Source organism: Mobula hypostoma, chromosome 7, assembly GCF_963921235.1.
Source record: "Mobula hypostoma chromosome 7, sMobHyp1.1, whole genome shotgun sequence".
Classification (NCBI taxonomy): Eukaryota; Metazoa; Chordata; class Chondrichthyes; order Myliobatiformes; family Myliobatidae; genus Mobula; species Mobula hypostoma.
The window spans coordinates 32,490,184-32,634,362 of record NC_086103.1 but is presented as its reverse complement, the minus strand read 5'-3'; the positions used below and the strand labels follow the sequence as shown (position 1 = coordinate 32,634,362).

The 144,179-nt window shown below is 41.5% G+C and overlaps 1 long non-coding RNA gene across 1 annotated transcript; it reads right to left on the bottom strand.

Annotated features, from left to right (window-relative positions):
• Positions 1-57,452: 57,452 nt before the first annotated feature.
• LOC134348880 (uncharacterized) lies at positions 57,453-117,410 on the bottom strand. Its single transcript, XR_010018512.1, has 3 exons — positions 117,295-117,410; positions 82,375-82,527; positions 57,453-58,003 (listed from the first exon to the last, which is right to left on the bottom strand). It is a non-coding gene; the product is annotated as an uncharacterized LOC134348880 (long non-coding RNA).
• Between the last annotated feature and the right edge of the window lie 26,769 nt (positions 117,411-144,179).

The following is a 144,179-nucleotide window of genomic DNA, read 5'->3' as shown; positions in this document are numbered from 1 at the left end:
GTGGAATCCTCATCTGTTCAACAATCAAATTTCAGAATAGTTATCGTCATACTCTATGCAACCTTGAAATTCATCTATCTTGCAGTTATGAGTCAAGTATTTCTCTCTCCCAATATCATAGCAAATCATTACAACATTGCAATGGCCAAACTATGAATATATGATGCACTGAAATAGATGTACATTCAGTGGCCACTTTATTAGGTGTACCTGTACACCTACTTGTTCAAGTGCAAGTCCAAATTCAAGTTTATTGTCATTCATCCGTACACATGTATACAGATAAATGAGATGACCTTCCTCCAGGTGAAGGTGTGCAACACAGTCTATGTAACTCACACACAACACAAAGTAATATTACCTCAAACAAATTAATAAATAATAAGCTGCATAAATAAGTTTAAAAAGTAAACAGTACAATGCTACTGTCACTGCATAGGTGATGAGACATGGGTAGCGGCAGGGAGTTCAGTAGTCTTGTGGCCTGTGGGAAGAAACTGTTTCCCATCCTAACAGTTCTTGTCCTAAAAGCTGCAACACTTCCTGCCTGATGGTAGGGGGTCAAAGAGATTGTTGGATGGATGGGAGGGATCACTAACATTGCTAAGTCCCTGTATGTACAGTGCTCCTGGTAAACATCTCTAATGGGTGGAAAACAGACCCCAGCGATCCTCTCAGTAGTCCTTGCAATCCGTTGTAGAGATATGCAGTCAGATGCCTTGCGATTCCTGTTCCAGATCGTGATGCAGCTAGTCAGGACTCGCGATGGTGTTCCTGTAGTAAAAAATTGCTAAAATAGTAAGGGAGCAGCCTCACTTCCTCCATCTCCTTAGCCAGTGGAGATGCTCCTGTGCCTTTTTTCCTGACCGAAGAGGTAATGTTGAGCAATCAGGTGAGATAATCAATTAATGCAAAATCTAATCAGCCAATCATGTAGCAACAACCCAAAGTATAAAAGCATGTAGACAGTGTTAAGAGGTTCACTATTAAAAATAAAAATCCAGAACAGGGAATAAATATGACCCAAGTAACTTTGACAGTGCAATGATTGTTGGTGCCAGATTGGGTGGTTTGTGTATCTCAGATATTGTTGATCTCCTGAGATTTTCATACACAAAGGTCTTTATGATTAAGTTTAAAAATAATGGTGTGAAAAACAAATCTTCCATTGAGTGGTAGTTCTGTGGATGAAACACCTTGTTAATGAGAGGTCAGAGGAGAATGGCTAGACTGGCTCAGGCTAACAGAGAGGCAATAGTTGGTCACGTAACAGTGGTGTGCAGAAGAAAATCTCCGCATGTGCAACACATTGAATCTTGAAGTGGATAGGCTACTGTAGCAGAAGATCATGACATGCACTCAGTAGCCACTTTATTAGGTACCTTCTGTAAGTGTGGAGTTCGGTTCACAGTTGCAAAGAAGTATCAAATTCATATGTAACAATTAGATTTGATACAATTGAATGCAAAGGTTCACTTTTCTCCCAGGTGATAGAATTATGTGGTCAAAGATGCACACAGCATAGAAACATGCACTTTGGCCCACTATGTCCATGTCAGAAATCAATTTTAAAGTACAGTAAACTCGTTTTGATCAGGCTGATGGCTTGGGGGAAGTAAATGTTTTTGAGTTTAGTGGTCCTGGTGTGGATTCTATGTAGCTTCTCCCTTTATGGGAGCTGCGACAAACAGTCAGTGGGATGAGCTGTAGTGTAGAAGAGGGACAAAATCAAATGAGGTGTTGGATACAGGATTGAAGATTTTAGTTGACAAGACGGGAATACTAGAAGGTTGCAGCAGAGCAGCAAAGGCTGGAATGTCTGGGAGGAATTTGGAAGACATAGGATAGATATATCTCAGAGAAGTATTCTAAAGGCAGGATTCTGCAGCCATGACTGACAAGGGAAGTTAAGGCCAACATAAAAACAAAAGAGAAGGCATATAATATAGAGCAAAAAATTATGGGAAGTTATAGGATTGGGAAACCTTTAAAACCAACAAGGCAACTGGGGAAAAAAAAATAATGGGGAGAGAAAAGATGAATTATGAAGGTAAGCTAGCCAACAATATCAACGAGGATACCAAAAGTTTTTCAGGTATATGAAGAGTAAAACAGAGGCGACATTAGATATTGGACCACTGGAAAATGATGCTGGAGAGATAGTAATGGGGACAAGGAAATAATGGACTAACTGAATAAGTGTTTTGCATCAATCTTCACTGTGGAAGATACTAGCAGTCAGCTGGAAGTTTGAGATTGTTAGGGTACACAAGTGAGTGTAGTTGCTATTACAAGGGAGAAGGTGCTTAGGAAACTGAAAACTCTGAAGCCACCTGGTCCAGACTGGATTACACCCTAGGGTTCTGAAAGAGAATGATGAAGAGAATATGGAGACCTTAGTAATAATCTTTCATGAATCACTTGTTGCAGGAATGGTTCCAGAGGACTAGAAAATTGCCAATGTCACCCCACTCTTCAAAAAGGGAAGAAGGTAACAGGAAGGAAATTTTAAGCCAGTCAACCTGACCTCAGTGGCAGAGAAGATTTTGGGATTGATTGTCAAGGATGTGGTTTCAAGGTATTTGAAGGCATTTGGTAAAACTGGCCAAAGTCAGTATGATTTCCTTAAGGGCAAATCTTGCCTGACAATTTGTTAGAACTGTGAGGAAATAACAAGCAGGATAGACAAGGGAAAATCGGTGGAAGTTATGTACCTGGATTTTCAGAAGGCCTTTGACAAGGTGCTGCACATGAGGCTTCTTAACAAGATAAGAGCCCATGGTATTACAGGAAAGTTACTAGTATGCATAGAGTATTGTCTGATCAGCAAGAGGCAAAGAATGAGAATAAAGGAAGCCTTTTCTGATTGGCTGCCTGTGACTTGGGGTGCTGGGACCACATTTTATATTGTATTTCAAGATTTGGATGATGGAATTGATGGCTTTGTGGCCAAGCTCTTGGATTATACAAATATTGATGGAGGAGCAGGTAGTGTTAAGGAAGTAGGGAGGCTGCAGAAGGACTTGGACAGATTAGGAGAATGGGCAAAGAAGTAACAAATGAAATACAGTGTCAGGAAGTGTATGATCATGCACTTTGGTAGAAGGAATAAAAGCGTAGATTATTTTCTAAACCAGGAGAAAATTCATAAATCCAAGGTCAAAGGGATTTGGGAGTCCTCATGCATGATTCCCTAAGGTTAATTTTCAGGTTGAGTCATTGGTGAGGAAGGCAAATCCAATGTTAGCATTTCATTTTGAGAGGACTAGAATATAAAAGCAAGGATTAATGCTGAGGTTTTTATAGGACACAAGTGATGCCTCACCTGGTATACTATGAGCAGTTTTGGGCCCCTTGTTTAAGAAAGGATGTATTGATATTGGAGAGGGTTCAGTGGAGATTAATGAGAAGGATTCCAGAAATGAATGGCCTACTGTTTAAGGAGTAATTGATGGTTCTGGAACTTTACTGGCTGGATTTAGTAAAATGAGGGGGAGTCTCATTTAAACCTATCAAATGTTGAAAGGCCTAGATAGAGTGGATGGAGAGAGGATATTTCCTATGCAGGGGGAGTCTAGGACAAGAGGGAACAGCCTCAGAATAGAGGTATGTCACTTTAGAATAGAGATTAGAGGGAATTTGTTTGGGCTGAGGGTGGTGAATCTGTGGAATACATTGCAACAGGCAGCCAGGATGCCAGATCATTGGGTGTATTTAATGCATAGGTTCTTGCTTAGTCAGGGTGTGAAATGTAACAGGGTGAATGCAGGAGAAAGGGGTTGGGAGGGAAATGGATCAGCCATGAAGAAATGGTAGAGCAGACTAGATGGGCCAAATGGCTTAATCCTGCTCCCATGTTTTATGATATTTCTTGTATTGCTGTAGAAGCCAGCTATCTATTTTGTCAGTATTGTATTTGTGTTGTACTTTTATTACAGGCAATCCTTCACGCTGTTGGGGTGTGAGAAAAGTGAAGAGTATAGTTGTGTGTTCATGCTTTGTCATGGGTCAGTTTAGACTAGGTTGAACCAGAGGCTGCTGGAGTGATTTATTTAGTTTGTTTACCACAAGAGCACTTAAATACATTATGATTCCTAACACTACCACAAAATATAATTTAATTATATCGCTAGTTTTCATTTCATTAGTTTTTATTGTTACAAGATTGTTCTTCCTTGTTGGTTTCTTTAAAACAAAAAAGGACCAAACTTGCTTTCTTCAACTTGGAATTTTGCTATTGCAGATGGCCTGTCAGATAGTGTCATGCCCTGAATCTGAATCGGAATCTGGTTTAATATTACTGGCATGTGTTGTGAAATCTGTTGACCTTGTGCTTAGTCTTTGGTTATGGTTTGTTTTCAAGTCCCCACTACAATTAGTATATTATCACTAACTGATGCAGCATGCCATTTATTTTAGCATGTACTAAAAAATACAATGTCTTGTCAACTCAGTAAATAATAGCATAATATGAATGGTTCTTGTCATTGAATGCCAGATAAAGTCTATCCAAATCCTGTTCTTTAACTGACAGATCTATTTTAAAAACCTGTTTTTATAGCACTGCTCCCAATATATATTTTAATGTTATCCAGTCAGTCGTGGATAGACAGTTCTTTTCAAAGCTTTAACGGGGATGGTTTGTGTGAGAAAGTAGACTCAGTACATTTAGCTAAAAATGTTATTCAAACGAAGTATAAAAAAATATTACAATACTCTAACTCCCACATGGACAGATCTGAATTCATCTACTGCACAATATACATCTCACATTTTGTGTGGATGTGTCCCAACTAGAGACAGTATGAAAACTGCCTGAGAGTTGCCTGGAAGCTCATCATGGTCTGTAATGAAAGAAGTATCATATGTTACCATTAGTGCCTTATATTCTGCCTCTTAAATGCACTCCAGGAATGTCAAGATAACATTCCAATGCAACTAATGATACTCAGTGACATTAGGGCAACTGCTCCTTTCAGAGGTCTTGCAGAAAAAAGATTGTTTTAAATTCAGCTCCATCTTTTACAGGTTGTTTTTAAACGCAAACAACAGGAATTCTGCAGATGCTGGAAATTCAAGCAACATACATCAAAGTTGCTGGTGAACGCAGCAGGCCAAGCAGCATCTATAGGAAGAGTCCTGACGAATGGTCTCGGCCTGAAACGTCGACTGCGCCTCTTCCTATAGATGCTGCTTGGCCTGCTGCGTTCACCAGCAACTTTGATGTGTGTTGTTTTACAGGTTGTACTATTTCTGGTATCTACTTCTAAGCATCAATATATCCATGCGGAAACACCACCTCCCTTATTTCATCTTTCTGATAGCAAGTTAGACTCTCGGGAGGCAATTGCTTTGGGTTAGCACTAAAATTCACAAGGATGAGGCCTGGACAAGTCGTTGGACCTGGATGCTAATTCAACAATCAAAAGATCATGAAACATGCATTAGTAGACAGAAGATATCATAGTTCCTACTAAAATGCTCAACAATGTATTTTTTAGATATGTAGCAACACCTCCCAGGATATTCTGGATAAGTCATGAATATTTTACTTTCACCTTTCTACAAGTCATGTCATCCACTTCTTCCAGTGAAATCGGGCAACAGAGTTACCATTTACTGTTGGATACAGCAGGGAGCAGGATCTAAAAGGCAAAGTTCAAAGAAACAGCTTGATGAAACATAAGTAGAAATTAATCAGGTCAATTATTTAAAGCAAGGTCCAATTAAATTGAAGCAAAGAAGTAGTCTTGATCCTGGCATAAGGCCTTTGCAAGCCTGAAAAAATGCTATTAGTCAGTTTGAATTGTTCTTCCTTCTTAACGGTCTGGCTTTACTGAAACAGTCTAACTAGTTCCAATCTGTTGAAAGTAAAAGTCTTCAGAATTTTGGAAATCCGAAATAAAATGAAGCTGCTAGAAAATAATCAATAGACCAGGCAAATAGTTGGAGGGAACCATAGAGCCAAACATTCAGAAACAGAATCAGAATGAAACTTAATCTCACCAGCAGGTCATGAAATTTGTTAACTTTGCAGTAGCAGTACAATGCAATACATGAAAATTGAGAGGAAAAAATGTGATATACAGTCAATGTGTGAGTGCATATATCTATGTAGTGCAAAAAATATAGGAAATGAGAAATTAGTGAGATAGCATTTATGGGTTCAATATCCATTTAGTGATCGGATGGCAGAGGGGAAGAAGCTGTTCCTGAATTGTTGAGTGTGTGTCCTCAGGCTTCTAGTAGCAATGAACAGAGGGCATGTCCTAGATGGTGGAGTCCCTGATGATGGACGCCACCTTTCTGGGGCACCGCTTCTTGAACATGTCCTGGACACAATGAAAGCTAGTGCCGATAATGGAGCTGATTAATTGTGAAACTCTCTGCAGCTTACTTCAATCCTGTGCAGTAGCAAACCAACCCCCCTGCCCCTCAGACTAGATACTGATGCAGCCAGTTGGAATGCTCTCCATGGTGCATCTGTAGAAATTTGAGAGCGTTTTCTGTGACATATCAAATGTCCTCAAAACTCCTAATGAAATATAGCCACTGTCTTGCCACCTTTATAGCTACATCAACATGTTCGGTCCAGGTTAGGTCATCAGAGACATTGGCATCCAGGAACTTGAAACTGCTCTCCACTTCCGATCCCTCTGAGGACTGGTGTACGTTCTCTTCTCTTGCCCTTTCTGAAGTCCACGATCAGTTCTTTAGTCTTACTGACATTGAGTAAAAGGTTGATGCTGCAACACCACTCGACTAGCTGATTTATCTCTCCTGTACACCCTCTCATCATTATGTGAGAGTCTGCCTACAATGGTTATATCATCAGCAAATTTTTAGTTGGCGTTTAAGCTGTACCCAGCCACACAGTCATGGATGTAGAGAGAGACATTGATTCTGCTATTGAACATAAAGACCATTGTATCTCACTCACTCATCTTGTTTCCTTGGAAACTCCTCTCTTCAGTCTTCAGCCTCATAGTCCCAAACACTGCATTTCTAGGGTTTTTTTTAAGATCCACGAGCAGCAGTGTCTTCAAAGAGCCATTGATCCAGCCTATTCTTGTTCAGCAGAATTTATTTCTTCCTAACTTGACTCCACTTGTCCAGTCCTTTCACAGATGCATTGTTCTTCAGTTTCCTGGGTCTGATTGGCTTATCTTTGTCTGGCTCTCAGACTATCTTTGTTGTGGATGGGGGTGCAGAGGCCCAATCCCTTACTACTTTGAACGTAAACCTAACCACTGTCCCTCCACCAGCATGCTCCTTTGTCTGGCCAAACTTACTTTGTCATTGAACAACTGTTGCTTCAACTTCACTCACTTCATTTAAGTCAAAGGTATAACCATGGGAACTTGCTCAGGCTTCAACTATGCCTGCTTTTTTTTTGGGCTGGATTAACAGGGCAGTCTTTGATCCTATCAAATTTGGGCGTCGTCCATCAACTCCCTTTTCATCACATTAGAGATTATAATGATGCTGCTACCTGCGCTCATTTGTATCTCAAAGATTTCATTATTGTTACCAATTTCTACTCCTACAGGATTCAACCACCAAACACGATTTATTTTCCCCTCTACTTTTGGCATTCTAAATAAACTGCTCCCTTTGTGATTCCCTGATCAACTTTACCATCACTATTAATTATTTCTCCTCTTGGGGTACTTTCCCATGCTATCACAGGATCTGTGGCATTGGAATTCTTTTTATCTCTTCTCCTTCCACCACCCCTGATCCAGTCCTTCCAGGTTAAGAGGTGATTCACTCCTTTCAGTTTAGTGTATTACATTCCATACTCAGTGTTGTCTTGTCTACATTGAAAAAATCATGTGCAAATGAAATGACTATTTTGTTAGAAACTTCTATTCAGGCTGCATGGATCACTTTGATTTACCAGATGTCTTTTATTTTAATGCCCCACCCCACTCCTACTCTCAATGAATATAGCTATTTCTCTCCACTTAAACTTTGTTCTTTTTTTTCTTCTCTAATTTCAGTCTTTAAAGTAGTTGTTACCCTGATAACTTTGTTCTGCATCCTATTACAGATGTTGCTTCTTTTCTTCCCACCTGAAATGTTGGATTTGCTCCTCTCCCCATTTCTGCTGACTGGTCTGTTGATAGCTTCTAATATTTTTTGTTCATAATTTGATTTTGAGCATTACATAGAAAGTGCACTTTCAAGGACTCTTAATCTCACGTTCTCAATATTTATTGTTTTTTTTAAAATTATTTTTATTTCCTCTTTTTTAATTTGCAGTTTGTTGGCTCTTGCACATTGGTTACTTATCCATCTTGTGTGGTCTTTCCCTGATTCTATTGTGCTTACTGTGAATGCCCATAATAAAATGAATCTCAGGGTTGCATAGGGTGCACGATAGTGCAGTGGTTAGCACAACAGTTTACAGTACCAGAGACCAGGGCTCATTTCCCACCGCTCCCTGTAAGGAGTTCTCCCTGTGACCATGTGGGATTTCTCCAGGTTCTCTGGTTTCTTCCCACACTCTGAAGATATACTGCTTGGTAGGATAATTGTCATTGTAAATTGTCCTGTAATTGGGCTGGGGTTCCTGTGAGGTGAGGTCAAAGGGCCTACTCCACGTTGTACCTCAATAAAATAATGAATATAAATACAAATATCATTACATGTATATACTTTGATAACAAATTTACTTGGAACTTTGCACTTTGAACCTTGACTTGAAATTTCTTGCTTTAGTTATTTTTTCTGAAGATGTCAGATCTGCTGAGTGTTTCCAGCTTTTTTTTAAATTCTTAACTCAAACACTGTCCTTTATAAAAACATTATGACAATGAAATAAATAGCTGTATCACATTCAGTCTAATTAAATATCAAAAATAAATTCAACACAATCTCCATCCAAAAAAAACATTAAAAGGAATATAAAAATAAGTAGCCAGTTTAGTCACATTCATTCTGCATTTTCTCACTATCATTCTAGTCATAACAGTTCAATATTTTAATGCCATTTATTCCTTTTTCTAAATTTAATTTGGAACATTATTCTTTTACTGAATTGCTTTTTCCTATTCTCTCAGCTTGGAAACAAGATTCCTGTTATTCGTAAAACTTTCAAATGATAAAGTGGTGGAAGGGTAGAGAGAACTGAAAGAATGTCTGAGAAGATGCAGAACAATATATTAGGATCATCATCATTGTGGGCAATCATACTCTATGACATTTTTTTTTCTATAGAAGTGGTTTGCCATTGCCTTAACCTGGGCAGTGTCTTTACAAGATTGGTGACCCTGGCCAGTAACAATACTCTTCAGAGATTGTCTGACCAGCATCAGTGGTCTTCTGATGTGCTCCAGCTGCTCATACAACCATCTACTACCTGGCCCCATGGCTTCATGTGACCCTCATTTTGTGGGGAGAAAGGGTGATAAGAAGGTGCTACACATTGCCCAAGGGTGACCAGCAGGCTAGTGGATGGAAGGAGCTCCTTGACCACCTTTGGTAGAAATGCATCTCCACCCTGCCACCCAAGGTTAAGGTAATAACTTTTTTAAAAATTAATTTGTAAACTATAAATACCAATCTCTGGTCCTGAAGATTGATGTGGGTTTTGTGGTAACATCAGAACTAAACCAGGATATTTGGTTCATAACAAAAGTTGGTGGTGTGAGCAACCAATGGTGTCAACTCTTTAACAAAATAAGCAAATCTTTAGCAAGATGGGATAATTTCTGTGCTGGAATATCCACCCCTTTATTCAGATCACAAATACACAGCTGATCCAAACATGGAACTTCATTGTTTTAGACACTTTTCTTGCTATGAATATTGAAATGAATTCTTCATAATGATTCCTATACTATTTAAGAAAAATCAAATGATAATTATTGTACTTTGTGGGAATGGATTAACCCTGGATTATGGGGACAGTCCAAATTATTTCATGTACAGTATGTAACAAGTAATTGACTTTATTTTGGAGATCCATTTAGGAGTCAGAAATGATCCCTGCAAGGAAATATCATCTAGTTTAATACTGTGGCAGCTTTGTTTCTCACTGAGGAACACCAACAGTAAATAGATTCCTTTTGGTAGATGTTGAATGTGGGAAATTGTAAACTATCATTTGCATCAAAGTTAAGGACAGTGATAATGTAACTGTTACAGACTGCAAGGGCAAACTGCTTAATTTCTGTGTATAGCAATCAGTCATTTTGGGTTCTGGTTGTCTTAGTCACAGCAGTCAGTTTTTTTTTTGGTGGGGGGAGATGAATCCCAGTAACAAGCCCTTCCAGCCCAATGAACTGATGCTGTCCATTTACACCTACCTGACTAATTAACCTCCTAACTCATATGTCTTTTGGAATGCTGTGGGAGGAAACTGAAGCAGCCTGAGGAAACCCATGCAGTCATTTGGAAAATGTAGAAACTCCTTACAGTTAGTGCCAGGAACTGAACCTGGGTCGTTGATGCTGTAATTGGGTCACAGTAACCACTACATTACTGAATTGGGACTGAGTTAAGAATAATTGATACACATCTAGCTGTAAGGTTTTGGGGTCTAATTGCATCAGTTAAATAGTAGTATGAGAAGCTGTAGAATATTCAATCATTACTATGGTCTGTACATGCAGTAAAAGTATAAGGTTCAAATCTCTAGGATGACCCTACAGTAGTGTTTTCCTATAGCCAGCCAGAATTGCCCTGATAGTATTGGAAAAGGTATTAACTTTTACTGCGTACGATCAATAGAATTAAAATTTTGCAGTTAATAGTTAACATTTTGCACTTCAACACTGCAGATGTAACTATGCTTTATTAATCACTTTGATTCCTTGGCCATTTGATGGTCATGCTAAGGATGTGCACAGATAATGAGGTGTCAAAATGTTTAAAAGACTTTTAAAACAGAGTTTCTGAATTGTTTTGTTTATATGTGCATCTTCTAGAGTTCTTAAATTCATCACACTATTGCTTCAAGGAAAATATCTATTTTAACATTCTTATGTACTTGTACAGATCTAATAATTCTATTTTGTGGTTTCCACTCACATACGTTATCTATAAGTTTCTTGTAATGAAATGATAATGAAATCATAAATGTAAAATGGAGAATAGCAAATGCTTCAAAGCATCATTTATCCCTCGAATGAGTTCAAAAGTATTGGTCTTAGTAATTTTTTCATTGTGAATAAATGCTACTTGAAATTATACACCAAGTTAAGATAGTGAGATAATTATAACAATTTTTCTCTTTAAGGCAGTGAAAGGGCTGACGTTGAAGCTGATGTTTTTATTCATATTTTGTGCTTCTTACTGCTGGGACTGTTAACACATACAGATAAGAGTCTGATGAAGGGTCTTGGCTCCCACTGTTGACTGCTTATCCTTCTCCATAAATACTGCATGACCTATTGAGTTCCTCCAGCATTTTGTGTGTCGTACACTGTTATCTCATGGTGAGTTCAGCTTCTCTCACTGATTAATCAAACTTTTACACACCAGACCAGAGCAACCTTCACCTGAGGAAGCAAATTCTCAATGACAGTGGGGAAATACAGTACATTTTAGTGAAGAAAAGAACAATTTTAAAAAAATTAAAAAATACAGAATATACAGTAGAAGCCAGAAGAATCAGATGATTGGAGACAGTGTGTGGGCACAGTAACATCACCTTCATTTGTGGAATATATATCGTTTGTGCATCAGAGCTTGATTTTAGGTGATGGGAAATTCAATTTTTTTTAACCACTTGGTTGAAAGACGCTGCTTGCACTGAATAATTTAATCTTGTGGATTCTACTATAACCTTGTAAGGCAATTTAACTAACCTTTTCATATTCACAATAAAAACCAATAACAAATTACCATGATTCATAATGGAACTGTAAGTGATGGCTGGTTCTTTGTTTACGAAGATCAGGAGGAGAGTAGAGTCCTCAGCAGTGTCAGCACAATCTATTAGTGACAGTAGAGCCCAATTCTGGATCTGCAGACTCTGGAACAGTAGAGACACAGGAACAACTAGGATAAGGGAGCTTGGGTAGTCAGATCCTTCCTGCATCTCCTTTTCTCTTCAGCAATCGCTTTTCTGGATTCCTCAAAATTCTTGGCTGCTCCATGGATCAGCGTTCTCCAGCGATCTCTGTCACAAGCCAGATGTGTGGGACCATAAGTAACTCGCTCTTGAATAAATTCCTTCTCATGCACAACTCTAAATATTTCCCATCCTCATTAAATATGAAGTTGATCGAACCAGATGCCAATTTTAATTATGGAGTTAAATCTTCATCAACTGTCTTCAACAGAATATGCTCTAAAATTGAAAACAATTTTAGTAGCATATTCCATCTAATAATGAATTTCTTGGTACCATCCTAGAAAAATTGCTGAGATTTTAGAATCATTATATCACTGGACATTAGTTACAAATTGTATTTTGAGATGGAAGTTGAGCTCTGCATATGAAAGGGTATTTATCATAGAGGTGTTGAGTCAGACAGCATGAAAAAAGGCCATTTGGCCTACATGTCCAAGCCGACTGAAAAATCCCATCCAAGCTAATCCCATTTGCTACCGCTTAAGCTTTCCGATCCTTGTACCTGTCCAACTGTCTACTAGGAGTTGCTTCAATCACTTTCTCTAGAAGTTGATTCCACATAGATACTGGCCTTTGTGTAAAACTGCTGCCCCTCAAGTTCCTCAAATATTCCCCCTCTTACCTTTAACCTTGCCCTTTAGTACTTGATACCCCAGCTCTTGGAAGAAGAGTTCATTCAACCTATCTATGCCCCTCATTGTTTATACACCTCTATAGGATCACTTCTCAGTCTGTTACACCCTAAAGAATAAAGTATGTTGAGCTGCATCTATAACAGCACCTGATGCACTTGCCAACATTTTTCCCGATGTCCTGACACATCCACCAAACACTCACACAATATGACTCTTTCCTTATTCTAGAATATTATGAAGAGAGTGCTGTTTATTAGTTGACTGATGTTAAATGCTTTGCACAGGGAAGAAGTAAGTTGTCAAATGTATAAGGAATTATTTTTTTAAAAAAAGCTTCAAACGTGTGATGCATTTTCTTAAATCATTCTACATTTAACTGAAGCCATCTGTGCCCCAACAACTACGCCTCCGTGAAATTTCACTTTCTTTTTATGGTTCGCAGTTTTTGTGTTAACAGCAGTTGGTCTACCCACATGCAGGTACAAGCTTAATGACTAAAGGCTCTTTTGGAGGAACCCCATTTCTGTCAATTTAATAGAAATGCTGTAATTTTAAAGAAAATTCTCATCAAACTAATTTAGCTGGGAATTTTGAGAGAAACCAACTGGCAGTAAGCCAGCATAGTCGATTAAGCCTCAAGGATACTAGAGGATGGCCTTCTATGCCTGTTTATTTGTAATAATAATGCTTCCAGTTATATGCAAGGTGGCATGGTAACATAGTGGTTAACACAACGCTTTACAGTACTAGCCTGTAAGGAGTTTGTACGTTCTCCCTGTGACCACGTGGATTTCCTCTGGTGCTCCAGTTTTCTCCCACAGTCCAAAAACAAGCCGGTTAGTAGGTTAATTGGTTATTTGTAAGTTGTCCCATGATTCGGCTAGGAATAATTTGGGGGAATCCTGGGCAGCACGGCTCAAAGGGCCAGAAAGGCCTATTCTACACTCTATCTCAATAAATAAACTAGTAGTGCATATGACTGAAAAGCTCTTCATTTTAAATAACTGTTGGAATCAGCAGAAAGGTTATTTGTTTCCCTAATGATCTAAGTTAACAAAATAATTCCTACTATTTTAAAAATTGCATTAATTAAAATAAATTACAACACAATTAAAATCTGTACAATTACTAAAACTTCCACGCTTAAGTTCAGTTTATTGAATCTACTTTTTATTACAACCTTTCTTTGTTCTTGCAACCCTCCCCTCCACTGCAACTTTAAATATGTTCATGCCTAAATTTTCTTGATTCTAATGAAAGGTCTTCAAACAAAAATATTTAACACTGTCTGTTTCCTCACTTAAAATGCTGAGTATTTCCTCGTCTTCCTTAATTTTGAGACTCAAATTTCCAGCAACTTTATTTTTTCCTTGTAAAAATTGTAAACAAACCATTCAAGCTGACATATTCTGTTTTTCTTGCTGCAGCTTTTCAAATGAATGGAGATGCTTTCACTCCATCAGCTCAAACTCGACTGCTTATGCATGTTCTGCTCCATAAGGTAATCCATGTTTGAGCATTGTTATAGATTCCCTGAAATGCCTGCATTTGTACAGGTTTGTACAGAAATTTTGACCTTCTGGTGCTTGTGCGAAGAAAGGATGATGGTTCGGTATAGACTTTATTTAAAATCATTCATAGCTATGTGGTTTCTGAAGGAAAATAATTTCCACAAAGCAAATTTTCTTCAAATGTAGAAACCACTTGGGTACAATTGAATACAGCACAGAGAAAGGCCGCATTACCCCATAACATTCACGACAAATATCTAGTACCCATTCATACTAATTCTATTTCTCGCACTTGGTCTGTTAACTTCAATACACTGGTGATTTAAATACTCATCTTGATACTTCTATATATTATGCAAATATCCACCTCTCAGATGGGGAGTTCTAGAATCTAAATATCCCCGGGGGGGATAAATCCTCCTAAAATCACTGTAAACCTCTTGCCCTTGTCCTTCAGCTAATGCCCAAGCTTTAGACACTAAGTATGAAGAGCTGAGGCTTTGTAAGGCATTGGTCAGACCAGACTTGGACTATTTTGAGCATTTTGAGCCACTTACTTAAGACAAGATGTGCTGGCCTTGAAGTGGGTCAGAGGAGATTCATGAGAATGATCCCAGGAATGAGAAGGCTAACATATGAGGAGAGTTTGAGGGCTCTGGGCCTGTGCTTCCTGGAGTTTAAAAGAATGAGGGGGAGCTCATCAAATATTGAAAGGCCTAGATGGACTGGACGTGGAGAGGATGTTTTCTATACTGGGGTGGGGGCAGGAGAACAGGCTCTGAATAGAGGGGCATCCATTTAGAACAGAGATGAGGAAACATTTCTTTAGCCAGAGGGTGGTGAATCTGTTCAACTCATTGCCGCAGATGGGTGCATAGCCAAACCATTGCGTATATTTAAGGTGGAGGTTGGTAAGTTAATTAATCAGGACATCAAAGTTTGCAAGAAGAAGGAAGGAGAAAGGGGTTTGAGAGGGATAGTAAATCCACCTTAATGGAATGGGGGAACAGACTTGATAGGCCAAGTAGCCTAATTCTGTCCCTATATCTTGTGATCTATCCCCTAGTTTTTCATTTAATGATAACACTGGATTTAAATGGTGAGGTATATGTGCACAAATTCAAATATGAAATTTCAGAAGAGGATAAAGGAACATGATCAGCAGGGAGAAAAATATTTTCAACTACATACAACTTGATAGCGAGAGAAGCATCTGAATCCAGAGAATAGCTTCAGTTTTACAGTTCTAACTGGGTGGAAATAAATTTTCAAATTAATGACATCTCTATCATGCCAGCTTCCTGATTCATTACCAGAAGTAGTCTCAAGATGTCAGGTTTTAATATAGTTGCAATGAGGTAATAAAAAGAAAGAATCCTCCTGATAGATAAGGGGATCTGAAGACATATTTTACATCAAAAGAATTCACCCTTACAGTAATCTTTCTTTTTCACCCGGGGAAAGGTTAACAACTGTTGCTTCATATTCTCAGTTATTAACTTATGGAATAGACTGCCACCTAGGACAGAAACTGCAAGCTCACCAGAAGGAATGCAAAATTAAGTAGATAGATCCCCCAAATGTGAAACACTGAAAAGATATATAGAGCCCTTTATCTTTAATTTTAGTGTGAGAGATCTATAACAGAGAGGTCATGTTAATGATTTAGAACATCAAGTTAGAACTATAGTACTGTGCAAAAGTCATAAGTGCATGTATATAGCTAGATATTTGCACAGTACTGTAGTAATTGTATGTACTATACTGTACTGCTGCAAAAAAAAGTGACACATATGAATGATGATAAACATGATTCCGATATGGGTCTCTGTAGTGGACTTAGAGGGGGAAGGGAACAGAGAGAGGGCAACTATGGTTGGGAAAAGGAGAAGGAAGAGGGGAGGGAGGAGGGAGCAGGAAGCACCAGAGTGTAATGATCAATAAACCAATTCTTCGGAATCAAGTAGCCTTGCCTGGTGTCTCAAGGCTGGGTGTGTTTGCACCTGTGCCACCCCACACCCCAGTATCCCTTCTATCACCTGTTTCACTCCCCTCTATATACAAGACATTTTCACAGTCTGGTATTTCCATGTAGTTTTGGTAGCTACTGTATGCTACTAAATAACATTGGGGGTATTGGGAAGATGTAACAAACCTGAGAAGTACTAATGCTACAATTATTAGAGGGAAAAAAACAGCCTGAAGTTCGAGAGGGTCTAGAGGAGGCTCATGAGAATGATCCCAGGAATTAAGATTTAACGTATGAAGAGCATGTGATGGCTCTCAACCTGTATATGCTGGAGTTTACAAGAAAATGGACATCTGAAAGGTCACTAAAGGATAAAAGCTTGATAGGAAAGATATAAAAGCAAAAATGTAATGTTGAGACTTCATTAAGCACCGGTGAGGCCTCACTTGGAGTATTGTGAGCAGTTTTTGGGAAAATATGTGCTGAAACTGGAGAGGGTTCAAAGGACATTCACGGAAATGATTCCAGGATTAACCAGCTTCTTCTGTGAAGAGTGTTTGATGGCTCTGAGCCTCCATTCACTGAAATTCAGAAGAATAAGGGATGACCTAATTGAAACCTATGGAATGGAGAAAAGGCTTTGATAGATTGGATGTGGAGAGGATGTCTCCTATGGTGGGAGTGTCGAAGACCAGAGGACACAAGATTCAAAATAGAGAAGGGTCCTTTTAGAACTGAGATGAAGAGGCAGAGGTTGATAGATTCATGACTGGTCATGGCATGAAGCGATATGGGGGTGGGGAGTGGAAGGGAAGACAGGATACTGGGGCTGAGAGGGGGGAAAGTAAAGCAGCCATGATGAAATGGCGGAGCAGATTCAATCGACCTAATTCTGCTCCTCTATCCTGTGGTCATAAGGTATTTGATAGGCACTGAACAGTTCCTACAACCTCTGGACTTACTTTCAAGAACTCTTCCATCTGATGTTCTTGATATTCATTGCTTAATTATGTTTTTTTCTATATCTGCACAGTTTTGCCTTCTGTATATTGGTTGTTTGTCCTTTTGTGTGCATTTTCTTCATTGATTTTATTGTGTTTCTTTGTATTTACTGTGAATTCTCACAAGAAAATGAAACTCGAGATTGTTTATGGTGACATGGATGTACCTTCATAGTAAATTTTCTTTGAACTTATTTTGCTGACATGATTGTAAAATAGGTTGATTTTGAACATTTATTTATCAGAATCATCATCTTTGATCATTCTGTCTCACTCCTGACTACCAGCTTTTTGGCTTTCTTGTCTGTTATCCCTTCAGTTATATCTTGCTCCTGACCTTCTTAATTATCTGTAATAGTATTCTTTTGTAGCTGGAACTCTTTTTTTTTAGGATAATATATTGGTTCTGCATTATACTAATTTTTTTTATTATGAATATTTCCTACTAAGCTCCTATGTTTTAACCATTTAGAGTTGCCAAGTAATTAAAAGCCAGGACAATGGGGAAGAATAGTCCAGATGTGGGGTCCTGAGAGGACATAATTGCATGCATGTTGTACTCCAGTTGATCAAAGCTGTAAGTTGATGGGTGTTACCTGAAATCAAAAAAGCAAAAAAAAAATGCACAAGGAGGAACTTTGAAGTAAAAGTAGAGAATAATATTCATCAGTCAGTAGTGAAGGACCTCCGTGGGCTACTCTGCTCTATCATATCCTACAGACATGCATATAAGATTATGAGATCACCAAGTAGCCACATATGATTTTTGTTGACACCCTTAGTTGATAGCAGAGAATGTTGCCATAAAATAAATGTATCACCATTGTGCCTTCGATCAGCATGCTAGCAAAACTTTCTAGAGTAGACCACAAGCCATACGAAGACCAGTCCATTGAGCCTGCTCCACCGTCTCATCAAGGCTGATACCGAATCACACTCAAGCCCATACGCTTGTCTTCTCGCCATAACCTATGATGCCCTGACCAGTCACATCTGAGTTTATATGTGGCATGCTGAAAGGATTGTGAATGGGTTTAACGCAACTCCATTCTCCTTTGGGATACCCTCATCCTGCACACAGTTCAGTGCTTATTCTGCTTCTTTAGTTTTATATGATAGAATGAAACGTCCCAAATTCTCTTAAGGTTAGGGTGCTTGTGAACTCTCTCATGCACAAGTTGGAGCAGCCTTTAAGGAACCTAATGTAGATTCTGAAAGCTATCTTGTACTTAATAGACACTGGCAAAATGTCCCTAGTATGACTTTGCTGGAATAGATGCAGTTGGTGGATAGATTTCTTCAGATTTCCTGTTTGTCTTCATGAGGAAGGAACAATCAGCCTCCTGTTGACAGTTTTTTTTTTCTCCTTTGTTCCCTTCAGATTTGTCTGCATTGCGTGTCTTTTTGCAGTCTCACTAGTATTCTAAACTCCAAAGGGAACAGTTACTTCAGCGTCTGTGCTTGGGAGTGATTGATTAATACAAAAGCCCTGAAGTCAATACAAATTTATTCCAACAGAGATAAATTGAAGCAAATGTTACTGTTTGATTTAAGGCGGAACTAGGTGTCTGAAAAAGTGCATGAATGAGAAGGGATTATACTGATGCTTGGAGATGAACAAATGTGTGAGGATTCATGTGCAAAGCATAACTTTAGGTTAGACAAATTGGTCAAAAGAACCTCTGGTGTAAATTTCATGGATCCCTGCTTAATGGTATTGGCGCCAAAGAAGGAAGGGGGTGTAAATGATCAATGTAGATCCTTGCATAGATAAGTAAGTATGTTTTTCTTGCTGGATGCATTTGATACTGTGAGCATCATCGTGCACACGTCTGAGGTCTGAGGAAAATGAACGTTGATCCAGCTAGACAGGCTATTAAAATGGTGACACAAAAAATCTGGAATCTGGAACAAAACAAAACCTTCTAGAGTAGGGGTTCTCAGCCTAGGATCCATGGGTCCCTAGGTTAATGGTAAGGATCCATGCCATTCAAAAAACAGTTTGGCAACCCCTATGCTAGAGGGACTTAGTGGGTCAAGCAGCATCTTTGAAGAGAAAAGGAATTGTCTATTTCAGTACAAGACTGCATCAGAACCCTTTAGAACTTTCTTCACATTTTAAATGTTATTAGGAATTTGGAAGGGAATATAAATTTCACCGTAAAACAGGATGAATATAAATTGATGCCGTCTGTAGTGATAAAGTCATCAAGCAATCAGGTACCAGTGATATTTTGAGTTTGAAAACTCATGATTTCAAAATTCAGAATGAATGCGACAGGAATTAAATCCTGACTTGAGCACACAAAGGATAGAATCACTTCAATCTACCATTTCAGAGACTCTGGGAAGTCAGATATTTGAAACCAAAACCAAAGGTCATATGAAACCATTAGTGATTGTGTAGTGTATTGAAGAAATTTCCCCCAACACTATAAATGTGGTGCTTTCCTGAATCAAGCACTGTGGGCAAGGTTAACCGACAATCAAATTCAATCTTAACTATAAGATAATCAAATTTTAATGTGAAGTTGCCATACAAATGATGATGGTTTCAAAAAGTGGTACTGAATTTCATTAGGAGCAGAATGCTTGTGTTAATGCAAATAGCTGCATATAAACCCAATTCAGAGTGATTTTGATGTGAAAACAAGACTGGTGGGGGGAAAACTCAGACCTCAGCCTTCACCCTGCCTTGTGCAGCTGGATCCTGAATTTCCTGTCAGATCGCCAGTAGGTGGTAAGAGTGGGCTCGCTCACCACTGCCCCTCTCACCCTCAACTCAGGTGCCCCCCAGGGCTGTGTCCTAAGCCGCCTCCTTTACTCTATGTACACCCACGTCTGTGTCGCCACTCACAGCTCCAACCTGCTAATTAAATTTGCAGATAATACTACATTGAGTGGCCTAATCTATAAATAATGAGGCAGCCTACAGAGAAGAAGTCATCACCCTAACACAGTGGTGACTAGAAAACAACCTCTCCCTCAATGTCGCAAAACAAAGGAGCTGGTTGTGGGCCACAGGAGGAATAGAGACAGGCTAACCCCTGTTGACATCAATGGATCTGGGTTTCAGAAGGTGAATAGCTTTAAGAAAATCCTAAGGACTTTCTAGAGAGCCACAATTGACAGCATCCTGACTGACTGTATCACTGCCTGGTATGGGAAATGTACATCCCTTAATCACAGGACTCTGCAGAGAGTGGTGCAGACAGCCCAGAGCATTTATAGATGTGAACTTCCCATGATTCAGGACATTTAGAGCACCCGGTGTGTAAAAAAAGGATCTGAAGGATCATTAAGGACATGAGTCACCACAAGCTGTTCCAGCTACTACCATCTGGGAAATGGTACCGCTGTATTAAAGCCAGGACCACCAGGCTCCGGGACAGCTTCTTCCACCAGGCCATCAGACTGATTAATTCACGCTGATTCAATTGTATTTCTGTGCTATGTTGACTGACCTGTTGTAGATACTATTTATTACAAATTACTATAATTTGCACATTCAGACAGATGTAATCTAAGGATTTTTACTCATGTATGTGAAGGATGCAAGAAATAGTCAATTCAATTCACTGATTTGGCAGTGCAGTAGCATAGCATTTGGCACATTGCTTTACAGCATCATCTGTAAGACTGGGGTTCATTTCCTGCCACAGTCTGTAAGTGACCATGTGGCTTTCCTCTGGGTGCTGTGGTTTCCTACCACATTCCAAAAGTTCAAGTTTAATTAACATTCAGCCATACATGAATACAGCCAAACGAAACAATGTTCCTCCCGGCCCAAGGTGCAAAAGTGTGGTACCAACAGTTATACAGAGCAAAAAACACATATAAGATATCAGTAAACAAAGATTCACACAAGACATATGATTCAGATTAGTAAGTTGTGGACATGCTGTGATGGTACTAGAAGCATAGCAACACTAGTGGATGGCCTAGCACATTCCTCGCTGATTAGACTTGATGCAAACAACGTATTCGCACTATGTTTTGATGTATATGTGACAAATAAAGCTAATATTTTTAACCACCATCAATACAGCTGCTGTCTGCTCAATTATGGGCTGAGGAATGAACACCAAGTCCTTCAACAAAAGCATGCTAAATCTGGAAAATCAAAAGCTCCACATGTAATCTCAAATAAACACAGAAAAGGCTGGAAACATTCACTAGCTCCACCCATGGTTAATATTTTGATCTGTGCCCCTTCATCAGGACGAGGAAAGAGAGAAACTGGTTAATTTAAGTGTCAGAGAAGGTGGGGAAGAAGATGTGTGAAACAAAGGAATGTCTATGTTACAGTGAGATAGTGACTTGTAGCATAGTTAAGGGCCAGGTCAGATCAGATTCAGCTTCATTATCTGAATACAATGCTAAATGTTAAGGCTGTGCGATTTAAGATTTAATTCTTAAGGTTCAGATAAATGTCTTTTCCTTATCAGAACTGGACATTTTTGACTGGCTCAATTTTATTCTATTTTTCTTTTGTAAATCTAGCCTGCTGGTCATATTGCCCAATGTTAACATTGATGATTCCAGATCAAATATGATTGTTAAAAATTGAAGCTGCAAATCAAAGTGACCAAATACAATCTCAATCCAACTATTTTGGGAAAAAGTGTGGCTCAATATATTAAAATGCTAATTGGAAATATGTATTAAGGATGACCACATTCCAGTCCTGTTCAGATAAGAGTCTAAGAACAAAATGGCAATATTTTTCAGGGAGATATATAAATACTTTGTCGATTCCCAAAGGAAATTAGTGACACAGTAGCATTGCAAGTGCACAGATATACAAAAATAAATATTAGAAGAGAAGTAAGAAAGAATTTTTTTTAAAAAGTTACCTGAAGCAGTCTAACAGGTGGGGTCATCAATTCCCTGGTTATAGGTTGACTCATTATAGAGCCTAATGGCTGAGGGTAAGAATGACCTCATATAGCGCTCTATACTGGTATTAAAGCACACAGAGCTCAAAAACACATTAATCTGAATGTCAGGCCAATCGAAAGGTCATCTGTCTTTCTGAGGACTGGAAGGTAATCTTCAACCGGGCCATACACCATGCACAATAGTCACCGACAAAATCAAAGAATCTGTACGCCCAAGTGGCAGAAGCAAGATTTTACCAAGGTGAAATGAACCCATGCATTTTTGTAATTGAACATGGAGAAAACAACAAATACTTCCACCAGTACCTGTTCAGTAAAATATTGCTTTTAAACTTTGAACAAACAGCAGCATGACAAAACATTACATAAAATTTTGTGATGTGCTCTTCCCTTTTTTTAGCTCAGGGTTTGTGCATATGCACCCACAAACAAAGGAGACGCTCCACATGTATTCAACCACAGGAAAACATGTAATAACACCAGCACAAATGCAATACAGCAAGGGGAACAAATGTCTACAGTAGCAGTACAGAAATCAAATGAATACTTAACATCTAATGAACAAACTGATCCCTGCAAAGGGGGCTACAGATTCATCAGATCTTGTACACAGACTTCTTTATTTTCTCTCTCTCTATCTCTCTCTCTCTCTCTCTCTCTCTTTCTTTCTCACACTAACTCGACATTCTCTCACACTCTGTCTCTCTCCAACTCACTCTCTGTCTCTCTATGTATTCTTCCTTATCTCAGCATCAGCTGTAATCTAGCCTAAAACAAAACATTCTTTCCGCCCTGCAACAAAGAAAGTGCCCCTTTTTGTATCCTTCAAAACGCCTTGCTCTGTTACTTTTCCATCTCTTAGTGGTTCCAGCTGCACCCCCTTATCTCAAACTACCTTTAGCCCAGACAAACATATTTTTCACCTTTTTCCACAATTAGACGTACCTCCTTGACGCGCTCAAAGCATGCAAGGTTTAAATTGGGGGAATTGCTCCGTGGCATAGCTCGAAGGACTTATTTGGCACTGTATCTCAATTATAAAAAAATGTTGTGGATTGATTCCCTGTACTTTCTCAAACCAATCCCACTCCAAACTAAAGCAATACACACAAAACGCTGGAGGAACTCAGCAGGCCAGGCATCTATGGAAAAGAGTAAACAGTCGGCATTTCGGGCCAAGACTCTACATAGGTCCTGATGAAGTCTCTTGGCCTGAAATGCCAAATGTTTATACTTTTCCATAGATGCTGCCGGGCCTGCTTTGTTCCTCCAGCATTTTGTGTGTGTTGCTTTGGATTTTCCAGTGTCTGCTGATTTTTCTCTTATTTGTGCCATTCCAAACTAGCACCATTTTGACTGTAGCCTTCCATTTTATTTTAGCATATACCAAGGAGGAATCATATTTTAACTCTTTCCTTACAATCAGCATTGTTAAGGGCCCCTCACGTCTGTCCCATAATCTCTTTGACCTCCTACTGTCAGACTATAGGCACCACTGTGCAACCCCAAGGACTATTAGGATGGGGAAAAGTTTCTTCCCCCAGGCTTATAGACTACTGAACACCCTGCTATCACCCAGTACACATTATTTATGACAGCGCCAATATTAGCAGTACTGTTGTGTGCTTAACTACATCTTGTATATGTTCTTAATATCAATTTGTACGTCTAAAGAATACATTTTTAACTGATAATATTGTTGTGTTAATATTATATGTTGTGTTTGATAATATATTGTGTTTTATACCTTGGTCCCTGAGGAGTGTTGTTTTGTCTAGCTGCCTACATGTGCATAGTTGAACTGTAATAAATTTGGGCTCGTACTTCAATTCATTAGACACTCATAGATGTGCGTGCATTATCTCCCAACAGATTCTTTGAGGATACATCGTTTCACTATTCTTCTGCTTCTACTGTGGCAGAATATTTTGGATGAATATAGAGCATTCAAATCGGTTATTACAACTGATGTATTAGCAGGGTTAGCTCAGGAACCTATCGCTGCAGATATAGAGAACACAATATTCACTGTACTGGCTGTTGAGGATAATTTTTCTTGATAATATTTGTGACAGCAAAATTATACAGATTGATTGATAAAGTGAGTATAGGAGTATATTTTTGTTTTATCAACTTGGAAAAATATTTGGATGAGAATATAATTATCATTTCAACATAATCATTTAGAACAATCCACACATCAGGACGTCATCAAATTGGTCTAGAGGTTAGCCATGTCTAGCCTCACAGACAAATGTCACTCTGAACACTTGAGAACATTTTGTGAAACATTGCTTGATACTTTCAAATCAATCTGATTCAAAGGGGCAACATTAAATATGAGTATTGTCTGTCATCAAGGTTATTGTGAACTAATTCGCACAAGAAAGATCAGGAATGACCATAAATGTTGGCCTGCAGATTTTTTTCAGAGCAATACATCATTGATGAGCAAAATACTGATGGAATAAGCCTATAAACCATAAGAGCAGAACTAGACCATTTGGCTCATCAAGTCTGCTCTGCCATTTCATCAAGGTTGATACTGTTTTCCCTCTCAGCCCCAATCTCCTGCCTTCTCCCCGTTCCCCTACATGCCATGACCAATCAACTATCTATCAATCACTGCCTTAAATATACATGAAGACTTGGCCTCCACAGATTCACTATTTTCTGGCTAAAGAAAGGTTCCAAAGGTAGTCATAGAGGAAGAGTGGTAGTTGGGACGAGCTCCCACTGCTGAACAAATGTTCTTCATGGCATGCGTCTCAAACAGCCTCTAACAACCAAGTCCAACTCCTGGCCTTCACGTGTGGCATAGCTCTTATGTCCGGCAGAGCTGTTCTCACTGAGAGGAGAAGTTGGGATGTTGGAATGTCCACACAATGATGTCTGGACTTGACCAAAACCTCAAGGATATCGAAGATGCACGAGAAACAGTGGTTATTAACAATGAGCTACTAAGGCTCAAGGTAGATATAGCTACCCTACAAGAAACACATTTGGCGGTTTCAGGTACACTGAAGGAAAGGAACTACACATTTTTCTGGCAGGGAGAGAACCAAGATGAGACCCACGAGCATGGAGTAGGTTTTGCCGTTAGGTACTCCTTGTTGCAAATGGTGGAGCCACCAGAAAATGGCTCAGAATGACTTATGACTCTCCACCTACACACCAGTCATGGTCTAGTATCTCTCGTCAGTGTGTATGCCCCTACCTTGAACTCCACCTCTGACGCAAAAGACATATTCTACGACAAATTAGAAGCTGTTATCAGGAATATTCCCAGTGATGAGCACTTCGTTCTCCTTGGTGATTTCAACACCAGAGTGGGAGCCGATAACGACTCCTGGCCATCTTGTCTTGGCCACTTTAGAATTGACAAAATAAATGACAATGGACAACGTCTCCTGGAGTTCTGCCCCTATCACAGCCTGTGTGTAACTAACTCCTACTTTCAGACGAGGTCGCAGTACAAGGTCTCATGGTGACATCCACGGTCTAAACACTGGTACCAGCTAGACATAATCGTCACCAGGCGCTCTTTCATCAACTCTGTACTAATCATCTGCTCATACCACAGTGCAGACTGCGATACGGATCATGCTTTAGTATGCAGCAAGATCAAACTACATCCGAAGAAAATCCACCACTTCAAACAAACTGGAAAACCTCGTGTCAACACAACAGAGATGAAACAGTCAGAAACAGTTGACCAGTTTGGCAAGTCAGTACAGGGTGCTATGACTACCTCTTCACAAGGAGATACTGCAACAGAAAAATAGTCATACCTTTGCGACATCATCCACGAATCAGCACTCTCTATCTTTGGAAGAAAGACTACAAAGAGCAGTGACTGGTTTGAGACTCCTGTCATCGAAGCCAAGTGTGCAGCTCTCACAGAGTACAAGTGCTCACCATCCGACCAAACACTCCAGGCACTTCGGGCTGCTAGAAGCAAAGTGCAACAGACTACAAGGCAGTGCACAAATGAGTACTGGCTCCAGCTCAGTGAGGACATCCAGCCAGCATCTGTGACAGGCAACATCAGATCAATGTATGATGGTATCAAGAAGACCCTTGGCCCATCGCAGAGCAAGACAGAACCCCTGAAGTCATCCAGTGGTGAAATAATCACCGATAAAAGCAAGCAGATGGAACGCTGGGTAGAACACTACACTGAGCTCTACTCGAGGGAAAATGTTGCTGTTAGCTCAGCCATTGATGCTATCGATTCTCTGCTAGTCATGATCTCGAGTCACCCAACCACTGAGGACCTCAGCAAGGCAATTGACAGCCTGGCCCCAGAGAAAGCTCCTGGCAATGATGGGATTCCTCCAGACCTGATCAAATATTGCAAGACCTCACTCCTCCAACCTTTACACAAGATCCTCTGTCAGTGCTGGAAGGAAGGTTGAGTTAAGAAATGGCAAGGGTAAAAGGACTCTAATGACAGTTGTATATAGGCCTCCAAACAGCAACCAGGATGCAGATTACAAATCACAGCAGGAAATAGAAAAGATGTGTCAGAAGGGCAATGTCATAATAATCGTTGGGGATTTTAACAATAAAGTGAATTGGGAAAACTACGTCAGTACTGGACCTCAAGAGAGGGAATTTGTAGAGTGTCTAAGGGTTGTTTTTTAAGAACAGCTTGTTGTTGAGCCACTAGGGGATTGACTGTGCTGAACTGCGTGTTGTGCAACGATCCGGATGTGATAAGAGAGCTTAAGGTTAAGCAACCCTTAGGGAACAGTGATCACAATATGATCAAGTTCACTTTGAACTTTGAGAAGGAGAAACTAAATTCCAATGTGTCAGTATTTCAGTGGAATAAAGAAAATTACAATGGCATGAGAGGGGAACTGGCCAAAGTTGACTGGTAAGGGATATTAGCAGGAAGGACAGCAGAGCAGCAATAGCTGGAGTTTCTGTGAAAAATGAGGGAAGTGCAAGACACATATATTAAAATAAGAAGAAATTTTCAATGGAAGAAGGACACTACTGTGCCTGACAAGTGAAGTCAGAGCCAAAGTCAAAGCAAGAGAAAGGGTGTGCAAGAAAGCCAGAGCTAGTGGGAAGATAGAGGATTGGGAAGCTTTTAAAAACTTGCACGAAGAAACTAAGAAGGTCATTAAGAAGGAAAATATGAATTATGAAAGGAAGGTGGTGACTAATACTGTATCAAAAAGGATAATAAAGGCTTTTTTAAGTATTTAAAGGGTAAAAAAGAGTTCAGGGTAGATATAGCGACAATAGAAAATGTCACTGGAAACATTGTAATGAGAGAGACAGAGATGGCAGAGGAACTAAATGCATATTTTGCATCAGTCTTCACAGTGGATTTGTAGCTAAAATTTGCTGATGATACAAAGATAGGTGGACGAGCGGGTAGTGTTGAGGAAACAGAGAGCCTGTGGAGAGACTTAGATAGTTTAGGGGAATGGGTAAAGAAGTGGCAAATGAAATATAATGTTGGAAAGTGTATGGTCATGCATTTTGGAAGAAATAAAAGGGCAGACTATTATTTAGAAGGGGAGAGAATTCAAAATGCAAAGATGCAAATTGACTTGGGAGTCCTTGAGCAGGATACCCGAAAAGTTAATCTCCAGGTTGAGTCGGTTTTGAAGAAGGGATTGAAATGTTGGCATTCATTTCTAGACATACAGAATATAATAGCAGGAATTTGATTTTGAGGCTCTATAAGGCACTCGTGAGACCACACTTGGAGTATTACATGCAGTTTTGGGCTCCTTATTTTAGAAAGGATATACTAATATTGGAGAGGGTTCAGAAAAGATTCATGTGAATGATTCCAGGAATGAAAGGGTTACTATATGAGGAATGTCTGGCAGCTCTTGGGCTGTATTCTCTAGGGTTCAGGAAAAAGAGGGGGGATCTCATAGAAACATTCCAAATGTTAAAAGGCCTGAACAGATTAGATATGGCAAAGTTATTTCCCATGGTAGGGGAGTCTAGGACAGGAGTGCATGGCTTCAAGATTGAAGGACATTCACTTAGAACAGGGATGCAGAGAACTTACTTTAATCACGGGGTAGTAAATCTATGGAATTTGTTGCCATGAGCAGCTGTGAAGGCCAAGTCAATGGGTGTATGTAAGGCAGAGATAGGTACGTTCTTGATTAGCCAAGGCATCAAAGGGTATGGGGTGAAGCAAGTGGAATGGGGATGACTGAAAGAATTGCATCAGCCCATGATTGAATGGCCGAGCAGACTCATTGGGCTGAATGGCCCACTTCTGCTCCTATATCTTATGGTCTTAAACTTGTATTGTCTGCACACTTTGCAAAAAAGCCATCCATTCCATTACCCAAATTATTGACCTATAGTGTAAAAAGAATCAGTCCCAACACAGAACCTGTGGAACACTATGAGTCACCGGCAGCTTATCAGAAAAGATTCATGTTATTCCATTCTTTACCTCCTGCCAATCAACTACAGTTTATCCATGTTTGGATCTTTTGAGTAATACCATGGGCTCATACCTTGCCAAGCAGCCTCATGTGTGGCTTCTGGTCAAAGGCCTTCTGAAAATCCAAGTAAACAACATCAACCAATTCTTCTTTGTCTACCCTGCTTGTTATTTCTTCAAAGAGTTCCAGCAGATTTGTCAGGCAAAATCTTCTGTTGAGGAAACCATGCTGACTATGGCCTGTTTTATCATGTGCCTCAAAGTATCCCAAAACCACACCCTTAACAATTGACTCCAACATCTTTCCAAACGCTGAGGTCAGACTAACTGGTCTATAATTTCCTTTCGTCTGCCTCTCTTCCTTCTTGAAGAGTGGAGTGACATTTGCAATTTTCTAGTCTTCTGCAACCATTCCAGAATCTAGTGATTCTTCAAAGATCATTACTAATATCTCCACAATCTCTACAGCCACCTCCTTTGGAACCCTGGGGAGTACACCATCTAGTCCAAGTGACTTACCTACCTTCAGACCTTTCAGTTTCTCAAGAACCTTCTCTCTGGAATTGGTAACTTCACACACTTTATGATCCCAGACACCTGGAGCTTCCATCATACTGCTAGTGTCTTCTACAGTGAAGATTAATGCAAAAAACTTATTCAGTTCATTCTTATTTCCTTGTTCCCCATTATTAACTCTCCCGCATCGTTTTCCAGTAGTACGATATCCACTCTACGCTTTCTGTATCTGAAGAAACTTTTGGTAACTTTTTTAATAATAGCTAGCTTACATTTGTATTTCACCTTTACCTTCTTAATGACTTTGTTAGTGGCCTTCTGTTGGTATTTAAAAGCTTCCTAATCCTCTAACTTCCCACTACTGTTTCTTCTATTATATGCCCTCTCTTTGACTTTTATGTTGGCTTTGACTTCTCTTGTTAGCCATGGTTGTGTCGTCTTGCTTTTAGAATACTTCTTCCTCTTTGGGATGTATCTATCCTGTGCTTTCCAAATTAGAACCATAGAAATATAGAAAACCTACAGCACAATACAGGCCCTTCGGCCCACAAAGCTGAGCCGAACATGTCCTTACCTTAGAAATTGCCCAGGTTTACCAATAGTCGTCTATTTTTCTGAGCTCCGTGTACTTGTCAAGGTGTCTCTTAAAAGACCCTATCTTATCTGCCTCCAACACTGTTGCCGGCAGCCCATTCCACGCACTCACCACTCTCTGCATAAAAAAAAATTACCCTTGACATCTCCTCTGTACCTACTTCCAAGCACCTTAAAACTGTGCCCTCTCGTGCTAGCCATTTCAGCCCTGGGAAAAAGCCTCTGACTATCCACATGATCACTGCCTCTCATCATTTTATACACCTCTATCAAGTCACCTATCACCCTCTGTCACTCCAAGGAAAAAAGGCCGAATTCACTCAACCTATTCTCATGAGGCATGCTCTCCAATCCAGGCAACATCCTTGTAAATCTCCTCTGCACCCTTTCTATGGTTTGAGTGTCCTATGGACTTTGACCCTAAGATCCCTCTAATCATCCACACTGCCAAGAGTCTTACCACTAATGCTATATTCTGCCATCATATTTGACCTACCAACATGAACTATCTCACACTTATCTGGGTTGAACTCCATCTACCACTTCTCAGCCCAGTTTTGCATCCTATCAATGTCCCGTTGTAACCACTGACAGCCCTCTACACTATCCACAACACCTGCAAACTTCGTGTGATCAGCAAATTTACCAACCTATCCCTCTACTTCCTCATCCAAGTCATTTATAAAAATCACGAAGAGTAGGGGTCCCAGAACAGATCCCTGAGGCACACCACTGGTGGCCGACCTCCATGCAGAATTTGACCTGTCTACAACCACTCTTTGCCTTCTGTGGGCAAGCCAGTTCTGGATCCACAAAGCAATGTCTCCTTGGATCCCATGCCTCCTTACTTTCTCAATAAGCCTTACATGGGGTACCTTGTCAAATATCTTGCTGAAATCCATATACACTACATCTACCGCTCTACCTTCATCAATGTGTTTAGTCACATCCTCAAAAGTTCAATCAGGCTAGTAAGGTATGACCTGCCTTTGACAAAACCATGCTGACGATTCTTAATCATATTATGCCTCTCCAAATGTTCATATATCCTGCCTCTCAGGATCTTCTCCATCAACTTACCAACCCCTGAAGTAAGAATCACTGCTCTATAATTTCCTGAGCTATCTCTACTCCTTTTCCTGTATAAGGGAACAACATCCACAACCCTCCAATCCTCTGGAACCTCTCCCGTCCTGATTGATGATGCAAAGATCACCGGCAGAGGCTAAGCAATCTCCCCCCTCGCTTCCCACAGTAGCCTGGGGTACATCTCGTCCGGTCCCACTGACTTATCCAACTTGATTCTGGATCCAGATTGCTTCCAGAAATTCCAGCCATTGTTGCTCTTGCACCATCCCTGCCAGCGTTCTTTTCCAATCAATTCTACCAACTCCTCTCTCATGCCTCTGTAATTTCCTTTACTCCACTGTAATACTGATACATTTGAGTTTAGCTTCTTCCACTGAAATTTCAGAGTGGATTTGAATATATTCTGATCACTTGCCCTTATGTGTTATTTTACCTTAAGCTCACTCATGGATTCTGATTCCTTGCACAACACCTAGTCCTGAATAGCTGATTCCTTAGTGGGCTCAACTACAAGATACCAACTCATAGGCATTCTAGAAATTCCCCCTCTTGGAATCCCTCCCTAACTTGATTTTCCCAGTCTCCCTGCATATTGAAATCCCCCATGTCTATCTTAACATTGCTCTTTTGCATACTTATTCTATCTCCCATTGTAACATTTAGACCTCATCCTTACTACTGTTTGGGAGCCTGTATACCATTGTCTTTTTACCCTTGCAGATACTTAGCTCTATCCACAACAATTCAGCACCTTCAGACCCTATGTCACCTCTTTCTAATGATTTACTTACATTTTTTACCAACAGTGCCACACTGTAATTGTATTACAAGTTCATCGACGTTATTCCTTATGCTGCGCACATTCAAATATAACACCTTTGATCCTATATATACCTTATTTCAATTTTGTCTGGCTTTTATGCTGCAACATCCTGTTGCCTGCAATTTAACCCTATCATCAGCCTCTCCTTGCTACGAATTTCATTACACATTGCCTCTGTTTGTAAACCAACTACCTCATCTTCAGCACTATCACTCCAGTTCCCATCACCCTACTAAATTAGTTTAAACCTACCAAACAACTCCAGCCGACCTGCCCACTAGGAATAAGGACCTCCATGGGTTAAGGTGTATCTCGTCTCTTTTGTACAGGTCATACCTTCCCCAGAAGAGATCCCAATAATCCATAAATATGAACCCCTGGCCCCGGCACCAGTTTCCTCAGCCATGCATTCACCTAACAAGTCATCCCATTACCTGTAGAATGATGATAAACAGAAGATTCATGGCCCATGGGACACACACAAAATATGCTGGAGAAACTCAGCAGTTCAGGCGGGGCTATAGAGAGGAATAAACATTTAACAGTTCAGGCCAAGACATGTTCAATAACCCATCTAACCCTTCCTGTATCGACCGAATTACTAAAATAGCAAAATATTTAATTTCCAGTGTGACAGTGTGGGAAATTCATAAAATATTTATTTAATTCACAGTACAATAATAGCATCTAGATTACATTAAGATTATTGCATCCCTCTTCTATCAAAAACAAGATGAAGAATATCACTATTCTTTTTAATCAAGGCTGACAAGTCACAAACATTTTATCACTATGAACAGGTCCTAATGAAGGGTCTTGGCCCGAATAGTCAACTATTTATTTCTCTCCACAGAGGCTGACTAACTTCCTGAGTTCCTCCAGCATTTTGTATGTGTTGCTCTGAATTTTGAGCATCTGCAAAATCTTCTGTGTTCATTCCAAGGGAAGATGGGCCCGAGACAGCTGAAATAAAGTGAAAATCACCATCAATGGGGTAATGTTCAGGTTATGTGATGAGGTGCTGGGCTGACACTATCAGGTGATGAGAGAATGGGATACTGGAGTGATTAGACACAGATGGATCCAAGAATTACCTCATAGTAAAACAGGATCTTAAGCTAAAATCTTGGCAAGGAAGGCAATTATTTTGAATCTACTCTCTAAAACAAATCCTACAGTTCTTGAAAAAAATGTCAGCACAAAATACAACCGACAAGAGCTAGGAAATGATATCTTCAATGAGTTCAAAGATGACTGGTAAACCAAATATATCTGTTTGAGCATCCAGGCAAGCAATGCCAGTAAAGTTACAAAATTCACAGAGGTTTTGAAATTCAGATTAAACAAGAAAGTTTAGAAACATTTTTGCCCTTTTAAAGATGGGAAAGAGTAGTATATGTAAACCTGATATATTATTTCATACAATGTTGATTAAATATGCATGGCAGAATAAACCAAACACACACTTTAGAACTCTGTGTTATTTTATACACTCTGCATGTTACCTCATTATAGAACAGGAGCCACAGGGTGTATAGATTACAATTCTGAAATTGTGGAAACCCAGGGTTAGATAATACTCTATGTATCATCTTAGAGGCTTAAGTTTTTTTAGCCAATATAAAAAAATGTTTAGAAATTTATCCCCAGCCAATAACACTAAACACACTGTATAATACTACCAATGCATTGTGCTCTGCTTCTGAAATTCCCTAATGATACTAAATAGCAGATTTAGCACTATCATCGGGGGACAAATATCAAGGCAAATACTTGTTGATGACTTGAGATGAATAATATTTAAATAAAATCCTCATCACAATTTTGTTCAATAATGAGTGAAGTAGGTCAAAGCTTTTGCAAAGCACTTTATTGGAAATAATGAGCTGTGTGCATTACATGTGTTAATCTTAATATTTAAACACAGGGATGTAACTGTACCCATTATGCAGTAATGTCAATGGAGTTCTGTAATTCATCTACCCCTTGCTACTTAAAGACTAAAGTACTTAAATAGCAAATACTTAACTCCCAGCAAGATTGTGTGAGAGCTCCATAAAATATTTCTTTAATTCACAGTGCTATAATAGGAAATGGATTACACTAGGAGTATTATATCCCCTCTTCTACTGAAAACAATGCACTATTCTTTTTAATATAGGCTGGCAAGTCACTAACATGGTGGCACTTCGACAAGTCCTGTTCCTCACATGATATTCCTTGTTACAATGTCCTGAAATAAACAACAAAAATATAAAACAGGTTAAGGCTTTACATTTATCTTTCCTAATTTAACTATTTGAAAATTATTAGATTATCAATCCATTTCTTCATGCCTATATACACTGGTCTGTATATACCGGCCGTGTGGTGAGAAAAGCACAACAGTGCCTCCTTCACCTCAGATGGTTGAAGAAGTTTGGTATGAGCCCCCAAAGCCCAAGGACTTTCCACAGGGGCACAATTGAGAGCATCCTGACTGGACACATCACTGCCTGGTATGGGAACTGTACTTCCCTCAATCACAGGACCCTGTAGAGAGTGGCATGGACAGCCTAGCGCATCTGCAGATGTGACCTTCCCACTATTCAAGACATTTACAAAGATAAGTGTGTAAAAAGGGCCTGAAGGATCGTTGGGAACCCAAGTCACCCCTACCATAAACTATTCCAGCTGCTACCATCCGGGAAACAGTACCACAGCATAAAAGCCAGGACCAACAGGCTCCGGGACACTTTCTTCCACAAGGCCATCAGCCTGGTTAATTCATGCTGATACAATTGTATTTCTATGTTATATTGACTGTCCTGTTGTACATACTATTTATTACAAATGACTATAAGTTGCACATTTAGATAGAGACATAACGTAAAGATTTTTATTCCTCATATATATGAAAGATGTAAGTAATAAAGTTAATTCAATTCAATATCTTGAGAATATCATTTCAAAACTAAAAAGTTAGTAATGAAAGCAGCTTTAAAAAAAGTACCTGATGCCACAAATTAAGTGATAGAGGGACAGAGCATAGAAACGCATTGTTTGGCCCATCGATTCTGTATCAACCAACAAAGACCCATTTACGTTAACACAAGAGATTCCGCAGATGCTGAAAATAATCGTACATTAATTTAATTTTTTATTGCCCCTACTTTCTCATCAATAGCCCCCATATTCTACTACCCATCTAATCTCTAGGGGCAATTTACAGTGAATAATTAGCGTATCAACCTGCATATCTTTGAGACATGGAGGAAACTAGAACACCAATGTGGTCTACGGAAGATTGTGGTCCACACACCAGCATGGAGGCAGAGATTGTACATGGTTCTCAGGTGCTGTGAGATGGCAGCCCCACTAGCAGTGACACTGTGTTGTTCTGAAAAGTGTATTTCAATTATATTTCTAAAATCGTCCTTAAATAGATTGTATACACTCAGCGGCCTCCTGTTGCCGTGGCCCATCTACTTCAAGGTTTGATGTGTTGGGGTTGGAGAAGCTCCTCTGCACACCAATGTTGTAACGCATTGTCATTTGAGTTACTGTCATCTTCAACCAGTCTGGCCGTTCTCCTGTGATTTCTCATTAACAAGCCATTTTCATCCACAGAACTGCTGCTCACTGGATCTTTTTTGCTTTTCCCACTATTCTCTGCAAGCTTTAGAGATGGTTATGCATGAAAACTCCAGGATATGAGGCTCCAGAGGGTTCCTGTACTGTGGAAGGCGTCCTGCCTCGTCCCTGTGCCGAAGACGCCGCGCCCCAGCGGCCTCAATGACTGCAGACTGGTGGTATTGACCTCCCACATCATGAAGACCCTGGAGAGACTGTTGTGGAGCTGCTCCGGCCTATGGTCAGGCCACACTTAGATCCCCTCCAGTTCGCCTACCAGCCCCGACTAGGAGTTGAGGATGCCATCGTCTACCTGCTGAACAGTGTCTACGCCCACCTGGACAAGCTAGTGAGGGTCATGTTTTTTGACTTCTCCAGTGCATTCAACACCATCCGCCCTGCTCTGCTGGGGGAGAAGCTGACAGCGATGCAGGTGGATGCTTTCCTGGTGTCATGGATTCTTGATTACCTGACTGGCAGACCACAGTGCATGTGCTTGCAACACTGTGTGTCCGACAGAGTGATCAGCAGCACTGGGGCTCCACAGGGGACTGTCTTGTCTCCGCTTCTCTTCACCATTTACACCTCGAACTTCAACTACTGCACAGAGTCTTGTCGTCTTCAGAAGTTTTAGGATGACTCTGCCATAGTTGGAAGCATCAGCAAGGGAGATGAGGCTGAGTACAGGGCTACAGTAGGAAACTTTGTCACATGGTGTGAGCAGAATTATCTGCAGCTTAACGTGAAAAAGACTTAGGAGCTGGTGGTAGACCTGAGGAGAGCTAAGGTACCGGTGACCCCTGTTTCCAGCCAGGGGGTCAGTGTGAACATGGTGGAGGATTACAAATACCTGGGGATACGAATTCACAACAAACTGGACTGGTCAAAGAACACTGAGGCTGTCTACAAGAAGGGTCAGAGCCGTCTCTATTTCCTGAGGAGACTGAGGTCCTTTAACATCTGCCGGACGATGCTGAGGATGTTCTATGAGTCTGTGGTGGCCAGTGCGATCATGTTTGCTGTTGTGTGCTGGGGCAGCAGACTGAGGGTAGTAGACACCAACAGAATCAACAAACTCATTTGTAAGGCCAGTGATGTTGTGGGGATGCAACTGAACTCTCTGATGGTGGTGTCTAAAAAGAGGATGCTGTCTAAGTTGCATGCCGTCTTGGACAATGTCTCCCATCCACTATGTAATGTACTGGGTGGGCACAGGAGTACATTCAGCCAGAGACTCTTTCCACCGAGATGCAGCACAGAGCATCATAGGAAGTCATTCCTGCCTGTGGCCATCAAATTTGCAACTCCTCCCTTGGAGGGTCAGACACCCTGAGCCAATAGGTTGGTCCTGGACTTATTTCATAATTTACTGGCATAATTTACATATTACTATTTAACTATTTATGGTTTTATTACTACTTATTACTTATGGTGCAACTGTAATGAAAACCAATTTCCCCCGGGATCGATAAAGTATGACTATGACTATGAATATGAGATCAGCTGTTTCTGAAATACTCAAACTACCCATCTGGCACCAGCAGCAATTCCATGGTCAAAATCATTTAGATCATGTTTCTGATTTTTGTTCTAAACAACAACTGAACCTTTTGCCATTGTCTGCATGCTTTTATGGGTGGTGTTGTTTCCACATGATTGGCTGATTAGATATTTGTATTAACAAACAGGTGTATAGGTGTACTTAATTAAGTGGCCATTGAATGAATGCTGCCCCTGCAAAATATGAATTTGCATATTCAATCATTTTTCAATTAAACTAGAAAGTGAGAATGCTGGAATTGTCAAAAAGAATCTGCGGAGTAATGAACAGAGCTAATGAAAAATGTAAGTAAATTTATTATCGAAGTACATGTATGTCACCACATACTGCCGTGAGATTCATTTGCTTGCAGGCATTTACAAGAAAATAAGAAAATACAATAGAATTTATGAAAAACTATACATAAGCAAAGAATGATAAACAACCTGACAAACAGACTAATGACCTTCCGATATTTTTGATGAAAGGTCATTGACTTGAAATATTTCAGTTCAATGACCTTCCATCAAAAAAAGTGAACAGCCACTCACCTGAAGTTTTCATTTTATTTCTCTCTTCATTGATACTACCTGACCAATTGAGTAAATCCTGCATTTCTGTATGACTGCAGAATCCCTGTATACACTGCATTTAACATGGGTTTAATTGACTAAACCCCTGCTGCTGATCTTCAAATATTTGTGCTATAACAGCTGCAAGGCTGTTCTTGTAGACAGCCACATACCAACGTGCTAAAATAATTCTTCAGGCTATGTCAGTTAAAACAGCAGGCTTGCCACAATGTTCTCTGCAGGAAGGGAAAAATGTATTTCTAGGAGAGTATAAACGTGAGCCAAACAATTAACTCTTCTTGAGTTTCTCTGATAGTCACCAGTGTAATCATGTCCACTATATTTTGAAAAAAAAATCTACAATTTTTACTTCACTGTATGTTATATGTGGAAAACAAAGGGAAGGGGATGGTGCTAGGTGGGAACATAATATCATTAAAAGGGATATTACAGAATTTTTTCTAAATGGGAACTTGAACATACAATTTGAATATACTGGAAGATTTCTAGGGTTGTTGTCAATAGTGGACAGAAAACTTTGTGTAAATCTAGTGTATCATTCTGAATCTGCCATACATGGTCCCAAGTTGAGCTATGAAAGCAGGAGGCTGGGGATGGGGCTAGCATATCCCATAAAAAACTCTGAGCTACAGAAGCTCAACACCAACAGAAGCGCCAAAGACCTCATTCCTGGGAGAGGAAGATCTTCACTGAGAAGGTACATGGAGATGTGTGATGAAAGCAGAAGCCACAGGGCTGATCAACCTTCTATCGGCCCAGGACAGAGGACACTGGCGAGCATCTATAAAGGCTTATGCCTTAGTAGGACTGATAAGCTTAAGAAGAAGAAGTAAATCATTCTATTGTTTTTAATCTCAGGCATTTAATTATATTTCTACTGGGATCACTGTCTGCTTAACAGAAATGGACATCTTGTGCATGGTAGTTTTCATGAGCTTATTGGGATTTGGGAACTGCAGGGTATTTTTTGATATTGTACTACAGCCCGTCTGAAGAGCAGAAGAGATATTATGAACCAATGATCAATCTAACTTTGTAACTTTGGAGATCTGGGTGTCCTTCACTCCTTACTCGTTAGAATGGTAATCTGGGGTGTGATGTTTACACATGGTCTTGTTTTGAGATACTGTCAAAGATTTGTTTCAGTAAACAAAATTTCAGAAAAAGAAAAAGCACTTCAGGATGTGTATACGTTTCTCTGACATTAAATTGAACATTTGAACCCTTGAAAATGTCAGTTTACCGCAGAAGCTGAATTCGAGGCCTCTGCACCAAACATTTCCTGTTCTCTCTTTATCAAAAGTGCTACTCTGGAGGTTAATGTCATATTTATTTTAGTTCATTCTGACAATAAAGAGAGTCCACTGTGCTAATATGACTCATAAGGAAAACCCATTTCCCAACTGACTTTCCTTGAAACCCATTTTTCACACATTCCCATCTGTTCCTTTTTAATTCTATCATTCACCTAAAAGCCAAGGACAATTAGCCAGAACGGTGAGTGGCCCATCATCTTGACTGACACTATTGGGAGAACATTTGACATGATTGTAAATAACATGTATTTGTAGTCAGCTGAGTTATAGACCCTTCATCTTTCTACATCATATCCTTGACAGGATCCACAGCCAAAATTGCTGAGAGAAAGTAGAGATGAATTTGACAGTCACTGATAATAAGAAAATAGAAAGTCCAGCAGACAAAAGTTCATTTTTTGAAGAGGCTTCAATAATGTAACACCCAAAGGTTCCTGCTGGCTGGTGGTGTAAGGGCACTATCACGGGACTTCAAGGTGAATGGTCCCAGGTTCAGATCTGGCTGGCGCTTTGCACGCTTTCCATCCGTGCTGGGTCGTGCATTGAGCTAGCAACTTGGCCTCATAAAAAACTGACAAAATGCTAAAAAGCAGCAAGATTGCCACAAGGTACAGAGAGGAATAATGACAACATAACAGAGGGGACCACTCAGATTTAGTCAGATTAGGCTAATGACATTTTTGTGCAGAACATGGATCTAAAAATAGTCATGGCTATGAAGGTAAGTGACAGATTTACAGAGACTACTAAATTCAGATTGTCCAGACCACATTCTATTGCATTCTACCCTTCCAGCCAGTAACAGACTAGGAACACCAGGCACATGTTAGAGTGATGGCTAACATATAACCATATAACAATTACAGCACGGAAACAGGCCATCTTGGCCCTTCTAGTCCATGCCGAACTCTTACTCTCACCTAGTCCCACCGACCTGCACTCAGCCCATAACCCTCCATTCCTTTCCTGTCCATATATCTATCCAATTTAACTTTAAATGACAACATCGAACCTGCCTCAACCACTTCTACTGGAAGCTCGTTCCACACAGCTACCACTCTCTGAGTAAAGAAGTTCCCCCTCATGTTACCCCTAAACTTTTGCCCTTTAACTCTCAACTCATGTCCAATGGAAAAAGCCTATCCACGTCAACTCTATCTATTCCCCTCATAATTTTAAATACCTCTGTCAAGTCCCCCCGCAACCTTCTACGTTCCAAAGAATAAAGACCTAACTTGTTCAACCTTTCTCTGTAACTTAAGTGATGAAACCCAGGTAACATTCTAGTAAATCTTCTCTGTACTCTCTCTATTTTGTTGACATCTTTCCTATAATTCGGTGACCAGAACTGTACACAATACTCCAAATCTGGCCTCACCAATGCCTTGTACAATTTCAACATTACATCCCTACTCCTATACTCAATGTTCTGATTTATAAAGGCCAGCATACCAAAAGCTTTCTTCACTGCCCTATCCACATGAGATTCCACCTTCAGGGAACTATGCACCATTATTCCTAGATCCCTCTGTTCTACTGCATTCTTCAATGCCCTACCACTATGTCCTATTTTGATTAGTCCTACCAAAATGTAGCACCTCACATTTATCAGCATTAAACTCCATCTGCCATCTTTCAGCCCTAACTGGCCTAAATCTCTCTGCAAGCTTTGAAAACCTACTTCATTATCCACAACTCCACCTACCTTAGTATCATCTGCATACTTACTAATCAAATTTACCACCCCATCATCCAGATCATTAATATATATGACAAACAACACTGGACCCAGTACAGATCCCTGAGGCACAACACTAGTCACCGGCCTCCAACCTGACAAAGCGTTATCCACCACTACTCTCTGTCATCTCCCATCCAGCCACTGCTGAATCCATTTTACTACTTCAATATTAATGCCTAACAATTGAACCTTCCTAACATAATGACCATAAGAACTGCACTTTTCTCATATTTTAACAAAAGGTGTAAAATTAATGTATGATCTTAGGATGATGATATTGCTGTGAGGTCAACCTATTCATTTGTAAATATGAGATTAATTTAGCATGCCACCCCTTTAGTCAGAATACTGTATAGTAAGATAAAGGGTTTTGTAGTTGGCAAATTAATATTATCCTGACCAGAAAATGTGGCTCTTTATATGCTACAAATGACCTCTTTTTGCAATCTGACAATGCTTGTTATAGCAGACTCAATGCACATCACATACTCCTGAATAGAAGCCTGAGAAAAAAATAATAAATGTGCACAATTAAGCTAATTATATTTGTAATGAATGCAATTAAAAAGCAATAGAGTTGTTATTAAGGAAATGTGGGTACAATGATTTTATGTTTTCATTAAAAACAGACAAATATCAGTCAACAACAAACAAAATTCATCAAACCAGATTGAATTTAAAAGTGTTCTCAAAGGACAGAAATTACTCCTCATACAATAGCTTGCCCTACCTTTATTTATCAATGTCACCATCAAGAATGACTCTAATGGTTTTTTTTTCCCTTAGGTGTTAGAATTACATAACTTCAAAATTTCATGACATCTAATCATTGTTGTACTCAGGGTTTAGGTAAGGAAAGAGTTTAGACATAAATCAGCCAGCTACACTATAAGAATTGTTCTCATCTACAAAACAAATGAAGCTGACTATGAGAATAATCAACAGAGGTTAGAATGTGATCAGCAGAAGTGAAACAAGGAACAAATTACACTCTGGTCCTACATAGTTAACATTTTTTTAAAAATGTCTTCATGTTAGTAATGGTATTTGCAAATTAATGTTTTTTTTTTGTTCTCAGGCAATAGTGAAAACCAAATTAGACTTGAATAAATAAAGACTACAATTTTTCTAGTCTTAAGGTACTTCATAGGTTAACTTATATTGAATGATAAAATTTGGAAATGCACTCCGTGGTCACTTTCTTCTTCTTCGTCTTCTATTGCGTTAATGGCAGCTCGCACCTATCAGGAAGGTGGGTAGGTGCAGTACTGCCACCTCCTGTAATGGAGTACGAAGGAAACCATAATGGGGATCAGATCCTACCTCTCAAACCTGTTTTAATTAGAAAGTTCACCAGGGCCCTACATGACTTAACCTCAAGTGCCTGATAGCTTGCAAATTAGGCACCCCAGATCTACCCAATAATTCCCTCAACAGCTTCCCATGTTCCAAGGAATATGTGTTGCAAACTGTGATCGCATGTTCCACCATACTATTAAGGGCATGGCTTGAAGATCACATTTTCGAAAGGAGCGAGAGAAGATTTCATCTACATCTCACAAGAGACTTGTGAAGAGCATAAATAAGGAAGCCTGCAATCAAGTTGATTATTTAGCCTCTAACATCAGGGTATGTGCCGCATTGAAAAAATAGCAAAGGCAAATACGCCTTAATTGAAAATAAAATAGTGAAATAAACTCAAAAGTTAGCAAGGAAATAGAAGGCAGTAGAATGTAGTGTAGCTGTAGAGTGCCACACCATTTCTAAACGAAAGTGAATTTGAGATGCAAAGGACAATGCTTATGTGTCTCTTATTTGTCCTACCTTACATCAGAATTCTGTGTCATAGTCCCTGGATACACTGCTCTCATTATCACTAGGACAAATCTTCCAGAGGTGGCAGTACAGGAAAGGAGGAATAGTCCTGTGAGTCCTCAACATTGTCTGCAGGTTCCATACATTCTCATGGCATCAGGTCAATTATGCTAAACAAATCTTTTCCTGCATAGCAAGTATCATTCTTCTTCATTGATGAATCAATACTCTTCCACATGGAACATCACTTGGAGGAAGCAACGAGATTAAGAATCCCACAGGATCTAGTGGGATCTTCAATGTCCATCATCAAAAGTGATAATTGCACTGACCATGTTGATCAAGTCCTGTGGAGTATAACTGCCAGAATGTATTTGAAGCAGGTGATGAAAGATCAATCACAAAGGGTAAACATAAAGGGTTTTCTCAATTGCTCTCTTCCCAATATGTCCAAATTTGCTTTGTACCTTCCAGATGAGTTATCTCCCCTTAGATTCCAGAGACTCCTGTTCGAAAAGTGTGAGGATTTTAAGAGTGGCAATGCTTTTTTTTGTGATTTACCTGTCTACACAGGGATCCTACAATAATATAGACACAATGAAAGGATGATTAATAAATAAGACCGTAAGACCATAAGATATAGGAACAGAAGTAGGCCATTCAGCCCATTGAGTCTGATCTGCCATTCAATCATGGGCTGATCCAATTCTTCCAGCATCCCCACCCTTCTGTCTTCTTTCCATACCCTTTGATGCCCCGGCTCATCAAGAACCTATTTATCTCTGCCTTAAATATACCTAGTGACTTGGCCTCCATAGGCATTCATGGCAACAAATTCCACAGATTTACCACCCGCTGACTAAAGTAATTTCTCCGCATCTCTGTTCTAAATGGATGTCCTTCAATCCTGAAGTCGTGCCCTCTTGTCCTGGAATCCCCTACCATGGGAAATAACTACGCCATATCTAATCTGTTCAGAATGTTTCTATGAGATCTCCCCTCATTCTCCTGAACTCCAGGGAATAAAGCCCAAGAGCTGCCAGATGTTCCTCATAGGGTAACCCTTTCATTCCTGGAATCATTCTCGTGAATCTTCTCTGAACCCTCTCCAATGTCAGTACATCCTTTCTAAAATAAGGAGCCCAAAACTGCATGCAGTACTTCAAGTGTGGTACCACGAGTGCCACAAGTTCTGCTGTATAGACAGACAATCCATCTCTCAGCCTTTTCCCCATCTTAACAGTAAGCCAGGGGATAAATAACTCTGATCCCATCTTTTTACTAGTCGGGTCTTTAGAACCAACTTTAAAGATAGGCAAAAACTAAAACTACTGCTGCTGTAAATGAACAAACATCCTCTCACCACCCACAGGACGATTTCTTCTTTTTTCTTCTTCTTCCTTCTTTCGTCTTTCCCTTTCCTTCTTCCTTTCGTCTTCTTCCTTTTTTCTTCTTCCTTCTATCAGCTTCCTGCTTCTTCCTTCTTTCCTCTTCCTTCTTTCTTTATTTTTCTTCTTCTTCTTCTTCTGTTTTATGGCAGTTGGCAAACTGCTAAGACCCTTTGTATCCTCCACTGGTCATTTTATGAGGTACACCTCATTAATGCAAATATCTAATCAGCCAGTCATGTGGGCAGCAACTCGATGCAGACATGGTCAATACGTTGAACTGTTGTTCAGACCAAATATCGGAATGGGGAAGAAATATGATCTGAATGACTTTGACCATGGAATGAATGTTGGTGCCAGACAGGGTGGTCTATATATCTCAGAATCTGCTGATCTCCTGGGATTTTCATGCACATTTTCTCTAGAGCTTATAGAGTTTGCTGTGAAAAACAAAAAAAATCCAGTAAGTAGCATTTCTGAGGGTGAAAACGCGTTAAAGAGAGAAGTCAGAGACAAGAATGTGGCAGTACCTCAGGGAACTCCATTACTACAGTGGTGTGCAGACCACTGAATGTACAACTCAACACGCTTTACGGTTGATGGGCTACAGCAGCAGAAGACCACAGACATGCAGAAATATACCCAGTCTCTATGGTACCTAATAAAGTGCCCACTGAGTGTACTTCCTTCTGAATCAAAATCACTCTGTTGGATAATAAGCAAAAATGCTTATGGAATTGGCCTGAAAATAATTTTTTTCTCTATATTACATCCATTCACAATAATAAAAAAATAATAATATTGAAATATTCAACACCTAAGGAGGTGAATTCTTTGATCTGGGTTCTCTAAGTTTAAAAATAAAAGGATTTAAATATTTTTTTAAAAACTAGCAAAATTTAAAGTGAGCAAACTTGACATTCTCTTTATAACACAGCTTCATTTGAAGGACATAAGGAACAAAAATCTTATCATAATGCATATTCAGTGTTATTCTCAGTTAGACAATCAACATTACCATCATAAGGGGAGATACTTATGATTGTGATTGCATAAGTGAATATAAAAAAAACTTCAATTAAAATCCAATTTGACACTTATTTATTTATCTCCAATGAGCTTTAATCAAGCAGAAGTACTCCAGAGCAGGTGGATATAAAGTTTGCAAACCTTTTCCGTTGGGTTTCAATGTCAAGCACTCTCAAAGCTGAATTGTTTGACTTAGTTGCACAGCAAAGCTCTTCCTAAATTGGATTAGCAGTCTGCTGTAATACCAACTCCAAATAAATATCCCCAATACACCATTCTGACATTTCCATTTTTCACTGCAGATACTGTTCTGATACCTGATTATTACTGTCAAATTAATGTCAATCTGCACTGAAATATTGATACAGCTTTGTGGTGTTGAGTGATATCCACCAGGAGCAGCGGTTATTTGGCCTGAATTCATTTCATAACAGGATGAAGGATTTCATCCTTTAAATCGGAATAATAGAAATGCAGCTTTCTTAAGTTTCAAACCCACTATGCCAAACCTTCTTTACAACACAATCTGATTCTGCAAACCCTTATTCAGAAAACCCCATGCTCCAAACTGCCTTGAAGATTCATTAATCTCAGAAGCACAGCATTAATGATCTGAGAGCCTGTAGGCTGCTGTCTTTTTTAATTCAGTTGGTTGAAATTGCACTGAAGTCTAAATAACATTAAACGGGTTAATTTGTATTTATTAACGAGACATCTGCTTGTTCCTATCCAGTACATTCCCCACCTAAGTCAGCCTCTGAATGAAAATAGAACTTTTCAGGTTTTGAGCAAAAAAAAAGGTTATTTTGGGCTTCCAGCTTCAGGTTCTTGACCAAAACACTGAAATTTGCACACCGCCCACTGGCACTGCTCGAAGAGCTGTCTTCCTCCACCAGTCTATTTGTATTTTTTCTTTGTACGACTTCAGCACGATCCCATTTTGCGTGATCATATCTCCGTCAAGATGCTCTCAGGCTGCCAGTCCTTCAAAAAAAGGGCTGAAGCTGTGATCGTAACTACCCTCCCAGCTCTCTACTAGGGCTGAAACAAATCATGCGGACCATTTGGCTGGATTTTCCTGGGAATTGCTACCTATAGTGTGCACCTGCCACCTGCCTTAATCTGATTGGAGGCAAGCAAGATGACTTTCCATTCACAAAGTTCATCCTATGAAGTTATGACTATTCCTCAGGCAGCCAATCCCTGGGCCCCCTTACCTAGAAATAAATGCTGGTCTTTCTAAAAGTCACTGCAGTCAATGCATTTGATAATCCAAATTATTCGAAAACATTTAATAATTAAATGGAAGTAGAATAATCAAATGTCTTCGGGAAGGGTCATAGCCCAAAACAACAGTTCTTTCTTCATTTCCATAGATGCTGCCTGATCTGCTGAGTTTAGCCAACGGTTTGTGAGTGTAACTCTCACCTTACCTAGTGACATGACCGTGGGGTGATAACCCCCCTGCCCAGCCAAACCTTAGAACTCTCGTTTGGGTGGATGCTGAGCGATGTGTCCCCTGTTTCAAATCAGTAGCCTGAAAGGACAAGCCCTACACAGTATGCGGTTAAGCAATTAAGATTTTATAACTCTTACTTGAACTATAGGATTAGTAGAGAACAAAAATATAAAGTAAAAAGGCGCCAAGAATAATTACTAGTCAGTTCGTGCACAACGTTGGAGCTCACATAATATCCTCGGTCCACAATTCAATTTCCTCCAAACTCTGCCGGGTCCCGAGCCCCTGCTCGGGGTCCGTTCCATTGGCCAGCTTACAGCATCTCCTTGTCTGCATCTTCTCTCTTCATCCCCATGGCACCTTCTCTCCAAATTCCTGCACAAGCAACAGCTTTCAGATACACAAGAAAGAATAACATCTCTCCCATTCGATAGCAACTGAATTTCAAAATCCTGTTATCTCTACCTATAACCCAAATATGCTGCTACAGAGAACCCATTACCTCAGCAGTTAACATTACAGAGAAGCCATTTTATTAGCCTTAACAGTTAACATAAAAGAGAAACCCTTACATGAAATTACTCTGAAATTCCCATATCTGCAGAATCTTTTATGTTTAGAATAATCAAATGACAAGTTATTTAAAAATAATACATATAATTGAAAACATGTTAAAGTCCAAAAAGTTAATTAAAAATACTTTGTAAATACAAAGAACATATGTCTTTACACTTGCTTTTTTTAATACTAGGTTAGAAATCCCATTTTAAACAGTGTGGTTTTAAAACCAGTTGATCTTATCAGAAGGATGAGTTGACCAGGTGGGAAGTCTATCAGGTCCCTCTCTTCAAACCTTCAATGGACTTAATGATGAATTCAGCATTGGGATGAGAGGACAATTGCAGCAGCATCTGTCCTGCAGTTCATCCCTGAATTTCGTATGGGCAAAACCTGGGATAAACTAGATGGCGAGTGGCAATTTGCCATCAATTCCCTATGAAACATAAATGCTAGAAACACTCAGCAGGTCAGCCAGCATCTGTGGAAAGAGAACTGGGACTACTGCTTCAGGCAGAATAGGCATAACTGTCTCTGTATTATGAGTCATACATTTATGTCGCTGCTATTTTTATTAACCTATGTTGGTTTTTTTGCCTTGAATAATAATCATATTCTGCACCCTCATTCTTCTAATCCTGCAGCCCTCACAGTTCCCTCCTGAGCTTGTTTTCACGCTTAATTTTTCCTTCACCCCATTAGTTTGGGAAAATACTGTATATTTAGCCACTTCAGCCTTATTTCTTTAGTTTCTGCTTTGAATCTCTCAGTTTTCAAGGTTCATCTTCAATAAATTTGTTGAACTTTGTGTTTGCAATAATTTTTCTTAGAATCTTACAGTAGGGCTGATGTGATCCACAATGCCCGAGAATTTGCTTCCTTCCAATATAGAAAACTTGGAATATTTTTGACATTAAAGACATTATTTAAATTAAGGTTGCTGTTGTAATGTTGCAAAATGCTTTATGCACTAGCAAGTTCCTTTAGAGATGGCAATGATTGGGATTGATTAACATATTTTCAGTGGTGTGTACAGTTACATGCTATTTTTGATCTAATTTTTTGACATCACAGATGTTCCTGTGCAAATATCACTTCTTGTGGGTTGAGGACTGAGTTCTATCACATCATACCTTCAGTACCTAGTAATGTGGCCATAGTAGGTCTGTAGCCCATCCATGTCAAGGTTCAACGTATTGTGCATTCAGAGGTTCTCTTCTGCACACCGCTGTTGTAGTGCATGGATATTTGAGTTACTGCCACCTTCCTGTCAGCTTGAAGCAGTCGAGTCATTCTCTGACCTCTCTCAATAGTAAGGCATTTTCACCTACTGAGTTGCCAGTCACGGGATTTTTTTATAGAACATAGAATAGTACAGCACAGTACAGGCCCTTCGGCCCACAATGTTGTGCCAACCCTCAAACCCTGCCTCCCATATAAGCCCCCACCTTAAATTCCTCCATATACCTGTCTAGTAGTCTCTTTAACTTCACTAGTGTATCTGCCTCCACCACTGACTCAGGCAGTGCATTCCACACACCAACCACTCTCTGAGTGAAAAACCTTCCTCTAATATCCCCCTTGAACTTCCCACCCCTTACCTTAAAGCCATGTCCTCTTGTATGAGCAGTGGTGCCCTGGGGAAGAGGCGCTGGCTATCCACTCTATCTATTCCTCTTATAATCTTGTACACCTCTATCATGTCTCCTCTCATCCTCCTCTTCTCCAAAGAGTAAAGCCCTAGCTCCCTTAATCTCTGATCATAATGCATACTTTCTAAACCAGGCAGCATCCTGGTAAATCTCCTCCGTACCCTTTCCAATGCTTCCACATCCTTCCTATAGTGAGATGACCAGAACTGGACACAGTACTCCAAGTGTGGCCTAACCAGAGTTTTATAGAGCTGCATCATTACATCGCGACTCTTAAACGCTATCCCTCGACTTATGAAAGCTAACACCCCATAAGCTTTCTTAACTACCCTATCAACCTGTGAGGCAACTTTCAGGGATCTGTGGACATGTACCCCGAGATCCTTCTGCTCCTCCACACTACGAAGTATCCTACCATTTACTTTGTACTCTGCCTTGGAGTTTGTTCTTCCAAAGTGTACCACCTCACACTTCTCCAGGTTGAACTCCATCTGCCACTTCTCAGCCCTCTTCTGCATCCTATCAATGTCTCTCTGCAATCTTCGACAATCCTCAACACTATCTACAACACCACCAACCTTTGTGTCGTCTGCAAACTTGCCAACCCACCCTTCTACCCCCACATCCAGGTCATTAATAAAAATCACGAAAAGTAGAGGTCCCGGAACAGATCCTTGTGGGACACCACTAGTCACAATCCTCCAATCTGAATGTACTCCCTCCACTACCACCCTCTGCCTTCTGCAGGCAAGCCAATTCTGAATCTACCTGGCCAAACTTCCCTGGATCCCATGCCTTCTAACATTCTGAAAAAGCCTACCGTGTGGAACCTTGTCAAATGCCTTACTAAAATCCATATAGATCACATCCACTGCACTACCCTTATCTATATGCCTGGTCACCTCCTCAAAGAACTCTATCAGGCTTGTTAGACACGATCTGCCCTTCACAAAGCCATGCTGACTGTCCATGATCAGACCATGATTCTCTAAATGCCTATAGATCCTATCTCTAAGAATCTTTTCCAACAGCTTTCCCACCACAGACGTAAGGCTCACTGATCTATAATTACCCGGACTATCCCTACTACATTTTTTGAACAAGAGGACAACATTCGCCTCCCTCCAAACCTATGGTACCATTCCCGTGGACAACGAGGACATAAAGAACCTAGCCAGAGGCTCAGCAATCTCTTCTCTCGCCTCGTGGAGCAGCCTGGGGAATATTCCGTCAGGCCCCGGGGACTTATCTGTCCTAATGTATTTTAACAACTCCAACACCTCCTCTCCCTTAATATCAACATGCTGCAGAACATCAACCTCACTTATATTGTCCTCACCATCATCAAGTTCCCTCTCATTGGTGAATACCCAAGAGAAGTATTCATTGAGGACCTCGCTTACTTCCAGTGCCTCCAGGCACATCTTCCCACCTTTATCTCTAATCGGTCCTACCTTCACTCCTGTCATCCTTTTTTTCTTCACATAATTGAAGAATGCCTTGGGGTTTTCTTTACCCTACTCGCCAAGGCCTTCTTATGCCCCCTTCTTGCTCTTCTCAGCCCCTTCTTAAGCTCCTTTCTTGCTTCCCTATATTCCTCAATAGACCCATCTGATCCTTGCTTCCTCAACCTCATGTATGCTGCCTTCTTCCACCTGACTAGATTTTCCACCTCACTGGTCACCCATGGTTCCTTCACCCTACCATTCTTTATCTTCCTCACCAGGACAAATTTATCCCTAACATCCCGCAAGAGATCTCTAAACATCGACCACATGTCCATAGTCCATTTCCCTGCAAAAACATCATCCCAATTCACATCCGCAAGTTCTAGCCTTATAGCCTCATAATTTGCCTTTCCCCAATTAAAAATTTTCCTGTCCTCTCTGATTCTATCCTTTTCCATGATAATCCTAAAGACCAGGGAGCGGTGTCACTTTCCCCCAGATGCTCACCCACTGAGAGATCTGTGACCTGACCCGGTTCATTATCTAGTACTAGATCTAGTATGGCATTTCCCCTGTTATGCCTGTCCACATACTGTGACAGGAATCCGTCCTGGACACGCTTAACTAACTCTGCCCCATCTAAACCCTTGAAACTAATCAGGTGCCAATCAATATTAGGGAAGTTAAAGTCACCCATGATAACAGCCCTGTTATTTTTTCACCTTTCCAAAATCTGCCTCCCAATCTGCTCCTCTGTATCTCTGCTGTTACCAGGGGGCCTATAGTATACCTCCAATAGAGTAACTGCTCCCTACCTGTTCCTGACTTCCACCCATATTGACTCAAAAGAGGATCCTGCTACATTACCCACCCTTTCTGTAGCTGTAATAGTAACCCTGACCAGTAATGCCACCCCTCCTCCCCTTTTTCCACCCTCTCTATCCCTTTTAAAGCACTGAAATCCAGGAATATTGAGAATCCATTCCTGCCCTGATGCCAGCCAAGTCTCTGTAATGGCCACTACATCATAATTCCATGTATGTATCCAAGCTCTCAGTTCATCCCCTTTGTTCCTGATTCTTCTTGCATTGAGGTACACACATTTCAGCCCTTCTACCTTACTGTCTTTACACTGTTTATTCTGCTTCTCTTTCCTCAAAGCCTCTCTGTATGTTAGATCTGGCTTTACTCCATGCACTTATTCACTGCTCTATTGCTCTGGGTCCCATCCCCCTCTCAAATTAGTTTAAACCCTCCCGAACCATGCTAGCAAACCTACCTGCAAGGATATTTCTCCCCCTCGAGTTCAGGTGCAACCCATCCAATCTGTACAGGTCCCACCTTCCCCAGAAGAGATCCCAATGATGTAAAAATCTAAAACCTTGCTCCCTGCACCAACTCCTCAGCCACGCATTCAACTGCCATCTCCTCCAATTCTTACCATCTCTGTCACGTAGCACTGGCAGCAATCCTGAGAACGCCACCCTTGAGGACCTGTTCTTCAGCCTTCTGCCTAGTTCCCGAAACTCACACTTCAGGATCTCATCCCTCTTCCTGCCTATGTCATTGGTCCCAACATGTATCATGACTTCTGGTTGCTTTCCCTCTCGTACCAGGATGTCGTGCACCCGGTCAGAGACATCCCGGACCCTGGCACCCAGGAGGCAACAAACCATGCGGGTGTCCTTCTCACGTCCACAAAATCTCCTGTCTGCTCCCCTGACTATAGAGTCTCCAATGACGACAGCCCTCCTCTTCTCCGTCCCACCCTTCTGCACCACAGGGTCAGACTCAGTGCCGGAGGCCCTGCCACCATGGCTCACACCTGGTCGGTCGTCCCCGCCAGCAGTATCCAGGACGGTAAACTTATTATTCAGGGGAATGGCTACAGGGGTGATCTGCACTACCTGTCCACTCACCTTCGCTTTCCCCCCTCTGACTGTCACCCAACGACCTGCTTCCGACAGCCTAGGTGTGACTAGCTCCCTGTAGCTCTCATCTATGACTGCCTCATTCTCCCTTATGAGTCGAAGGTCATCCAGCTGCTGCTCCAGATTCCTTACACCGTCTTCCAGATCGCCCAGCCGTATGCACTTCTGGCAGATGTGACTCTGCGGGAGAGGGGCGTTCCCCCAAGACTGCCACATCTCACATGAGAGGAACATCACCGTCTCAAGAGACATTGTAAAAACTAACTGTGAGCTAGCTTGTCCTCCGCTTCTTCTCGTCGAAGCCTCTCGAGTCAAAGCCTCAAAGCTCCACTCCTTCACTGGCCCACTCACGCACTGGCTGCTTTGCTTCAGCTATCCTTCTACTTATCTGTTTAAGCTTTTCAAAATGTTTGGTCACCTGACTTCGACTGCCCAATCAGCTGCTTTCTGCTGAGTCCGAGCTATTCAAATCTTGATTGACTTGATTGCACAGACCAACCGCCAAAACTGCCAGAATCTCTCGAGTCAAAGCCTCAAAGCTCCACTCCTTCACTGGCCCACTCAGGCACTGGCCGCTTTTTTTTTGAGAGACTGCTGTGTGTGAAATTCCCAGGAGATCGGCAGTTTCTGAGATTCTCAAACCACCCCGTCTGGGACCACAATAATTTTATGGTCAAAATCACTTAGATCACATTTCTTCCCCATTCTGCCTTTTGGTCTAATCAACAATTGAACCTTTTGATGACATCAGCATGCTTTTATGCCTTTCGTTGCGGCCATGGGATTCACCTGATTAGGTATTTGCATTAATGAGCAGGTGTACAAGTGTAACTAATAAAGTGGCCACTGAATGTATATCCACTGTTTAATTCAATGGTTTTGACCAGTGGCCCCAACCTCCAGGCCGCGAAGCATGCAGGGATGCAGTGGTAGCCAGGACGCATCCAACACATCTTTAAGAAAAAAGCTGAAATAAACAAGTTAATTAATTAGGTGCCGCCCGGCACGTAAATGTCGGCCCAGATCAGAGGCGATTGCCAATTTCACTTGCTCTACGCAATTGACAATCACGTCTAATCTGGGCCGACATTTACATACCAGGCGGCACCTAATTAATTAGCTTGTTTATTTCAGCTTTATTCTTAAAGATGTGCTGGGTGCATCCCAGCTACCATTGCACCACTGCGTGCTTCGCGGCCCAGTGTTGGTCCGTGGCCTGGAGATTGGGGACCACTTCAAGGCCAATTAATTTTCAAAGGAGGAAATTTATCACCAAATATAAAGCACAAAACATATTCTGACAAAGAAGTTACATTCCATACAGGGATTACCTTTTCCACTGGCAACCTGCTTCCAGTAATTTCCACAATAATTTCATTTTTATATTAAGTTTAATATTTTAGAATGTTTTTCTCTTTAATACTTCTCTCAATTATTATACACATACTATTCAGTATGTTTTAAATAAAGCTAAAGAAAAGTGAGAAGAATTAATCTTTTTATAGCTATTTAATGGAAACTGCTCTTGCAGCTCCCCCACAATGTCAATTACCTGCAGTGTTGCACTATAAAACAATTGCAAAATGTTTCAGGAGAGATACTTTTTTTTAGATACTATGAGAGCCTTAGAGATCCAAAACTTATAATTGTAGCTTGTGAACAGGTAGTGCTGCTTGTCCACAAAGCTCCAGCAACCAGGATTCAATCTTGACATCAGGTGTTGTCTGTAAACAGTTTTCACATTCTCCTTGTGGGTTTCCCTTGAATGCTTGAGCTCCCAAAGACATGCAGTTGGTAGGTTAATTGATCACTGCGAATTGCCTCTGGAGAGTGATAACATCTGAGAGAGTCTGGGGAGGAGGGAAGGGAGAAGCATGAGTGGAAATGTGAAGAGAGTAAAACGGGATCAGTGTAAATCATTGATTGATGGTCAGCAAGTACTTGGTGAGCCAAACTGCCCATTTTTGTAGAAAGAAAACAAATGACTGGAGGACCTCAGAGGTCAGCTGGTTTCCGTGGAGGGAAATGGGCTGTCAACATTTCATGTTGAGACCCTTCATCTGCACTAAACAATAGAGAGGAGGTAGTCATATGTGCTGAGCAGCTGTGTGGAGTTCTCCAGTGCATTTTCAATCTGAGTCTCAGCCTGAAAAGGGTCTCAACTGTGTGGAAAACATCATGTGTGGTCCTAGTACCTAAGGGCCAACTGAAAGTCTTGAATGACTACTGTTCAGGGGTCCTGACCTCACCACACCATGAAGACTCTAGAGAGGCTGATCCTGGCTCACCTCTGACCCCTGGTCAGATCAGCCCTAGATCCCTTTCACTTTGCCTTCCAGGAGCACATTGGAGACGACGATGCTGTCACCTACCTGCTAAACAGAGCCTACTTCCATTTGGATAAGCAGGGCCTCACTGTGAGGATGATGGTTTTTGATTCCTTATGTGCTTTCAATAGCATACGGCCCTCATTGCTGGAGGAAAAGCTCTGTTCAATGTAGATTGGCACTTCCATTGTATCCTGGATAATGGACTACTTGACTGGCAGACCACAGTTTGTGCGACTTCACAGCTGTGTGTCAGACACGGCTATAAGCAGCACTGGGTCCCCACAGGGATTGTATTGGCTTCCATGCTGTTTACCCCGTATACCTCAGACTTTAGATACAACACTGAGTCATGTCATCTGCAGAAATTCTCTGATGCCTCAGTAATAGTTGAGTGTAAAAAATGGAGGACATGAGAATAAATACAGGGTCCTGGTGGAGGACTTTGTTAAGTGGTGCAAACTAAATCATCTGCAGCTCAACATCAGTAAGACAAAGGAGATGGTGATGAACTTTATCACCTCTGCCAATATCACTCCTCCTCATCTGGATCCACCTTTCATTGGCAGTGCTTGTGTCACTCCTTCCCCTCACCTCTTTAGACAGGTAGACACGTTATTGATCCCAGAGGAAATTGCAGTGTCACAGTAGCGTAACAAGTGCACTGATATACAAATATTAGAAGAGAAGTAAGAAAGAATTAAAACTCAGTTAGCTCAAGCAGGAGGGTCATCACTTCACCAGCCATAGATTGACTCATTATAGAGCCTAATGGCCGAGGGTAAGGATAACCTCATATAATGAATGCTGTTAGGAGCAGTGCAGTTGTCTTAGTCAATTACTAAAAGTGCTCCTCTGTTCAGCCAAGGTGGCTTGCAAAGGGTGAGAAACATTGTCTACAATTGCCACAATTTTCCATATGGTCCTTTGTTTTTCCACAGCCTCCAGAATGTGCAGCTTGACTCTTATAACAGAGCCAGCCTTTCTGATCAGTATTTTGAGCCTGTTGGCATCACCTGTGTGATGCCTTTGCCCCAGCACGCCACCACATAGAAGATTGTACTGACGACAATAGACTGACAGAGCATGTGAAGGATAGGCCTACATACTCCAAAGGACCTCAGTCTCCTCAGGAAGCAGAGGTGACTTCTGGTCCTTCTTGTACACAGTCTCTCTGTTGGTGTTCCAGTCAAGTCCGTCATCCAGGTGCAACCCCAGGTACTTTTAGATCCTCACCACATCCACGTCCTCACCATCAACAGGGAGCAGTACAGGCCGGGAGGTGACAGGTGTAAGCAATAAGGGATAGATGATAGAAGCTGATTGGACAGGAAGGTGGAATATGGAATCAGATAAGGGAGTTCAGGTGGGCAGATGAGAACAAGAGAGGAAGGATCCCCAACGAGAGGGGTGTGGGGGTGATAGGCAGGTGGAGTGGCTGGAGGAGGTGAAAGGAGTAGACTGGTGAAAGGTTGTGAGTTTGGGTTTGTGTAGGAGGAAATGGATCAATCAGGGAAGAGAAAAGGGGCAGAGAAGGAGAATTCAATGTTCATGACATTAGGTTGTAGACTACCCAAATGGAACATGAGCTGCTGTTCCTCTGGTTCGAACGTAGCCTCTCCCTGGCAGTGGAGGAGGCTGAGAGCAGGCAAGTTGGTGTGGTAATAGTGGGTGGAGGGGAATTATGACTCTTTGACTATGAATCTATGGCTATATTAACAAAGTAAAAAATACCACCAGATAAAATATTTCCAGCCAAATTTTCACATTATTCTTTCCTATATACTACCAAGAGTAAATGAGCTTTCATTTGCCTATGTCTGGTCTCGTCCTCCAGTGTGGATTTCCAGTGAAAGGCACGGTTGCTGGTGAGAAGGCTGAGAAGGCAAGAACATGTGCATTGGTGGGTCAGTACTGGTGGGAGGACAAATGCAGTCTTGTTCAGAAGGGGACAGTAGATTTCTGCCAATATTATTCAATCACTTTCTCATACAAGCCCCATATACTGCCTAATAAAGGCTTGTATTCTGTTGGAAAGCAGACAATGAAACCACCATAAGGCTTTGCAGGACCCTTTGTAGAGGACGGAGTACTTGCATGATTCAGAAGTCTAAATTTCTACTGCAACCCCATAGCATGCAATAGAAGATACATGGTCAGCATCAGAGATTGTATCCTGGTGGTTCTGCAAGTCTTCAAACAGTTGTCCATCACTCGTAAATTGGTAAACATGATCTCTGAGTTCTCCACAAAGGATTCCACATTCCTTCATAGTGAACACAATCTTTATGACAAGCCTGCCAATGCAGCATCTATATCAATTTGCCTGCTTCTAGGTGAGAGCCTTCAACGAAATCATCTGCGTAAACTCCAGCTAATATGTCCTATTCACAACAAATCAGAAAGAAATCCAATCAGACATGTTTCTACCCAATCTATCTACTCTCAATCATTATCAAAGTGATGGAAATTGTAGTTGACTGTTGATGAGCAACAGTTAACAATGATCACTTTTCCATTGTCGATTTTGGGTTGCACCAGAACCACTTACCTATGAAGCTCGTCACATCCTTGATTCTAGCAAGGACAGGGGGCGTTGCTTGCCTTTACTTTCAGTACAGTATTTCACTGAACGTGGCATCAAGACGCTTGGAAAGGACACAAGTGAGTGGGCATCAAATAATAAACAATCCAATAGTTTACATCATAGTTCACACACTAAAAAGGTGTTTCTGTTGTAGGTCAATATTTCCAGGTTCAGGAGATTACTGCAGGAGTTCTACCAGGCATTGTCCTAAGTCCAATCATCTACTTCATCAATAGCTTCAATAAGTTCAGAAGTGTCTTGCTTACACAATGCTCAATACCACTTACAGTTCCTTGGAAAGTGAAATAATCCTTCTACCGTACAATAAGATCTGGATAAATGAATTGATGAATACCACAACAGTAGTAGGCAAAGATAAGACTAACTCTTCAACTTTGATAAATCAATGTCATTAATGCCACTGAATCCTGTACCATCATATCTCAACCATAACTCAGCTGGACCATTCATGCAAATACAGTGGTATTACATCTGCTCTTAAACTGGCTCCACGATATCAATTTGTCAGATTTGAAAGTTTAAAATTAATTTTAAAAATTTTAATCTCACTTTCATCCCTGCTGAAATTTCTGCTTTAATTATTTAATTATAGTGCAGATAGATAAGTCCAGCATCTATTGGCCAGCCCTAATTACTCTTGAGAAGTTGTCGGTGAGCCATTTTTATCTTTGATGTGTTTTAGTCCTTCTGGTAAAGGTCCTCCCTTAAGCTTATCAATAGGCACATTTAATGTCAGAGAAATGTATACAATATACATCTTGAAATTGTTTTTCTTCACAAACATCCACAAAAACAGAGGTGTGCCCCAAAGATTGAATGACAGTTAAATGTTAGAACCCTAAGGTCCCCCCAGCTCCCCCTCCCACACATAAGCAGTAGCAAAGCAAAAACCCCCTGTACCCCACCAGCAAAATAGCATTGGCACCCCCACCGTTCACTCAGGCGTGCAGCAAAGCATCAATAAAGACACAGGCTTGCAGTACACCAAAGACTACTCATTCACCCAGTAATTCGACATACCACAGATTCTCTCTCTCCCTAATAAGAAAAAAAGGAGTGTCCCCATTTCACAGCAAGAGGGGAGGTATAACAAACAACTGGCTGATATATGGTGTTAAAAGTCTGTTGTGTCGTTTCTTCCGAGATCTGTGCCCAAATAACTTGGGTCTCTGGGCACACAGCCAGCAGCCAACTCGCTGCTTTCGATCTTCCATCTCCCATGACACACCAGCTTTCTGCAGTGGCACCGACATCAAGTCTGCTGCCTCCAGAGCCACGAAATCCTGGAACCCTGAAGGCTCGCTAGTCTTCTAGGTCTTATCCTTGGCATATCGAATAGCAGCCAGTCGAGAAACCCCAAGAGCAGGTCCCATTTCTGCAAAGAAGCGAAGTCAGCGTTTAACTCCAGGTCAGAGTCTTCAAAAGGACCCTGAAAGGGAAAAGCGGAGATATTAAAGATAGAAATAGAGCTGTTTCAGAAGATGCAAGCACAGGAGTCGTGGTTAGGTGCCATTGTCCTCCTAAGCTCAGGTAGATAAGGTCAAGAGTAAGACCCAGTGACAATGATAAGTTAATAATATACCATGTTTCCAAATCAAGATCATGTATCATATGCAAAGAGTGGTGTTCCCATGAGCTTACTGCCTTTTTCCTTCTTGGTGCGAGAGATTATGAGTTGTTACGATAGCCTTGGTGAGTTACAGTAGTGCACTTTGTAGACATTGCACAGTTGAGCACCAGTTGTAGAGGGATTGAATGTTCAGAGAGGTTGATGAAGCACCAACAAAAAGTGCACAGCTCTCATCCAGGCAAGCAGGTAATATTCCTTCACACTTCTGCCATATCCCTGAGCATATACAGTAAGTACTTAGTCATTATGTCTTTACTGCCCTCATGAGCATGCAAAGATATATCTATTCATTTTTGTTACCCAGCATGGAGTACAATGCCATGAATCTCCATTGAAAAAGTCTTTCCAATCATATCTTTATTATGATACATTTAATTCACTGTTCCTCTACTATGGAAGCTGTCAGACTTGATTCACTGGCAGTCTTCTTTCCTCTAAGTCAGATATCCATGTAACCATTTACACAAGTAGAAAGTGAATGGAGCTAACGTAGAATGCAGTGGTGGTTACTACGCTACAAATAATATCCAGAAGTGTAGTGTGAACCGGTTGGGTCTCAGCAGTTGGAAATTTCAGTGAAAGGGAAGGAAAATGCTGTGTCTTGCTCTGTTCCATTTGCTCCTGAAGCAGCCTTGAGAGTGACAGGCACTGCTCTGGAGTTTCCCAGGGGAAATTAATAGCTAGAAAAAAATAGTATTAAAGGAATAAAGTGATGGGTAGTTATGAAATGTTATAGAGATATTTGCTGGAAGGTAGAATCCAATGATATGAGCATTGAATTTTGAACATTGAAAATTACATCCTTGCTTTTATATTCTAGACCTCCTGAAATGAATGCTCCATTTTCCTACCTCACTACAGACTCAACCTACAAGTTAACTATTAGGGAATATTGCACAAGGACTCTGGAGCGTCTTAGCGCCTGTTTCTTGATTTTCTCTCCATTTGGAAAATAATCAACCCTTTTATTTCTTCTACCAAAGTACATGACCATACACTTTCCACTGTATTCCATCTGCCATTTATTTGCCCATTCTCCTAATCTGTCTAAGTCCTTCTGTGGCCTCTCTACTTTCTCAAAACTACTGGCCCCTCCACCTACCGTCTGCAAACTTTGAAACAAAGCAATCAATTCTATCATCCAAATCATAGACACATAACATAAAAAGAATCAGACCAAACACAGACCCCTGTGGAGCACCACTAGTCACCAGCAGCCAACCAGAAAAGGCTCCCTTTATTCCCACTCTTTGCCTCCTGCCACTCAGCCATTGCTTTATCCATGCTCGAATCTTTTCTGTAATACCATGGGCTCGTAGCTTGTTAACTAGCCTCATGTGTGTGCCTTGTCAAAGGCCTTCTGAAAATCCAAATAGACAACATCAACCGATTCTCCATTGTCTATTCTGCTTATTATTTCCTTGAAGAATCGCAGGCAAGATTTTCCCTTGAGGAACCATGCAGACTATGACCTATTTTATCATGTGCTTCCAAGTACTCTGAGACCTCACCCTTAATAATCAACCCCAACATCTTCCCTAACACTGATGTCAGATTGACGGGCCTATAGTTTCCTTTCTTCTGCCTCTCTCCCCTTTTGATGAGTGGAGTGACATTTGCAATTTTCCAGTTCCCGGAAACCATTCCAGAATCAAGTGATTCTTGAAAGGTCATCAACACAGATCAATTCCGACAATTCTTAATGACAACATAAAATATTCACAGAAATTCAGCTTTCCTTTCAAATGAGTGTAAATCTAAAAGACCATGTTACCAAAACATATCAACCCCTATTGGCTTATAATTCTTGTAGGGTAGGTATTCAGAACAGTCCTTTCCACTGTAAACTCAGTAGTTTTGATCTACATCATTCTAGTTTTCCAGTGAGCAATGTCAGCAGGCCCAGGTAAGCTCCCAGGTATAACAGATGGTAACTGCCAGCTGTAAGCCTCCACTAAGTTCTTAATGGTTCCTCAGTAACTCAATGCATACAGATCAGCCCTATTTAGCACTAAATTATCACTCTCTCTCTCACACACACACACCATAAGCCCAGTTAGTACAGAAAATAGAAATGTGACAATGGCTCATCAGGGGATGATCTTCTGGCACTGGTGTTCAGCAACATTTGTGGCAGAGTAGAGAGAGAAATATGAGCTATTTCTATGAGCAGACACACAGTAATTTCCATTTTAATATTTTATTCCATTGCTTGAATCTGTCCTGAATAACTTCATAAAACTGAATATATTGTTAATGTAAATCTAAAACTAAATTCACTCAGAAGTAATTTCTGTTACTTCAAATAAATCCATGATCTAACCCTTATATCAAGCATTATAAACACTGAAGAACAGGAGTAGCAACAGGCCATTCAGCCCGTCAAACTTGTAGTACTATTCAATACAATCATATATAAAATCTACACTCAATAGCCACTTTATTAGGTACGGGTTTAAACCTGCTCAATAATGTAAATATTTACTCAGCCAATCATGAGGCATTAACTCAATGCATAAAAGCATGCAGATATGGTCAAGGTTCAGCTATTGTTCAGACCAAAGATCGGATTGGACTGGTTGGAATGGTTGTTGGTGCCAGACAGGGTAGCTTGAGTTTCTCAGAAGCTACTGATCTCCTCGGATTTCCACACGCAGTAGTCTCTAGAGTTTGGAGACAATGGAGCGAAAATCAAATCGCATCCAATTCTGAGTTCTACACCAGCAGAAGACCATGACATACACCCATTGGTCACTTAGTTATGTACGGGAGATATCTAAAAAGTGTTCTATGTATCTTAATAGTATATTCATGCTCTATGCCATACCCATTCATTAGTGTGCATCATGAAAACCATCCCCTTCTTAAATATATTGACTTCCATGATTTTCTGTGGTGGAGAGTTCCAAAGATGTACCACCCTCTGCATGAAGAAATTACTTCCCATTTCAGTGTTCCAGGTCTTACCCCCTCATCCATGACTGTGATCCCTGAAAAGTAATTACGCTCCCTCTGTGGCAATTCTATCCATCCTCAGATAAGAGATGAAAACTGCATGCAATACTCAAGGTGCGGTTTCCAGCAAAATGGCATCACACTTGGTCGCAGCGGCCTTGCCGGGTCCAACAAAAGGTGCAAACGTTTGTCTTAAATATTTTCTTGTGATTGCAAGACCCTGTCGGATAGTTGTAATGCAAAATACTGCAGGTCTGGTTCATTGGTGAGACTGTCAGCAGGGGAGCTGTGTGGATTTGGTTGTTGTGTAGACCAAGCCCTTGTGTCATGGCACTGCCTGTTACAGCCGCCTAGGGGAGAAGGCGCAGAACACAGTGTTAGAGAGAACAGAGGTGGGGCAAGTGTGCTGGGTTGGGAGCTCACCCCTGCAAGCTGTCTCAACCATCAATGCTTCTCTCCAGTGTTCACTCCCTGGAAGAGAATCTCGATTGCCTCTGTCCGTAGCTGACCCAGTGTGAGATGAAGAACTGCTGTACTTCTGCTTGTTCTTGTAGAAACATGGCTCCAGGATAGCATTCCATGTACCACCAATCAGGGACTTGAGTTAATTTGATTTTGTGACTGTATTTGCTACCACAACTATATGAGCAATGTGCGATGTGACTGTATGAGCTGTGATATGTACTTTGGCCTCAGAGGAGCAATGCTTTGTTTAGCTGGATATGTGTTTGCGGTTGAATGACAAATAATGCTGAACTTGAACTTGTACCAAGATCCTGTCTGAAGGCACTGAGATATCTTTGCTCTTGTTCTCAAAGCTTCTTGCAATTAAGGCAACACAATCTTTCACCAATTTTTGTTTTACCTGCAAGTTTGCTTTTACTGACTGGTGTGCAATGATACATTGGATCATTTGTAAATTAACATTCTCAGTACATTGTGGTTTAAATACCCTCCTGCCCTCCTGTTTTTCCTCCCCAGGTGGACACATTTATTCTGTTGTATTTGTTGACTCATGCAGCTTGTCTGAATCAATATGGAATCTCCTTGCATTCTCTTCACAACTGACAATTCAAACACTTTCATGTCATCTGCAGGTTTAGAAATATCACATTCAGTTCCTTCATCCAAATCATTGATATATTTGTGAATAACTTGGACACAAGAACTGATTCCTGTGCTACCCCAGAAGACACTGCCTGCCACCTTGTAAAAGATCAAATTACTGCTACATGGTTGCCTGTTACTGCTATACATGTATATAACCCTCGATCCCATGTGTTTAATTTAGCACAGTAACCTTTGACCCGTACTTTATCCAAGTCCTTTAGATAATTCAAATACACCACACTGCATTGGTTCTGTTCTATCTATTTTACCAGTTACATCCCCAAAAGACTTCACTGTGTTTGCCAAGCAACATTTCTCTTTGACAAATCCTTGTTGACTTTGAGTAATGTCGTTGAAATCCTATTGTTATATCCCTAGTACTGAACTTCAGCATTTTCCCTATTACTGATGTCAGGCAAGCCAATTTATAATTTGCAATTTTCTCTCCCTCTCCCTTTTTAAATATCAAAGTTACACATTACACCCTCCAATCTGTAGGAATCTAATAGATTTTTGATAATGACAGCCAATGCATTTGGTAAGCTTGGATACAAATGATCAGGCACAGGGCATTTTTCAGCTTTTAGTCCCATTAACTTCTCCATCATTTTGATTTTAGAGAATAAGCCATAAAACCATAAGATACAGGAGCAGAATTAGGCCATTTGGCTCATCAAGTCAGCTCTGTCATTTCATTATGGCTAATCCAATTTCCACTCAGCCACAACCTCCTGTCTTCTCCCTGTATACATTCATGCCATGACCAATCAAGAATCTATCAACCTTTGCCTTAAAATATATATAAATTCTTGGCCTCCACAGCTGCCTGGGGCAAAGAATTTCAGATTCACCACTCTCTGGCTAAAGAAATTGCTCCTCACCTCCCTTCTAAAAGGACATCCTTCTATTCTGAGGTCATGTCCTCTAGCCTTAGACTCTCCCATCATAGGGAACATCCTGTCCACATCCACTCTATCAAGACTACCATTTGATAGTTTTCAATGAGGTCACCATTCATTCTTCTGAATTCTAGTGAATACAGACCTAGAGCCATTAAATGCTCTTCACATGACAAGCCATTCAATCCTGTGTCCATTTTTGTGAACCTCCTTTGAACCCTCTCCAGTTTCAGCATATCCTTGCTAAGATAAGGAGCCCAGGACTGCACACAATACTCAAAGTCAGGCCTCACCAGTGCCTTATAACATTTCAGCATTACATCTTTGCTTTAATATTCTAGTCCTCTTGAATCAATGCTAACATTGCATTACCTACCTCACCACAGACTCAACCTGCAAATTAACTTTTAAGGGATCTTGCACAAGGACTCCCAAGTCCCTTTGCACCTCAGTTTTTTTTTTATTTTCCCTCCATCTAAATAATAGTCATCGCTTTCATTCCTTCTACCAAAGTGCATGACCATACAATTCTCAAAATTGTATTCTATCTACCATTTCTTTGCCCATTCTCCTAATCTGTCTAAATCCTCCTTTGGTCTCTCTAATTCCTCAATACTACCTGTCCCTCCACCTATTTCATATTGTTTGCAAATCTTGCAACAAAGCAATCAATTCCATTATCCAAATCATTGATATAAAACGCAAAAAGAATTGATACCAGCGCAGACCCCTGCGGAACACCACTAGTCACTGGCAGCCAACCAGAAAAGGGTCCTTTTATTCCCATTCTTTGCCTCCTGTCAATTAGCCACTGCTTTATCCATGCTGATGAAACCCAGATTAATTAAGATGTAATGCCTAGAAATCTCCACCTGTGAAGGGCTGAAAAGGAGGTTTACCAAATTTAAAAAAGGAGAACGTGAAAAAAAAAGCAATGCGAAAAGCAATGAGTCAGTAGTGAAGAAGGCGAATGCAATGTTGGCATTCAATTCTAGAGGAATAGAGTAGAGGAGCAGGGATGTGATGCTGAGGCTCTATAAGGCGCTGGTGAGACCTCACTTGGAGTACTGTGGGCAGTTTTGGTCTCCTTATTTAAGAAAGGATGTGCTGACGTTGGAGAGGGTACAGAGAAGATTCCTTAGAATGATTCCGGGAATGAGAGGGTTAACATATGAGGAACGTTTGTCCGCTCCTGGACTGTATTCCTTGGAGTTTAGAAGAATGAGAGGAGAGCTTACAAAAACATTTCGAATGTTGAAAGGCATGGACAGAGTGGATGTGGCAAAGTTGTTTCCCATGATGGGGGAGTCTAGTACGAGAGGGCATGACTTAAGGATTGAAGGGCGCCCATTCAGAACAGAAATGCGAAGAAATTTTTTTAGTCAGAGGGTGGTGAATCTATGGAATTTGTTGCCACGGGAAGCAGAGGAGGCCAAGTCATTAGGTGTATTTAAGGCAGAGATTGATAGGTATCTGAGCAGCCAGAGCACCAAAGGTTATGGTGAGAAGGCGGGGGAGTGGGACTAAATGGGAGAATGGATCAGCTCATGATAAAATGGCAGAGCAGACTCGATAGGCCGAATGGCCGACTTCTGCTCCTTTGTCTTATGGTCTCATGGTCTTATGGAAAATGAAGCGTGGCTGATGAGGCATGGACAAGTGACAGAAATGCAGCAAACTATAGAAACTAACTAAAGATAAAAACTGTTAAAAGAGGTATCAGTAGTGATTATCTTTATCCTACTTACTTAAAAAAACTCAAGGTGAAACCTCTGGATATTGATATTAGATTTATTTAAGCTACACCTACAATCTCCGGGTATGAGGATAAACTACATCCGCTGTGGAGAAATTGCTTTGGGTATAGAGGTTACCATTAACCACAGCTCCCTCCAGGTCACCCTTAAGCAAGGTGTAGCACCTGTTAGCCTCCCTACTTGGGTTACAGTGAAGCCACGGAATGCAGGTGGTGGATGAAGCAGAAGGCAAGTTGTGAGTAACACAATCAATGGTTCCTGCTTCTGAGACGCTGAGCAGTAGATCCTTTTAATAGGACAATGGTTAGGGTCACCCGTCTTGTAAAGACACTGCATCGGAAGCAAGCAAGGGGAAGCTACTTCTTGTATTTTATCCCTAGTACAACCATGGTTAACAGACAGAAAGATGAGCATGTACACTAAAAACAGAATACTGCAGTACTACATTTATTCTATCCTGACTTATGGAAGTGAATGCTGGACTATTTCTCCAGCAATGGAAAAGAGACTAGAAGCAGCTGAATTATGGTTCTACAGGGGAATGTTAAAAATATCATGGACCACACACACATCAAATGAAGAAGTTCTCAGAAGAGCCCAAGCGGTTCAATCACTCATACCAACAATAAGAGAAAGACAACTCAGATTCCTAGGACACATCACGTGGAAAGATGAGCTAGAAAAACTCATGCTCTCTGGAAAGATCGAGGGGAGCAAATCTAGAGGAAGACCTCGGCTTATGTACATCAAAAGCCTAGTCAGGTGGTTACACATCGAGGAAATGGAAGTCATCCAAAGAACAAAGGATAGGTCTATATGGAAAGCCATGGTCACCAACGTCTGCATCGGATATGGTACCTAGACAGACACCTATAATGAGCATCAACTATAGCGAGACATTATTGGCAGGGAGTAGTGTCCAAGGTCTCTACCATGTAACCGGGAATTTACCAGAGATATGGTCCGCTTTTTTTTGGTGTAAGTTTGTGAATCGACTTTCCCTGGAAGACCCATTATTTCATCCACTGAACCAAGAAGCAAAATGGCAAGCTACCCAAAATTGAAAAAGCAGCACAGGAACAAAACATTTCAAGACATAGAGAATTTAAAGTGGTTGGATGTATAAGGTTATTTCTCATTAAAAGAACCTGAATTAGATTTTCTGGAAGAACTGATTATTTTTGCAAAGACTTTGATAAATTACTGAGTGAGATTTACTTTGTTTTAAAGTTATGATGTTGGAGATTTGTTGTGAAAGCAGTTAATTTGTGTATATATATATTTTGGGGGGGGCGTTGAACTTGAATTTGTTGACATACTGACCTGAACTGAAACTGAAGTTAACCATAATACTTATGAATAGGAATTCAAATAGTTTCCTAACTAACAAGGGATAACTAATAAGGAAAGGTTAGTCTGCAAACCTTTAAATAGGGAATAATACTAGATCTAATTAGTTAGAGAAATTTGAGTAATGAAGGTTATTCTAATGAACCTCACTGATTCTAACTAAAAAGGAACTTGGTTTTCATTTGATATCTGAGATTTGGAATCTAAACAGAATGTTGGAATTTTGAGTTGTTCTTACTCAAGTAAATATTTTGTACATATTGCTATTTTTTATAAACAAACTTACCTCTAGACGTGTGTGTTTTCTATTCACTGCCTCCTTTTGGTACCTAGGGCTTCTGATGGCCTAAACACACCTAGTGCAATACTATGCAATTAAATTGTCTCATAAGGAGTGCAGTGACCAGTTACACAAGATAAGACAATCACTACACAGGTGTGCGCCCGAAACGTCGACTGTACCTCTTCCAATAGATGCTGCCTGGCCTGCTGCGCTCACCAGCAACTTTGATGTGTACTACACAGGTGTTACAGTTTCCTGTAATACCATGGGCTCGTAGCTCGTTAACCAGCTTCATGTGTGGCACCTTGTCGAAGGCCTTCTGAAATCCAAGTACACAACATCAACTGATTCTCTTTTGTCTATTCTGCTTGTAATTTCTTCAGATTTGTCAGGCAAGATTTTCCCTTAGTAATCCATGCTGACTATGGCCTATTTTATCATGAGCTTCCAAGTACCCTGAAACCACATTTTTAATAATCAACTCTAACATCTTCCCAACCACTGAGGTCAGACTAATTGGCCTATAGTTTTCTTTCTTCTGCCTCTATCCCTTCTTGAAGAGTGAATTTGCCATTTTTTCAGTCTTCCAGGACCATTCCAGAATCAAGTGACTTCTTGAAAAGTCATTACTAATGCCTCCACAATCTCTTCAGCCATCTCTTTCAGAACCCTGGGGTGTATGTCATTTGGTCCAGGTGACTTATCTATCTATCTTCAGACCTTTCAGTTTCCCAAGCACCTTCTCCCTAGCAAAAGAACTAATTCTTCCCCCTGACACTTGGGAATTTCCATCACACTAGCGATATCTTCCAAGGCTGTTGCAAAATACTTATTCAGTTCCTCCACCATTTCCTTTTCCCCCATTATTACCTCTCCAGCATTGTTTTCCAGTGGTCCCATATCCACTCTTGCCTCTCTTTTACGCTTTATGTATCTGAAGAAACTTTTGGTATACTCTTTAATATTATTAGCTAGCTTACTTTTGTATTCCATCTTTACCTTCTTAATGACATTTTAGATGCCTTCTGTTCGTTTTTAAAAGCTTCCCAATCCTCTAACTTGCCACTAAATTTTTGCTCTATTATATGCCCTCTCTTTGGCTTTTGTGTTGGCTTTGACTTTTCTTATTAGCTACGGTTGTGTCATCTTTCCTCTGGGATACTTCTTCTTTGGGATGTATCTGTCCTGTGTCTTCTGAATTGCTTCCTGAAATTCCAGCCATTGCTACTCTGTCATTGTCTCTGCCTGTATTCTTTTTCAATCAACTCTGGCCAATTCTCTCATGCCTTTGTAATTCCCTTTACTTCATTGTAACATCTGACTTTAGCTTCCCCTTCTCAAATTTCAGGGTGAGTTGGATCATATTCTCCCAAAGGATGCTTTTGCCTTAAGCACTCTAATCAATTCTGGTTCATTGCACAACACCCAGTACCCTAGTGGGCACAACCATAAAAACTACTCTAAAAAACCATCTCATATGCACTCTAGAAATTCACCCTTTGGAAAATCCCCCCCCCCCCTCACTATTTACTAATGGTAGATTATTTTACCTTCTCCGTTTCATTATTATCTTGGTTGCCCAGCAATTCTGGGAAGTTACTTGTGTCCTTTTCTGCGAATACACTAGAATTGTTTTTTAGTTGTCCTGCAATTTTTTGTTTGTGATTTTACACTTTCCCCTTTCTAATTATAGAGGAGCAACATTTGTCATCACTATTTTCCCCATGTTACTTATTCACAGAAGCTTTGATGTTTTCTGCATATTTGCTCTCATAGACTTGCACTGTTAGCCAATTTCAGTTTTTTGCTGAATGCTAAACGATGTTCAATCCTCAGATTTGTAATACTTCTGGCAACTTTATATGACTTTTCTTTGGATCTAATACAATACTTAACTTTTGTTAGTCAAGGCTGAGTCATATTTATAGAATCTTCATCTCTGCAGTGATTCTTACCATGTTTCATTTTGTTCTCAACAGCTTATTCGGTATAATTCATGATTATTTTTAAATCGCTGCAATATTAACGTTCTTGTTACCCCTTCATCACTTCATTATTTCATTTTGCAAAAAACTGTGATTCTTGTATGATCTGTTAAAATCTCCAGAATCTCTTTAAATAAACAAATAGTTTCAAATAAGCGATTATCAATACATTTGAATTTAAAAATTATTTCAAGAGAATATTAATTTTCATAAAATAATAAAAACTGGTTTGTGTTTTGTACAATGAATAATTATTTGAGAAAAAATAACTTTTTAACCTGGAATTCACACAATCTCAGTTTTTGATGCTTATTCAATATGGGTGCCAGCTTCTCAGGGAAACTGATCATCCTACAGCTTAAACTTCAGAGTAAATGTGCCAGCTTTCAACAGTTTGAAAAAGCTCCAGATTTGCTTCTACACTTATTTCTCTCATTAATTAACACCATGACTTAGTGATGCCTCCAAGATATTATCAGCATCTTTTCCCTTCAATGTTGAGATACTCAACAGAGAAACTTTGCACCTTAACTACTTCTAACATCAAGATGACCACCAGCAATAAACTTTTATGTAAATAGATTCTACTGTCATTACCATAATAAGAATTAAAACTGAAATATTTCTCTTTCATATGGTCAGAAATTTGCCACATTTGTGATACTTTTTCAGAATTAGAATCAGAATCAGGTTTATTATCATTGGCATGTGATGTGAAATTTGATAATTTAGCAGCAGCAGTTCAATGTAATACATAATATAGAAGAAAAATAAAACAAAAATAAAATAATAATAATAAATAAATAAATAGATCAATTACAGGATATGTATATTGAATAGATTAAAAATCATGCAAAAAACCCAGAAATAATATATATTTAATAAGTGAAGTTGTGTCCAAGGGTTCAATGTCCATTTAGGAATCGGATGGCAGAGGGGAAGAAGCTGTTCCTGAATCACTGAGTGTGTGCCTTCAGGCTTCTGTACCTCCTACCTGATGGTAACAGTGAGAAAAGGGCATGCCCTGGGTGCTAGAGGTCCTTAATAATGGACGGTGTTTATTCTTGGGCACACTGCCATTGCTTAACAATTTTGTCTCCATGTAGAAATATCATTGGTGCACATTATGGGGTATCAAGCTGGTTAGGGAAAATTAAGTCAAAGTCAAAGTAAATTTATTATCAAAGTTTGTGTATGTCATTGTATACTACTTTGAGATATTTTCCTTGCAGGCATTTGTAGGAAACAAATAAGTACAATAGAAACAACAGAACATTTTCATGAGATGCAAACACTATGACAAGCTAAATGCAATAGTCAAGAATTACATTGCAATATGTGATTTTTAAAGAATTGCTGAAAGCGTGCTCTTCAGTCACATATTCCAATATAATTCTTGATCACACCTTGTATTTTTATTCGTGTTTCCATTGTGTCGATATGTTAAACAAGCGGAGGTTGAGGTTGATAGGTTATTGATCAGTCGGGGCATCGAAGGTTATGGGGAGAAGGTAGAACAATGAGGCTTACAGGGATAATAAATCAGTCATGATGGAGTGCTGCAGCAGGCTTAATGTGCTGAATGGCCTATTTCTACTCTTATGCCTTTTGGTCTTATATATGTAGAAGAAATATATACAAAGAACATATATCTTTACAGAGAACGGGGAGTAGATACTTTTGCACACACTTGTACAGGAAAACAACTATAGCTTAGAAAATCCGTTCACTTAGCAAGCTGTTTTTCGGGTATTGCTAGAATGGAAACCAATTGAGATGACCAGGCCATTTTTTTCAAGATTAACAACAGCATAGGTGATGTGATTTATGATTTCAGCCCTACAGCAATACAATACAGATATAGACCCATTGGTCCAACCAGTCCACACTGACCAAGGTGCCTGGGCAAATAGTTCCAATTTCCTGCCTTTGGCCCAGCTCCTCTATGTACTGTACCATTCCAAATGCTTCTTAAATGATACTACTTAACCTGCCTCAACTACTTCCTCTGTGCGTATTCTCACTATTCTGTGCAAGAAAAGTTGTCCATCTGGTTCATTTTAAGTCTTTCCCCTCTCACCAGAGCTAGATAACATAATACAATTACTCCAACAGTGTTAAAGCATTGCCTGGGTAAACATGACACATTGTAAGGAACACACACAAAATGCTGGAGGAACTCAACAGGGCAGGCAGCATCTATGGAAAAAAGTACAGTTGACGTTTCGGGCCAAGGCTGCACTTTTTTTCCATAAACGTTGCCTGGCCTACTGTTCCTCCAGCACTTTGTGTATGTTGCTTGGATTTCCAGCAACTGCAGATTTTCTCTCTTTTGTGATATTGCTATAAGGTCTATCTTTCCTTGGGAGCTTTGAGAAAACGCATTTTAATAACACTGCTTCCAGAGCAAGTCCAACCTGGGGCTTGGAATTGCTTTCAAACAATTCCCTCCCCCATCCCAATACCCTCAGAATGAATCCCAGCAACAAACTTCTGATCCCATCCAAGCCCTATATTTTGAGTAATTTATTTTCTAAACTTCATCACTTTATTCCCATAAGATTTATCCTTAAGATGCATTTCTTTGGCCTGGTTTTTACTTACTACTCATGATATGTCCTTGAACAGCATAGACAAACATGTCTTTGACATAAGAAAAGAGTCGGTCACCCTTATGAAAGTTGTTTGGAGTGAGAATTTTAATCATGGTGATCACAGAACAGTATTCTTGGCTTTCTCTGTGTAACTCTGTGCTGAAATTGGCGTTGACAGTGAAATTTCCTCTTGATGGCATTGCTAGTTCTCACAGTTGTCAGCATGTGGCCTACCAGCTGCGATCTTTGTAGATAGTTACTTGAGACACATGAAAAACACAAGCAACATTTATCCAACTACAGCGAAGTGCATTACATAATGAGTGGATTTTGCAGAGTTGGGAAGGATAGGTGGGAGAAGAGACCAGGAACATTGGTAACTGATGAGACATATATTTTGTGTAACAGAAACACAGAGATCAGCCCAACTACCAAATTAGTATTGGGAGGAAGTTGGCACAGTAGTCTCAGCAGGGAAATTAATGTATTTTCAGCTGTCTGGGGAAGTTTGCAACTCAGGTAAGTGTCTGTTCTGTGTGCTCCAGTGAAGTAATGGGGAAATAGGTGAAATCTTCTCTCTAGTATTGAATCGGTGTGACCTCTCTAATGCAGCAAGAACAAACTGTGAGAATTGACTGAGACTAGCAGCAATCTGGACTGATAATGTTTGTTCTATTGACGTCCATGGGAAAACAGATGAAAGGTACTTGCAGCTGAAGTTGTAAGAGGTTTTCTGAAAATCTTTGTGAGCTGTGGGAACATAGAATGAAGTTTAAGTGTTAACTTAGCAATTACAGGGGGAACTGGGTTAGAAAATCTTGTTATTCTGCAAGTAAATAAAATCTATTCATTTTCAGAATGGCGAAATCAAAATGCTCATTTTATTGACCTCACTGTTATTGATAACATTTGGGAAAGAAATTCCAAATCAAAGGAGCCAGGGAAAATAAGAATTCCACCAAGAAATGACAAGATGAATTTTGTACATGTTGCAAAATTTGCCCAAGATTGCAAGATTGCTCTACTCCAAGTTGTGCTAGCAAGCAACAAATCTGAACAAATTTCAAGCCCAATGGCTTTTGTTTACAGCTCTCTGATGTAATTTTGAGAAGGCAGAAACATAGTGTTTGTTGTTGGATTCACATCCAGACAGTTTTGAGTAACGTCAGCATGGGAATTTAGATTCAATTCTAGATTATCATTCTGAGATATAAAGTTAGCATCAGTGAAAATTCGAATTGCCAAAGTAACCTGCCTGATTCACCAATGTCATTCAGGGAAGGAATTCTGCTATCCTTACCTAGTCTGGGTTATGGATGGCACCAGACCTACCAAATGTCATCTGATATTACCTAATCAATAACAAATCATTATTAATGAAATTAATAATTTCACTCACCTCGACATTGGACTGATTCCACAACTTATAGACTCACTTTCAAAGACTCTAGAAATCATATTCTCAGTTTTATTTATTTACCATCTACTTATTATTATCATTATTGCAGTATTTTTATTTTTTCTCAGCTCAAGCTGGTAAAACGTGAGGTATGGGCATAGCCAAGCACACTCCTTTTTCGATTGCCATAAACTTTCAGACTTTTCTAGTGGAGTTTATCATTGTGGTTTTCTGGAGATTTACATAAGTATTGCTATGTAGCCCTAATTGTTTAATGCTATTGGGTAGTGACTTTGGGATGATACCAGTTCCAGATAATACTGTTAGGACAATGTATACCCTGTTTATGTTCCATAATATTTCAATTTTCTTTTTTTTAATTCAGCATATTTCTGGTATTTTTCACTTATTTATTTCAGTTTGTTCTGTGTGTTTGGAATGGCCATATCTTTTAAGTTATTTTTCCTGTATTATTATATCCAGACAGTTATTATAAATTGTACCTCCTATAGTAACAGATTGGCGATAATATAACTTGTGGGACCCTGTCTCTAAAACTGTATCAGGGTTATATTTATAGTTTCTTTTACGAGATTGTACTTTAAAGCAAGATTTTGGTGAATGATGTTTGCCACTTAATTGGGCCTGTGTAAGTAATCAGACTGAGTTAAACTGCTGTGGGAGCCTGTAAGGTGTTGGATGTTTCTGATTTCTCTTGGCATTTTCTACATTTATTGTCTTGAATTTATGATACATTTTTGTATTAACAACTTGGTCCTGTATTGGTCCTGCCAAAGGGTTTCAGTCCAAAATGTCAACTGTACTTTTTCGCATAGATGCTGCCAGGCCTGCTGAGTTCCTCCAGCATTTTGTGTGGGCTTAGTGAGCTGTTGTGGAAAAGGCCATCATTATTATTGTTGTATTTTTATTTTTTTCTCAGCTCAAGCTGGTAAAAGCTGAGGTACGGGCATACCCACGCACAATTATTTCTCAATTGCTGGAACCTTTCAGGCTATTCTAGTGGTGTTTAGTATTGTAGCTTTCTGAAGATTTACATAAATATCGCTGTGCAATCCTAATTCTTTATTGCTGTTGTGTAGTGCCTTTGGGATGATACCAGTTATAGATATTACTATCAGGACAATGTATACCCTGTTCATGTTCCATAGTCTTTCAATTTCCTCGTTCAATTCAGTATACTTCTAGTGATTTAGTGATTTCTGTATGTTATGTGTGTAACGCCCTGGGAAACGTTTCACTTCTAACGTAATGGTCTTCCTGTAGAAGCAGTGTTTGGGTGATGGATAGAGATAACGGGTGCTTTGGAAAATGAGCCGTCCAATGAAGGGAGTGTGTTTTTGTATTGTGCGCCTGACACTGGGGTGAGCTGGGTCTTTTTCTTGGGCGGGAGATGAAGCGAGAAGATGCTGGAGAGAAGACGATCGGCAAAGGGGAAATCGTGAGCTCCAACTTGCGCATGTTAGACTGTTTCATTAAAATGGGCCCTTTTCTTTTTTTGGCTTTTCCTTTACTAACCCTTTGGTCAAATAAAAAATTATAAAGCTAAATTGTTTAATTGTATGTGGTTTACTGCCTGTTATTTTGTGGTAGTTATTTGTAACAGGGTAACAGATCAGACAGCATCCACACAAACGGGGGTTTGCAGGTGAGCTCGCACCTCAATCTCACATGTTTGTTGGGGCCAAAGATTGTCTTCCCTAGACTTATGCAGCCGACAGAACCAGAATGTTTCATGTGTGTTTAGAATGGTATTATTGTCTTCCCTAGACTTATGCAGCCGACAGAACCAGAATGTTTCATGTGTGTTTAGAATGGTATTATTTTGTCCACACAGTTATTATGGTTTTTCCTATCTATAATAACTGATTGGTCATAATATAATTTGTGGAACTCTGGCTCTAAAACGAGTTCAGTCTTGTATTTATAGTAGGGTATGGTTTATTTTATGAGTTTGTATTTTAAAGCAAGATTTTAGTGAATGATGTTTGCCACTTGATTGGAGCGATGTCGCAGCAAAAACCTGGCACTCAACGTCAGTAAGATGAAAGAGCTGATTGTGGACTTCAGGAAGGGTAAGATGAAGGAACACATACCAATCCTCACAGATGGATCAGAAGTGGAGAGAGTTAGCAGTTTCAACTGGGTGTCAAGATTTCAGAGGACCTAACCTGGTCCCAATGTATCAATGCAGTTATAAAGAAGCCAAGACAGCGATTATATTTCATTAGGAGCTTGAAGAGATTTGGTATGTCAACAAATACGCTCAAAAACTTCTATAGTTGTATCGTGGAGAGCATTCTGACAGGCTGCATCACTATCTGGTATGGCGGGGGGGGGGTGGTACTTTATAGGACCGAAAGAAGCTGCAGAGTGTTGTAAATTTAGTTGGCTCCATCTTGGGTACAAACCTATAAAGTACCCAGGACATCTTCAGGGAGCAGTGTCTCAGAAAGGCAGCTTCCATTATTAGGGACCTCCAGCACCCAGGGCATGCCTTTTCTCACTGTTATCATCAGGTAGGAGGTACAGAAGCCTGAAGGCATACACTCACCGATTCAGGAACAGTTTCTTCCCTTCTACCATCCAATTCCTAAATAGATATTAAACCTTTGAACACTACCTCACTTTTTTAATATATATTATTTCTGTTTTTGCACGATTTTTAATCTATTCAATATACGTATACTATAATTGATTTATTTATTTATTATTTTTCTTCTCTATTATGTATTGCATTTGTGACGAGAATACACATAGATTAAGATGTTAGCTGGCCTGGGCTGGCACCAGTGGGATCAGCAGTTGGTCTGCCACCTGTCTCAGGAGAGAGAGAGATAAGGAAAACAATGGAGCAGCATTTGGAAATGTTAATGAAGGGACGGGAGAGAGTAACGGAAGGAGAGCTGTCAAGATCAGCTCACCCTTTGAACCCTGAACTGTTTGAAGTGATGGACAGGAGATACCCCAGCAGGGGGATAAAAAGGGACAGGTTCACTAAGGCAGGACACACACGACACCCGAGGTAACGAGACCCTGGAAGCGGTGCGTCTCTCACAAGTCGGTGGGAGGTTTTGGAAGGCCGGTTGCGGGCCCAGGCCATAGATGCACAGGGTGGAAGGGCACGATCGGCGGGAACCTGGTGTGTGTCCACCCTTGCCTGGGTGCCGGGTTCACTGCAGAGAAACGATCGTATCTGGAAACGGAGCGGGTCACGGTCGGTGACCTCAGATGACATCACAAAGGGCTCACCCGAAAGCTGACTGCGAAGGTCTGTGTGGAAGCCGTTTTGAATATTCATTTGTTTTGCTCTCTCTCTCCTTCCTCCCCACTGTCTGCGAACTGAACTGAACTAAATTGAACTGAACTTTGCGTCACTTTGAAACTGGTCATTTACCCTTAGACAACGATAGAGCTTGATTGATCCTGTTATCTTAATTCTGTGTACATGTGTGTTTATCATTGCTGAACTGTTGCATTTATTATCCTTTTGATTAGGGTACTGTGTTGCTTGTTTCTTTAATAAAACTTTCTTAGATCTAGTAATCCAGACTCCAACTGAGTGATCCATTTCTGCTGGTTTGGCAACCCAGTTACGGTGTACGTAATGTAAGTAGGGTTCTCGTCCACGATTTTGAACGTTAAATTTGGGACGGAGTAAATTGATTGGGTCAAAATTCCCGAAAGAAAGAAAAGACAAACAGCAGAAATGGAGGCTGAGGAATTTATAAAGGCGCCGACCTTGGAGGCATTAGAGGATGCCAGGAAATCGGAATTGGTAGCTGTGGCCAAACGGTTGAATCTTGCTAAGGGGAAGTCGACAATGAGGAGAGAGGAGATACACAGAGCTATCGTAGAGCACTATGTATCTAAAGGTGTGTTTCCCCAAGGCGAGCTGGAGGTGGTGTCCATTGAAAAACCTGCTGGAGACGCGGTACAGGTGCAGCTTGAAAAACTGAGACTCGAGCACGAGTTCCGGGTACGGCAGTTGGAGCGAGAAGAGAAGGAGAGAGAGTTAGAAAGGCAGGAGAGAGTGTTAGAAAGGCAGGAGAGAGAGTTAGAAAGACAGGAGAAAGAGAAACAGTTAGAAAGGCAGGAGAAAGAGTTAGAAAGGCAGGAGAGAGAGAGACAGTTGGAGCGAGAAGAGAAAGAGAGGGAAAGGGAATTCGAGCTGGAGAAGTTAAGGATAAGGGCAGACCAGGGGCCCGTGCGGAACCAAGGTGGAGGGTTCCGGGCGACCCAGGAGGTTAGGCTGGTTCCCCCATTTGATGATACCGACGTGGATCGGTACTTTCTCCATTTCGAAAAAGTTGCTACAAGTCAGGACTGGCCGAGGGAAAAGTGGGCTGTTTTGCTTCAGAGTGTACTGAAAGGGAAAGCCCAACAAGCTTACTCCGCTTTATCCGCGGAAGATGCCCAGAGGGATGAGGTGGTGAAAGAGGCCATCCTCAGGATTTATGAGTTGGTCCCGGAGGCATACCGGCAGAGGTTCCGGAATGCGAGGAAGCAGTGGGACCGCACGTATTTAGAGTTTGCCCGTGAGATGCAGACATATTGTGAGCGTTGGTGCGCCTCGAAGGGGGTAGAGGGGGATTATGACAGACTGCTACAGCTGATCCTGATTGAGCAGTTTAAAGGTTGTGTCCCTGAGGGTATGAGACCCTACCTAGATGAGAAAGAGGCAGCCACATTAGCCGCAACTGCTAAGTTAGCGGATGATTATGCGTTGATGCATAAAATGAAGTTTGCCCCGAGTAAAGGCTACCAGAAGGGTAGTCAGGACGGCGGGGAGAGTCCACCAGAAATGTCAGAAAGTAAGCCGGGGACTAGTGAGAAGGATAAGGTAGACCGGGAGCAGTCTGGTAGGAAGTCTCCTGGGGTTGTCTGTTATAATTGCGGGAAAGTCGGACACTTTGCGTCCAGGTGCTTTACCCTAAAGAAGGAGATGGGAAAAGGAAAAACAGCGATTTTGACTGGCTGTATCGAGCTGGTAAATGAACCGCTAGGACAGGACAGGTCTGCCAAAGTTCAGGAAGGGCACGAGAGGTTGATCTTGGCCGGATTAGTGTCAGTGAAGGAGGGATTAAAACCAGTTCCAGTGCGGATCTGGAGAGACACGGGAGCGTGTCAGTCACTGAAACTGAAGAGTGTTTTAGAGTTTAGCTCAGAGACCCAGACTGGGGAGGTCAAGGTCAAAGGTACTGGGGAAGGGACAGAGGCCGTCCCTTTGCACCAGATACACTTACAAAGCAACCTGGTCTCTGGACTAGTCACGATCGGGGTGAGGTCCGAATTAGCGATGAAAGACATGGAAGTCTTGCTCGGTAATGACCTCGCCGGGGGAATCGTGTTCCCAGCAGTGAGATTGACAGGTCAGCCTGCCAGCATTGAGGCCCCGCCCATGGACTCACAGGTTCATCATGGGACTGCGGTAGTAAATTTAGCTGAGACGTTTCTGTCAGCCTTATACGAGAAGGGGGTAGAAAGTGAAAAGAAGGAGTGTAGTGAGACAAGAGGTAGTGAGGGAGCTGAGACAGACTTAGCATTAGCCAGGAAAGAATTTGTGCAGGCGCAGGACTGAGACGAGGGGCTGATGGTTTTGGCAGAGGCAGCTCTCTCTGACACAGAATTAACAAGGGAACTAGTAGGCTATTGTGTGGAGGAGGAAGTGCTAAGGAAGAAAGGGAGACCAAGTACCGTACCCGCAGATGAGGAATGGGAGGTGGTGCAAAAGAGTTATGGGGATGAGATTTTTAACCTGGCCCACAAGGTACCCCTCGGTGGACATTTTGTGGTGCTGGAGGAAACAGTTGGTGGAATCATGAAAGAGGTTTACCGGCTGCCCTGGAGGAAGGATGTTATTGATTATGGCCGACGCGAACTGAGACGGTCACAGGCTTTTGATATGCTAACAAACCTAGTCGGTGTTAGCGCGGAAATCAATGAAGCTATGGTCTCCCTGATAAGAGGAAAAAACCATTTTGAAAAGATGAGTATGGTATCGACCAGATGGGAGAAGGCTATTGTTTTGGCCAGCTCTGCTGATAAGGTCTCTCCCTTAATCCCCGAACAAAGCAACTCTTTAGGAGAAGTAATTAACGACTCGCACACGTGTGTTTGATTGTCCCGAGGCGATGCAAAGAACTGGGACGTTGGGTGGTGTTTGTTACGCTAGTGCAGCCTAGTGAGCAACAGCCCTATAGAATGAGTAATTCAGTGACGAAAGGGCTGACGAACACAGAGGTGTGTATTGGCGAGGTAATACGGCTGTCTGAAGCCAGCTTGATAGTGAACCTTGAAAAAAATGAGTTCGGCCACACGAAGGTCACTTACCTGGGAATTGTGGTGACACAGGGGCAGCTGGCAGCGATGCAAGCTAAAGTGCGGGCTATCTCTGACATCCCAACCCCGACAGACAAGAGGGCCCTCAGAAGGCTCTTGGAGATGGTGGGGTACTGTAGGAAGTTTTGCAATAACTCTGCGGTTACTACCCCTCCCCCTCCTACTAAGCCCTTACGAGAGGAAACTAAGTCGGAATGGGACGACCCTTGTTATTGTGGTCCAAGACGAAACCCAATGAGAGGTTACATTGATCGCAATTCATCAGTGTTTTTGGCCACTATGAAGTTTGTTAAGTTGGAGCCTGGTCTAAGGGATTATTAATAACACAGATAAAAGGAACAGAAAATGTGATGGCTGACTGTCTGTCAGGTGTTGACAACTTCAAATTCGCTGTGTTAGCCAAATAGCTGATAAAGATGTGTATTTGTGTGTATCAAATAATGTATCATGTTTGTAATTTTTACCCCGGTAAAAATCCTTAAAGGGGGGAAGTGTGACGAGAATACACATAGATTAAGATGTTAGCTGTCCTGTGCTGGCACCAGTGGGATCAGCAGTTGGTCTGCCACCTGTCTCAGGAGAGAAAGAGATAAGGAAAACAACGGAGCAGCATTTGGAGATGTTAATGAAGGGACGGGAGAGAGTAACGGAAGGAGAGCTGTCAAGATCAGCTCACCCTTTGAACCCTGAACTGTTTGAAGTGATGGACAGGAGATACCCCAGCAGGGGGATAAAAAGGGACAGGTTCGCTAAGGCAGGACACACACGACACCCGAGGTAACGAGACCCTGGAAGCGGTGCGTCTCTCACAAGTCGGTGAGAAGTTTTGGAAGGCCGGTTGCGGGACCAGGCCATAGACGCACAGGGTGGAAGGCCACAATCGGAAGGAACCTGGTGTGTATCCATCCTTGCCTGGGTGCCGGGTTCACCATAGAGAAACGATCGTATCTGGAAACGAAGGGGGTCACGGTCGGTGACCTCAGATGACATCACAAAGGGCTCACCCGAAAGCTGACTGCGAAGGTCTGTGTGGAAGCCGTTTTGAATATTCATTTGTTTTGCTCTCTCTCTCCTTCCCCCCACTGTCTGCGAACTGAATTGAACTAAATTGAACTGAACTTTGCGTCACTTTGAAACTGGTCATTTACCCCTAGACAACGATAGAGCTTGATTGATCCTGTTATCTTAATTCTGTGTACACGTGTGTTTATCATTGCTGAACTGTTGCATTTATTATCCTTTTGGTTAGAGTACTGTGTTGCTTGTTTCTTTAATAAAACTTTCTTAGTTCTAGTAATCCAGACTCCAACTGAGTGATCCATTTCTGCTGGTTTGGCAACCCAGTTACGGGGTACGTAACACATTGAACTGCTGCTGCTAAGTTAACAAATTTCATGACACATACCGATGATAATAAACCTGATTCTGATTCTGTGTAAGTAAACAGGTTAAGTTAAACTGCTACAGGATTCTGTAATGTGTTGGATTGTTTCTAGTTTCTCTTGGCATTTTCTGCATTTATCATCTTGAATTTGTTCATCTTATATTATGTATTTTTGTCATTTTTATGTGTTAACCACCTGGTTCTGTATTGCCATAAGGAACCCTTCTGTTTCTGTGAAGAGATGACCAACTCTGAGCCAGGCGTTCAATGCTTCCTTGTCTGCATCTAGTCTACACAGATCATGATGATGTCTTCCATGGAGTGTAATGCTCTCCATTGGTTAACTTTTTTCTTTAATAGTGATGGTTTCTTCATCTTTCTGGGTTGTGCTTTCATTTAAATTTAGTGGTGTGAACTTCTTATCAGAATTGCATATGCTTGTGTAGAGTACTAAATCCTGTTTTCATTGATGAAATTATATCCTTAGAATTTTTATCTGACTGTTGTGTAAATGTTTAATGTTTGTTATCCTCTCCCTCCTTCTGTCTTAGGTAGTATTAATCTAAGTATATTGTAAATACATTTTTTTCTGAAATTTGTCATTTCAGTTCTTATTTTCCTTTGTAAATTTTCTAGATTGGTTTCAAACCAAGATATTATGCCAAAAGAATACACTAATATAGATATAGCAAAAGTGTTTATTGCCTGTGTTATATTATTATTGTTGAGCTCTGTTTGGCAGATTTTCTTAAACCTTGAAGTATATAATTATTATTTTTTTCTGCATTTTCTCTATTTGTCTTCTTTTGTACATTGGTTGAATGTCAGTCTTTGTGTGTAGTTTTTCATTGATTTCATTGTGCTTCTTTATTCTACAGTGAATCTCACAAGAACTTGAATTTCAAGGTCGTATATGGTGACATATTTGATATTAAATTTACTTTGAACTAACTTCAAGGGGAAATTTAGAGATGGATAATAAAAAAAATGGTTGCCAGAAATGTCCATATCACATGAATAAATGGAAAAATAACTTGGAACTATTTTTTTTGTACGATACAAATATATTATCATTACTATTGTAACAAACTTGTTACTTTGATACCTTGGTGGATTTACAAATGTGTTTCTTCAAAAGAAGTCAGGATTATTTCCTGCATTGACTAGACTCTTGTTATTAAAGAATCTTGAAGAAAATAGATATTAGCCTGAGACAATGCTCAATATAACAAAATTTCATTTGAGCGAAATGAAGATGGTATGTTCTTCACTCAGTAGCTTATTTATTACACACAGCTGCTTTAGGGATAGATGAATAAACCCATTACTGGTACTCAGAGACACTGCCTCTTTTGCTGATTCAAGATCATGTGCAAGAGCAATGTGATAAAAGAAAATGATATTTATTTTTACTCAAGTAGGACAAGAATTTAAATTATACATGGGCCTTATTATGATCTAAAATTAGTCTTTTCTAATATTAGCCCACTTATATATACACTCTTTGATCTCAGCATACTGCTGGGGTTCAGTTATTCCAAGAATTTAATTGGTTGGGAGTTATATGTTCCAATCCTTGTTTAAAAAAAAGTTTGCATGAGCTAAAATGCTGACTGTCAATTTAAAATCCTGATAGTTGATATATAAACATTTATTACAGTAATCCATTTGAAATTTGACAAATAAGTGATGACTGTTTGTATTTACAAGATGACTTATTTGCTTTTGAAAGCATTACTTCTCTATGATGGATATGACAATTGAGAAGTATAACAAGATACATATGAAGAATATGACAATGAGATATTAATTAAAGATGTGAATTATAATTTGTGTTTACTGGCTATGAGCTGCAATGAGATTGCATTCATTCAATCAGGAGCTGCTAATAATGGATAGAAAATGATAGAATAGCCTTTGATTTTGACATGGATGATTCTCAATTCATTTTGTAAAGTGCTAAAGTGCTGTTGGTATACATACACTTGTGCAATAGTGTAATATTACAACAGCAATGTACTTTAGGCAGAAATGTTTGGTTACATTCTTTAGTAAGATTACTTGAATAAACAATGATACCGTTTTGCCACTGACCTGTTCTTTTAGACAGTAGTTTCTCTGGTTACTGCATTTTATTTAAGGGAGACCACAGAACACTTTCAAAATATGTCTGAACGCAATACAAAGATTTTCAGCTGCATCTCATAGAAAAATTGGCCTGGTGCAATTCTCCATGCACTGGTGTATCTGCAGTGGGATATAAAGTGCAATAAACTCAACCTTAGACTTTGGATCACATTGCATATATACTTAAGCACTCAAACCTTAACAAAAAAATGCAATAGAAATCTGAAGTTTGAAAAAATCACAAACATATGGAAAATTAATTCTGGATATTAACAGATCCAGTTTAAATAATAGGACAAGCTAACAGCTTCATGTTAATAAGACTGTTGTAAATAGCATAATCTATCAGTCAGAGTATGATGCATTGGTGACAGGTGTATATTACAGCAGGGAATGGAATAATTACATTTTGGATCCGCTGAGATATGAATATCCTGTTCTATGAATATTAGGCCTCCCAAGATCCAGTCTATAACCAATGGGACCAAGGTTGATTTGCAAGACCCTCTCAACTATTTTGCTTAGTGCTTCTGATAAATATGGCACCTGCATACAATGCTCCTTTGGTCAACATTTTCTGGATAGATCATGAAACCATATATGTAACTTCTTTTATGTCTTTTACATTTCTTTTTAATCCTGGATGTGATCCTGGAACTGTTGGAGCCTCTGATTTGTTGTTTGGAGACCATTTGGGTTTCCAATGCTCTGCAGTCTCTGAAAGGATTCTAGGAGGCAGAGGCAGCGTTAACGAACATTATGGCAAGCAGGCTGTGAGCTGATGTTTGAATTCATTTTGCTGATTATAGGTTCCATTATTCACTGATTAAAGCAACGAGGGGCGACTGAAACATCAAGTCAAGTGTGCAAGCTTGGAGATTGTTTGGGTGCTTCAGCGCTCTTCCGAGAGCATTCCAGGAGACAGAGGCAGCATGAGTGAAATTCGTGGTGAGAAGGCTGCTGTATGGGGTGCAAGCAATTCTTCAACTCCATTTCACCAATTAAAGCTTCCATTGTTCACTGATTAAAGCATCAAGGGAGATTGAAGCATCAAAGTGAGAGCAGCGGGTGAGCGCAGACTACCTCTACCATCAACAGATAACTTGCAATACCAGAGGAGACAACACACTGGACCATTGCTACACCACCATCAAGAATGCCTACCGTGCTGTTCCACACCCTCACTTCCGGAAGTCTGATCACCTAGCTGTATTTCTATTCCCTGACTATAGGCAGAGACTGAAGACTGCAGCACCAGCAGTGAGGGCAAAGAAGGTATGGACAAGGGAAGCACAGGAGTGCCTACAGGACTGCTTTGAATCGGTGGACTGGACTGTATTCAGGGATTCATCTTCGAACCTGATGAGTATGCTGCAGTTGTTACCGACTTCATTAAAACCTGTGTGGATGAGTGTGTGCCCACAAAGACTTACTGTACATTCCCAAACCAAAAGCTGTGGATGAACCAGGAGGTATGTCATCTGCTGAAGGCTAGATCTGTGGCATTCAAGTCTGGCGACCCAGACCTGTACCAGAAAACCAGGTATGATTTGCGGAGGGCTAGTTCAAGGGCAAAGAGACAATTTCGAATGAGGTTGGAGGCAACATTGGATGCACGACTACTCTGGCAGGGTCTGCAAGGCATTACTTCCTACAAAGTGAAACCCAATAGCATGAATGACAGTGATGCTTCAATACCAGAAGAGCTCAATGCCTTCTATGCACGCCTTGAAAGGGAGAACACTACTACAGCTGTGAAGATCCCTGCTGCACCTAATGACCCTCTGATCCCTGTCTCAGAGGCTGATGTTAGGCTGTCTTTAAAGAGAGTGAACCCTCGCAAGGTGGAAGGTCCCGATGGAGTACCTGGTAAGGCTCTAAAAATCTGTGCCAATCAACTAGCAGGAATATTCAAGGACATTTTCAACCTCTCACTGCTATGGGTGGAAGTTCCCACTTGATTCAAAAAGGGAACAATTATACCAGTGCCTAAGAAGAATAATGTGGGCTGCCTTAATGATTATCGCCCGGTAGCACTCACTTCAACAGTGATGAAATGCTTTGAGAGGTTGGTCATGACTAGACTGAACTCCTGCCTCAGCAAGGACCTGGACCCATTGCAATTTGCCTATTGCCACAATAGGTCAACAGCAGCTGCAACCTCAGCGGCTCTCCACATGACTTTAGACCACCTGGGCAACAAAAACACTTACATCGGGATGCTTTTCATTGACTATAGCTCAGCAGTTAATAAGATCATTCCCACAATCCTGATTGAGAAGTTGCAGAACCTGGGCCTATACCTCCCTCTGCAATTGGATCCTCAACTTCCTAACTGGAAGACCACAATCTATGCGGATCGGTGATAACATCTGCTCCTCGCTGACAATCAACACCGGCACACCTCAGGGGTGTGTGCTTAGCCCACTGCTCTACTCTCTCTATACCCATGACCATATGGCTAGACATAGCTCAAATACCATCTATATATTTGCTGACAAACAACCATTGTTGGTAGAATCTCAGGTGGTGACGAGAGGGCATACAGGAGTAAGATATGCCAACAAGTGAAGTGATGCCACAGCAACAACCTGGCACAACGTCAGTAGGACAAAAGAGCTGATTGTGGACTTCAGGAAGAGTAAGATGAAGGAACAGATACTAACTCTCATAGGGGGATCAGAAGTGGAGAGAGTGAGCAGCTTCAAGTTCCTGGTTATCAAGATCTCTGAGGATCTAACCTGGTCCCAACATATCGATGCAGTTATAAAGAAGGCAAGACAGCGGCTATACTTTATTAGGAGTTTGAAGAGATTTGGCATGTCAACAAATGCAGTCAAAAACTTTAATAGTTGTACTGCAGAGAGCATTCTGACAGGCTGCATCACTGTCTGGTATGGAGGGGCTACTGCACAGGACCAAAAAAAGCTGCAGAGGGTTGGAAATCTAGTCAGCTCCATCTTGGGTATTAGCCTACAAAGTACCCAGGACATCGTCAGGGAGCGGTGTCTCAGAAAGGCAGCTTCCATTATTAAGGACCTCCAGCACTCAGGGCATGCCCTTTTCTCACTGTTACCATCAGGTAGGAGGTACAGAAGCCTGAAGGCACACACTCAGTGATTCAGGAACAGCTTCTTCCCCTCTGCCATCCGATTCCTAAATGGACATTGAATCTTTGGACACTACCTCACTTTTTTAATATACAGTATTTCTGTTTTTGCACATTTTAAAAAAATCTATTCAATATATGTAATTGATTTACTTGTTTATTGATGATTATTATTTTTTTATTTTATTTATTATTACTATTATTATTATTATTATTTATCTCTGCTAGATTATGTATTGAATTGAACTGCTGCTGCTAAGTTAACAAATTTCACATTACATGTTGGTGATAAAAAAAAAACCTGATTCTATTTCTGATTGATCTGTTACAGAGAAAAAAATGTCTGCCACTGCGCCAGAAGAGTATTCCTCAGTTTTCTGCATTTTGGATGTGGACTTTGACTATGGACTTTTTTCAGTCTTACAGTTACTTATATTCTGTGTTTTTCTTGTTTTTTTGTGTGTGGAGGGGTGTTAGGTTGTCAATGTGCCTATTCCATTTTGTTTGTTTTTTTGTGTGTGAGCAGAGATTTGGGGGTTGATGTGTCTGTTCAGTTTTCATTTCAATTTTTTACATAGAAACATAGAAACATAGAAAACCTACAGCACAATAAAGATCCTTCAGCCCACAATGCAGTGCCGAACATGTACTTACTTTAGAAATTACTTAGGGTTACCCATAGCCTTCTATTTTTCTAGACATGCACCTATCCAGGAGTCTCTTAAAAGACCCTATTGTATTCGCCTCCACCACCGTCGCCGGCTGCCCATTCCACGTACTTACCACACTCTGTGTAAAAACTTACTATATTCTGCCATCATATTTGACCTACCAAACTGAATCACTTCACACTTATCTAAGTTGAACTCCATCTGCCATTTCTCAGCTCAGTTTTGCATCCAATCAATGTCTCGCTGTAACCTCTGACAGCCCTCTACACTATCCACAACACCCCCAACCTTTCGAGAGGCGGAACAAAGTGATCATGGTGTTAATGGCAATTCCTTTGCTTGCATCTTTGGAAACAGCTCTATTTCCATCTTTAATATCTCTATTTTTCCCTTTCAGGGTTCTTTTGAAGACCCTGACCTGGAGTTACACGCTGACTACGGTTCTTTGCTGGAATGGGACCCGCTCTCGGGGTTTCATGAATGGTCGTTACTCGGCACGCCAAGGACTCAGCCTAAGAGTCCGACACAGATTTCGAGGCCTAAGATTTCGGGGGTCTGGAGACAGGCAGATCGAAGGTCGATGTCACGACAGGAGATCTGTGTGTCGTTGGGGGAGTCAAAACATCTATGGCTGTGTACCCAGAGACTCAAGATCTTTAGGCACAGAGTGCGAAAAAAGCGATGTAATAGACTTTTAACATCGTAAACCAGCGAGTTGTTTTTTATCTCTCCCTGCTTGCTGTGAAATGGAGACATCCCTTTCTCACTTATTACAGAGAGAGAGAGAGCCTGTGGTCTGTTGAATACCGAGTGAACAATGTAGTCTCTGGGGTAACTGCAAGTCTGTGCCTTTACTGTTGCTTTGCACACACATGAGTACTCAGTGGCGGGTGCCAATGCTTTTTTTGTCGGTGGGAGGGAGGATTGTTGCTTGCAGCTTACACACGGGAGGGAAGGGAGCTGGGGGGGAACTTTAGGGTTCTAACATTTAACTGTCGTTCATTCTTTGCGAAGAAAAAACATTTCAGCATGTATATTGTATATGTTTCTCTGCCATTAAACGTTCCTTTGAAATCTTTGAAACCTTTGAAACCTGTGTGGGAGAAGGGATTTAGGGGTCAACATGCCCGTTATGTTTTGCTCATTTTTTGTTTGATTTGTTTGGTTTTTTTTGTGCGGGAGGAAGGATTTGGAGGTTGATGACTGTACTGCCTTCCTTTTCTTTCTTGGTTCATGGCTACCTGGCGAAGAAGAGTTTCAAGGTTTTATACTTGGATAACAAATGAACCTTTGAACCTTTGAATATCCTCATCATGATACACCCCTATATTTTGACTACAGATAGCACGTGGTAACGTGCAAATCATTTCAAGGAAGAGAAAATTGTCAAAAATGCATTTATAATTCAAAATCTTGTAATTATATCAGTTGATGGCTACTGGATGATAAAACTTATTCCATATCTATCGATATTGACCGATATTAGCCCATGGAGTAGCAAAACTTTTACAGATATACTTACAAAGTATACTTATGGGCAGCCATTGTGGCATAGCGTTTAGTGTGACGCTATTGCAGTGTGGCGCATTCTGAAGCCCAGAGTTCACCTCTGGTGCCATTCTGTAAGGAGTTTGTTCGAAATCCCTGTGGAATGTGTGAGTTTTCCCTGGGTGCTCCAGTTTCCACCCGCAGTCCAAAGGCATAATGTTTAGTGGGGTAATCGTCAATGTAAATGGTCCTGTGATAGGTTAGGGTTAATCGGGCTTGTCGGGTGTTGCTGGGACGGTGTGGCTCAATGAGTCAGAAGAACCTACTCTGCACTGCATGGCTAACTAAAAATGAAAGATAAACGGAAGTATTAGGTGCCATGCTGGCATAGCAGTTACAGCTCAGGGTGTTCCAGAACTCAGAGTTTAACTCCAACGCTGCTTGTAAGGTGTCGGTGTTTGTCTTCCATGTGGTATGTGTGGATTTTCTCCGGGTCCTCTGGTTGCCACCCACAGTCTAAAGACGTACCCAGTAGGTTAACTGCTCATTGTAAATTGTCCTGTGATTAGGTTAAGGTGAATTGAGTTTGTCAGGGACAGTGTGACTCAAAGAGCCGGAAGGGGCCTGCTCACTAAATTAATAAATAAATAAGATCAGTTACTGATGCCAAAAGAGCAGAGTATTGCAATGATATATGTTAAGATAACACTTCAATTGACATCAAGTCCTGTCATGTCTCCTCTATCTAACCAATGTACCTTTGACAGCACCACCTTTTTTTTAGATTATGAGGACTCTCAGTCCTCATTTATTGTCATTTAGAAATGCATGCATTAAAAAATAATACAATGTTCCTTCAGAATGATATCACAAGAAAACACAGGACAAACCAAGACTAAAACTGACAAAACCACATAATTATGACATATAGTTACAACAGTGCAAAGCAATACGATAATTTGATAAAGAGCATGGGCACGGTCAAAAAAAGGTCTCAAAGTCCTGATAGACTCATCATCTCACGCAGGCAGCAGAAGGGAGAAACTCTCCCTGCCATTGAACTTCCAAACGCCGCCAACTTGCCGATGCAGCACCATTGGAAGCACCCGACCGCAGCGGACTGAGTCTGTATGAAAACTTCTAGCCTCGAGCCTCCGAGCAGCCCCTCCGACACAGCCCTTCTGAGCACCATCCTCTGCCAACTGCTTCGACCCCACCCCAGCCGCTGAGCAACAAGCAAAGCCGAGGACTTGGGGCCTTCTCCTCGGAGATTCGGGACCACACAGTAGCAGCAGCAGCGAAGCAGGCATTTCAGAAGTTTCACCAGATGTTCCTCCGTGCTCTCACATCTGTCTCCATCAAATCAGGATTGTGCACGGCATCCTACTTAACAAATAACAGACATCACCACCGGAGTGGCCGCTGCGAGCTGTGTCGCGCCACCATCTTCACCTCCTGCCTTATGTCCTTATGACCCATTTTGTAACAAAGCGACATTCCTTCAATCATTCAACCATCTTTAAAAAGACAAATTCTGAGAACTTATTGCCCTTAACCATGATCTATATCACAATAATTGTCATTTGTGAATCAGCATCAAAATAATACCACATTCTTGTATTAGCCTTCAGTAATACTGTTGACATGTTTATCTTTATTAACTCTCAACAATAAATTACCATTTTGTTTTATTTATTGCATTTGGCTTTTACTGAATTACATCCATTTAAAGTTATTTTTTTGTATAGCTTCTGCTTATGCTTTTAAAAGCTTGATTCAAATGAGAAATTGTCTAATAGACAACCTGAGAGTATTTTGCACAGAGGCATTAAGGTTAGATTCCTTGTAAAACGCTAAAGGTTCTATCTAAGGATAACATATCTTTTGGTTGATATGAAAATCAATAGTTCACACTGCACAGCAAGAACTATATGGAATGTAGAGGCTCAGTACAGTAGTTGCCCAGTCTGCCAGGTACCTGTGCTCCATCTGCCAAAGCCATTTGTATATCTGCTTGCACCCATTTATTCCCCTTCTCATTCCCACACTGACATGTCTGTCCACAACTTCCTCCAATCCCAGGATGAGGCCAAAAGCAAACTAGAGAGACAACTCATATTCCATTCTGATTACTACACCGCCCAATGGCATGAGCATTGAATTCTTCAGTTTGATAGGACAATATGATACAGAGGCTAAATTAAGCCATTTGATCATTTGAATCTATAAGATATAGAAGCTGAAATGATCATGTCATCTGGCTGAGTGATGCCACAACATCTCACTCAATATCATCCAGACCAAGGAGATGATTATTGATTTAAGGAGGAGGAAACTGTTAGTCCATGAGCCACACATCATCGAGGGATCAGAGCTAGAAAGGTTCAGCAACTTTAAATTCCTTGGTGTTATCTTTTCAGAATATCTGTCCTGGGCTCAACACATAAGCTTCATCACAAAAAAAAAACACAGCAGCGCCTTTACATTCTTAGAAGTTTGTTTCAATTCGGCATGTTATCTGTAACTTTGACAAATTTCTACAGGTGTGAGGTAGAAAGTATATTGACTGGTTGCGTCACAACCTGGTATGAAAACACAAATGCCCTTGTATTGAAAAGCCTCCAAAAGCTAGTGGATACAGCTCCATCCATCACAGGTACAGCTCTCCCCACTACGAAACACGTCTCAGTGCTGTTGCAGGAAAGCAGCATTTATCAAGGACTCCCAACATCCAAGCCATGGTATCCTCTCACTGCTGCCATCAGGAAGAAGGTACAGGAGCCTCAGAACACACACCGCCAGGTTCAGGAACGGTTATTATACCTCTCAACATTCAGGCTCTTGAACTAAAGAGGAAAACTTCACTCATCCCATCACTGAAGTGTTGTCACAACCTATGGACTCAATTTCAAGGACTCTTCGCCTCATGTTCTCAATGTTTTGTGCTTATTTATTTATTCTAATTATTATTATTTCTTTTATTCTCTCTTTCTGTTTGTACTTGCACAGTTAGTTGTTTCTTTGCACGTTGGTTATTGTCTGTCCTGGTGGATGTGGTCTTTCATTGATTCTATTATGTTGTATTTATTGTGATTGTCCACAAGAAAAGGTAACTCAGGCTTTACTTTGAACTTTGAATGACCCATCTGCTCTGCCATTCAAGCATAGCTGATTTTCCTTCAAACCCTTTTTCCTGTAACCCTTAACCTTTTTACCACTCAAGAACCTATCCATCTTTGCCTTAAGTATAATAAATGACTTGGCTTCTACTTTCCTCTGTGACAAGGAAGTCCACAGATTCACCAACTTCTGGCTGAAGAAATTTCTCCTGATCTTAGTTCTAAAAGGAATCCCCCTTACTTTGAGGCCACGCTTTTAGATCCAACTCTCCCAATTGGAAACATCCTCTCCACATCCACTCAGTCTAATCCTTTCAGTATCTGGCAGGTTTCAATGAGATCCCACCTCATGCTTCATGAGGTCCAGAGACACAAAACCCACCTTATATGTTAAACTTTTCATTCGGGGGATTATTCTTGAGAACATCCTCTTGACCCACTCCAAGACTAGAACATGACTCCTTAGATACAGGGCCAAAAATTGGTCACAATATTCCAAATACAGTCTGATCAGTGTGTTATAAAGCCTTAGCAGTACATCCTTGTTTTTATGTTCTAACCCAGATTCAGGTAATCTGCCCCTTTTGTTTCCTTTTCTTTCCTGTTCGATCCCGTTTCTCCTATACATCCACCCTCTGCCCATACCCTCCAACCGTCTTATTTTCCCCTTCCTCCACCCAGTCCATTTGCACATTCACTCACAAGTTCCTTTCACTGGTCTTCTACAACACGCGCCCCCTCCCCGCGACTGTTCCCAGATGTCCACCTCACCTCCCTCATTTGGTTCCATTCTCCACCTTCCTTTCCTATTAGATTCTATCATCTACAGCCCTTTATTGCTCTACCTATCATCTCCCAACCTCAGTTGCTCTTTTCATCCTTCTCCCTTCCATCTGCCAATCCTTCCTTCTCAGCTCTTGCCAGTCATTTGTCCACATCTCTTTATATCGACTGCCTCCCTCGACTCTTTGGACCTGAAACTTTGACCATGTATCTCCATCCACAGATGCTTCCTGAGTCCCTTAAGTGATTGCATTGCTACTAAAATTAAATAATTTTCATTATTAACAATGTTGAATGCAGCAGAAATTTGATTTAAATATAATTAAGTCCAATTTGGAAGAACCTTCCGGAAGACCATGGATTAATACCATTCTAACTCACTGTGGATGAAGAAGACACTGGGGCTCTATGTGTGCAGTAAAATGAAAGAAAACTGGCCAGTGTGTTACCTTGTTTATCCTGATGAGGTCATTGAACTGCCTTGCACATCTGTGAAGTTGAGATGATTTATTACAGATACAATTGCAAAAGCCAAATACCGCAGATGTGAGAAATCTGAAGTAAAACAGAAATTAGTGCATGTACTTAGCAAGTCAGGCATCATCTTTAGAACAAGAAACTAAAGTTAATGTTTTAGGTCAGTAAACTAGAAAAACAGATTTGTGATGCAGGAGGATTTAAGATTAAGGGCAAGGGAAACCTTTTAAGAGCTTTTATATGAGCACCAAATTCCCTGTCTTGCTGTGTTCTATAATCATCATTGAAAATCAGTCTCAGTAAAATTGAGCCATTCTTTTCTTTACCTTCCCTGCTGCTTTCTAGAACTGTCTCTGGCAATTTCAAACCTTTTAGCCATTTTTGTAAGGTAATGAAAAATCTGTCACAAGACATCCAGTCAAGTTAGCGCACTTGTCAATGTACTGACCCAGCCATATTCCTCTTGCCCTACAGTTCCTTCAATATGTTTCTGCAATCTTCAGCCAGAATTTGTTCTTTAAATGCTGTTCTCCAAAGTGTCAGAGTCCTAACAGGTTATTCTTCTTTATATGGGGGATATTTGTTTGCCAAGTCTGCTCTGAAGGTAATATAAATGTGCTGATTCAGAAAACTGTGGAGCAAGGTGGCTACTGGGGCCATTGCTGTGTAAATCTGGTCTCATATTTGCCTCAAAACAGTGCAATTCACCCTATTCCAAGCTCATCAACTACAGCACTTTGACAAAAGGAAATTTATAAAGGCCAAATTTAATGGAGACTATGTTAACTTACCTTTAAGTATATTGTACCTATCTGTTGGCAGTAGTGACATAGAAAATACATGAAGACAATGAGAATTTAAATGAGATTCACTTTGTTGATCATTTATTAAAAACTATTTTGTACAGCAAATTTCATTTGATTAATGCACTGTGAAATGATTTGATCTGTATAAATAATGTGCAAGACAAGAATTCACGGTATCTTGGTACATGTGACCATAATAAGCCAAGACCAAAATGTTTTTATTGTACTTCAATCACAACAGGTGCACAGCAACCGGCAACATAAATTATATATTGACCTAAAGCCTACTAATTAGTTTTGATTCATAATCTGCTGTTTTTGTAAATTGACTAAGATTGATAAATATGCTTGTTCTTCTCACTCGCCCCACATTATAACATAGAATCTGCTTGTATAAATCAATGTAAATAATTAATAAACAATAAATTTCAATAAAACTTCTATTTCTACATTACTGGTTAGCTTATGTTCATTTATCCATAGCTGCAATTACCAGTGAGTGCACAGTTTTTTCAAAACAAATATAATTCACAGATTTTACAAATCAATTCAAGTACAATATCACATGGGAGTAGAACATTTTTTTAAATTGCCAAAAAGTTTAGTCACATGTACGACATTTGTATCTGTATTAATCAATCAAAAACAATGTATATTTTTTCTAGTAAGTAAGATAGCAACCATTGCCAGATTGATTCATGTCACTAATAAATTCAACAGGACATTCAGGGGGTGTGTCACCCTCGCAGCCCTGACATTATTTCCATATACGGTGTGCATGGGATGACATATTCACTGTGCAGCATGTTGTTTGGAACATTTCATAGGGTCAGTTTTTCAGAGAGTGATTATTCATTATTACTCCTTGGACAATCAGATCCTCATAACGTTGCCCTGGGTCACTGACATAATAATCCCCTTCTTTACTTTGCAATGATTCAAACTACTGAGTCCTCTCTTTCCACCACTCCATGATGCCCCCCTCAGCCTGTACAAAAACCCCAACTGATTTACCTGAGTTCCCTCGTCCTCCCAGTTGCACTCAAGTCCCTCCAATTATTTCAATTACCAAATTCTGCAATTGCTTGAGGCTCACAATGGTGATCTCAAACTCCAACTTCCTCTGGAATCTACCCAGTCTCAGATGTGCCATAACCCACAGCTCCGGTCATTCCCTCGTCCCCAACACTGGTTCTTTCTTCTCACTACCAACAACTTCCTTACTTAGCCATGGTCATTCCCTTCCCTTCACAACACTACATTCTGCTCACACCCCTCCCCCCCCCACTCCTTATCCATACTTAGTAAAGGCACTAATCTTTCCTTATAACTCCAGCACCACCACGCCACCAGCTTTTCTTTCTACACAATCTCAAACTTCCTCGCTCCCCTTCACAGATCACATCCAAAATCATCACTCATTTCTTCCATCCCTTTTCTCACCCCAAATAAAAAGCAAAGATTTGGTTCTCAGACTTCCAGTGTTCTATCCGTCCAACTTCTCAAACCAGATTAGAAAGCCATCTTCCATTTGAGCCTACTAGAACTTCAAGGCAATAATCTCCAAACATAATAGCAGACTTGGGTAACTAACACCTGCAGTTTCCCCACTAAACAAGTGCATGAAAATGAGGTAAAGTGACCTGGAGACAAAATTTATTTTGTAGATTAACTTCTACACTGAAACAGCAGTGTTGTACAGGAGATGATGCAATCAACATTAGTCATCAGCATTGTTACCCAGGGACTGAAACTAATCAACATGTACTAATTTAGAATAATAAAATAAAACACACTCAATTTAAAATAGATGTTATAACTTTGAAAGTGTCCCATGCTAGTTCACAATGCAATCACCAAGCTTAAGAAAGATTAAGGAAATTTAGAGTATTATCATAATTGTGAGTTATGTGTTGAGTATTAAAGGCAAGACTGCAGATGGAACTGAAAAGCTGTTTTGGGAGAAATGATGCCATGGATGCTGAAGATATGGGCAAACGGAAGTGTGAATGCCAAACAGGAACCGGGATGTAGAATAAGGATGAGCTGATGGATGTTTTGTCTGCTTTACTACAGAGATCATTCTTTCTTGTGACATATTTCCTGGCTGCAGGCCGAGCATCAAGTTTGAGGAGGGACCCTAAATAATCAGTGCCCAGCAAATTGTGCTTCTCCCCTCAGTATGGTTCAGTGCGTACCATAAAAAAAAATATTTTAACATAGACAAAAGTCTCGCTCTAAGTAGGAATTTGATACTAAACAAGGTGGGACAGTGGAAACCTGATTGGATGAGGACTAACCAATCAGGAGGGATGGAAGTTGGGATATAAATACCACTAGACTTGACACGCCCAGGCAACATCCTTGATGAAGATGCCAGAGTTTATCACCATAACACTGGTCAAAATCGATACCAATACACTGTACTCATCTGGAAGTACGAGAAGTGTTTATTCATAATGTTGGAGTAGGTTAAAAGGTTGGCACAATATAGTTGGTTGAAGGGCCTGTACAGTGGTGTACTATTCAATATTCTATATAAGAAGTAAAATGGGGCACTGTAAAGGAAATTTAAGGAGTTAGGTAGAAAGTTGAAATGCTGGACTTCTGGGATTGTATTCTCAGGATTACTTCTCATGTTATGAGTGTAGAAAAAGGAAGACAAAACAAATAAATAGTGCTAAAGAGTTAGTTCAGGGGGTAATGCTACAGATATTTAGATTATTGGAACCTTTACTTTATACTTTATTGTCACCAAACAATTGGTACTAGATATTTGATTCTGCGCTTCACACTCCCTGGTTTACAAATATTAAATATTAAAGATATTAAAAATAATTAAAATAGTAAATATTAAAAATTTAAATTATAAATCATAAATAGAAAATAGAAAAATGGGAAGTAAGGTAGTGCAAATAAACCGAGAGGCAGTTCTGGATATTTGGAGGGTACGGCCCAGAACTGGGTCAGGGTCCATTCAGCAGTCTTATCACAGTTGGAAAGAAGCTGTTCCCAAATCTGGCCATACGAGTCTTCAAGCTCCTGAACCTTCTCGCGGAGGGAAGAGGGACGAAAAGTCTGTTAGTTGGGTGGGTCATGTCCTTGATTATCCTGGCAGCACTGCTCCGACAGCGTGCGGTGTAAAGTGAGTCCACGGACGGAAGATTGGTTTGTGTCGTGTTCATGATCTTCTGCAGCTTCTTTCAGTCTTGGACAGGACAACTTCCATACCAGGTTGTGATGCACCCGAGAAGAATGCTTTCTACGGTGCATCTATAAAAATTAGTCAGGGTTTTAGGGGACAGGACAAATTTCTTTAGTTTTCTCAGGAAGTAAAGGTGCTGGTGGGCCTTCTTGGCATTGAACTCTGCTTGGTTTGACCAAGTCAGGTCATTTGTGATATTGACCCTGAGGAACTTAAAGCTTTTGACCTGTTCCACTTGCACACTACCGATGTAAATTGGGTCGTGCGGTCCGCTACTCCTTCTGAAGTCAACAACCAATTCCTTCATCTTGATGACATTGAGGGATAGGTTATTGTCTTCACACCATGCCACCAGGTTCTTAATTTCCTCTCTGTACTCAAACTCATCATTACCCGAGATACGGCCTACAATTGTGTCATCAGCAAACTTATATATTGAGTTTGATGGAAACTTGGCTACACAATCATGGGTGTACAGTGAGTATAGCAGGGGGCTGAGTACACAGCCTTGTGGGGCACCGGTGCTCAGAGTGATTGTAGAGGAGAGCTTGTCGCCTATTTTCATAGCCTGGGTCCTGGCTGTGAGGAAGTTGAAGATCCAGCTGCAGATCTGAGTGCTAAGGCCCAGGTTCCAGAGCTTAGGAATCAGTTTATTTGGAATGATGGTATTAAAGACAGAGTTGTAGTCAATGAAAAGGAGCCTTACGTATACGTCTTTATTCTCCAGGTGTTCTAAGGAGGAATGTAGGGCCAGCGAGATGGTATCTGCCATTGACCTGTTGCTCCGGTAGGCGAATTGCAAAGCGTCTAAGTTGACCGGTAGGCTGTGGCTGATGTGTGCCATTACCAATCGCTCGAAGCACTTCATAGCAATTGATGTCGGAGCCACAGGTTGATAGTCATTCAGGCATGCCACCTTGCTCTTCTTCAGCACTGGGATTATCGTTGCCTTCTTAAAACACGAGGGGTTCTTAGACTGAAGCAAGGAGCAGTTGAAGATGTCAGCAATACTCCAGCTAGCTCACTTGCACAGGCCCGGAGAACCCGTCCTGGGACGCCGTCTGGGCCCATCACCTTCCTTGGATTTATCTTCAGGAAGACCCTTCTAACGTCCTCCTCGGTGACGATGAATCTCGATGCCACCAGGTCCAGTTCATCCGGATGGAGCGGGATGCTCCTCTTCTGTTCGAATCTTGCATAGAATACGCTATGTTCATCAGGAAGAGAAGCGCCACAGTTCTGGAGCAGTAACAGAAATGGAGGGAGACTAAGAATTTTACTGGGAGGTTTGCTAATCCTACTCAGGGGGTTTAAATTAGTGAGACAGCAGGGTGGCAGTAGGCAAGTTGACTTATTGAAAAAGGAACAGACTAATCCAGCAAGAAGTACAGGCAGAAACACGTAGAAAAGCGTAAGAGGGCCAGAAAAAAGCACCCTCACATGAGAGGGACTCTAACCTCCACATTCAGGTCAGCATACTTTGCAGTAGTACCTTGTTGGTTTTGACCTGCTAAAATCTTTTTATTAGCCTTCAGTTAGGCCACTTGAGCAGAGCTTAGGAGGATGATGGCACCTAATGGTGACTCCTTTGCTTACATCTTGAGAAACGGCTTTATTTCTGTCTTTGATATCCCTTTTTTTACCCATTTCATGGTTCCTTTGAAGATCCTGACCTGGAGTTACACACAGTTCATTGCGGAAATGGGACCCCCTGTCAGGGTCCCACGACCAGCCACTTTTCAATATGCCAGTGACGCAATCTGGAAGAATAGCACGCCCTCAGGGTGCCAGATTTTTGTGGCTCTGGAGACGGGCTAATTCGAGATCCGTTCTGCCGCCTGATGTGTCGTGGCAGTACACAGAAGGTTGGAAGCAGCAACCTGGCTCTCATCTTCATCCCGACACCATTTGAGCCGACATGCACCACCACCTCCGGCTGATCACCTTCTCCCTTGAGGATGACCTGCAATCGGTCCCTGATGTCCTGGATCGTGGCACCAGAGAGGCAACACAACATCCTTAAATCTCACCTGGTGCCACAGAAATCCCTATCTGTACCTCTCACTATGGAGTCTCCTACTACCATGGCTCTGTCTGACGTCTGTCTCCTCGGCTTTATTTCAGCGCCAATTTTTGACTCGCAGCCCCGTACGCCTCTCAGACTGGCACTGTCTTCTGTCCCGACAGCTTCCAAGAGGGTGAATCCGTTTTCAAGAGGCACATCCCCCGGGGTCTTCTGTACTCCAACCATCCATCCCTTCCTCATCGTCGCCCCCCCTTCTCCCTTCCGGTATCTTCGGTGTAATGATTTCGCTGCAGGTCCTGTCCAGAAAAACCTCTGTTTCCCCGATGAGCCTGAGGTCATCCAGTTGCCTCTCCAGTGTCCCAACATGGTCCTTCAGGAGCTGAACCTGGACACACTTTCCACATTTGTAGCAGCCAGAGGCACCATCAGCATCCCTGACCTCCCACTTCATGCAGGCAGCACACTGAATCAGTTGACCTGTCATTTCTTCACCACTTCTCACCCTCTCCAACTGTGGCATATTCTCCTCCCTCAGCCTCCTCGCCGAAGACTCTCGAGCCAAAGACTCGCACTTTTCTTGCAGGGCACTTCCCTCGACAAGGCCACTCCCCTAGAGCAAACCTTGATTATATTGGCTGATATTTGACTAATTCGTTTCACTTGTCACACCTCAGCCGACCTCGAACGTTTGGCTTGCAGGCTGGTCTCGACTGGGTTTTAAATCAACTGCTCCTTCTCATCCAATGCCCTTGCTCACTCCTTCAACTGTCGCACCTCGGCCAACCTCGAATGTTTGGGTCATTGCTTTGCTGCTGCTTATGCGTGGGAGGGAGAGTTGTGGGATCATTGGGGTTCTAACATTTAATTGTCATTCATTATTTGGGGCACTCTTCTGATTTTGCGGATGTTTCCGAAGAAAAAAGAATTTCAAGATGTATATTGTATGCATTTCTCTGACATTAAATGTACCTATTGATTGTTGAAGGAATGTTTCTCCCAAATGCAGTCAGCATCAGCCGCCTCAGAGTTAGTCAGTCTTTGAAGAACAAGGTTAAAAGGCTGGAACTTGCTGTCTCAACACTGACTTGGGAGTACTTTCTCATAAGAGCTACAGCACTTATAGAAAGTAGATCAATGGTAATTTGGGATGAGTGGTGACAGCTACAGCCAATAAGTGAATTTCAGAGAAATATGCCAAATAGAAGGTTCAATTTCCAGCATCCCCACAATCACAAATGGAAATATCCAGCTAATTTGGGGCACTCCTCTGTTTTCCTGGATGGTTGCGAAGAAAAAGAATTTCAGGATGTATATTGTATACATTTCTCTGACATTAAACGTATCTTTGAAACCTTTGAATTGATCTATGCACAGAAACATAGCACTGTACTCTATGTTGAAGACCAGAGGGATCTATCTGATTGGTTCTTCTTGCCCTATGTATCAGGCTTGCACATGCAGCAACCTCCCAGTCTCTACCCAGCTAATAGAAGTCACTTGCCGCTCATTTCTATCTCATCACCTGCAACCTATTTGACCCCAGTTCTTGTTCACTCCTTGAACCAGCCAGCCTCAACTAGTTGCACCTAGCCTTCAGTTATCTCATTGTCTGTTGTGCTTAGTACCTGTTCTTTCTTATATTGTGGCTTCACGTGGTTTGTTGTTTTGCAGTCTATTATTAAAGTTATTGCTCATCGCTAAATCGTCACCACTGCTCTGCTTTTGGGTCCAGCCTCCTCTTCCTTTCCTGACACTACCCTTTCCCCATAGCTATGCAATTCATTTCCTTTACAAACATAATTTCTATGTTATATCTGCTCATTTGAGCCATGGCTTTTTTTAAAATCTCCAATACTTTGGCATTCTCAGGATCCTGAGGGAGATTTTCGAAATTGCTGAATTTACAAACACACTTTTAATTTATGTTACACTGTAGTATAATAATTTTTGTCTCATGAATCAGATGTGTTTGCAGGAAGCATAAGCAACAGGACTGTGGTGAGTTGAAAATAAATGTGAAATTGGAGCCCTGGTGAGATTGAATTTTACTGCATAGTTAAAGATTTGTGTGTTTTATTGCAACTTAGCCACTGAGAAGTTTATTGCTGTGGTTGAACCATAGTCTTTTTTTTATTCTCAAAACCATATAACAGTGTCACCAGGAGATCTCACATCTTGAGCAGGGAAAGTGTGTCACAATATACACTGACAAATGACTGAACCCAGGTGCAGAGGAATGACAGGCTCCAATGTAGAGACAGAAACAACAGCTTGTTCATAGAAATTCCAACAGAACATTGGTGGCATGACCAAATGACACTGCGAGATGAATCGTTCTGGAAACACGAGGATCCCTGCGATAAAGGCTAATTAGGAGCCCACTTTAAGTACTCACAGTATGCTTAAAGCCAGTGCCAGTCAAAAAAAATGACAAAACTAAACAGAAATAACAAGGGCCCAACAAACCTAGGTAAGACAACAATTAAAAACCAGTGCACAGGACTGCAGGGCTCATGACAAACTGAATTAGTCAACTGGGGCTGTATTTGCCTTTTCTATGTCCATCAAAACTTTTTAAAGCAACATGTGCACAATTAATATTTCGTGATGTTCTTTGCTTAATTCCGCCAAAGACCAGGGTGAAAGCTGTGCAGGTGCATTTGTCAACTTGTTTGGTGACTATACGTCTATCCTTGTAGGAACAGCAACGTAATATGTTAAAATGCCATCTCTGCTTTCACTCCCTAATTATACTTTAGCCCTATGCAAACTTCTCAAACTCCCTCTGCCATTCAGTAAATTTTGGCTAATCTGATTTTTTAGGATCCCTGTGTAGACAGGTAAATCACAATAAAAGCATCGCCACTCTTAAAATCCTCACATTTTTCAAGCAGGAGTCTCTGAAATCCAAGGGGAGATACCTCATCTGGAGGGTACAAAGCAAATTTGGACATGCTAGGAACAGAACAATTGAGAAGACCCTTTACGTTTACCATTTGTGATTGGTCTTTCATCACCTGTTTCAAATACATTCTGCTAGTTAGGCTCTACAGGACTTGATTAACGTGGTCTGTGCAAGAATCACTTTTGATGATGGACAGTGAAGACCCCACCCAGACTAGATCTTATCTCATTGCTTCCTCCAAGTGATGTTCCATGTGGAAGAGCATTGATTCGTCAGTGAAGAAGAATGATACTTGGTATTCAGAAAAAGATTTGTTTAGCATAATTGACCTGATGCCATGAGAATGTATGGAACCTGCAGACAATGTTGAGGACTCACAGGACTATTCCTCCTTTCCAGTACTGCAACCTCTGGAAGATTTGTCCCAGTGATACTGAGAGCAGTATATCCAGGGACTATGACACAGAAGTCTGATGTAAGTGATGTAAGGTAGGACAAATAAGAGACACATAAGCATTGTCCTTTGCATCTCAAATTCACTTTGGTTAGAAATGGTGCGGCACCCTAGAGCTACACAACATTCGACTGCCTTCTATTCCCTTGCTAGCTTTTGAGTTTATTTGACTATTTTATTTTCAATTCAGGCATATCTGCCTTTGCTATTTTTTCAATGCTGCACATATCCTGGTGTTAGAGGCTAAATAATCAACTTGATCCCAGGCTTCCTTATTTACGCTATTCACAAGTCTCTTGTGAGATGTATGTGAAATCTTCTCTTTCTCATTTTGAAAGTGTGATCTTCAATCCATGCCCTTAATAATATCAGCAAAATGAGAAAGAGAACTCTTCTAAGGTTCTAAGCATTTTATATTCTAGCAGAATTTAGTCCAGTGCTGGTCTGAATTCTATCTTTTTGGCAGATAGTACCAATAGGATATTAAATTGTTTCAGCCTTATTCACAAACCCTTGCATAAAGTTTTGCCTTCATTTAAACTTCTTTCATCTGAACATATGATCAATGCAACCTTTCTATTTGCAATAATAAGTTATTAAAGAAATGTTCTTTCTTTTGACAGTCCTGTATTCTGAAGTACACCAACGCCATTCTATTCTTGAATAAGACATTGAAATGAATTAGCAGCAAACACAGTAGCCTTTGAGCTCTCTCGCTTTCTCTACAAAATGATGTGTAGTGAATGACGCTGTCATCTAAACAATGTACTAATGCTGGACAGTCATCTTGAAAGAGTACTTTAGCATTTTTCCATTTTGAAAATCTTTTCATGAACATATATTTATAGATTATAAATTGAAGAAAGAACTCTGTTCAGGAAGGGCATGAAGTAATAAGCTGATGGTTTTGAGACGTGTCCACCACAACTCAAACCTAATTGTTATGCATATAATTATTTGAATAAATTTCTTAAAAGTGTAAAATGTTTCTAAAACTTAAAAAGCATAGAAACATTTTTATTTTTTCCCAGAAGGGAGACATTGTCCTCTTCTCATTGGCCACCTAAACTGAATGTCATTTTGGGATATTTCAGAGGCAATTAAAGATAACCTCAGTTGTGGGTCTGAGGTCACATACTGTATAGGCTTGATCTGTGAGGATGTCTATAGAAACCATAGAAACTACAGCACAGAAACAAGCCTTTTGGCCCTTCTTGGCTGTGCCAAACCATTTTCTGCCTTGTCCCACTGACCTGCACACGGACCATATCCCTCCATACCCCTCCCATCCATGTATCTGTCCAATTTATTCTTAAATGTTAAAAAAAGAACCCGCATTTACCACCTCGTCTGGCAGCTCATTCCATACTCCCACCACTCTCTGTGTGAAGAAGCCCCCCTTAATGTTCCCTTTAAACTTTCCCCCCCTCACCCTTAACCCATGTCCTCTGTTTTTTTTCTCCCCTTGCCTCAGTGGAAAAAGCCTGCTTGCATTCACTCTATCTATACCCATCATAATTTTATATACCTCTATTAAATCTCCCCTCATTCTTCTATGCTCCAGGGAATAAAATCCTAACCTATTCAACCTTTCTCTGTAACTGAGTTTCTCAAGTCCCGGCAACATCCTTGTAAACCTTCTCTGCACTCTTTCAACCTTATTAATATCCTTCCTGTAATTTGGTGACCAAAGCTGAACACAATACTCCAGATTCGGCCTCACCAATGCCTTATACAACCTCATCATAACATTCCAGCTCTTATGCTCAGTACTTTGATTAATAAAGGCCAATGTACCAAAAGCTCTCTTTACAACCCTATCTACCTGTGATGCTACTTTTAGGGAATTTTGTATCTGTATTCCCAGATCCCTCTGTTCCACTGCACTCCTCAGTGCCTTACCATTAACTCTGTATGTTCTTCCTTGGTTTGTCCTTCCAACGTGCAATACCTCACACTTGTCTGTAATAAACTCCATCTGCCATTTTTCAGCCCATTTTTCCAGCTGGTCCAAGTCCCTCTGCAGGCTCTGAAAACCTTCCTTGCTGTCTACTACACCCCCAATCTTTGTATCATCAGCAAATTTGCTGATCCAATTTACCACATTATCATCCAGATCATTGATATAGATGACAAATAACAATGGACCCAGCACTGATCCCTGTGGCACACCACTAGTCACAGGCCTCCACTCGGAGAAGCAATTCTCTACTACCACTCTTTGGTTCTTCCATTGAGCCAATGTCTAATCCAATTTACCACCTCTCCATGTATACCTAGTGACTGAATTTTCCTAACTAACCTCCCATGCGGGACCTTGTCAAAGGCCTTACTGAAGTCCATGTTGTCAATATCCACTGCCTTCCCTTCATCCACTTTCCTGGTAACCTCCTCAAAAAACTCCAATAGATTGGTCAAACATGACCTACCACGCACAAAACCATGTTGACTCTCCCTAATAAGTCCCTGTCTATCCAAATGCTTGTAGATTCTGTCTCTTAGTACTCCCTCCAATAACTTACCTACTACCTACGTTAAACTTACTGACCTATAATTTCCCGGATTACTTTTCGATCCTTTTTTAAACAACGGAACAACATGAGCCACTCTCCAATCCTCTGGCATCTCACCCGTAGACAGTGACATTTTAAATATTTCTGCCAGGGCCCCTGCAATTTCAACACTAGTCTCCTTCAAGGTCCGAGGGAACACCCTGTCAGGTCCCGGGGATTTATCCACTTTAATTTTCCTCAAGACAGCAAGCACCTCCTCCTTTTCGATCTGTACAGTTTCCATGATCTCACGACTTGTTTCCCTTAATTCCATAGACTTCATGCCAGTTTCCTTAGTAAATACAGATGCAAAAAACCTATTTAAGATCTCCCCCATTTCCTTTGGTTCCGCACATAGCCGACCACTCTGATCTTCAAGAGGACCAATTTTATCCCTTACAATCCTTTTGCTCTTAATATACCTGTAAAAGCTCTTTGGATTATCCTTCACTTTGACTGCCAAGGCAACCTCATGTCCTCTTTTAGCCCTCCTGATTTCTTTCTTAAGTATTTTCTTGCACTTCTTATACTCCTCAAGCACCTTATTTACTCCCTGCTTCCTATACATGTCATACAACTCCCTCTTCTTCTTTATCAGAGTTGCAATATCCCTTGAGAACCAAGGTTCCTTATTCCTATCCACTTTGCCTTTAATCCTGACAGGAACATACAAATTCTGCACTCTCAAAATTTCTCCTTTGAAGGCTTCCCACCTATCGATCACATCCTTGCCTAATTTAACTTCCTGAAGAATACTGTTTTTATGATAATCCAGTTGTTTGATTATCTGTGTGGTGATGAAAGTGATTTTTTTTTATTCCTGAAATGGGTAGGGGTATCTGACAGAGGCATTTCAAATCAGGAATGGGAGAGATTCAGCAGGTGGAGAGAAAGTAATCATTAAATGGATGAAATTATTAACTACAGTCCAGTCAGATTTATGTAGTGGTGGAGGAAATTCTCAAAACAATAAACAATAAATAAAGACAGAACTGGCAGTCACATGGATATAAGGACTGATCAGCAAAGGCTAGCGTGGAATTGTAGAAGACAAATTGTTTTGATCTAACGCGATAGATCGAAAAGATTGATGGAAGAAAGCAAAGGATACAATATCTATGATTATCCTACCAGCAGTTGAAAATAGTTCATGTTTTTCACAGAATGGATAGAAATGTCTATGTGACTGTTTAACCTCCTCTTAAATGTTGTTATCTGGGTATGGGGCTAGCAACCTCATCCCATAAAAACCCAGTGCTGTAGAAATGTCAACAGAAACTCCAAACACCTTATCACTCGGAGAGAATGGATCTTCGCCTAGAAGATATATGAAGTGTGTGGTGAAAGTGGAAGCCAGAAGGTCAATCAACCTTAAGCCCAGGTCTGATAATTCTGCTGAACAACTCCCAGTCTCCTATGCCCCAGTAGGAGTGATGGGCTCAAGAGGAAGAAATGTTGTTACCATATCCAATTTCACTATTTCCCCCAGCAATGTGTTCCAGGAAACCAGCACTCTCTGTGTGTAAAAAAAAAATTGCCTCTTACATCACTTTTAAACTTACCTCTCTCACCTTAAAGCCATGCCCTCCAGTATTTGGCATTTCAGCTCTGAGGAAAAAGACTGAATACCTACCTTTCTGCACCTGTTCCAAAGCCTCTGCATCTTTCCTGTAATTTGGCAAGATCTGCACGCAGTATTGCAAAATGTGGCTTAACAAATTTTTATACAGCTGCAACATGATTTCCTGACTTTTGTACTCCAGCTAGAACTAATGAAAACAAGCATTCTGTATTACTTCTTTGCCACCTTAACAGCTTGTGTTTGCTGCTATCAGGGATCTCAAGATCCCTCTCTATATCAGTGCTCTAAAGGGTCCTCACATTTTCTGTACAGATCTGACTTTTCTATGCGAGGCACCTTACACTTGTTTGGGTTAAACACCATTTCTCATTTTTATTCTGCTTAAATTTCAAACTGATCTATGTTCTGCTGTATCCATTGAAAACCTTCTACAATTCCATTAATCTTCCTACCATCTGCAAATTTACAGTGCAAGTCCAAACACTGAAGTTTTGTAAAAAGATTGCTGATCCTTTTGCAAAACCTCAAGACACAGACCTGCAGTTAGAATATTACCTCTTCACTACTACCCTCTGCTTTCCACTGCCAAGCTAATTTTGAATCCAATTTGGATTCAATGTGACTCAATCTTCTGGATCAGCTTACCATGAGGGAACTTCTTGAAATCACTACTAAATTCCATGCATCTAATATCCACTATTCTACCCTCATCAATCAGCTTCAACACCTCCTAAAAACTCAAACCCACACAAAGCCTCTCAGAATACCACTAAATAAACACATGCTTTTCCAAATGTAGGTAAACTCTATCCCTGTAAATTTAGTCAGCTCCATCTTGGGCACTAGCCTACAAAGTACCCAGGACATCTTCAGGGAGCAGTGTCTCAGAAAGGCAGCGTCCATTATTAAAGACCTCCAGCACCCAGGGCATGCCCTTTTCTCACTGATACCATCAGGAATGAGGTACAGAAGCCTGAAAGCACACACTCAGTAATTCAGGAACAGTTTCATCCCCTCTGCCATCCAATTCCTAAATGGACATTGAACCTTTGGACACTACCTCACTTTTTTTAATATACAGAACTTCTGTTTTTTGCATGTTTTAATCTATTCAATATGCGTATACTGTAATTGATTTACTTATTTATTATTATTTTTTCTTCTGTATTATGTATTGCATTGAACAGCTGCTGCTAAGTTAACAAATTTCATGTTGCATTCCGGTGATGATAAACTTGATTCTGATTTTGTTTCTGATCTTCTCCAATAATTCCGTTGCCAGTGATGCTAAACTCTCTGACCTACAGTTTACTGGAAAATCCATAATGCACTTCTTAAACAAAGGAACAACACTTGCTAAAAAATGTTGGTCTACCTATCCATCTTTGTGTCTAAATCACTCAAATTAGCATGCAAATCCAGCAAATGATTTTGAAAGACAAATTAAATGGTGGCCTCTATTGCAAGAGGATTTGAGTATATAGGTGCAAAGATCTTGCTTTGATTACATAGGGTGAAATTCTTTCTGGAGCATAGTGTACAGATTTGTTTGCCATACCTAAGGACTAGTTCACTTGTGATTGAGTGAATGCAGGAAATAATCAGTTTGATTCCTGACACAATAAATTTGTTTTATATGATGAGATTATATATACTGTCTCGCCCCTGCCTCCACTCAGTAGGCAGATCGTCCTCAGGAATAGACTATGCAGCACCGGCGGAAGCACAACAGTCAGACACCGAGATCCCGGCTTACGGCACCGCCGTTTCAGGGCTCCAGTTGGAGGACATCTCCATCGGCCCGGCAGCCGATCGACTCCTGTGCGACATGTCCACCGGCAAACCCCGACCCGTGGTACCAGCAGCATGGAGGCGCCGGGTGTTCAACACGCTGCACGACCTGGCCCACCCACCCATCCGGGCATCCATCAAGCTGGTAGCGGACAGATTCATCTGGCACAGTTTGCACAAACAGGTCGGACACTGGGCCAGGAGCTGCATATATTGCCAGACCGCCAAGGTCCAATGGCACGTGAAGGCTCTCCTCCAGCAGTTCCAGCTGACACACAGGAGGCTCCAACACATCCACATGGACATTGTTGGCCCCCTGTCAGTCTCCCGGAGCGCCAGGTATATCTTTTCCATGGTAGACAGGTTCACCAGATGGCCGGAAGCCGTACCGCTCGCAGACACGTCCACTGAGTCCTGTGCCAGGATGCTCATTGCAAACTGGATCGCCAGGTTCAGCCTCCCAATGAACATCACCTCCGACAGATGGGCGCAGTTCACGTCAGGTTTGTGGACAGCACTGGCGCAGCTCCTGGGCTCCCAGCTGCATCACACCACAGTGTACCATCCCCAATCCAAAGGTTTGGTAGAGCGATTCCACCAGAATCTCAAGTCGGCCCTGATGGCGCGCGTCAGGGGCCCCAACTGTACATATGAGCTTCCCTGGGTCCTACTGGGCATCCATACAGCCCCCAAGGAGGACCTGGACAACTCCTCGGCGGTATAGGTCTACGGCGCCCCACTGACGGTCACAGGCGAGTTCGTACCAGAGGCCCAAGGTTCGGAAGAAACTCCAGCAGTGGCGCTAACGAGGCTGCGGGTCAAGATAGGGACCCTGGAACCGGTCCCCACCTCCAGGCATGGTCCCACGCCATCCTTCACTCCTAAAGACCTCCAAGGCTGTAAGTATGTTTTTATCCGCAGGGGCATGCACAGGTCACCTCCATAGTGGCCGAACCACGTGTTTCGTAGAGGTGGGTGGCTGGGAAGAGACTTTTACGGTGGACCGCCTCAAACCGGCTCACTTGGACATTGAGCAACCAGTGTGGGTACCCACACCGCACTGGCGAGACTGGCCACCCAGGCAAGCCACACAGACTGGGGGCTCCACTCCCCCGATGGATGTTTCTTGGGGGGGGGGTGGCGGCCCACACACGTGGGACTCGAACTGCCATCGGGAGCCGCAGACAGACACGCGGTAGCACGTTTGGAACTACCCGCTCGGGGCGGACCTTCCAGGGACAGTCTGACATCACGTCCGCCCCGCGGGTCGCAGGGGCCCATGGGAGGGGAGATTTAAGCGCGTGATTTTGAATCAGTAAAGGCATTCTGAGCTCAGCTCTCTCTGCCTCCGTGTGTTTCTTTAGTAGAGCATTTGCATGCGACTACAATATATAGTTGAGATGCATTTTATATTGAGTTGGAATTTATAGCTAAGCAGGGATAAGTGTTATGTATTTAACATTTCAGTAGTATTTGAGTAGGATGGTAAATGCATTGTTTGATTAAGCATTCTTTGTTTAAATAATTGATAATGGGCAATATGAAAAGTACATGAATGGCATATGTTATTATGCCACCACATCATAAGCGAGTGCCTCATTTAAGTGAAAACAAAGCTCTTCTGTGTTTTCCTTCAATTAATATTTGGAGTTACAAAACATTAACACATACCTATCACTGAAACACATATCTATCACGGAAACTTCTCTAAGTACTTGATGCATGGACAATTTAAACATTGGCCCAGATAGACTGAAAGCCTAAGGGTCAGGTTGGTTCACTCGCTCTCCTGCGAATGCTTATTCCTTTCTCTGAGGCAGTGATGCTGTGAACTGATCCGGCTGCTGCGCGTTTCTGCCCCGCTGGTGTGATGAACTCGGGACCAAGGCTCGGCTTGAGCCTACTCCAGCCACTCTGGGAGTAGATCTGGGACTCAGACTGGTTCCGGATCCTGCTTATTTGCTTCTATTGTTTGCATGATATGTGTTTTCTTCTCTCTTTCTCTGCACAGTGGTTTTTGGCCTTTTTTATTGGCGTATTTGGGTTTCTTGCTTTATGGCTGCCAGTGAACAGACAAATTTCAAGTTGTATAATTTATATGTTTTTTGATAATAAAAGTGCTTTGAATCTTTGAAGTAGAGCTCAGATGTGCACCGCCATTTATTTGTACATTATACATGCGCAGCATAGTCAAAAGGTACATTGCAGACTTTGCTCAGCAATTCTCATTTAAGTTCATGCATTTTATTACCCAACTAAGGTAATAACATAAAAATATTGTTCGGAAATTGCAACAAAATGTTGCTCAATAAAATAGGGACAGGATTAATTGCCAAACTGTCAACAATTCAAAACTGATACCATTAAATTATGTTGGAACCAGGATATAATGCTGATTTCTAAATTACTAGGATAACTAGAAGAACTTTAGAGAGTTTTGGTAGAACACACAAGAGATCATTGTAATATCCGACACTCCACAAACCACATATATTAGGCATCAAACTTCAAACTGTGATGGTCAGGAAGGGGAAAGGGGTTAAGGAGACAGTGCAGAGTGGCCCCATGGCCATCCCCTTTAACAAAAGGAATATCACCCTGAATACTGTTTAGTGTGGGGGAGGAGGAATGACCGAACACAGGAAATTCACAGTGGGCGACTCTCTGGCACTAAGTCTGCCACTGTGGCTCAGAAAGGAAGAGGGAAGAAGAGGCACACTGTGATGATAGGGGATTCATTAGTTAGGGGAAGAGGCAGGAAGTTCAGTGGGTGAGAATGAGATTCCTAGATGGTAATGTTTCCTCCTGGGTGCCAGGATCCAGAATATCTTGGATCGAGTCCTCAGCATTCTTAAGTGGAAGGTGAACAGCCAGAAATTGTGGCCTATGTAGGGCCTACGGGTAGGACGAGTGACGAGTTCAGTGAGTTAGGTGCTAATTTAAAGGCGTGTTTAACGGGTAAAATTGCAGTCAACAGGATAAGTTGCAATGTAAAAGGTGGACAAAATCAAAAAGGCTGAATACAGGACTGCAGGAGTCATTTTTGAATGCACACAGTATACAGAATAAGGTAGATAAACTTGCAGCACAGTTGCGGATTGGCAGGTATGATGTTATAGGCATCACTGAATTATAGCTGAAAGAAGATTACTGCTGGGAGCTTAATGTCCAAGGATACACGTTGTATCAAAAGGGCAGGCAGGAAGGAAGGAGTGGGGTTGGTAAAAAATGAAATCAAATCTTTAGAAAGAGGTGACAGGGTTGCAAGATGTTGAATTATCGTGGATAGAACTAAGGAACTGAAAGGGTAAAAAGACCCTGATGGGAATTATATACAGACCCCCAACAACAGTAGGATGAGGCCTAGAAGTTGCAATGGGAGATAGAAAATGCATGCCAAAAACAACAATGTTACAATAATCATGGGGGACTTCAATATGCATTTAGATGGGGAAAATGAGGTTGGTGCTAGATTCCAGGAAGTGGAATTACTAGAGTGCCTATGAGATAGATTTTTTTAGAGCCTGCTAGAGGAACAGCTACTCTGGATTGAGTGTTGTGCAGTGAACCAAATTGATTAAAGAGCTCAAGATAAATAAGTGATCATAATGTGATCAAATACACCCTGAGATTTGAGAGGGAGAAAGTAAAGTCTAATATATCAGTATTACAATGGAGTAAAGGAAATTACAGAGGCATGAGGGAGGAGATGACCAGAATTGACTGCAATAGGACACTGGCTGGAATTTCTGGAAACAATCCAGAAGGCACAGGGTATACACATCCCAAAGAGGAAGACATATTCTAAAGGAAAAATGACACAACCCGAGGAAAATAAGAGAAGTCAAAGCGAGCCATATCATAGAGCAAAAATTAGTGGGATGTTAGAGGATAGGGAAGCTTTAAAAAAACAACAGAAGGCACTAAAAAAAATCATTAAGAAAGTAAAGATGGGATATGAAAGTAAGCTAGCCAACAATATTAAAGAGGATACCTAAAATTTCTTCAGATACATAAAGTGTAAAATAAAGCGGGGAACAAAAAAAAGGCAGACAAATTGAATAAGTATTTTGCATTGGTCTGCATGATGAAAGACACTAGCAGTATGAATGAAGTTCCAGGTGTCACAGGTCATGAAGTGTGTGATGTTACCACAAATAAAGAGAAGGTTCTTGGGAAACTAAAAGGTCTGAAAGTAGATAAGTCACCTGGACCAGATAGCGTACACGCCAGGGTTCGGAAAGAGGTGGTTGAAGAGATCATGCAGGCATTAGTAATCATCTTTCAAGAATTACTAGATGCTGGAATGGTTCCAGAAGACTGGAAAATTGCAAATGTCACTCCACTCTTCAAAAAGGGAGAGAGGCAGAAGAAAGGAAACTAGGCCAGTTAGTCTGACCTAGTGGTTGGGCAGATGATGGAGTCAATTATTAAGGATGAGGTCCCAGTGTGCTTAGAGGCACATGATAAAATAAGCCAGGTCAGGATGGTTTCCTCAAGGGAAAACCTTGCCTGACAGATCTGTTGGAATTCTTTGAAGAAGTAACAACAGGATAGACAACAGAGAATTGGTTGATGTTGTGTACTTGGATTTTCAGAAGGCCTTTGACAACATACCATTCATGAGGCGGCTTATCATGCAGTAAGCCTATGGTATTACAGGAAAGGCTCTAGTATGGATAAAGCAGTGGCCGATTGGCTGGAAGCAAAGAGTGGGAATAAATGGACCCTTTACTGGTTGGTTGTCAGTGACTAGTGGTGTTCCACAGGGCTCCATGTTGGGATCGATTCTTCTTGCGTTATATGTCAGTAATTTGGGTGATGGAATTGATGGCTTTGTTGCAAAGTTGGCAGATGATCTGACAATAGGTGGAGGGCAGGTAGTTTTGAGGAAGTAGAGAAGACACAGAAGGACTAAGCAACACACATAAAAATTGCTGATGAACGCAGCAGGCCAGGCAGCATCTATAGGAAGAAGTACAGTCGACGTTTCGGGCCAAGACTCTTCGTCAGGACTAACTGAAAGAAGAGATAGTATGAGATTTGAAAGTGGGAGGGGGAGGAGGAGATCCAACATGATAGGAGAAGACAGGAGGGGAAAAGATAAAACTAAGAGCTGGAAAGTTGATTGGCGAAAGGGATATGAGAAGATCATGGGACGGGAGGCCTAGGGAGAAAGAAAGCGGGAGGGGGGAATCCCAGAGGATGGGCAAGGAGTATAGTGAGAAGGACGGAGGGAGAAAACGAGAGAGAAAAAAATATATATAATAATAATAAATAAATAACGGATGGGGTACATTCTGATATGTCTACCCACGGCCTCCTCTAATGTCAAGATGAAGCCACACTCAGGTTAAAGGAACAACATCTTATATTCTGTCTGGGTAGCCTCCAACCTGATGGCATGAACATTGATTTCTCTAGCTTTCATTAATGCCCCACCTCCCCATCGTACCCCATCAGTTATTTATTTAATATTTTTTTTCTCTCTCTCTTTTTCTCTCTCTGTCCCTCTCACTATACTCCTTGCCCATCCTCTGGGAATCCTCCCTCCCCATTTCTTTCTCCCTAGGCCTCCCGTCCAATGATCCTCTTATATCCCTTTTGCCAATCAACTTTCCAGCTTTTAGTTTCATCCCTCCCCCTCTTGTCTTCTCCTATCACTTCAGATCTCCCCCTCCCCCTCCCACTTTCAAATTTCATACTATCTCTTCTTTCAGTTAGTCCTGATGAAGGGTCTCAGCCCGAAACATTGACTGTACCTCTTCCTATAGATGCTGCCTGGCCTGCTGCGTTCACCAGCAACTTTTATGTGTGTTGCTTGAAAGTCCAGCATCTGCAGATTTCCTCGTGCTACAGAAGGACTAAGAGAGATTAGGAGAATGGGCAAAGAAAAGGCAGTTGGATTACAATGTGGGGAAGTGTATGGTCATGCACTTTGGTAGAAGAAATGAAAGTATTTTCTAAATGAAGAAAAAATTCCAAAAAAACTGAGGTGCAAAGGGACTTGGGAGTCCTTGTGCAGGATTCACTAAGGGTTTAATTTGTAGGTTGAATCTGTGGTGAGGCAGGCAAATGTGATGTTAGCATTCATTTCAAGAGGACTAGAATATAAAAGTATTGTTGGGACTTTATAAAGCCCTGGTAAGACCTCACTTGTGAGCAGTTTATGGCCCCTTATGCACTGAACCTGGAGGGAGTTCAAAGAAGGTTCACAAAAATGATTCTAGGATTGAGCTGCTTGTCATATGAAGAGCTCTGGGTCTGTGTTCACTTGAATTCAGAGGAATGAGGGTGACATTGAAACCTATCAAATGGTGAAAGGCATTGATAGAGTGGATGTGGGTGGGATGCTTCCTATGGTGGGAGTGTCTAAGACCAGAGGACACAGTCTCAGAATAAAGATGAGGAGGAATTTCTTTAGCCAGAGAGTGCTGAGTCCATGGAATTCTTTGCCACAGACAGCTGTGGACACCAAGTCTTTATGTGTATGCAAGGCAGAGGTTGATAGATATTTGATTGGGCAGGGCATGAAGGGATATGGGGAAAAGGCAGGAGATTGGGGCTGAGAGGGAAAATGGATCAACCATAATGAAAAGGCAGAGCAGACTCGATGGGCCAAATGGCTCAGTTCTGCTTCTAGATCTTATGGTCTTATGGTGTTATAAATTGTTAAAATTAGTAAATAAATGAAATTACATATGGGGAGATGAACTTATTAGATAGTTCACCTTTGCTATACCCGAAGGAACACAGGACCTGTCTCCTTGGGAGGAAGGATCAAATTAGAACCGACTAAAGAAGTGAAATATCAAATCAAAAACACAGTCAATTAAGAAAAGAAGCTCATAGTCTTTCTTTTGTTAGATCCTCAAGCATTCAAAACTAATTGGGAGATTGCATTGAAAATACATTATTTAGTACCTGTCTCTGGATTCATATTTAAAATACTTATTATATTATTAAACTTGTCAAATTTGGATCAATAGTGAGATTCCTTGACTTTTCTAGGCCCCAGCACTAGTTAGGGAGGAATAATAAAGCAATTAATATTGGATGAGAATATCTTCTGAAATGCTCAACAGCTGTGGAAATGATACGGAATGTTACATCGGGATGCCATTGAGTTCATGAAAGGACCATCACCGCTAAGAACTAAAGCTTAATATCCATAGTTCAATAATTCACCAATGCAGCAATGATGGAACCTTTTTATACCCGGGTATCAGCAATTGTTGAGTTTTCTGGATATAGATTAGGAGTATAATAACAATCAACTCAACTTCTTATAAGCAGGTTATTATATACAGCAGTTTCCAAATCATCAGACTGTACAGAACATGAAGATCGTATTTCACTGATGTCTTTTTCTTCTAGTCTGCTTGTGCCTCAAGGTGAATCTGATATTAATTCATTCTGCCCAGAGTTTTATCACCATTCTAAGGAGCAAATAGTAGTAATGGACTTTACTAACACAGCTGTAAACAGAGCCTTCCACAATCAGAAGCCGTGGATGAACCACGGTATCTGAAATCCACTGAGAGCTAGATCAGAGGCATTCAAGTCTGGTGACCAAGAGCTCCAGCTATGATCTCTGGAAAGCCATCTCACAGATAAAGTGGAAAATTTGGTCCAAATTTGAATCAACAAAGGACAGTTGTGGCTGGGCTTGAATATTATCACCTCTTATAAAGTTACATCAAGCAACATAGATGAGCTCAATGCCTTCTATGCCTGCTGCAGCCATCAAAACATGGAAGAACCATCACAAGCTCCCACATCCCCTGAAGCCCCTATGATTTCAGTCTCTGAAGCTGACATGCAAACTGCCTTCAGGCAGGTAAACCAATGAAAAGCAGCCAGCCCAGATGGGGTACTTGGCCACATACTAAATACCTGTGCTGATTAACTGGCTGATACCTTCACTGAGACCTTTAACCTCTCACTCCAGCAGTGTGTGGTACTCACTTGCTTCAAACAGGCTTCAATTATGCCCGAGGAAAGCGTGGTGACTTACCTCAATGACTATTGCTGAGTAGCACTTACAGCACAGTAATGAAGTGTTTTCAGAGGTTTGTTATGAAACATTCAACTCTTGTCTGAGAAGCGACTGAGATCCACTCCAATTTGCCTACTGGAGCAACAGGCCCACAGCAGGTGCCATCTCATTGATCCTTCATTCAACCCTGAAACATCTGGACAGCAAATATGCATACATCTATAGGCTCTTTATCGACCACATTGTTGTTTGTCATCTATACCAATGATCTGGATGATAATGTGGTAAAGTGGATCAGCAAAATTTGTGGATGACACCAAAATTGCGGAGTGTAGTGGACGGCGAGGAAGGCTATCATGGCTAGCAATGGGATCTGGACCAGCTGGAAGAATGGGATGAAAACAGCCAGATGGAATTTAATGCAGATAAGAGTGACATACTACACTTCAGTAGGACCACCCAGGGCATTTTATACACAGTGAACAATAGCGCACTGAGTAGAGAGCTGTGAACAGTGGCCAACTGGAGAGATTGGAAGCCTAAGAATATGTAGTTCACTCGTGTTCACCAATTGAGTAGAAAAGGCAATGACTCATGTGCAGTTTTGAAGCTTTGAGCAGTGGCCAATCAGAAAGATCATGAGGGGTTTAGAGGAACAAATTTGTAGAGAGATCATTAAGGGATTGGACACGCTAGAGGCAGGAAACATGTTCCCAATGTTGGGTGAGTCCAGAACCAGAGGCCACAGTTTAAGAATAAGGGGTAGGCCATTTAGAATGGAGTTGAGGAAAAACTTTTTCACCCAGAGAGTTGTGAATCTGTGGAATGCTCTGCCTCAGAAGGCAGTGGAGGCCAATTCTCTGGATGCTTTCAAGAAAGAGTTAGATAGAGCTCTTAAAGGTAGTGGAGTCAAGGGATATGGGGAGAAGGCAGGAACAGGGTACTGATTGTGGATGATCAGCCATGATCACAGTGAATGACGGTAATGGCTCAAAAGGCCGAATGGCCTACTCCTGCACCTATTGTCTATTGTCTATTGAGGTCATAGACTGTTGCAAGAAACGTAAGGTTGATTTTAACTTTCCACATATTGATTGGGACTCTCTTGCTGTAAAAGGACTAGATTGGATAGAGTTTGTCAAATCTGTTCAAGAAAGTTTCTTTAATCAGTACGTAGAAGTCCCAATGAGAGAGTGTGCAGTACTTGATCTGCTGTTAGAGTATGAGACAGGACAGATGACAGAATTTTGTGTAGGGGAGCATTTTGCATCTAGTGAGCACAATGTCATTGGTTTCAAAGTAAATATGCAAAAAAATAGGTCTGGTCCATGGATTGAGATTCTAAATTGGAGGTAGGCCAATCTTGAAGGAGTCAGAAATGATCTGGCAAGAGTGGATTGAGATAGGCTGTTTACTGGCCTACTAAGCTAGTCTCTTCTGCCTCCATGTCCATATCCTTCCATTGTCTGCATATTCATGTGCTTATCTAAGAGTCTCTTAAATGCTTCTATTGTATTTGCCTCCACTACTTCCCCGGCAGCACATTCCATTCACCCACCACTCTCTGATTAAAACACCTGCCCAGCAAATCTCCTTTGCATTTACCCTCTCTCATCTTAAATGATGCCCTCTAGTATTAGGCATTATGACTGTAACCCTTAGGTTCTGCCAGCACGCGTTTGCCTAGGGGAAGACATCCTGTGGCCCAGCCAAACTGAGAAATGTCGTTTGTGTGAATGCTGTGTGATGTGTTGCCTGGTTACAAATCCGTACCACAAAATATCAGGCAGTAAACTGTATGTAATTAAACAGTTGAACTTTATAAATCTTGATCTGACTATAGGGTTAGTAAAGAAGATAAAAAGAAAAAGGAGATGTTTCATTTTAATGAAACAATCTAATGTGCATGTTGAAACTCACGGTTCCGTTCATTCATTCCCCATCGACTTCCTCTGAGCGTCATTGACCCTCGGACCCTTGCTCCAAGTCCACTCCCTCCGGTGGTCTACCAACTCTCTCCACTTATGTCTTCTCTCTTCATCTCTCACCGATAAAAGACAGCAAAATTCCTTCTCTCAGACCCACAAGAAAGAACAACATGCCTCTCATTGGATGGCGCACATTCCAAAATCCCCGTTATCTCCAGTCATAACACAAACATTGCTGCTATGGAGAAACCATTGCATTAGCAGTGAAACCTTACAGCGCATTACATGACCTTGAGAAAAAGATACTGTTCACATAATCTTATAAACATCTATTAGGTCTTTTCTCAAGCTCCACTGCTCCAGAGAAAACAACCCAAGTTTGTCAATTCTCTTCTTATAGCACATGCTCTCTAATCCTGGTAAACACCTTCTGCAATTTCCATAGCCTTCCTATCATGGAGTGACCAGAAATGACTGCAATTCTCCATATGCAGCCTTAACCAAAGGTTTATAGAGTTGTCTCCAATTAACTCTCTCTAGTTCTGGCTTAATACATGGTTTGCCTTGTCCCAATTTAATACGCTCCTACTAGGTAATTACTTATTCTTATTCATAGATATCATAAAACTAATGGACTTGTGTTCTCTCACCTGGCCAGGATCGTGTCTCAGTACCAGATCCAGTATGCCCCTCCTCTAGTTGGACCATCTCCATACCAATTTAAGAAACAATCTAATAAATTCTACTAAGAAGGTCCCAGTCTATATTGGAGAAGTTGAATTTACCCAGTACAATGACCTTTTTTTTGCATCTTCCTCTAATCTAGTTGCATATCTGTTCCTCAATGTCCCAGTGGCTAGTGGCCCTTTCCTACAGACATTGAAGAAAGGTTGTGGCTCCAGACTTTATAACAATGGTGGATCCAGAATATATATATATAATGGAACAAAGCTTCATTTTAGCTGAAGAGAGCAGTTTATAGGAACATGTCAAGGGGGAAGTGAGATTGATGTGGTTAAATGATTCCTGTTTTCATATGTCCTGGCTTAATTGTTGTCAGGGGGAAACTCTCAAAATCAAGCCCACTTATTCTGTAACTTGCCTAAAGTGCTTTGGGTACTTTGATACCTTTTTACTGAACCGATATGAAAAAAAAATTGAAAATTAGATATATAACAATAGGTGCATTTTAAAATAATATATATTTAATGCAGTAAATACATTTCTATTTAATTAATATTACATCAACAAAGATAAATCTATAAATCTATATTTCTAATGCTTTACAGAGTCATTATAAACACTGCTTAACTCAAATAACATTAATCAAGTTAGATGGCTTTTGGGGAAAGGAGATTAATTGCAACATACTTTTATGCAACAATACTTGAGCCTCTAAAACATTGAAATTGTTTGCCAAATAGCTCATTTGAGAGGCTAGCAGCTCAAGGAAATGTTCCTGTTGCATCTGTAAGTTCCACATGGTTCATTTTCTATCATGTCAATTCTCACAGGCACTATGAGAAAGAATTGCTATGGTAAAGCACTATGGTAAAGAATTGCTACCTCATAGATCCAGCAATCCTGACCTACAATGCTTTGTGGAATTTGTACATTCTCCCTGCAACCTTTTCTGTTCAAAGTAGAACATTCTCAGCTTCTGTAGTCACTACACATAACTAAAGTTCCTCATCTCTGAAATAATTCACTCCAAAGCTTTCATATCTTTCCTAAACGTCCTGCCCAGAACTGGACACAATACTCCAGTTATAGTTGAACGTGTTCTATCAAGTTTATTGATATTTCCTTGCTTTTGCACTCTATACCTTTATTCATAATCTTGGATATTGGATGCTTTTTCAACTGCTTTCATAAATTACCCCGGCACTTTCAAAGAACTATGCATACACAGTACTGTATGCCCCAGATCTCACTGAAATCCCTTTTAGAATTGTTCCCTCTAGTTGAAGCCATTTCTCATTCTTCCTATCAGCATTACATTTCATCTACCACATCTCTGCCCACTTTGTCCAAATCTCCTTCAAAAACTATTACTACCCTCGTCACAGCTAATAACTGCTCCTTGCTCTATTCCATCAGGAGATATAGAAATTATGTCCTGCACATTCAAGTCCAATCGTTAAGAAAACCAGAGGTGGAAATAATAGTCCCTGGGGATCTCCAACACATGTTTTGCTCCAGTTTGAGAAAAAACCTTTCACTACAATTCTCTGTGTCCTGTTACTTACCCAATTTTCTATTCCCGCCACTGCAGATCTTTATATTCTATGTGCTTCAATCTTGATGACAAGCCTGTTATTTGGCATATAATAGACATCTCATTTCCTTTTCTTTCATTTTATTTCATTTCCTGCATCTGATTAGTTATTTCTTTTATGCAGTTAGCCTCTCAAAGTGTTTTTGTACAGTTTTGCTCAGTCTGCTGGGATAGCTGGAGGATATTACTGAAATACGTCATTGTCTGGCCAGGACAATGTGTTGGGTTTTTGCTCCCATTCCTGTCACCAGCAGTAGTAGTGGCTAAGATTAAAAGTAATTGAAGGCTTTCAGATTCAGAGACAAGAAAACATTGACCTTAAGGCATGTCAGCCATTTGGAAGTTAATGTACAGGACATCTCTATAGTGGTTTATCGAAGTATGAACTTTGGCTATTGTTACAAAATAATGAAAAATCAAATCAAGGAAAATATTTATCACTGTCAGATCCACTAACAACTAATTTAGAGAGATTGTTATCAGTTGCCAATTTGCATCAACAAATGTTAACTGTTAGAGTTTGTATTGAAGAGACAGTTTTTTTGCTAATAAAGGTTAATGAGCAATAGCAAATGAGAAATTTAATAATGATAAGAATTAGGAATAGATTTAAGCTCTACTGCTAGTAGCGCAAATCCTCTATGCCAATAATGTATAACATGTCATATTATGTCACAGGCTTTTCTGAGAGAGACCATTGAAATGGAACCTTCCTCCTACATTAAGAAGAAATCACAGTGTCAAAGTACATTTATTATAAAAGTATAATACAACCTTGAGATTCATTTTCAAGGTTGTATAAAGTATATATACTTTGATAAACTAGTATACAGATTATGTAGAATTAACATCTCAGTTTGATGGAAAATTAATTAAGTATACTAACTGAATGAAAGCAAGTTTGAAATTGTACAATAAGCATTCTTTATTTTTCACAATGGAAAATACACTGATGGTCTTCAAAGGAACGATTATTCTAATATTAAATGGCAGTCAGAACGAATGAATAGAGAGTGAGAGATTGATGGAAAAAGTGGACAGAAAAAAAGACAGTGTTTTATTTCCTGTATCCTGCCTGACCATCACTTTACCCCAGCACTAGATATGAGCTGAGCAAGTGAAGTGAACCGCTTCTGTTTCATGCAATTGACTCTGCCCAGTGGACATCTCCATGACAGATCTGTCACATGGTTAAACATAATATTGGCAGAAGGAATATGAAATCCAAGTGGAGTCTTTCACGCCTGCAGCTATGTGTTGAGCTTGTAAGTTTAAGGCTTGCTTTCAATGGGGATCAGCTGTTGAAAGTCACAGTTGCCTGCAAACAAACTAGATGAGGTGAAAAAATGTACATTGGCAGTTACCCTCCTGACTTTGATGTTCCCATGGCATCCTCATAAATTCTCCAGTTGGAGGTGACCCGGGAGACACCACCGTACCTCAGGGAAGTACACCATCTGCATACTACTATTTGTCTAAGGCTTCCCCTCACGACCCTGCATCTGACTTACTAAATGTTCACATTTAATAGAACACAGAACATTGAACATTACAGCTCAGTACAGGCTCTTCAGCTCATGATGTTGGGACAATCTTTTAACCTACTCTAAAATCAAGCTAACCCATCCTCCCTACATATCTCTCCATTTTCCTCCACTCACCTTAAAATTCTGCCCTTCGATAGTGGGATGTGCAGCATCGTATGCAAATTTCAGTATGCCAAGGCCCAACGCTGATAATTCTAAGAATTTTGAGGAAAATTAGGATTTGCTTTGGTTGGGTTTGTGTGAAAAATATACAGTATATTAAAATAAGGAAATATCAGAAACACTGTGGAAAAGGAAAAGGCCAAGAACAAGAAATGTTAAATATTTCTCCACAGATGCTGCCTGATCTGCTGAGTGTTTGCAGCATTTTGCATTCATTTCACATTTCCAGTATCTGCAGTTTCTTTTAGTTAACATTCATTGATGAACGTTTAGATCCTTGGGACTGCAAAATAAAGTAATACTCAAAATGCATAATTGTTGCCTGAATGTGCTCACAAACCAATTGGAACATACAATTCATATTTTACACGTTAATTGTTGGAAGACAGAATTTCCTCTTTACTGTTGGTTGTTGAACGACATAAAATGCAAGGCATAAACAATAAGTAACTATCTTAAGCATTTATGCAACAACTTCAAAGAAGATATATTTTGCTTTCAGTGGTAACAGGCAATATTTAGGTAGATGGATGGCATGGTAGTGCAGAAGTTAATCTTTCAGACTCCAGGGATCTTGCTTTGATTTTTTTGATTTTTGATCTTTGATTTTGCTTCTGAGCACAGTGCTGCTTGTCTAGAGTTTGCACATTTTCTTTGTGACCATGTGATTTTCCACAGGGTGATTCAGTTTCCTCTCATAACCCAATAGCTTCTCCTTTAGTACCATAATTCTGAGCAAACTCATCTACTAACTCCTAGATTTAGGACCTGGTACTCCCTTAGATTAGATTATGAGAACACTCAGTCCTCTTTTATTGTCATTTAGAAATGCATGCATGCATTAAGAAATTATACAATGTTTCTCCGGAGTGATATCACAGAAAACAGGACAGACCAAAGACTAACACTGACAGAACCATATAATTATAACATATAGTTACAGTAGTGCAAAGCAATACCATAATTTGATAAAGAACAGACCATTGGCACAGTAAAAAAAAGTCTCAAAGTCCCAAGTCGATCGACTCCCAAGTCCCTGATAGCAGGCGGCAAAAGGGAGAAACTCCCTGCCATAAACTTCCAGGCACCGTCAACTTGCCGATACCTTGGAAGCAGCCGACCCCAGCCGACCCTGAGTCCATCCGTCCGAAAACTCCGAGCTTCCAAGCAGCCTCTCCGATACAGCCTCCCGAGCGCCATCCTCTGACAAGCGCCTTCGACCTCTCCCTGGCCGCTGAAACACGCAAAGCCAAGGATTTCGGGGGCTTCAGCTCCGGAGATTCCGGTTACCACACAGTAGCAGCGGCAGCGAAGCAGGAATTTGAAAAGTTTTCCAGATGTTCCGCTGTGCTCTCACATCTGTCTCCATCAAATCAGGATTGTGCACGGTTCCCTACTTGACAGATAACAGATATTCATCACCAAAGTGGCCATGCGCGCTGCCGTCGCGCCTGCCATCTTCTCCCCCCTCCCGGGATCCTTGCAGCTGCATCCTTGACTTTCTGACCAACAGACCCCAATCAGGAAGGATAAACAACAATATCTCCACTATATTATCATCAATAGTGATGCCCAACAAGGCTGAGTCTTCAATGCTCTACTATACACTCACAACTGTGTTGTCATTTGTCAAGACTGCAAATGACACCACAGTCATGAATCATATTGCAGCTTGAACAGCTCTCTTCTTAACCCAGGTTAAAGAGAGAACTTTAAAAATCTGTGCTTCATAGCTGCTTTCAGGAGCTTGAACAACGGCCCAGCAGTGTTTGGAGGCTAAAAGTAAGGTGCCTTCACCGAGGTACAGACGAGAGCTTTAAAAATGAGTAAATTGTAGGTATTTTTCGGAGCTTAAACAGCGGCCAATCAGAATTCCGGATTCATTAGCAAGGTCAAATAAAAACAAGGCAGGGGCAAGCAGAGTGAATATTGTTGGACTGGGGCAGTGTTAGAATGGGGAGACTTAAGGCTTTGACTTAAGAGGCTTGGGCGATAACAGGCGTGTGCTGTGTAAGTATCTGGTAAGCTTTTTCTTGCTCATTCTTCATCTGTTACTGTATAGTTAGGACAGTAAGAATGGCTCCAGGGGTTGTGTTTAGTTCTTTGTGTGAGACGTGGGAATTCTGGGAGCCCCCTAGCATCCTGGATAATCACATCTGCAGCAGCACTGAGCTGCAGCTCCTCAGAGAACGTGTTAAGGAACTGGAGCTGCAGCTCGATGACCTTCAGTTCATCAGAGAAGCTGAGGAGATGATAGTTGGGAGCTAGAGGAAGATAGTTACCCCGAGGTTGCAGGAGTTAGTTAGAGGAGGGAAGGGAAATAGACAGCCAGTACAGAGTATTCCTGTGGCTGTTCCCCTCAGTAACAAGTATACCATTTTGGATACTGTTGGGGGTGCGGGGGTGACCTACCATGGGGAGCTGCAGCAACAAGGTATTTGACACTGAGTCTGGCAGTGTGGTTTAGAAGGGAAAGGGACAGAGGAGGAATGCAGTGGTGAAAGGAGATTCCATTGTTAGAGGAGTAGATACTGTAGAAGAGTCTGTGGACACAATAAAGAGACCCTGATGATATGTTGTCTCCCAACTGCTAGGGTCAGGGATGATTCAGATTGTGCCCTCGACTTTCTAAAGGGGCAGGGGGAGCAGCCAAACATCTTGCTACAAATTGGTACCAATGAAAGGAAGGAAAAGAAAGGAGGTCCTAATGAGAGAATTTAAGATCTAGGCAGAAAGCAGAGAAGCAGGACCTCCAGGGTAACAATCTCGGGATTGCTGCCTGTGCCATGTGTAGTGAGGGCAAGAATAGGATGATTTGACAGATGAGTGCATGGCTGAGGAACTGAAGCAAGAGGCAAGGTTTCACATTTATGGATCATTGGCATCTCTTCTTTGGAATGTAGGACTTGAACAAAATGGATTGGCTGCACCTGAACCCAAGGGGGACCAATATCCTTGTGGGAGACTTGCTAGAGATGTTCGTGAGGGTTTAGACTAATTTAACAGGGGAATGGTAACCGGACTGATAGGGCTGAGGATAGGGATATTGGTTTACAAGTAGAGGTAGTGTATACTGAGGCATGAGAGAGGAGCTGGTCAAAGTTGATTGGAAAGGGGCACTAGCAGGGATGACAGTAGATCAGTAATGACTGAAGTTTCTGGGAGTAATTCAGAAGACGCAGGATAGATATATCCCAAAGAAGAGGAAGTTCTAAAGGAGGGTGATGAAACCATGACTGACAAGGGAAGTTAAAGCCAGCATAAAAGAGAGGGCATATAATAGAGCAAAAATAAGTGGGAAGTTAGAGGATTAGGACATCTTTTAAATCCAACAGAAGGCAACTATAAGGGGAAAAAGATGAAATAAGCTAGACAATAATATCAAAAATGATACAAAAGCTTTTTCAGATATATAAAAAGTAAAAGGGAGGTGAGAGTAGATTTTGGACTGCTGGAGAGATAGTAATAAGGGACAAGGAACTCTTACTTGGATTTTCAGAATGACTTTGACAAGCTGCTATGCAAATAAGAGCCCATGGTATTTCAGGAAAGAGACTAGCATGAATAGAGCATTAGCTGATTGGCAGGGGGCAAAGAATGGGAATAAAGGGATTCTTTTCAGATTGGCTACCAGAGACTAGTGATGTTACACAGTATGTCAATGAAATGGACAATGAAATTGATGGCTTTGTGGCCAGGTTTTCGGATGATATGAAGATAGGTGGAGGGGCAGGTAGTGTTGAGGAAGCTGAGAAGTTGCAGAAAACGGATTAGGATAATGGGCAAAGAGGTAGCAGATGGAGTACAGTTTTGGGAGGTGTATGGTCATGAATAAATGGTCAGAGACAATTTTCTAAACTGGGAGAAAATTAAAATTCCAAGATGCAAAAGGACTTCATGCAGGATTCGGTAAAGGTTAATTTTTGGGTTGAATCCATGGTTGAGGAAGGCAAATACAAAGTTAGTATTCATTTTGAGAGGACTAGGATATAACAGAAAGGATGTAATGCTGAGACTATATAAGGCTCTGGTAAAACCACATTTGGAGTATTGTGTGCAGTTTTGGGTCCCTTATCTAAGAAAGGATGTGCTGACATTGGAGAGGGTCCAGAAGAGTTTCACAAGAATGGTTCTAGGAGTGAAAGAGTTAACATATGATCAGCGATTGAAGGCTCTGGGTTAGTACTCACTAGAATTTAGAAGAATGAGGGGGGATCTTATTGAAACCTATTAAATATTGGAAGGCCTAGATAGAGTAGCTGAGAACAGGATGGGGGAGTCTAGGGCGCAGCCTCATAATGGAGGGACATTCCTTTAGAACGGAGATGAGGAGGTCTTTCTTTAGCTAGAGAGTGGCAAATCTGTGGAATTCTTTGCCACACGTGGCTGTGGAGACTACACTGGGTGCATTTAAGGTGGAGGTTGATAGGGTCTTGATTAGTCAGGGTGTGAAAGGTTATGGGGAGAAGGCAGGGGAATGAGGTTAAGAAGGAAATGGATCACCCATGATGAAATAGTGAAGCAAACTTCATGGGTCAAATGGCCTGATTCTGCTCCTATATCTTATGGTTTTATGTCAAAATCAAAACAGAGAAAAGGATGGAGACAGAGAAGCTGATGAGATGGTATCAAGATAACAACCTTTCCCTCAATACCAGCAAATGAAAAGAGCCATGACTTAAAAAAGCAAGGAGGAGTACACACCTCTGTCTGTATCAATGGTGCTGATGTGGAGATGGCTGAGATCTTCAAGCTCCTAGGTGCAAATGTCTCCTGCAATTTGTCCTTGTGCAGCCACATTGATGCTATGGTCAAGAAATTGCACCAGTGTCTCTACTTCTATTGAAAGCAAATAAAATCTGACATGTTCCTGATGACCCTCTTCGAATTTTACAGTTGCCTTATAGAATCATGGACAACATCCTATCCAGATGCATCACAACGGCTCTGACCAAGACGACAAGAAATCTTATACATGGCCCAGTATTTAACAAAAAACAGTGACCCCTCTATTGACTCTGTTTATACTTCCAGCTGTCTCAAGACAGCAACTAACATAATCAGGGAACACACATCAAAGTTGCTGGTGAACGCAGCAGGCCAGGCAGCATCTCTAGGAAGAGGTACAGTTGACGTTTCGGGCCGAGACCTTCGTCAGGACTAACTGAAGGAAGAGTTAGTAAGAGATTTGAAAGTAGGAGGAGGAGATCCAAAATGATAGGAGAAGACAGGAGGGGGAGGAATGGAGCCAAGAGCTGGACAGGTGATTGGCAAAGGGGATATGAGAGGATCATGGGACAGGAGGTCCAGGGAGAAGGAAAAAGGGGAGGGGGCGGGAAAAACCCAGAGGATGGGCAAGGGGTATAGTCAGAGGGACAGAGGGAGAAAAGGAGAGAGAGAGAAAGAATGTGTGTATATAAATAAATAAATAACGGATGAGGTGGGGCATTAGTGGAAGTTAGAGAAGTCAATGTTCAAGCCATCAGGTTGGAGGCTACCCAGACGGAATATAAGGTGTTGTTCCTCCAACCTGAGCGTGACTTCATTTCCCAGTGGCCACACATTTTAATTCCACATCCCATTCCCATTCTGATATGTCTATCCACCGCCTCCTCTACTGTAAAGATGAAGCCACACTCAGGTTGGAGGAACAACACCTTATATTCCGTCTGGGTAGCCTCCAACGTGATGGCATGAACATTGACTTCTCTAACTTCCGCTAATGCCCCACCTCATCCGTTATTTATTTATTTATATACACACATTCTTTCTCTCTCTCTCCTTTTCCTCCCTCTGTCCCTCTGACTATACCCCTTGCCCATCCTCTGGGTTTTTTCCCCCCTTCCCCCTTTTCCTTCTCCCTGGGCCTCCTGTCCCATGATCCTCTCATATCCCTTTTGCCAATCACCTGTCCAGCTCTTGGCTCCATCCCTCCCCCTCCTGTCTTCTCCTATCATTTTGGATCTCCCCCTCCCACTTTCAAATCTTTTACTAGCTCTTCCTTCAGTTAGTCCTGACGAAGGGTCTCGGCCCGAAACGTCAACTGGACCTCTTCCTACAGATGCTGCCTGGCCTGCTGTGCTCACCAGCAACTTTGATGTGTGTTGCTTGAATTTCCAGCATCTGCAGAATTCCGCGTGTTAACATAATCAAGGATTCCTTCAACCCTGGTGATTCTCACATTTCCTCTTTCTGATTAGACAGAAGGCAGGAAAGCTTGAGAACACGTACCACCAGGCTCAAGGACGGCTTCTGTCCCACTCTCAAATGGACCTTTTATACAAGAGAATGAAACTCTGATCTCTCAGCCTGCCTTTTCAAGGCTCTTGCACATTATTTGTCAATCTGCACTTTCTAAGTAACTGTAACAGCATGTTCTGCTCTCCATTTTGTTTATCTTTTGTACAACCTTGAGGTACTTCAAGTATGTACAGAATGATCTGCCTGGATGGAAAGCAAACTAAGCTAATTACAGTATCTCAGGACAAGTGACAATAATAAACAAATTCCTGATTAAGAGGTGGGGGGTTAATTGGCTCCTGTGAATTACCCCTTAACATAGGTAAGTGATAAAAGAATCTAATGGGAGTTGATGGGCACTCGAGAGAGAATAAGTGGAGAGGGAAATGAGACTGATAGGATGCTGTACTTAGATTCACCATAGGACTAAAGGGCTAAATGGCCTTATTCTTTGACAAGATAAGGGAAATGAGTTTCAGTAAAAATAAGCAAGCTAAGACCTGCTCATCGGGTAGATCCTAATAATATTAATCACGTGATGTGATATCAAAATGGACGGCATTATAATCCCACTGATAATAATTTTAATGAAAATCAAACCTGGGGCATAATGGTTGGCCAATATGACACCATCAGTAATATACAAACAAAGTAAATTTACTGCATCTGATTTGTATGAGGGACCAGTTAGGCTGGACTTGTGAGATGCTGAAAAATACTGTAGAATTAAAGTTATTTGATAATTTCTTCCACTACTGTCTGCAATCTCTAAACAAAAAATCAAATTAATCAGCTGGACTGACTTGGGCTGCAAAGTATTTTCAGAATAAATACAAAATATCGGAAGGAATAAAACAATTGCTTATATAGAAGGGCAATCAATAATGAAAAATCCCCAACATTTGTTTTAGTTACTTTGTGTTGTAGAGCTACAAATCTCTTAAGGTTCCAGAATAACAATTATTATTTAATGATGAGAACATTTGCTGATGTTGAAAATCCAAGGAACCCAAACAAAATGCTGGCAGAACTCAGCACGACAAGCAGCATCTATGGAAAAGAGTAAACAGTTGACATTTCGGGCTAGGGCCCTTCATCGGGACTGGAAAAAAAGATGAGAAGTTAGAGGAAGAAGGTGTGGGGAGGGGAGGAAGAAGTACGAGGTGGTAAGTGAAAGGTGAAACTGGGAGAGGGAGAGTGGTGAAGTAAAGAGCTAGGAAGTTGATAGGTGAAAGAGATAAAGAGCTGGAGAAGGGGGAATCAGAAAGGAGAGGGTAGAAGATCATGGAAGAAAGGGAAGAGGGAGGAGCATCAGAGGGAGCTGTTGGGCAGGTAAGAAGAGAAGTGAGAGAGGAAACCAGAAATGTGAATGGTGGGGAGGGGTGGGCAATTGCTGGGGGTTCAAGAAATTGATGTTCACGCCCAGACGGAATATAAAGTGTTGTGCCTCCACCTAAGTGTGACCTCATCGTGGCAGTAGAGGAGGCCATGGACTGACAATTATTATTTAATGCATGTCTTCTTCCACTCCCTTTTCTTTGTACTTGTGGAAAACGATTTCCTACAGAAGTGAAATAACTGTGCACTCAACTGTTTTTATTTATTCCAATGTAAGGGGATAGGTAATCCTGACTTCTATTTACCTTTCTCCTCAGTGAACAAGATCAACATCCTTTAAAAGATGTCTGTTTATTTAAAAAATATTTGCAGTTTGGGAATATATATTTATATTCCAAACATATAGGTGCATAAAGACAGTGTTCCAATGTTACTTGCCTGACTTAAAACTGCTTCAGAATATGGAAGAGGAAATTCAATAGCTCTCAGCTTTGCTCATAGAAGCTGCTTTAGAGAAAGGTTAATAACATAAGGAGCATTGTGATGCTGAGTCTCATTGAAAATCGTAGTGGTGCAGTTAGATTTACAAGGCTGGTAACATAGAGACGTGCACAAAAGAATCCTTCCATGATGGAATTTAAATTCAGCAAATAAGCTGGAATTTAAAAACATCTTTTAGGACATTCCTCCCTCAACAGATGAAATCTACATTGCTTATGTGGTCTATGTTGTGTGAGTCCAAATGTGCAGCAATGTGGTTGAATTCTAATTACATTTTGAATGATGCATCAAAACTGCTGTTAAAAGGATAATGCTAGGCAGATAAAAGCTGGAATTGACCTAGGCACTGATTTTGAATGCAGCAAAGTGTAGTCCTTTTCATCAACATCAGAAGTCTAAATTTGGAAAGTGATTCCAAAGACTCATTTACTAACAGTCTCGACAAAAGCTAACAGCAGTCAGGAATTACACCTAACAGCAGGATGCCAGCCAGTCTCCATCATCATAATCCTAACCCTGACCTATTAGCAGGATAACCCACCTAACTATGCATATCGGAAGGAGTAAACCTTGGAATAATCATTGTTGACTCCAAACCCAGTGGAACTCACGGTAATAGCTCAAAATTGAGTATGGAAATTTCCTCTTGATTTCTGCCTACTGCCCTCTTTCATCTGTTGAACAACACTTGGAGGCAACACTGAAAGGAGAAAGTGCATATCTTGTACTTTGAGTTATCATCAAATCCATCACCAACAGAGGTTATTGTTACCAGAATAGATTTGTAGCATGCGGGGAACAAAATGCAAGTAGATTGATGAGGACTACTTGACCTTGCCCTTATTGCTCTACATGTGGAAAATGCCGCTATGCATGACAATATTTATAGAAGCAACACCTGTACAACACTTGCAGAGACGTAGTTCAATTATAGCACCTAAAGCACACTCCATAGTGTTATACTGCATCACAATTGTAATACATAGCTTACAGGTTCTATGGAAACACGGAAATGCATTCTTTCATAATCTCTGATCTCATGGTCTGGCATTACTCTCACTCTGCTATTACCATCAGGCGAGAGATCAACTGATTCAAAAAGGAGCATAGACACACAGTCAGGGAGAAGCAAATTACCTTCCTAAAACTAAGTTGACAATTTGGCGAAGCTGCAACACCAGAGTATACACAACCTTAACAACAAAACACTGCATTCAGACAGCAGGACTTGTACTTTGAATTGTTGGACACTGGCGAGTTTTGTGGAACAGAGGGGCCGAGGAGTACAAGTGCAAAGTTCATTGAAAGGAGCGTCACAGGTAGATAGGGTGGTGAAAAAGGCACTTAGCGTACTGAAATTCATTAGTCAAGGCATTGTATATGTGAGTTGGGACATTATGTTGCAGTTGTATCGTGAGGCTGCACTTGGAATACTGTGTAGAGTTTTGGTTGCTTGTCATAGAAAAGACATGGTTAAACTGGAAAGAGTGTAGAATAGATTTACGAAGATGTTGCCAGGTCTACAGGGCCTGAGTTACAGGGCGAAGTCAGCCAGACTTGGTCTTTATTCCTTGGAATGCAGGAGAATGAGACATGACCTGATACAAAAGTTTAAAATTATGTGAGGCATAGATAAGGTAAACAGCAACAGTCTTTCTTCAGGGATAGAGAAGTCCAAAACTTGGCGGTAGGGGGGAGGATAGATTTCAGATTAGAGAAGAAAGATTTAAAAGAGAATTGGGAACATACAACATAGAAATCTACAGCACATTCCAGGCCCTTCGGCCCACAATGTTGTACTGACCATGTAACCGACTCTAGGAACTACCCAGAATTACCACATAACCCTTTATTTTCCTAAGCTCCATGTATCCATCTAAGAATTTCTTAAAAGACCCTATTGTACCCGCTTCCACCACCGTTGTCGGCAGTACATTCCACGCACCCACCACTCTCTGTGTGAAAATCTTACCGCTGACATCCCCCTTCTACCTACTTCCAAGCACCTTAAAACTATGCCCATTCGTGTTAGCCATTTCAGCCCTGGGAAAAAGCCTCTGGCTATCAACAAAATCAAAGCCTCTCATCATCTTATGGTCTTATGGTCTTAATCTTATACACCTCTATGAGGTCACCGCTCATCCTCCGTCACTCCAAGGAGAAAAGGCCGAGTTCACTCAACCTATTCTCATAACGCACGCTCCCCAATACAGGCAACATCCTTGTAAATCTCCTTTGCACCCTTTCTATGGCTTCCACATCCTTCCTGTAGTGAAGCAACCAGAATTGAGCACAGTACTCCATGTGGGATCTGACCAGGGTCCTATATAGCTGCAACATTACCTCTCGGCTCCTAAATTCAATTCCACCATCGATAGAAACATAGAAACATAGAAAAAAGGTGCAGGAGTAGGCCATTCGGCCCTTCGAGCCTGCATCGCCATTTATTATGATCATGGCTGATCATCCAACTCAGAACCCCACCCCAGCCTTCCCTCCATACCCCCTGACCCCCGTAGCCACAAGGGCCATATCTAACTCCCTCTTAAATATAGCCAATGAACTGGCCTCAACTGTTTCCTGTGGCAGAGAATTCCACAGATTCACCACTCTCTCTGTGAAGAAGTTTTTCCTAATCTCGGTCCTAAAAGGCTTCCCCTCTATCCTCAAACTGTGGCCCCTTGTTCTGGACTTCCCCAACATTGGGAACAATCTTCCTGCATCTAGCCTGTCCAATCCCTTTAGGATCTTATACGTTTCAATCAGATCCCCCCTCAATCTTCTAAATTGATGAAGGCCAATGCACCATATTGGAGAGAAGGTCGGTGGGGGGCGGTGCGAGGATGTGTACAAAGGATCAATCCTATGTCCTGTGTACCTTTATTTTAAATCACTGAAGATTTCCATGAAAATTACTGATTTTGTAATATAAAAAATAACACCAGTGTCAATTCTATAAGACCATTGACATAGGAGCAAAATTAGGTCATTCAACCCATCCTTTCATCATGGCTGATCCATTTCCCTCGCATCCCCATTCACCTACCTTCTCTCCGTAACCTTACATGCCCTGACCAATCAAGAACCTATCAAACTCTGCCTTAAATACACCCAATAACCTGGCCTCCACAGCCACCTGTGGCGAAGAAATCCACAGATTTTACACCCTCTTGCTAAAGAAATACCTCCTCATCTCCATTTTAAATGGACACCCCTCTATTTTCATGCTACGCCCTCTGGTCTTAGACTCCCCCTTGCTGTTCACATCCACTTCATCTAGGCTTTTCAACACTTGATAGGTTTCAATGAGATCCCCCCTGCATTCTTCTAAATTCCACTCAGTAAAGGCTCAGAGCCATCATTCGTTCCTCATATGATAAGCTTTTCGTTCCCGGAATCATTCTCGGGAACATCCTTTGAACCCTTTCCAATGTCAGCATATCCTTTCTTAGGTAAGGGACCTAGAGCTGCTCTCAAGACTCCAAGTGAGGCCTTAACAGAGCTTTATAAAGCCTCAGCATTACATCCTGTTTCTAATCAGAATCAGATTTAGTATCACCGGCATATGTCGTGAGATTCACTAAATTTGATAAAATGGTAAATAAATATAGAGAAAAAACAGAGTTACATTAAATAGTGAAGTTAAAATAAGTCGTGTAAAATAACAGGAAAGAGTGGCGTAGTGTTTATGGGTTCAATGTCCGTTTAGATGGTAGAGGGAAAGAAGCTTTTCCTGAATCGTTCAGTGTGTGCCTGCGGGCTTCTGTAAGTCCTTTGCAACAGTAACAGTGTGACGAAAGCATGTTCCGGGAGGTGGGATCCTTAATATTGGACGCTGCTTCCCTAAGGCATCGGTCCTCCAAGGTGTCTGGGATACTACGGAGGCTGGTAGCCAATTTTACAAGTTTCTGCAACTCATTTCGATTCTGTTCAATAGCCTCCCCCTCCCCCATACTAGATGATGATGCAGCCAGTCAGAATGCTCTCCACAGTATATTTGTAGAAGTTTTCAACTGTCTTATTTGACAAACCAAATTTCCTCAAGCTCCTAATGAAATATAGCTACTGTCTTGCCTTCTTTATTAATTAATTATTAATGGCTCCGTCTGTCGAAGTAGACAATGGATGTGCCCGTTTAGGACTCAATTGAGTGTGGAACAGCGTTGGCTGTGGCTGAATAAGCCGATTTTTGAGCGGCAGTCCTTGGCACAGCTGCTGCACACGAAAGCTGATGTCTGCGGCTGGGTAGTCACTGCCACAGCTTTCCTTCTCTATCTTCTGTCTGACCACAGTCGAGTTCATTTTTCCTCTGCATTGGTAATGCCTGTACGTACAGCCTGTCGCCAAGTGCAGCGATTTGCAGATGTCTCTTCCCAAGTGTCCACCCTGATATCAGCAGACTTCAGGTCACGTTTACAAACGTCCCTGTAATACAGCAGTGGGCGTCCCATGGGCCGGGATCCTGCCCATAGGATGTCCTTGGGGATGCGGCCATCCTGCATGCGGCAGACGTGGCCTAGCCGGTGCAGTCATTTCTGTGTGAGAAGGACATACATGCTTGGCATGCTGGCCTGGTCCAGGACGTCCTTGTTTGGCACGCGGTCTTTCCAGTAAATGCCCAGGCTCATACAGCCATACCACACTGAGATGCAGTTGGTGAGTATGCTCTCAATGGCACAGTGGTAAAAGTCCGTCAGTATCCTGGGACAGAGGTGAGCTTTCTCGATGCTCTGCAGGAAATAATTAATATTTTCCAACTTTCAGTATTTGCTGATCTTCAAGAGACCTCATATGCTAACTTCTACCTTACCTCCATAAAAGCCCTGGTTATGATTCAACCGTCATTGCAATATGTTCCCCTTATCCCCATCACAGTGCTACTATTCTGAGGAGATCTATTCCTCTATTCCTCCACTCCTCCACTAATTCCTGCACCTTGCACCAACTACTTGGCATGGCACATTTTAAAAGTTTCACATCTTCAAAGCACACAAAAAATAAATTGCAGATGTTGGAAATAATCATTGGGCCATAAGAACGTAAGAATTGGGAGCAACAGATTTCACCTTTTACGTGGATGACCCTTCTTCAGAAATAGGAAAAAGGACACGTTTGAAAACAAGCAACACACACAAAATGCTGGAGGAGCTCAGCAGAAGGGTCCTAAAGAAGAGCCTCGTCCCAAAACATAGATTGTTCATTCATTTCCGTAGATGCTGCCTGACCTGCTAAGCTTTTCCAGCATTTTACGTGTGTTGCTCTGGATTTCCAGCATCAGCATACTTTCTCGTGCTAAAAGTTTGAAAGCAAGCTTCACTTAAGTTGCAGGAAAGGGGAAGGTTTGGAGACAGTAAAGGGAATGTCTGTGACAGGTAGACACCAAGAGAAACTGACAAAATACGTGTAATTTTGATGCCAGCTGAGAGAGGTGGTGAAAGCCTGTTAATTATATTCCAAAGAAGGTGCAAATAAGGAGCGATAAAAGAAAAGAGGAGGGAAAAGAAATATGAAAAAAATGCAGGAACTGTATGATAAAACATACAGTAACTGTTTATTGGAATGAAAGAGAATCCTCTGAGTGTAGATGAAAAAAAATGCCTTTGGAAATGTTAATGATCAAATTATTGCAGAAGAAGAACCTGTACATCAGCTTTTGAAAATGCTGATGATTCCAGCACCTTCCACATTCAAGTATGTGTGAGAGTAGCTAAAACATCAAAGCAGGAATGGACTTGATAGTAAAATGGACAAATTCATTAACACCAAAATGTGAATAAATTATTTTCAAAAGTTTGCAGCAAACAGCCAAGAAGAAGGAAAATGTAATACAATCAATGAGAGAGTTGCATTAATCGAATTAATACAAATATCACCACTCTTCAAGAAGGGAGGGAGATAAAAGAGAAAAATATATAGGCCAGTTAGTCTGACCGCAATGATTGGGAAGATATTGGATTTGACTGTTAGGGGTGAGGTTTTGGGCAACTTGGAGGCATATGATAAAGTAGGCTGAAGACAGCGTGGTTTCCTTAAGGGAACCTCTTGCCTGCAAATCTGTTAGAATTCTTTAAGGAAATAACAAGCAGGGTAGACGAAGCAAAATCAATAGATGTTGTGTACTGGGATTATCAGAAGGTGTTTGGCAAGGCGCTATCTATTCCTCACTCTGACCTTTTACCTCTTCTCACTTGCCTATTTCTTGCATCTGGTCCCCTTCGCCTTCCCTTCCTCCAGTGGTCCACTGTCCTCTCCTATCAGATTCCTTCTTCTGCAGCCCTTTACCTTTCCTGCCCACCTGGCTTCACCTATCACCCTCCAGCTAGCACCTTATTATACTGGCATCTTCTCCCTTGCTTCTCAATGCTGAAAAAGGGTCTCGGCCTGAAACGTTGACTATCTATTCACTTTGTTAAATGCTGCCTGACCTATTGAGTTTCTCCAGCATTTTGTGTGGAATGGGGTAATAATTGTTTCTGAACCAGCTGGTGTGGCTTCTGACGTTCCTATACCTTCTTCCTGGTGGCAGCAGTGAGAACAGAGCATGGCTTAGATAGAGAGGGTTCTTGATGATAGATGCTGCTTTCCTGTGACAGCACTCCTTGTGGATGTGCTCAATGGTGGGGAGGGCTTTACCTGTGATGGACTGGGCTGCATCCACTACTTTTTGTAGGCTTCTCTGTTCAAGAGCTATCATGTTTTCTTAAGAGGCCGTGGATCAACCAGTCAATATGCTCTCCACTACTCATCTATAGTAGTTTGTCAAAGTTTTAGATGACATCTGAATCTTCGCAAACATCTAAGAAAGTAAAGGCACTGCTATGCTTTCTACATAGTACCACTTATGTGCTGCACCCAGAAAGATCCTCTGAAATGATAACGCTGAGAAATGTAAATTTGCTGCACCTCTGATCCTCTGGCTTAGGGATCTCCTGTTTCCTTCCCCTGAAGTCAATAATCACCTCCTTTGTCTTACTGACATTGAGTGAGAGGTCGTTGATTGTGGCACCACTCAGCCAGTCTCTCTTCTCTGTGCTGATTCACTGCCATCTTTGCTTTGGCCAACAACAGTGGTGTCGTCAGCAAGTTCAAATGTGGCACTGGAGTTGTGCTCAGTCTCACAGTCATAAGTGTAGAATGAATTGAGTAGGGCCTGAGCACAGGTCTTGTGGTGCACTGGTACTAAAGGAGATTGTGGTGGAGATGTTGTTGCCCATCTGAGCGGACTGAGATCTGTAAGTAAGAAAATCAATGATCCAGTTGCACAAGGAGGTATTGAGGCCACGGTCTTGAAGTGTATTCATTAGCATTGAGGGGATGATCGTATTGACTGCTGAGCTGTAGCCAATGAAGAGTACCCTAATGTATGCATCTTCACCATCCATACGGTCCAGGGTTGAGAAGAGAGCCAATGAAATGGCATCTATTGTTGACCTATTCTGATGGTGGACAAATTGGAGCAGATCCAAGTTGTTCCTCAGACAGGTTTCATCACCAGCCTTTAAAGTACTTCATCACACGGGATGTATGTACAACTGGACAATAGTCATTGAGGCAGATTGCCATGTTTTTCTTAGGCACTAGTTATATTGAAGCCTGTGTGAAATAAGTGGTGCCTCAGACCACCAAAACAAAAGGTTGAAGATATTGGTGAACATTCCAGCCAGTAGATCCGCACAGCTCATTAGTACTCGGCCAGTACCCCATCTGGACTGAAATCATCCGGAGCTTGTGAAGGCGTCTCCATGGTTTGATGGCCAAAGCAAGCATAAAAAGCATCGGGCGCATCTGGGAGCAAAGCCTTGATGCAGCTATGTCGATTGGTTTCACTTTGTAGATGATTGCATTCTAGCCTTGCCATAGCTGTCGAGCATTCTTCAAGCTTGGTCCCGAATTGCCATATTGCAAATGAGATGTATTTCTGGAGATCATATCTGGACCCCTTGCATTTTACTTGGTTGCCTGAGTGCCACTGATCTGGCCCTCATCAGATTCTGCATCTCATGGTTCATCCAGGGGTTCTGGTTGAGGAAAACTCTGAATCATATCGCGGGGAACACTCATCTATGACTATTTTTATAAAGACCATAGTAACCGGGGTGTATTCGTTCAGATCCTCTAATGAGTCCTTGTATACGGGCCAGTGCACCAACGAGAAGGAATCTTATAGCCTCTCTTCAGCCTGCCACAAAACTTTGTTGCAAACAACAGGAATTCTGCAGATGCTGGAAATTCAAGCAACACACATCAAAGTTGCTGGTGAACGCAGCAGGCCAAGCAGCATCTATAGGAAGAGGCGCAGTCGACGTTTCAGGCCGAGACCCTTCGTCAGGACTAACTGAAGGAAGAGTGAGTAAGGGATTTGAAAGCTGGAGGGGGAGGGGGAGATCCAAAATGATAGGAGAAGACAGGAGGGGGAGGGATAGAGCCGAGAGCTGAACAGGTGATAGGCAAAAGGGGATACGAGAGGATCATGGGACAGGAGGTCCGGGAAGAAAGACGGGGGGGGGGCGGACCCAGAGGATGGGCAAGAGGTATATTCAGAGGGACAGAGGGAGAAAAAAGAGAGTGAGAGAAAGAATGTGTGCATAAAAATGAGTAACAGATGGGGTACGAGGGGGAGGTGGGGCCTAGCGGAAGTTAGAGAAGTCAATGTTCATGCCATCAGGTTGGAGGCTACCCAGACGGAATATAAGGTGTTGTTCCTCCAACCTGAGTGTGGCTTCATCTTTACAGTAGAGGAGGCCGTGGATAGACATGTCAGAATGGGAATGGGATGTGGAATTAAAATGTGTGGCCACTGGGAGATCCTGCTTTCTCTGGCGGACAGAGCGTAGATGTTCAGCAAAGCAGTCTCCCAGACTGCGTCGGGTCTCACCAATATATAAAAGGCCACATTGGGAGCACCGGACGCAGTATATCACCCCAGTCGACTCACAGGTGAAGTGATGCCTCACCTGGAAGGACTGTTTGGGGCCCTGAATGGTGGTAAGGGAGGAAGTGTAAGGGCATGTGTAGCACTTGTTCCGCTTACACAGATAAGTGCCAGGAGGGAGATCAGTGGGGAGGGATGGGGGGGACGAATGGACAAGGGAGTTGTGTAGGGAGCGATCCCTGCGGAATGCAGAGAGAGGGGGGGAGGGAAACCTTGAACTCCAGGCCGGGTCTTTATGTGCTGCTGTTGTGACTCCCGTCTCCCCTTCCCCCACCACCACTCCGCAGCCCCGTCTTCCTCAGATCCCACCGTCAGCTCCTGGGCCCTCAGAGGCTCCATCTTCCTCTCACCCCAACCCTCCCGTCTCCATTGACACCCCCAGCCTCCCCCCTCCCCCCTCTGATCCCAGCTCTCATCCGTGCCGGGTCTTTACCATCCCCTCCGACCTTCAACTGTCGGAGGCAGAACGCTCTGTTCTCAGTAAGGGCCTCACGTTTGTCCCCCTTCGCCCACACCTCAGCGAGTTCCGTGTTCGCCACGATGCGGAACTTTTCTTCTGCCGTCTACGTCTCCGAGCCTACTTCTTCGGCAAGGACTCTTCCACCCCCACCGATGACCCCTTCTCCCGTCTTCAACCCTCCTCTTCTTCATGGACACCCCGCTCTGGTCTTCTGCCTGCTCTGGATCTCTTTATTGCTAACTGCCGACGGGACATCAACCGTCTCGACTTCACCGCACCTTGTCCCCATTCCAACCTCACTCCTTCGGAACACTCTGCTCTCCACTCCCTCCGCACTAATCCTAACATTATTATTAAACCCGCCGATAAGGGGGGTGCTGTTGTAGTCTGGCGTACTGACCTCTACCTTGCCGAGGCACAGCGACAACTCGCGGATACCTCCTCTTATTTACCCCTCGATCGTGACCCCACTAAGGAGCACCAGGCCATTGTCTCCCACACTATCAACGACTTTATCCGCTCAGGGGATCTCCCATCCACTGCTACCAACCTTATAGTTCCCACACCCCGCACTTCCCGTTTCTACCTCCTACCCAAGATCCACAAACATGCCTGTCCTGGCCGACCTATTGTCTCAGCTTGCTCCTGCCCCACCGAACTCGTTTCTGCATACCTCGACACTGTTTTATCACCCCTTGTTCAATCCCTTCCGACCTATGTTCGTGACACTTCTCACGCTCTTAAACTTTTCGATGATTTTAAGTTCCCTGGCCCCCACCGCTTTATTTTCACCATGGATGTCCAGTCCCTATATACTTCCATCCCCCATCAGGAAGGTCTCAAAGCTCTACGCTTCTTTTTGGATTCCAGACCTAATCAGTTCCCCTCCACCACCACTCTGCTCCGTCTAGCAGAATTAGTCCTTACTCTTAATAATTTCTCCTTTTGCTCCTCGCATTTCCTCCAAACTAAAGGTGTAGCTATGGGCACCAGTATGGGTCCTAGCTATGCCTGCCTTTTTGTTGGGTTTGTGGAACAATCTATGTTCCGTGCCTATTCTGGTATCTGTCCCCCACTTTTCCTTCGCTACATCGACGACTGCATTGGCGCTGCTTCCTGCACGCATGCAGAACTCGTTGACTTTATTAACTTTGCCTCCAACTTTCACCCTGCCCTCAAGTTTACCTGGTCCATTTCCGACACCTCCCTCCCCTTTCTAGATCTTTCTGTCTCTGTCTCTGGAGACAGCTTATCCACTGATGTCTACTATAAGCCTACTGACTCTCACAGCTATCTGGACTATTCCTCTTCTCACCCTGTCTCTTGCAAAAATGCCATCCCCTTCTCGCAATTCCTCCGTCTCCGCCGCATCTGCTCTCAGGATGAGGCTTTTCATTCTAGGACGAGGGAGATGTCTTCATTTTTTAAAGAAAGGGGCTTCCCTTCCTCCACTATCAACTCTGCTCTTAAACGCATCTCCCCCATTTCACGTACATCTGCTCTCACTCCATCCTCCCACCACCCGACTAGGAATAGGGTTCCCCTGGTCCTCACCTACCACCCCACCAGCCTCCGGGTCCAACATATTATTCTCCGTAACTTCCGCCACCTCCAACGGGATCCCACCACTAAGCACATCTTTCCCTCCCCCCCTCTCTCTGCATTCCGCAGGGATCGCTCCCTACACAGCTCCCTTGTCCATTCGTCCCCCCCATCCCTCCCCACTGATCTCCCTCCTGGCACTTATCCGTGTAAGTGGAACAAGTGCTACACATGCCCTTACACTTCCTCCCTTACCACCATTCAGGGCCCCAAACAGTCCTTCCAGGTGAGGCATCACTTCACCTGTGAGTCGACTGGGGTGATATACTGCGTTCGGTGCTCCCGATGTGGCCTTTTATATATTGGTGAGACCCGACGCAGACTGGGAGACCGCTTTGCTGAACATCTACGCTCTGTCCGCCAGAGAAAGCAGGATCTCCCAGTGGCCACACATTTCAATTCCACATCCCATTCCCATTCTGACATGTCTATCCACGGCCTCCTCTACTGTAAAGATGAAGCCACACTCAGGTTGGAGGAACAACACCTTATATTCCGTCTGGGTAGCCTCCAACCTGATGGCATGAACATTGACTTCTCTAACTTCCGCTAGGCCCCACCTCCCCCTCGTACCCCATCTGTTACTCATTTTTATGCACACATTCTTTCTCTCACTCTCTTTTTTCTCCCTCTGTCCCTCTGAATATACCTCTTGCCCATCCTCTGGGTCCCCCCCCCCCGTCTTTCTTCCCGGACCTCCTGTCCCATGATCCTCTCGTATCCCCTTTTGCCTATCACCTGTTCAGCTCTCGGCTCTATCCCTCCCTCTCCTGTCTTCTCCTATCATTTTGGATCTCCCCCTCCCCCTCCAGCTTTCAAATCCCTTACTCACTCTTCCTTCAGTTAGTCCTGACGAAGGGTCTCGGCCTGAAACGTCGACTGCGCCTCTTCCTATAGATGCTGCTTGGCCTGCTGCGTTCACCAGCAACTTTGATGTGTGTTGACAAAACTTTGTTGTCCTTATCTCTGGAGTCTTGCTCTTTAGCCTCTGCCTGTATGCAGGAAGGAATTCTGCCAAGTAATCTGATTTCCTGAAGTACAGTTTAGGCATGGAATGGTAGCGTTTTTAATGCTTATATAGCAGTGTTCGAGTGTATTGGAACCCTTGGTGCTGCAGGTGATATGTTGATAATAGATGGGCAGAGATTTCTTCAAAGAAACCTATATGAAGTCCCTGACAATGATTTTGGTAGGCTGTTTCTTGCTTATTGATGGCGACACTCAATACACCAAATACCTTCTTAACATCAGCTTTTGGCAGAAGGTGAACAGCAGTCAGGGTCATGGAGAAGACCTCTCTTGGCAGGTAGAACGACTGGCACTTAATTGTTAGATAAGATCATAAGATATAGGAGCAGAATTAGGTCATTCAGCCCATCAAGTCTGCTCCACTATTCCATCATGGCTGATCCCGGATCCCACTCACGACCCCTTACACCTGCCTTCTTGCCATATCCTTTGATGTCCTGGCTGATCAGGAAAGCATATGCACAGACTTGGCCTCCACTGCAGTTTGTGGCGAAGCATTCCACAGATTTACTATTCTCTGGCCAAAAAACATTCTCCTAACCTTTGTTCTAAAGGGTTACCCTTCAATTCTGAGGCTGTACCTTCTAGCTCTGGATAACTCCACCACAGGACATATCCTTTCCACATCCACCCTTTCTAGTCCTTTCAGAAGGTTTCAATGAGATCCCCCCCCCCATTCTTCAAAATTCCTGCGAGTACAAGCCCAAAGTTGCCAATGCTCCTCATATGTTACCTCCTTCATTCCCAGAATCATCCTCGTGAATCTCCTCTCAACTCTCTCCAATGACAACACATCCTTTTTGAAATGAGGCCCAAAACTGTTGACAATACTCCAAATGTGGTCTAACTAGTGTCTTATTAAAGATCAGTATTATCTTTTTGCTTTTATATTCTATTTCCCTTGCCAACATTGCATTTCCCTCCTTTACCACAGACTCAACCTGCAAATTAACCTTCTGGATGTCTTGCATGAGGATTCCTAAGTCCCTCTGCATCTCTGATGTTTGAAGCTTCTCTCCATTTAGATCCGCACTATTGTTCCTTTTACCAAAATGCATTATCGCACATTTCCCAACAATGTATTCCATCTGCCACTTTTTTGATCATTCGTCCAATTTTTCTAAGTCCTACTGCAATCGCATTGCCTTCACAGTACTACCTCCACCTGTCTTAGTATCATCTGCAAACTTTGCTACAAAGCCATCGATTCCATTATCTAAATCATTGACAAGCAATGTGAAAAACAGCGATCCCAATACTGAACCCTGAGGAACACCACTAGTCACCGGCAGCCAAGCAGAAAATCCCCCTTTATTCCCACTTGCTTCCTCGTGCCTGTCAGCCATTCCACTATCCAAGCCAGTATCTTTCCTGTAATGCTGTAGGATTTTATCTTGTTAAGCAGCTTTATGTGTGGCACCTTATCAAATGCCTTCTGAAAATCAAAGTCAATGACATCCACTGCCTCTCCTTTGTCCACCCTGCTTGTTACTTCCTTGAAGAACTCTAACAGATTTGCCAGGCAGGATTTCCCTTCACAGAAACCAAGCTGATTTTGACTCATTTTATCATTAGTTTCCAAGTACCTTCCAACCTCATCCTTAACAATAGACTCCAACACTTTCCCAACCACTGAAGTTAGACTAACTGGCCTATAATTTCCTTTATTTTGCCTTCCACCCTTTGTAAAGAGTGGAGTGACATTCGCAATCTTCCATTCCCCCAGGACCATGCCAGAATCAAGTAATTCTTGAAAGATGTTTCCAGTCAAGGGAACAAGAGAGCAACAAGACCATTGTGTCTGGGCTCCTCAAAGAGGTTATCAGGAAATCTAAACCCTGACCTTTTGCCTTCTCCAAATCAGCAGTCCAGTCTCTTCTGTATATCAAGAAGCTCCATGGTCTTACCGATGTATCACACAATTCTGGAATGAGCCATGTCGCTGTGAAATAGAGAATACAGCAATATTTCAATTCGCTGTGATACAGCAATCTTGCCTATAGGTCCTCAGTCTTGTTTTCCAGGGACTGTACATTTGCTAGCAAGATTCGCGCCCCTTCATTTTAGCCTGGCGTGGAGTCATCACCTCTTCCCTCTCTTTCGGCAGTGGCGATGTACCTTTCCTCACTTAAAGCATGCCTGTGAGTTAAGTCTGCCGTATCCATCGGAAGATAAATTGTGATATCTCCATATTGTCGAGACTGTTCAAAAGTAAGTTAGTTAAAGGCTGAGAGCAGTACAAAGGAAGCATATTTAAAAATTTTGTAAGCTGTCCTTAACACATCACTGTGGTTCACCAGCTCCTTAGTTCACCCTTCTAATTGTGGTTGATGGATTAGTATGCCATCAACCACACTAAAAATTTATTCTTCTTCTAGCAGTACATAGTTGGTGCAATGAATACCCTCTATAAAATACACTGCATTTACTCACTGAGTCTGATTGCATCTCCTCAATCTGCAATCTTTAACATCAAGAAGGACAAGAACTTCAAGCATCTAGGTTACTTCAATTATTTTCTTCCAATCTACATTACATCCCTACATGTCATATTGTTTCTTTGTTGTTGGGTAAAGATTCTGAGAACTCTCTAACCAGCAGTACAATGGGAACAATTGGAATGACTGCTACCATTCAAGGGGGCAGCTTACCGTCATCATCTCAAATACATTGAGGGATGTGCAATACATTCTGGCCTTGCTGCTGGTGCTCATAACCTTAAAAATAAATGAATAGGTGAATTAGATTAGATTCAACTTTATTGTCATTGTGCCGAGTACAGATAAAA